Consider the following 144,179-nt stretch of genomic DNA (forward strand, 5'->3'; position numbering starts at 1 on the left):
AAGCCAAGAGGTGTACACATACCCCATAAAACATAAAAGGGGAAAGGGAAATGGACCAGATGCTCTCCGAGCCCTATCTATTACAAGCCAAGAGGTGTACACATACCCCATAAAGAATAACTTAAATAAAAATTAAAAGTAAATGAAATAAATGAAAGGAAATAAGGAGAGGCTAGGAAAGCAAGTAGACATGCAACTTTCAATTAGCACATTAGTCCACATAGGAGAGAAACAAAAGGGGTAAAAGAGATTATACCTCCCGTTGGTGCTAATAAAGGACAAATGGCTTCAAAACAATAAAGGGGTCAAGGCATCAATTTAAAAGTAAAGTATAAGCAAAACCACCAAAGCCCTCCTAATTGCAACTTGAATGAACTCAAAAGATGCTTAAAGACCAAGAAAACGGAATAACCCGTCCAATTTCCAAGTATAACATCCACTAAAGACCCAAAACAAGCATTACTCGAACATTCAAGTCCAATTGAAACATTTAAGCACTTTAAAAGTCCAAAAGCAAAAAAACGGGTCAAGTAATCACAAATAATCACATAAATATTAAAGCATTTAAACAACTTAAACATCCAATATTCACAAAACTGGGGCTTAATTGAAAGGAAAAAGAAAATTGGAGGGTCAATTTGATAGATTTCTCAATCATTTGGGCCATAGTAAAACAAAGGGGGATTTGAGGGATTGAAGTGCAAATTTCTGAATTTGTTTCATGCATGCATACGGAAACTTCAGCTTCTGCAATGTTTTTCTGTTTTTGCTAGCTTGTAACTTATCAAAACGCAGACATAAAATGTCTCAGACCTCTGCCAAACTTCAAAACCAATTCATAAGATAGGAATCTAAGATTTCAATCACCATCTTGCAATAAAAAACAAACAAAATCTTAGCATTCATTCATAGAAACATTTCTCCAAACTCTCGGACGAAGCAAACTGATCACTTTTATTCAAATGAAATGAACGGACAATGGCAACTAGATAGAAAATGGAACAACTAAATATTTCTAAGTTGCAGGCAATTCCTGTTGTTGCAACAAACAAATGCTTTTAAATCACGGCAAAACATAAACACAGCATCATCATCCCGTGGTAAACAGCCCAAATGAAAAAACTGAAACAAGCATGAACTTAGGCAAGCAAAAGAATGAAAGATGGTTTGGCAACATTTTCTGGCAAAGTATTCAACCATAGCTCAAATATTTCAGCCTTAAAACATACAAACTCAACATCAAAACTTCCATTCCTTGCCCTTAAACCAGGTTTAAACATGCAACTTGGAACAAGAGAGGGAAACAATGAAACCAGACTGCTGCATTTTTGGTTTCCCAGCTTGCGGCAATTTTCCAGCCGCACCTCTGTCCAATTCATCATGCAAAACAGGTTTATTCAACACCAAGATCCTACCTATCCATCATCCACTGAACATGCAATTTCATTACATGATTGAAACAAGAAAATGGAGCTGATCATCGAGGGTAGAAAGAACACTAAACAGCAAAAGAAGGAAGAAGATTGCTGCAATTTTCTGCTACCAACTCGCAGTTAACAAGACACAAGCCCAACAACTTAAACTTCTGCCTAAGCTTCAAACCGAAATCTATAAGATAAGAACCTAAAATCCAAACCATAATCTTACAATCAAGAATGAACAAAAGACTGAACACTCAAAACAAACATCTCTCTAAGCTCTCGGATGAACACAAGCTGACAAGTTTTACTCATAAGGTCTTAACAAGAAATTTCAAAGCGAGATTCTGATTACAAGCCACGGAACTTGCAAAAACAACACCACAAGTATTCACAACCAACTTCTGAGTTCTGAACGGAATCCACCCAACCCATCCGATGTATCAAACCCAGCACATATTACAAAGCAAAAGTTGCACTTTAGGATTCATGTATACCATTTATTCTCATTCAAACGTAGCTGATGACTGTTGCTTTTTCATTAACTCAGATTAGCTGCGGTTCAAATTCAAGTACATACTAAATCTAAACACTCAAGCATGGGAAATCAAGATTCACTGATGTAAAAGGGAAGCTAAACTGAAGAATTGCGGGACAGAGAAACAAACCAACAACGAAACACAACAGCAAAAACCTCGACGTTTTTAATCCGAATCTAACGGTGTCTGACCGGAAAAAGATAAGAATATTACCTTGATTACGAAATGATGCGTGGATCTGCCGGATCTTCGAAGGTGCACTAGTGAGCTTTGGGGGGGGGAAAGTGTGGTGGTAGAGTCCACGGCAGCGGAAGGAGAGCAGCAACAACAATGATAGCACCACCACTTCAGCCAATGTCGACGATAGGATCCTTTGATGTTGCGGCCGCTCTGTGTTTCCTCTCCCAGATTTCTTTTCCTAAACCTAGCCGTCAACTAGCCTCTCTGGTTTTTTCCACGCCGTCCACTTGGATTCCTCCCTCAACCTCTCAGTTCTTTCTAGCTTCCTTAGTTTTCTCAGTTGCTATATCATTCTCCTACCCTCAAAACCTCAGCCCTTTCAGCCGTCATTCTCTCTTCCCGTAGCTACCCTTTTGTTTTGGTCTGATTTGAAACCCTCAAACTCTTGCCAGAACCTCTCGTTTCCTCCTTCTTCTCTTTTCTTTTAGCTCAACTCCAGCCTTTCTCTGCTTAGTCGACAGCCTCTCCCTTCTGGTTTCTTTCTTCCTTAAACCCCAGCCGTCACCTGATGCTTTCTTTCCTGCTTTCTCCTTCTAGCCGCTACTCACAATCTCCCTGTCTGCTCTCCAGCCTTTTCCATCACCCTCCCTCTGCTGTTTTCTTTTCCTCTCCGCCCAAAACCCTCAACCCAGCCGTCAATCTCAATAGCCGTTCCCCCTCTCTGTTTTCTTTCTAGCCGTCCTCCCTTTTGCGGCTCTTTTCTCTTTCTATTTATACCAGAAACCTCACAACCCTAAACACTTCAGTCCTTCTTCTGCAATTTGCAGCCAAGGAGCCGCCTAGTCCTTTGTTTGCAAGCTGCGGCAATACGCAGCTTGCATGCCGCATGATCTTTTTTTTTTTTTTTTTTTAACTTAATAATTTAACAAAAATAATAATAAAACTAAATAATAATAAAACAACAATTTTAATCAAAATAAACAAACTAAAAATAACAAAATTACCATTTTCGATCTTTTCTTTCATTTTCCATCATTTTCTTCCTTTTTTTCCTTTTTTCCAAAATAAATGAACAAAAATAAACCAAAATGCCAAAAGATTGAATTTGAACGTATTTTTGTGAACAATTTTCCTTTTTTTTTTCTCTTTTTCATGATTTTTCTATGCTAAAACTTAAAAATAAAAATAAAAACTAGAAACTAAAAAAACTAAAAGCAACCACGACAAATGAGAATAAAAAGTAAAAGAAATTACACCAAAAATTTGGTGTCTACAATTAGAAGGAAGAACTAGCGTGCTAAGGCTATTTTGTAGCCACACTCGCTCGTTTCTCTTACCGAAAGGGGACTCTCAAGCAAATGTACCCTATAACTAGCATGAAGATGCAAAAAGCCTAAAATGAAAGGGAAAGGGTTGGAGGGGCATGCCAAATGCTAGAAAACTAAGAAAAATGCATGAAATGTAGTGAGACATGCAAGTATGTACTAGCGAGGGAGATCCCTAAGGGTCTAGCATTGGACTAGCCCATATCTATGAATTCCTACTAGCGTTGGACTAGTGGAAAACGGGACAATGAGCCACAACTAGCGTTGGACTAGTGTGGTGACGTGCATTCATCCATCTATTCATCTACGACTATAGAAAGCAAGTAGACATGCCAATCACCTATAAACACGTAGCACATAACACTTAGCATGCTCGACTAAATGCAAGAGCCTAATAAAGCAAATTAACACGTAGCAACAAAAGCAAGCAATCAAGCTTATGAACCTATTACATTTGCTAACTAAAACAAATGGGGAAGAGGAAAAATGAATAAAAATGCTCTCCAAGCCCTATCTATTACAAGCCAAGAGGTGTACACATACCCCATAAATAAATAAAAGAATGACTTAATAAAAGCAAAAGTAAATGAAATAAATGAAAAGAATTAAGGAAAGGCAAAGAAAATCAAGTAGACATGCAATTCTCACTTAGCATGTTGGATCACATAGGGGAGAGACAAAAAGGATAAAAAAGAAGTTATACCTCCCCGTTTGTGATGTTAGTAAAGTGAACAAGACTTAACTTGGGCTAGCGTCACCAAAGAAAGAGATAACTTGGGCTAAAACCATCAAAACAAGGGATTAATGCACCACTTTAAAGATAAGTAGAATAAAAGGCAAAAAGGAAACTCAGAACACCTTAGAAACTTCAAAAGGGGTACTAACAAACCACCAAATTCTTCCCTAATTGCGACTTAAATGTAGTCAAAAGATGCTTAATTTCAATGAAAGTAAATTATTGATCAAATTTCTAAAATAGAAAAATGACTAAGGACCCAATAGCAACCATTAACCAATCAATCAAGGCCAATTGAAACATTTTAGGAACTTTAAAGGTCCAAGAGCAAGAAAAGGTCAAGTAATGATTGAAATTTCAATCCCTCTAAGACCTAATTGCAAGAAATCGACACATAATTGGGCCCCAATGCAACAAAGGCAGACTTGGGGGGTCAAAGTGTAAAATTCAGAATTTATTTCATGCATGCATACGAATGGCTTCCTTCATTTCTGGTTGCTGGGTTTCTGCCAAGGCTTTCCTTCCATTTCAACATTCAAATATGTTCACCACATGCCAGGATTTTGACTATCAATCATCAACTAAACATGTAACTTCATTGCAGGATTGAAACAAGAAAATGGAGCTGATCATCAAGGGTAGAAAGAAAACTAAACAGCAAAAGAAGGAAGAAGATTGCTGCAACTGAAGGCTTTGGCAACTGATGATTGCAGCTTTTCAAAACACAACCCAAAATGCCTTAAACCTTCTGCTGAAACTTCATAACAAATTCATAAGATAAGAATCTAAGGCCCAAACCACAATTTTATAATCAAGAACGAGCAAAAGATTGAGCACACTTAGCAAACATCTCTCCAGGTTCATGGATGGAAGCAAACTGACATCTTTTATTCATAAGTCCTCAACAAGGAAACCCAAAGACAAGATTCTAATTACATGTCACTGAACTTACAAAAACAACGAAATTAGTGAGCTTCCTTGTCATCTCTTAATTCCAACAGAATCCAGGCAAAGAAATAAAACAAAACAGAATAAAATTCAACATGCAAATCTGACGAGAAAAAGTCCTGCCATCTACTGGGTTCGCTACAACTAAAAAAAAACATGGAAAATCTTCTACACAAAAAGAAACTTCATGACTCACCATAACATAGGACCCAAAGTATGAAGCCCAGATTTGAATGAACAACGTATGAACAGGAAAATACCGAAAAGAGAAAAAATAACGCGGAGACAAAAAACTCTTGGTTTCTGAAAACAGATGATGCGTAGGCGAAGGAGAATGAAAGAAAGGATTACCTTGTGGGATGATCAAACTCCACAGAAACCCAATGAATTCTGCTGCGATCTTGATGAGGAATCCTCAAGTGAGAGTTTGAAATCTCCTAAGTTTCTCGGTTTTCTCTTTTCGCCTAGCCACGGAACTCTCCTCTTCTCTTTGGTTGCCCTTTCTCTAGCCTTTCTTGTTTTCTCTCTACCCAGCAACCATCAGCCGTAGCTATCTCCTTTCCATCCCTCTCCCAGCTTTCTTTTGCTTTGCTTATTCTGCCGCTTCTTCTTTCTAGATCTTCCCAAAAACCCTAGTTTCTCTTGCTCCCTTTTTCCCCCGTCACTCTCTGCTTTTTTTCCGAAGCCCTCAGAAATCTCCTCTCAACTTTCTTAGCCGCCACCCTCAGAATTTTTCTCAGTTGTCAGCCGTTCTCCCCCCTCTAAAAGCTGCGTTTCTGTTCTATTTATACCAAACACATACTCTTAAACCCTCACCTGAAGGGTGAGGATGAGAGTGGAGGTTTGCTGGGCATCCTAGGGCCCTCCAATGGGCATGTGCAACTCTTCCTTGCAAGCTGCGTTTCCGCAGCTTGCATGTAAAAATTTTTTTTTAAAGTAATTTAACAAAATTGATAATAAAATTAAGTAAAAAAAAACAATTTAAGTAACATCGGACAAAAATAAACAAACTAGAAACAACAAAGTTGCGATTTTCATTTTTCTTTTTTTCTTCATTTTTCTTCAAGAAAACATTGAATTTAAATCACAAACACTAAATCATATTTTTTGAATGCTTTTTCTTTCTTTTTTCTTTTTTTTCTTTTTCTTTTTCAAGAAATTCTATTCTAAAAACTTAAAAATAAAAATAATAAAATAAAAAACTAAAAAGTGAATAAAACTAACACGATAAAATAAAACTAAAAAATAAATAGTAAACGAAATTACACAAAAATTTTGGTGGCTACAGCCACCGTTTTCTTCCTCTTCTTTTTAGGCTCCTCCCCAGGTGATGACTGAGTTGCAGTCTAGGGATTGGGCACCGGTGGCGGGGGTGGAACTGCGCTGCCAGGAGCAGTGGAGGGCGCTGGAGCAGGCGTGCTCATGCTGCCAGTTCCCCAAATGTTCAACAGTTGGGAAAATCTTTTCACTGCAGAACAAAGAAGAGGGATCAATTCGCACAACATAGTAGAACTTACAAAAAGAAGGGGGGATGAGATCAAGAATTTACAAGCTGTCAGCTCTTCGGGGGTGAGAGGTCGGAGATCGAGGGCAAGGTCGTTCACCTCTACTCGAATCAGCCCCGCCGACCAGAGTTGGGCATTATTAAATTCCTTCACCTTCAGTCGAGCTCCCGAGCTAACCAGGCGGTCCAATTCGGCCGCTGGCAGAGGCGAGGGAATTGGGTTGGACACCTGAGTCTCCTCCCTCCAGGTCAGGGGAGGAAAGCCTGTGTTCTTCATGAAAAAGAACTGAGCCTTCCAGCCCTTAATAGAAGAAGGGGCTTGCGAGAACAGTTCACGAGTCGGGAGTTCTCCTCCGCTCCTACGAGCGAAGTAGAACCAACCGTGGACTGGTCCGCTGACCTTCATCTGGAAGAACGACCTGAACAGGTCCAAGGAGTAAGGGATTTCGAGGATACGCACAAAATAAAGAAGCCAAGGATCGATCGCATGGCGTTAGGAACGAGCTGGATTATCTGAATTCCCCAGAAGGTCAGAATTTGGTAAAGGAAGCGGGGAATCGGAAGGCGGAGACCAGCCACGAGTTGATCTCTATAGATGGTCACGAACTCAGGAGGAGGTCGGCAAGCGTACTCTCCTGGCCGGGCAGCCCTAGTTTCGAACTGGGGAGGAATGTCATACCTCCCCACCAGTTCGTCTACATCCCCCTGGTCCAGGAGAGGGGGAATGATCTCGACTTCTCTGAAGTCAATATCAGGCCCCTTGGGGGGTCCTGCCCTGGTGCGAGCTGGAACTGCTTCCAGAGGAATCTCTGGGGCAGCAGCTCCAGCGTCAGGCTGGGCAGGGTTGTCGGGCTGGTTCATGTCTAGGGTTGGGGAATGTGCAGGAGAAGGAAGGTACTCAGACCCAGATGAACTAGAAGAGGAGGAGCTTGAGGAAGAAGAAATTATTTCTATCGGGACAGGTCGGGCTGCTCTACGTCTAGGTGCCGAGCTAGTGAGGTCTGAGTGTGTGGAAGAGGAAGACATAAAAGGGAAAGAAGACTTACTAGCGGATAAGGGAGAAGAGCTGGTAGGTGCTTAGAAGGAGACGCTACTCTCGGATGAACTCACTAAGCACGGAGTGAGCTGATGAAGATTTGGAAGGGGAAAAAGTGAGGAAGGAAGCTTGAAAGTGACGTCTGGTAGGGTCTATTTATAGACCACCTGGGCAGGAAGACGAAGAGTCCCGAATTGAAATTTCAAATTTATTGCTAAGAAACTGTTACCTTGGGAGATGGTTGAGCTGACAACCGTCGTTGTTAGAGGACGTGACCCTTGAAGTGACAGTTATGACAATAGACGTGGCAGTTACTCGAACCAGGGGCACGGCCATGGGATCATGGGTCCCACGCCAAGTCGACCCGATGCTTCGTAATTTGGTCCAGACTCACGCGACCTCTCGGTGACTCTAGACTCAAAGGGGGGCAAGTGTAGTAGGGAAAATCCACGTATGACACGTGTCAACTCGGCTTACGACACACGCGAGGTCGGCAACAGAGATCCCACAGCTCGAACACCTCAGTTTGAAATAGAGAGGGCTAGCTCGGCCGTGGCCGTCGCCTCTCCATAGAGTGGGCCTTGTGGGCCGCCGCCTCCGAACCTTTAGGGGTTGTCATACGAAACCCTAGGAGGACTCCGAACCCTAAGGGGACTCCTACTCCTATATGGAAACCAATACCCGGAAGCCTATAAATATTTCATCGTACGACAATACAGGGTACACCATCTACAGTACTCTCTACTGTTACTCTACTCATAAGCTCTACTGACATGACCGTCAGAGCTATTCCGGGGACCCTAGTCCCGCCGTAGTTCTTTCTTCGCAGGATAGCCTGCTTGGTCCTCCCCTCTTAGCTCGGCCATACCCTGCCAGCTCGGTTCGTAGCGGATCAGCTCGGATCGCGTCCTTGGTCGTCGCATCAGGAACCTATGGTACAAAAGTGGGTGAAAAAAGTACAAAAAGGAGAGATATCAGATTTTAAATTTGGGCCCGAAGGGATTCTAAACTTTCGAGATTGGTTAGTAATACCAAAAGATGCGGTGTTAAAAAGGAAAATTTTGAAAGAGGCTCATCGTTCTAAGTATACCATACATCCCGAAAGTAATAAAATGTATCACGAGTTAAAGATACTGTATTGGTGGGACAACATGAAAAGAGAAATCGCTTAGTTTGTCCAAACCTGTCTCACCTATCAACAGGTGAAGGCCGAACACCAGAAACCATCTGAATTACTACAACCCTTGGAAATACCAAAGTAGAAGTGGGAACATATCACCATAGATTTTGTATCAGGGTTACCACGGACACAGAAGAGGCATGATGCGATTTGGGTTATTGTGGATCGTTTGACTAAGTCGGCCCATTTATTGCCAGTTAATATGAAGTATTCCTTGGAGAAACTTGCTACACTATACTTGGATGAAATTGTGAGGTTGCATGGGATGCCAGTGAGTATAGTCTCGGATAGAGATTCTCGGTTCGTATCCTGATTCTGCCAAAAGTTGCAAAAAACTTTAGGGATCAAACTAAACTTTAGCATGACTTATCACCCTCAGAAGGACGAACAATCCAAGAGGACCATTCAAACCCTTGAAAATATGCTAAGGGCCTGTATTGTAGATTTTGGTGGAAGTTAGGGCTCTCTATGGCTATCATTCATCCATTCAAATAGTTCTGTATGAAGCTCTCTATGGAAGGAAATGCCGATCACCAATTTATTGGGATGAAGTAGGAGAAAGAAAAGTTTTAGAGTTTTCAGCGGTGCCATGGGTTGAGGAAACTTATGAGAAGGCGAAGTTAATCCGACAAAGAATTCAAACGACCCAAAGTAGACAGAAAAGTTATGCAGATAATCGGAAGAAAGATTTGAAATTTGAAGTTGGGGATAGAGTGTTCTTTAAGATCACACCGCTAAGAAGTGTGACAACCGGAAAGGGAAAGAAACTTAAACCGAGATATGTGGAAGCTTTTAAATTCTCCAACGAGTGGAGAAGGTTGGTTATCGGTTGGAGTTACCCATGAGTCTATCTAGAACTCATGACGTTTTCCATGTCTCATTGTTAAAGATGTACCATCCAGATCCAACCCATGTGCTGAAAGTTGTATCCCTTTGAATTAACATTCTAATTGTGATGACCTAGAAAAAAATTATTTTCTCACTTCCCAACTATTTACATTTCTATTTAAATTATATTTGTATAAAATTTGGATTCATTTAGTGATTTACTTGTTAAGTGATAATGAGTTTCTCTTGCTTGCTTATTTTAACCTTCAAGCGATTAATTTTTTGAAAATTTTTTATTTCGCGACTTATTAGTGAATTTGGCCAAAACCCTAGAAGAATAGAAGTTAAGATATTAGTGAAGTTAAGAAAGATTTTTGGGAGTTAAAAGAAGGTTAGAAAAGTTAAGAGTTAATAGCAAGAAATTTAAGTGGAAGACACTCTTTGGATACTAGTCAAAGTTGGCTTAAAAACTTTTCTTGTAGCTAGTATATTAGCTCAAAAACAACCAAAATGCCCTCATTTTGCTTCCCTTGATGGCCGAACCCTAGATAGAAGAAGAGAGAGAGAGAGAGATTCCAATTCTTCTTGAAATTCTTGAATACCCAAACTTTTTTTTCACCAAACTACTTGAACCTTTGGAAGATCTTGAAGGAAAAAGCTCCTAGGAGTGGATCTTGCCATCTTCTTGGGTTAATTTTGCTAAAGATTGGAGCTTTGAAGAGGTAAGTAGTTAATCTACTTCATTCTTTTGCTTTTCAAGCAATTTTGGACTAGATTTTGGTAGATCTATGGTATTTATGGAAAACTCATGGTGAGTTTGGAAGTTTTATGGGAATATGAAACTAGGTGCTTTAATGATCTTGGTATGCTTAGATCTTGATGTATTTGGCTAGAATTTGGTGGATTATTGTCTCTTAAGATCCTAGGGTTAATGATTGATAAAGCCCATGAGCATTTGAGTGTGATTTATGGTGGATTGTTGGTGAAAATTGGAGTATATATATGATGAAATTTCTGTTTAGATGGGCAATTATCATGGGCAAATTTTCATCTTTACCTTCCTTGAATTTATGGCTTGTTTGTACACTTGTACGGGAATTGTTTTTAGGAAATTTGATGCTACTTGACTCCATGTATGTTGGTTGGATTATGTTGAAAAATTTGTAAAAAAATAAAGTGGTGATGCGGGTTATCTAATTGGAAAAAGTAAAGTTGCAAAAGTTGAAAAAATGGCCTAAGTCGGCCAACTTTGTGAGCCAAAAACTCCAACTTTAATTTTCGATTTTAAAAACTGTTTTGGGTGGAATTTAGTTCAAAAGGTTCTATTGGACTTTGATTTTGGTATATATAATGATTTTGAATCAAAATTTTGAAGTTAAAAAGAGGGAAAAGTAAGATTTCCTCCAAAGTTTAGTGGTTAACAACTTTATGGATTGATTTGACTTTGGATCCTTGTTCTAATGAAGTTTTGATCGGTTTAGTTCAAGAAACCTTATTAAACTTTGATCCTTGTTTATAAGATGATTTTGGGACAAAAATTACAAATGTAAGTAATTGAAAAGTGCACTTTTGTTATGATTTGCTTGCTAGAAAACTTGTAGGAGTAAAAAGACTTGTTCAAACTTTTGAAATACTTTTACCCTAATGGGAAATTGTATTTTACCTGAATTGTCGATTTGAAAGCCTGAATGGGTTGAAGTATCTAGAACATTAAAGTTGGCTAATTTGAAAACAAAGTTTTCGTGTTTAAGTGAATTAATTTGATGAACACTAAGGATTCACTTATATGTTGTAATTGTTTGCTAGGGTTGCAAACTGAACGTGCAGGTGATCCTTCTATGGACGCTTAAGTTCTATTTGGTGAGTGCTCTAAATGTATGGTAGCACTATATATATGCCGTCAATGAGTTTGAGAAAAATGATATAACTATGAACTGTAATTTTGAACTTGTTTATGAATGGGCGAGTGTGTATTTTATCGTATTCGACCCTATTGAATTGTTATTACTATAAGTGAATGTGACATGATATTATTGATATATGGAGGCCCCAAAATTCAATGGCTAGTTATTCGAGGTTGAGCTGGCAAGGACTTGATCAACTTGATTAGCGAACTTTGGGTAGTGTACATGTGTTGGATCCATACTGTTCTTGGTATACTCGAGTAATATCAATCACTAAAATTTCATTGGTGTGCGAACCCGGTAGGGGGTGAAAGGTGGACGGAGTGGTGTAAAAGTGGTGATTTTACATGAACATGAAAGTTGATGGAGTGTCAACTACTTGAATTACTGGTTGATCAAGTGTTTGCCAATGCTCAGTATCCTTTAATTATTGACATAACAATTTTATTGATGTGCTTATATGATACCTCTTGTTTATGTTTCTTGTTGACTTAAAATGTGAAATTATTGCTTTCTTAAATTTTATGCCTTTTTTAGACCTCACTGAGTGCAAGCTCATACCTTTCCTTTTGTTTTCCTTAGCAGGGTTGGTTCGTGATTCGGGGAATTAGCACTTAACCTTTATTTTAGTTAAACTAAATGATTAGGGTACTACATTATTTTGAATGTGTATTGTAAGCTAAACTCTCTCTTGTATTTTAAGTTGTCTCGACAAACAACTGATGTATTAGTTGTATTTAGCGAATGTTGTGGTAAGGTTGGGTATTGAATTTGATTTTGTGGCTTGTTAACGAGTCCCGAGGAAAGTTAGACAGCCAGCCCGCTAATACCTTAAGGTACGCCCTTGGGAGAGGTGGGGTTGTCACACTAATATATCAAGAATCATCTAATTTGGAGTTTTGTAGATTACGAAATAACCAAAATACCATTAACTTGTCAAAATCCTGTTTCAGCTTTTAACAATAAATCTATCTGTCTGTATTTCGACTATTGACTAGGAAAAATCGTGAACTGGATTTCGATGTCTTCACAAGAAATGTAGAGCTATGTTTTAGCTTCAAAATGGCTCATGAATCACCCCAATTAGATGCTTGTCCAAGATATAACCAAAATACCAAAAGGTATCAAATCTATCAAACATTTCTTCTTTTATACTTGATTGCATTTCATCTTTTGAGTATTTTGCATTTTCTATTTTCTTTAAATCACTTCAAATTATCAATAATTATCCAAATATCTTCTCAATTCATTCCATTTGATGATTGAATCATTAAAACATTAAAAAAAAATAAAACGTTTTCACCACTTTAATCCATAGAAATGTAATATTTCACACTTAAACCACAAAATGTAAACTTCACTAGAAACCTAAATAATTATTGATAAAAATGAATAAAATACACCAAAATTAAATAAAAAACACACTTAAAACACATAAAATGCACACTTATCATACACACACATACTTGCCTCGTGGCTGCACAGGTCATGCCCTTCCCGCACTTTGCTACTTCTGGTGCACAGTTCACTTCATCTCCACACATTCTTATTTTTGGTGTACAGCTCATGCCATTGCTGCACATACCGATATTTGGGTGTGATGCCACTGTATCAGGAGACCTGCTGCCGGTGAAGACCTGCTCCACGATGATGGTTGCAGAGACCCCATCCTGGGCCTAGTCACGTGGCAGCTCAAGAGGGTCAGGGCTGGGCCTGGGCCCCCGGACCCCTGACAACCGTCCTGGGGCACACCACCGCTAAGGTTCCGAAGGGCTCCGAGAAACAATCCCGCAGAGGGCGGGGAGAATCCCCCTCAGCGCGGGATTGAACCTATATTGGGTAAGCCCCGAAACGTACGGAGGTCGGACTCTCGAGCAGGTATAAATGGTGACACACACCAATCGCACAAGGTACGCTCACTATTGGCAAAATTACTCCCGACTGTTTTACTTCCCGTGAATCTCACTCACAGGAAAACTAACTTGACCGTCGGAGTGCTCTCGGGGACGACCTCGGGACTCCCCTATTAGACCACTCTTTTGTCCGTTTTGCAGGCTTGGGTCACGCTCTTCTCATCAGCACGCCGAGCTCGTCAAGTCAGTTCGGTCCGGGGAAGCTCAGCGCTTTTTCAGTTAGCGCCGTCTGTGAGAACGAAAGGTAAAGTGTAGTTGTGTTGATGGCGAGAACGCGTTCCAAGCGAACCATGGAGACCACCGATCCCGGAGCCGGCGAGGGATCCCGGCGAAGGGAGACCGAGGCTGCACGCGACGCCGAGGGCTCAGCCCTTTCAGGGGAACGGAGACAGCAGATCCTTCAGTTCGTGTTGGAGAATCTCCCCATGTTGGAAGACATGATCCGACAAGCGAAGGAGGAAGGCGAAGCCGGAGGCGTGCAGATCTCCAAGGCGAAGGGGAAGGAGAAGGAATCACCTCCCGAACCCTCGGAGGATGAGTCCTGAGACCAGTCCACCAGAAGGAAACGACCACGGACTCCCCCGCGCCCTCGAGTCTCGGTGGTCGGGGATAGCGAGAGGTACTCCCGCCACCGGTCTGCGGGGAGTAGACCGAGAAACCCCTCCCCGCGAAGCCTGCGCCGAACCAGTCTGAACGCTCCCCCGACCTATGTGTCAAGAGCCAGCTGCGCAACCTTCCCCAGTGGAAGCCTGTTCGAGACGAACTCGAGCAGATCTTGCGTCCACAGTTGTCTACACCACCTCGCCCTTTACCCGGGAGATAGAGGACTACCCACTGCCCCGGAGGTTTAAGATCCCGAACATCGAGCTGTATAACGCTTCAACCGACCCAGAGGACCACCTCTCGGTCTTCTTGACGCACATGCGCCTGCAAACAGCCGCGGATGAAATTCGCTGCAAGACCTTTCCCATGTTCCTGAAGGGAAAGGCTCGGCTCTGGTTCCAGAGTCTGGCACCGGGATCCATCCGAAATTTTTCTAAACTGGCTAGGCAATTCGTCGCCCAGTTCGTCTCTTGGAAGACTTACTCGAAGAACGCGGCTCACCTGATGGCGATCAGGCAGAATCCGGATGAGTCGCTGAGAAATTTCATGACCCGCTTCAACATGGAGAACCTGCAGATCAGGGACAAGGATGAAAAGGTGGTCATGGCCGCCTTCATGAACGGGCTCAGGGCAGATGAGCTCTTCTACAAGCTCGCCGAGAAGCCACCCGGAGACTTGGAGGAGTTCTTGACCAGGGCGAATGCGGCCGCTAATGCAGAGGAGGCGGCCCGCTTGAAGAAAGAGTCAGATCGGGAGCTCGGAGATCGGAGAGGACGGGGAAACCCCCCAGAGAATAAGGATGTCCCGGCCAAGAATAACGTTTTTGACCGACTCTCAAAGGAGAAAGCCCCCGCTCAACCACCGCTTCAGGAGAAAAGCTACACCCCCTTGACTCAATCTAGGGCCCAGATCTTGGCCGTCATGGAGGCGGAGGGCCTAGGGGAACGGCCGTCCAAGATGGGGACCCCCCAGAACAAAAGGAACCAGGACCGGTACTGCGCCTTTCACCGTGACGCCGGACACGACACGGAGGGGTACTGGGCCCTGCGGAGGGAGATTGATGATCTGATCCAGTGCGGTTTCTTGGGACGATTCGTGCGGCAAGGTCGCCCAGGCCCGGAGTCTGGACGCACCTACCGTGGAGACAGGGGCGAGGGCTAGCGTCGCGACCGCCCTGAGTAGCGCGACGTTCCTCTGGGAAGCTCCCCGACCGGGACATCCAGAATCTAGTGGGGATGATAAACACCATCGCTGGGGGCCCCACAGGGGGGATAGCCATGCAGCTCGGAAGAACAGGCGACCTCCCCCTGAGGGGGATGATTCCCTGAAGCGCTTGCACATGGACGAGGATATCACCTTTGGGCCAAGGGATGCGGTTCCCCTAGCATCCAGGAATCACGAGACCATCGTGATAGACGTCGTCACCAATAACTATCGGATAAAGAAGGTGTACGTCGACCAGGGGAGTGCGGTGGACATCCTATTCTACCGGGTGTTCAAAGAGCTCGGCCTACAGGATGGACAATTGACTCCGGTTCGGACACCTCTGGTGGGCTTCACCGGACCACCCATCAACCCGGAGGGAATGATCACCCTAATGGTCACGGTAGGGCAGGCCCCCAAATGCCGGACCATCCCTGTCAATTTCGTGGTGGTCAAACAACAATCTCCATACAACGTGTTCTTGGATCGACCCGCTTTGAACGCCCTTCGAACTATTCCCTCTTCGTTCTACCTCAGCGTCAAATTCCCCACTCCCGGAGGAATAGCCGAGGTGCACGGCGATCCGGAAGTGGCCAGAGCTTGCTACTTGGCCATGCTCCGAGGACAGGAGAAGGTGGTCGCCCACACGACCAGCCTGGAGCCTTACACCCCGGGGGAAGAGGCCCGGCAGTTGGGCACCCTGGATGAGGTTGAGGAGTTCCTCTTGCAAGAGTACAGGCCTGACCGGGTGCTCCGCATCGGCGCGTCGTTACCTCCTGAGGAAAAGGAGGGTCTGAAGGCTCTGCTGAGGGAGTACTCTCGGGTTTTCGCATGGACGGTTAAGGACATGCCTGGGATTCCGACTGACCTGGCCGTCCACTACCTCAACGTAGATCCCCGTTTCAAGCCGGTGAAGCAGAAGAAGAGGAGCTTTGCTCCAGAAATGAATGAGGTGATCCAGACGGAAGTCGGCAAGCTGCTGGAATCCAAAATCATCCTAGAGGTATACTACCCGACCTGGTTAGCTAACCCCGTCCTGGTTAAGAAGGAGGACCAGACCTGGAGGATGTGCGTGAACTTTACAGATCTCAATAAGGCTTGCCCGAAGGACTGCTTCCCCTTGCCAAGAATCGACAGGTTAGTAGATTCTACTATGGATTTTGACGTTTTGTGTTTCTTGGATACCACCAGATAGAGATAGCTGAAGAAGATCGGAATAAAACCTCCTTCATCACGGAGGAAGGAACTTACTGCTACCGGACCATGCCGTTCGGGCTAAAGAATGCTGGAGCTACCTACCAGCGCCTAGTCAACAAATTGTTCCAGAATCAGATCGGCAGGAGCATAGAGGTCTACGTGGATGATATGATTGTCAAAAACCGAACTGACCAGCGGCTCATCCCCGACCTAAGGGAGATCTTGGACATCCTATGGGAGAGCCGGATGCGACTGAACCTGAAGAAGTGTACTTTCGGAGTTAGGTCGGGAAGATTCCTAAGATTCTTGGTGTCCCAAGAGGGGATTCGGGTCAACCCAGATAAGCTCCAGGCTATCATGTACATGGCCCCTTCGAGGAATGTCAAAGAGGTCCAGAGGCTCACGGGAAGGATGTCCGCCCTAAATAGATTCCTCTCACGTTCAGCGGTGAGGAGGCTACCCTTCTTTCGAATTCTGAAAGCACCTAAGAACTTTCAATGGATTGAGAAATGTCAGAAAGCTTTCGCTGACCTGAAAGCATATCTGGCCGAGCTACCCACCTTGACCGCCCCGGAGCAGGGGGAAACCCTGTTCCTATACTTGTCCGCCTGCAGCGAGGACATCAGCGCGGTTCTGGTGCGGGAAGAAATGGGGGCTCAGAAGCCCATATACTATGTCAGCCGAGCTTTACAGGGGCCAGAGATGCGGTACATACCGGCGAAAAAATTGGTTCTTGCCCTGGTACACGCTATCCGGAAGCTCCGACCCTAGTTCCAGGCCCATAGCATTGTAATCATGACCGATCAACCCTTGCGACAGATACTCACAAAAACTGAGGTCTCGGGCGTGATGACTAAGTGGGCCGTCGAAGTGGCCGAGCACGACATCGGCTACCAGCCCCGCACTGCTATCAAAACTCAAGCCTTGGCAGACTTCCTTGTTGAGGGATCAAGTTTGTCCATGGTTGGGCCAAACTCTTCGCCCAAGGAGGCATGGCCGGAGGAACTGTGGATACTATTCGTAGACGGGGCCTCGAGTAAGGAAAGGAGCGGAGCCGGCCTGCTGCTCATCTCGCCCACCGGGGAAGAGCTGACGTATGCGCTCAAATTTGACTTCTCGGCATCCAACAATGAGGCCGAATACGATGCCTTATTGACAGGGTTGCGGATAGCCCACCAGATGGGTGTAATCGCGATTAAGGTTCGGAGCGACTCTCAACTCGTCGTCAACCAAGTCCGCGGGGAGTACGAGGCCAAAGAGGACGTCATGAAGAAGTATTTGGCTAAGATACGGGAGGCGAGAGCCCTGTTTGACATTTTTGAGATCGAGCGGGTGCCGAGATCACAGAACAAGCGGGCGGACGTCTTGTCGAAATTGGCGTCCTCCTCGTTTGCCCACTTGAGCAAGGAAGTCCTGGTGGAGGTGGTCAAGCAAAAAAGTATTGACCAGGTCCAGGTCTTGGCTATAGACAGTCCGGCCTCTTGGATGACCCCCCTCGTGGATTTCCTCAGCTCAGGTGAACAAAATTGAAACTCGCCGACTCCAGCTCAGGGCTGCTAAGTACACCTATGTTGGGGGGACACTCTACAGGAGGTCGTATCTGTCTCCCTGGCTAAAGTACGTGACTCCTGAGGAGGGCGACTACGTCCTCTGTGAAGTCCACGAAGGCTTATGCGCGGCACATGTGGGAGGCCGAGTTTTGGCCAAAAAGTGCCTATTCCTGGGCTACTATTGGCCCTCCGTGTTCCGAGATGCCGCGGCGGTAGTCCAGTAATGCCGAACTTGCCAGGTGCACGCCTCGCTGCGTCACCAGCCAACACAAGAGATGATCCCCATCCACAGTCCTTGGCACTTCGCCCAGTGGGGAATAGACCTCTTGGGGTCTTTTCCCCGGTTTCCGGGAGATACAAGCACCTCGTGGTGGTCATCGATTATTTCACAAAGTGGATAGAAGCGGAACCTTTGGCCACTATCTCGGGAAGAGCAGTTCAGAAGTTCTTCTGGAAGAACATAGTCTGCTGTTTTGGGATTCCGCATGTCTTGATATCCGACAATGGACGACAGTTTGCTGAGAACCCCTTCAGGAGCTGGTGCGTCGAGCGGGATTAGTCAACATTTCACATCGGTCGGTCACCTCCAGGCCAACGCCCAGGTGGAGAATGTTAACGGACCATTCTGCAAGGACTAAAGACTAGGTTGGAACTGGCCCAATCTAACTGGTTAGATGAACTTCCTAGTGTCCTCTGGGCCTACCGCACTACGCCGAGGACGGCCACCCACGAGACCCCGTTCTCCCTGACGTATGGGGCAGAAGCGGTGGTACCAGCGGAGATCGGCCTCCCATCACCTCGGACACAGAACTTCGTTGCGGCAACCAATTGAGAGGAGCTGCGGTGTAACTTGGACATGCTAGAAGCCAAACGCGAGGAAGCGGCGATACGGATAGCTAAGTACAAGGGTCAACTCGCCCGCTACCATAACGCGAAGGTGTGAAAAATGCAGTACTAGTCGGGAGACCTCATCCTAAGGAAGAATTCAGTTAGTCAAGCCCATAGTTCAAACAAGCTTGATCCGAACTGGGAGGAGCCGTACAAAGTCCTCGAAGCAAGCCGAGCTAGTTACTGCAGGCTTGCGAAACTAGATGGAGCGGAAGTACTCCGCACTTGGCACTTCTCGAACTTGCGGTTGTTCGTAGGTTAGATTGGGCTAGGGTATTTTACTGTCTGTTCCTCGGAATCCGCATACAAGTTCATCATTAAATTAATGATCGATTTTTAAGTTATAAGTTCATTGCTGTCAATACTGTTTACCTTTTAAAGCCTGCTTGTTAATTCTACACTAGCACATTCAGACAATGCTAGGTGTCCTAGTGGGGGGCTCAGGTGATAAATGGTAATGAATGGAATGTTTTTAAAGTGGGTGCTCGACCCGGGAGGTCGGCATGGTTTAAAGCTTTAAAGTTTGGTGTTCGGCCCTAGAGGCCGGCAAGTCATAAACTACTTTGAAGCAGTTTGTTAAAGTCTGGGAGCCTGACGCTCGACCCAGGAGGTCGGTATGACTGCCTTGGAGGTTTGATGCTCGACCCAGGAGGCCGGCATGTCATAAACTATTTTGATGCAGTTGTTAAAACCGGGGAGCTCGACGCTCGACCCATGAGGTCGGCATGGCTGCCTTGGAAATATGGTGCTCGACCCAGATGACCGGCACGTCGCGAATTAATTTTGCATAATTTGTTGAAGCCCTAGTTTGTGGTTCTTGACAATTTAGTTGTTAGCTTAAAGTCTGACAGATGCTCGACCCGGGAGGTCGGCATACGACTTGGATTGCTAGAGTTCGGCGCAAACAAAAAAATTGCAAAAAACTTAGATCACTTCATATATACATTCAAAACCTATCCATTACAAAGTCTACCGAGATACAAAAAAAAAAGGAAAAAAGAGATGTACAGCTCAACCCCCGAGAGACCCTTCAGCCGTCTAGGCCACCGGCTCCTTCCCGGGAGCTCTGCCGGGAGTTTCGCCCTCCTCCAAGGGGACTTCCGCCAGGTCGGTCCCCACGTCGCTCCTGCCCACCAGGTCCTTCAGGAAATGACCCTTGCAATACCAATCAAAGAGCCAGTCCAGCTTCTCCTCAGCCGCGGGATTGTAGTCCTTGAAGTCAGCCAAGTTGAAGCCAGACAGGTTAAGACCCTTCACCTGGTCAAGGGCTCGCGTGAAACCGACCTGGAGGATGGGTTGGTTGCGGAGGGCAACGTCTTCGACAAACTGTTCGGAAGAGATGAACTCCCGAACAACCTTCTTGCGCTCCCGGCTGACGGTGCCGGAGAGTTCAATAGCGTGATCCTCCCTCAGCTTCGTCACGCCCTTCTTCTCCTGGTCCAGCTCGGACCGGGCGGAGGCGAGCTAGACTTGGGCCGCTTCTAGCTCCTTCTCGGCCTCGCCCATCTTTGCCTTAAGGGAATCTGCCTCCTTAAGGGCCTGGGCGAGCCTCTACTCTGTCTCCCGGTTCTTCTTCTACAACTTCACCAGGTCGGGAGACAGATCGGAGAAGCGGGTCATAAGGGCAGCACCAGCGGCATTGGCCTGAGATGAAGGAAAAAGAGGTTAGCGCAGCGTGAGTTAGCCGAAAAGTGGAGGTACAACTGGCTTAAGGGGTAAGGAGCCTACCTGAGCTTGGGCGGTGAAATGCATATCTTGGAGCTCGGACGGGCTGGCAAGCTCCATCCATCTCCTGTCACGCGGAAGGACCGAGTCCGTTACCAGCTCACCAGCCACCTCGGGGAACTGGGCTCGGTTGTTGATGGACAGCCCCCAGGAGGGACAGAAGCGGCGGGGGTCGTGCATGGAAGAGGTCTGGCCCGGCTTCAGGGGGGCGATGTGATGGAAGTGCCATAGACTGGGGGGCGGCATCTCCCGCGCGTGCTCCTCCGCGGAGCCGACCCCCAAGTGGACCGGACCTGCATGAGGGGCGCCTCCCGACGTCAGCAAGAGAGGGGGCTGTGTTGGGGTGGGCGCAAGCCTCATCTCGAGCTGAAGGGTTTCGTCCCCTCGGCTCCTCTTCTGCTCAACCGCCTTCTTCTTACTGGCGACCTGCTTGGAGGGGGAGGAGTGAGATGCCTCCTTCTGAGGGCCTGGGCTGCCCCCAGGAGTCGGAGAGGCCTTCTTGGCGGCCTCCTGCTGCGGAGTCGAGGCGATCGGCTCGGAAGGCGTGCCCAGCAGTTTTGAGAGCCTCCTCACTGCAGCAAACACCACCAGGTTAGTAAATGCAGGTCAGTAAAAGAAAGAAGCAAGCAATAGACTACAGGAGCCTAGAGGCGGCATTACAAGTATCGTAGTCGGTGGGGGAGGGCTCCACTTCTCCAGGGGACCCGGACAACATCCCCATCAGCTCGGCCGCAGAAATCTGCTCGGTGGAGAACTTGGCAGCATAGAGCTTCACCTTGGAGCTCATCAGTTGGCCGAGGGTTTCGGAGTCTAGATCCTCTGGATAGGGGTCGGAGTCGACCTCCCCGACCTTCCACACATTACGGGGAAAGCTAGTGGATCTAACAAAGAAGAAGTCCCCTTTCCAGTTCTTTATGGAAGAGGGGACCCCGAAGAGCAGGTCCTGGGTGCCCTTCCCACCCCGACCTTTGCTAGCAGTTCGGCGGGAGAAGTAGTACCACCCAAGAAGGGAGAGTTTGAGGGTGTAGGAAGCTCGGAAGAGAGAAAGGGAGTAAGGGATGGAGTAGATCTGACAGTAGATCAGGAATCCGATAATGATCCTGATCGAGTTGGGGTGGACTTGGGTGATCCTGAGCCCCCAATAGCTCAGGATCTCGGCCAGGGCTGAAGGAATGGGGAGACGGAGCCCAGCGACCAGCTGCTCCCTATAGATGGCTACGAAGCCGGAAGGAGGTTGGCAGGCTCTGTCGCTGGGCCCGGTAGCCCTCGGTTCGAAGGCCGGAGGGACAGAAAAAGACCCGGCCAGCTCGGCCACCTCCCTGGGTGAGAGGGTGACCTCTTGCTGGTCAGGTTGACCATAATCAAACTCAGGACTCAGGGTCATCCCCCTTCTCAGAAGCAGGGGTTCCCTCGGAGGAGTCCCTGTCCTCCCCAGCTCCTCCCTGGGCTCCGCCAGGAGAGTCATGTGGGGACTTGGGGGAAGGGATGGAGGTGGCCTGCTGCTCGATGAAGGCGTCGAGCTCGGCCGCCTCCTCCAGGACTCGGGCAGAGGGAGAGTGAGCAGATGGAGAGCTCATGATGACCATGGGCTCGAGTAGGTTGGGGTTAGAAGCGGAAGAAGAGGAAAGAGGATGGGGTGAGGGTGAAGATGAAGGCGAAAATGAAGGCGAAGATGAAGATGAAGAAAAAATGAGAATCCTAAGGGCTCTACGGTGAATTGGAATCCGAGATGCGGTGGAAGTAACGTCGAAACGATCCGACATAAAAAGCAGAAGATGGCCAAGGGAAAAGAGAGTGAAGGAGGAAGGAAAAAGACTTACTGGTAAGTGGGGAAAGGATGAAGGAGGTGTCGGAATTTGGGCACGGAGAGCCGGAAGTCTTGTTGCGGAAAATTGAAAATGCACGGAGAAAGGGAAATGACAAATAGAGTCGGATGGAATTTGGCAACTCCTATTTATAAGGGATGAAATTGGGGGAAACGGTTTGCTCGGATTTGAACCGTCCCTTGTGAACACATTTAAGAGCGGTACGTAAATCGAAGAGACGCGACAACTGAAAGGACGCGGGCGCAGCTTTTCAGTGACAGCACTGTATCGGAGGTGACCATGGCAGAGCGGTGTTGTGCTGGGTGCCCACGTGGCAGGAGTGTAGATTAGGTCTGCCATGAGGCCCTACGTAATCTTGGGGGCTAGTGCAGAGGCCCCGTCCTGGGGCTAGTGCAGAGGCCCCGTCCTGGGCCTAGTCACGTGGCAGCTCAGGAGGGTCAGGGCTGGGCCTGAGCCCCCGGGCCCCTGACAACCGTCCTGGGGCACACCGCCGCTAGGGCTCCGAAGGGCTTCGGGAAACAATCCCGCAGAGGGCGGGGAGAATCCCCTTCAGCGCGGGATTGAAGCTATATTGGGTAAGCCCCGAAACGTACGGAGGTCGGACTCTCGAGCAGGTATAAATGGTGACACACACCAATCGCACAAGGTACGCTCACTATTGGCAAAATTACTTCTGACTATTTTACTTCCAGCGAATCTCACTCACCGGAAAACTAACTTGACCGTCGGAGTGCCCTGGGGGACGACCTCGGGGCTCCCCTGTTAGACCACTCTCTTGTCCGTTTTGCAGGCTTGGGACACGCTCTTCTCATCAACACGCAGAACTCGTCAGGTCAGCTCGGTCCGGGGAAGCTCAGCGCTTCTTCAATGGTATTAATAATGATGAGCCATCTGTTGGTGTTTTGGACACGTCTAGGCTATTTATGGGTGAACGAGCTCTACATGATTGTCTACATGATTGTCAGTGGTAAGGACATGATAGATTTTGCTGCGCACCCACAACACAGGCCAAGGGCAAGGACAAAAAACCCACAAGGTGTTTAAATTGTCATATGTTATGCAATGTTTTAAACCTAATCCATTAAACATACTTTTTCATTACTTGCCATTTAATTTATTATTCTACTTTTTTATTTGATCTAATCACTTTTAAGTAGAATAACATTGAATATTTCAAAATACAAAAAAATATGTCAATTGATGAATTATTAAAATTGGATAAATTGGTCCATTAACTCAACTTAATGAAAAGAGGAATAAGTAAATATATGAATGTTTTAGTTTTTTTTAATCGTTTAACAAAACTATATTATACCAATAACTATTACCTAATGTGTGTGAATAGAAACAATTAATAAATTTTATTATGAAATTGTTTTTTTACATTACTTATTTTTATATAAATTCTTCATAAAATTTTGCAATTTATTAGTAATTTTTTGTCATTAATACAATTACGATTAATTTATTAGTTACAATGTTTAAGGGAGTTATGGAACATTAAGGACAAAATTAAGAACATTAAGGGAGTTATTAAGGACAAAATTAATTTTTTTTAAGGACAAAATTTACTCTTTATTAACGAACTTAATAAACACTTAAACCCTAAACCATACATTCTTTTGTTGGCTTAACATTAATAAAATCTGGTTTAACATTTATAGAACCCTAAAGAAAAGTAGAACCCTTTTGTACTGATAAAGGTAAAAATTTTGGGAAAAAAATTTGGATTGTCGTGCCCTTCCTGTTTTCGAAAAAAAATATTGCCGAGTCATCGCACCTAGACGGGACGATGGATCTTTGTTAATTTTTTAAAAAAAAATTGCTTGACCCATCGTGCCTACATGGTACAACCGGTATAGACCAAGAAACAAGGTCTGCAGATCAATATTCGACAGAAACTTTTTTGAAAGGACCACAATCTAAGGAATTCGCCTGGTTTTTTGGGATATTATAAAGTAATGATTAATTGTTCTATTAGCTTTAAATGTCGAAGTTTATTTATTGATTTAGGCGACTCCAAAGTTTTTGTTTGAGTCTGTACTAAATTGTAGTCATGCTCTTCAAAAGTTGGTTTGACATTCTGTGGTAGAAGTCAGCCGAGGTTAGCACATTTGGTGCGACACGTTCATTGAAGGGTTTGGATTCCAGTCTTGTCTAACTTCAGAATCGAGTAATTCTCTCTTCCTTTTAAACTTACAAGTACCCAAAAAATTCAAGTTATTCCCCTCCTCCATTCTTGAGTATATACATTTGTTCAGCACAAAATATGTTATTGAGAACCAAATGAACGTTTGTTGAGAACCAAACACGTACTTGCAATTGTTACACATGAGCCAGCCATAATAGTTAAAGTGAATCTTATATATATTATATATATATACACTATCATGGTTAAATGAATGACAAATGATTAAATTTTGAATTTTACATGTATTATATATCTAATGGTAATAGTGTATACATTAATTATGTATATAAGATTAATCGTAATAGTTATTGATGTTGCAGTATTCTGAGAAGGGGCGGCTTCGACTGAGAAGTGGTCCATGCAATCAAGCGAAGGGGCGGCTTCGACTGAGTTCAGGCTCCGAAAAGTAAAGACCTTCATACAATTGTTAACCAACCTTATATATTTCCATTGCAATTGATAAACTATTTAGTAGTAAATTTTTTAACACATTTTTGGTTTTGTAGTTCTTCCATTTTTTTATATCTTTTGCCCAAACCACAACCAACACCACCTGATGCGCTAAATTTGTTAACACATTTTTGGTTTTGTAGTTTCTTCCATTTTTTTTTATATCTTTTGCTCAAATCACAACCAACACCACCTCATGCGCAACATATGGCCTCTCTGTCTAAATCAGGAGGCTTAAAACAGCGCATTGTAAGGTAGAAAAAAAGTTGTGTTCATTGCGAACCAGGAACTCTATCCCCGGTTTTCCTTCCTTCAGGCGGGCTTCTTTCTGCCCTTTATTCGTCTCTATTCCATGCTCTGAACAACTTTAAATTTTCAAAGATCTAAGATAGCCTTTTCAAATACAACTAAAACTGGACCCTTCTGTCAAACCTTGCAAAACACAACAGACAAATTTTATCATTTCACTTTGTTTTCTGACCTTTCGCTTTTGAGATGAGAATGGACGGATCTTATGGTTCAACTCTTGCAAAACACAACAGACAAATTTTATCATTTCACTTTATTTTCTGACCTTTCGCTTTGGTGATGAGAATGGACGGATCTTATGGTTCAAATCTCACTTTGTTTTCTGTGATGGATTCATTTGAGTGTTGTTTATGCAGTTTGATTTCATGTGATGTGTGCCATGACTTCACTTGCTTATTACCAGGTCAAAATATAGTTTTTCATTGGACAATTGTGGACTGATAGAACTATAAAAACCGAAGTCTTGCAGTACAACAATAAAATACTCACATGGACTTGTATAAAAAGCCAAGAGACACTTGAAAGCATATATTCTTTATTTCCATCTTCAATCAACTCATTTACTGAAGTTAATAACAGAAAAGAGGAGAGGAATGAAGAAAACAGAGCTGGTTTTTATTCCTTCAGCAGGGATGAGTCACTTAGGATCAACTGTTGAACTAGCAAAGCTTCTTATTGATCGTAATGAACATTTATCGGTTACAGTTCTGATTATGAAGTTGGATGTTGCTGCGGTATGTTTACATGTCAAAACAGAGGTGTGGAAAGTTAACGGAAAAGACATTCAAGCATTTTTGGCCACAAACGGTAGGGGAAGTGTGTTGGGCGGGCACGTGGAAAGGGCTTTTGTGACGTGCAACCGGAAGATCTATTGGGGGTTGAAGAGGACTCCAGCCGGGCATGTCAAATGTGGAGGGGCCGAAATTAAGCAACCGGGAAAGTGAGGGTTTGTACGCGAAAGTACGGCATGGAAAAAAGGCGCGAAGCTTACTGGATAAGCTAAAGAGTGCAGGCGTATTAGAAAGGAAAAAGCGCCAAAACCTGAGCAGGAGGAATAGCAGAAGATAGGGATTTGTTATGGAGCTGGCGGCGGAAATAGATGCTTCGGAGATGCAGTGGGACAGTGAAGGAGAAAGCGAAAATGTAGTATCGCCGATGCATCAGAGTGGAACACCTTCGAATTTTAAAAGTTGCAGCAGTGAACGGAAGGCCATTCGTCGGACGGCGGAAACAATGGTAGTATCGCTGATGCATGAGAGTGGAACACCTTCGAATTATAAACGTTGCAGCAGTGAAAGGAAGGCCATTCGTCGGACGGCGGAAACAATGGTAAGCCACTCAACTCATTCCGTGAAGAATATGGTGGATTGGATCTCGGATGAGCAGCGGCAGGCTGTCAGAGAGTTTGGATTCGGGTCAATTTTGAATGTGAAGGGAGTAGAGGTTGACGAAGAGATGTTGAAGTGGCTGGTGGATAACTTTGATGTAGATCGGAGGACACTGAACGTTCATGGGTACTGTCTACAGGTGACAGCGGAGGATGTGGAATGTGTACTTGGTTTGAGCAGCCGTGGGAAAGATATTGAAAGCGAAAAGCGAAGGCAAGAGATGGATACAGAGTTGGAAAGAGAATTGAATATCAGAATAAATAGCGGTGAAATTGTAGTGGAGGAATTGAGGCACAGTATATGTAGTTTGCATAACGAAGGCTTAGAATTCAAAGTGAAGTTCGTATTGTTTGTTGTTGGTAGGTTGTTAGCACCAAGTTTGGATGACAAAGTGAGCCGGGCTCTGGTGGCTGTAGTGGCTACAGAGGAGAATATGGAAAATTTGAACTGGTCGAAATTCATACTTGACAATTTGGTGAAGAGCATCCGTGATAGAGACGGCAACGGAATAGCGGGATGTGCACTTTTCTTGATGGTATAAGAAAGACGCACCATTTTGTATTAGAGATAGGAATTACTGGAATAATGAAATTAAACTTTGATAGAAAAGACCCGTAAATGATGGTAGGCGTTTTTGTCCGTGCAGATTTACTATCTGGAACGATTCTATATCGAGGGTGAGGACGAGTTTCGCAAGTTCCAGCCGAGAGGGCCGAGGCTAAGATTTTGGGGAAGGTACGAGATTAATGAAAGCGTGCGAATATTGAGGAGGAATCACATATTTGAGGGGGAACAGGTAATGTAAAATCCTTTCGTGTGAATTGTTGTTGAAATTGCAATCTGCATTTTGTGACGTTACTAGTAGTACAAAACTGAAGGGTTGTAGTGACAGGGCAATGTGCAGTTTTACAATAACATAAGCTGTAGAGAAGACATTGATAGAAGACTGATTGAAATTGAATGTGGTAATAAAGATGTGAAGGATAGTATTGGTAGAATGGAAGCAATGATTGAATGTCGTTTTGAAAGGCTGAGGAGCATGTATGAAAGTGGAAGGGTGTGCAAAACAAACCGGGCACTTGGTGTGGAGGGTGGGCAGAAGGACGATTGGCGCGGTAATGTTAAAAGAGGGAGTGAGTTACATAAATTGAGTCCTACAACGCCAGATGTTAGGTCCAAAAGCAGGAGTGAAAATGATAGAGTCACTACGAATAGTACTGTAATGGGTGAAAAGAGTGCATCGAAAATTACAAAGTGGAGGAGTAGAAAGAGACTAAGGATGGACAATACGGAGAAGCCTGTGGGGGAAGACAAACAAAACAGAAGGCAAGGTAAAAGAATAAAGGTATGGATCGGTTTGTGCCAAGGTATTTGTAGCATTAGAAAAGTAAAGTATAAATTGTAGTTTTATGTACAGATGGATAGCAGTGTGATGAACAAGTGTCAAACGAAGATCGTTGCTTTATTGGCAAAGGTGAGTATTCCAACGTTCCAGAATTACTAAAGTATGGGAAATTATAGACAATGAAAGATGACATATTTTTGTGGTAGCAGGAAACGAGGCTAGCATCTATCGGGGGAAAATTGAGTGAGGGACGAGCAAAAATACTGAAGTTCTTGTTTGACACTCAGCTGTCGCAAGGGTATGTACTGGATCATGGATTTGTTAAATCAACAGTTCTATTTTGTTTTATCCTTTATTTGAAATTGCAATGGGAAAGGGGACAGAAAAGTATTTGCAATTATAAGGTTGACTAAATATGTAGTATGATTATCCCCATAGGGGAGAGGGCATAGGAACGAAAATCTTCGAAGCAGTTAAAATTGGTTTACAAGTGAGCACAAAACTTACAATTTGTGTGCTGTCAATCATGCCACCTTTATATAAAAAGCAAGGGTAGGTAACATGGTTGCATATAGAATAAAAGGTGAGTATTCCAGAAGTTTGAGAATGGAAGTACAATGAAAACTCAATGACCCTTATGGTGAGTACATAACCGCCTTAGGCTAACTCAATGACCCTAAGGACCGATTGAGTCATTGAAACCGTGATTGCTGGTTGTATTAGTGAGGAAGACCGAACCTAGTCTGGCCGTTTTAACTCGAGTCATTGAAAATGATGATATCAAGTTTGTAGATTATGAAACCGTAATACACATAGGGAAAAGATTAATGTACGCTGTTGTAATGACAGGGAAGTACTGGTGTCAATTAAGGGGCAGACAGCAAGTCGGGATGCAATGGGGTCGTTGCTTCCTGAAAAACCCATGGCATGTGATGTGAGTAAATCGAGGGATTGAAATTGGGTGGTGTTGTGTGGACTGTTTCACGGAGGACGAAGTGATGTGACTTGAGTTTGGTGCAGATAATCAATTGCTATTGTGCGATGAAAACAGCACGGCAGCAAAGGCGTCCTGACGATCAGTCAATGCGATGGTGGTTCATGCCAACTTGGTTTCAGGTACAAGTGTTCGGCCAAAGTTGGGGGCTTGTGAGTACGTACATTCATATTAAAATGTCATATTTTACTGTCGTGTTGTAGCAAGAGATTTTGGAGTTCAACAAATCAGCAGACGAGCTGTACTGTACATATCTACAGGAATGTAAAGTAGGAGGTAATATAAAAAAGTGTGAGAAGGTACGAGCAGCTGCCCTGTTATGTAGCATAATGGAATAGATACAGATTGCCATGATGATGACTAACTAACCGCTGCTATGCTTCAGATATTCGTGCCAATGTGGCACGATGAGCATTGGTATATGTGTGTGGTGGACATGGGAAGCGAAGAAGTATTAATTTATGATTCATTGAGAGGAGACGAGCAAACGGAAATGAATAGGCGCAGCTCCGTGGAGACAGTGGTAAACTAAGTTGGTTTGTCAAACATTTCATGAACACGACCATCACCTTTACAATTGGTGGCAGTAAACTTAAAATTGCATATGTTTTTCTTGTATGGCCGTCAGATTGAAAGGTTGGAAGCAGCGCTGACTTATGGTTTGGAGGGGCAGTATTCGTCATGCCTTTGGCTGTACAAAATAAAAGCTGCAGCCACATGTCCACAGCAACGGAATGCGTAAGTTGCATGTGCATAGGTTTGGAAGTTTTTTCCATAGTTCAGCAACGGTTGTCTAAAAATGTGGTTATGGTTTGTAATGCAGGTGGGATTGTGGGTTATTGATGCTGAAGTACATGGATATGTTATCAAGTGGAATTGGAAGCTGGAAATGGAATCAGGTAAGGAAAAAGGAATGGCGTCGTATGCTGTAACAGTAAGTGTGTATGCTTGCATTGGTTGCGAACGATGGAGATAGTAACAAATTTATCGGTGCAGTACAATTCGGAGCAGGAGCGGCGCAAAGTAGCACTGTCTTTGGTTCTGGATGATGCCAACGTTGTCCGTCATCAAATTATGCGGAAAGCGAACACGCACAGGAGGTTGGAGATGAATAAAGTTGAGGTTCGATGAAGGTGGCAAGATAGAGAGACAAAGTAGCGGCATTTTGTGGAAAGGGCCATGTTTTAGGCGGTGTCATAGTCGGATGGACGTCGTCGTAGCCTAAAATGTAGAAGACGGAGACAGAGAGTCCAAAAGCTGCCATAGCAAGGCAAGCGGTTGGTGTGTATCTATGAGTTTCATTAGAGGAAGGGAAAGCAAAGTTCAACCGAGCAAACTCGCCGGTGGTGGTGCGGGGAGACCTTGCCATGGGGATAACGAGTACCACAATCTTCATGTGGTCGAGAGTTAAGAGAAGATTTGTGGGTGGTTATGAGTAGCGTACAGTGATCCATGGTATGCAGTCATTAGAAATAAATGAAAAAAGATTGAAATATTTGATTTGTGGTAATTAAAGTTATGTATCGCGAGAGTTTATGAATTAGGTGTCTTGACGTATCCGAAACAATTTGTCTTAACACGGACTTTTAACCTGCAATAGGTTAGTTTCTTGCTTTGCATTCTATGCTAACGGGTAAATGACACTCAAGTATAATATCGATCCGATTTTATCGAACAAATAAAGTGGCCATACATAGCTGGTGTTTTATTGCAAACCGTGTTCAATTAAATTTTATCCGATAAGTGAATTAGTAAGTATGGCATATTGGTACTCTGTCTCATAGTGGAGGAAATCGATAAAGAGCCGGTGTTTTATTGGAAAAGGGGTTTTACTAGAGAACTGATTGATAAATAAATGTATTAATGGAAAAATGGGTGCATTGTTCTTATAATGGAGGAAGGTCATAAAAAGCTGGTCTTTTATGGGAAAGTGATACATTACGGAAGTGACCGCTATTTGGTTTATGAAATTATCCCAAAAATATTAGAATTAATTAATTTATTTATATAAAAAATTATAATATATATTTTAGTATAATTTACTGATTGATTTTAATTTTATTGGATAAAAAAATTGTTTTATGGAAAAGGGAACTCTGTTGTTATATTGGAGAAAAGCCATGAAAAGCTGGGGTTTTATTGCAAAACGAGTTATCATATATTTTATCCGATAAATGAATCTATTAATGGAAAAATGGGTGCATTGTTCTTATAATGGAGGAAGGTAATAAAGAGCTGGCCTTTTATGGGAAAGTGATACATTACGGAAGTGACCGCTATTTGGTTTATGAAATTATCCCAAAAAATTTAGAATTAGTTTATTTATTTATATAAAAAATTATAATATACATTTTAGTATAATTTACTGATTGATTTTAATTTTATTGGATAAAAAAATTGTTTTATGGAAAAGGGTACTCTGTTGTTATACTGGAGAAAAGCCATGAAAAGCTGGGGTTTTATTGCAAAACGAGTTATCATATATTTTATCCGATAAATGAATCTATTAATGGAAAAATGGGTGCATTGTTCTTATAATGGAGGAAGGTAATAAAGAGCTGGCCTTTTATGGGAAAGTGATACATTACGGAAGTGACCGCTATTTGGTTTATGAAATTATCCCAAAAAATTTAGAATTAGTTAATTTATTTATATAAAAAATTATAATATACATTTTAGTATAATTTACTGATTGATTTTAATTTTATTGGATAAAAAAATTGTTTTATGGAAAAGGGTACTCTGTTGTTATATTGGAGAAAAGCCATAAAAAGCTGGGGTTTTATTGCAAAACGAGCTATCATATATTTTATCCGATAAATGAATCTATTAATGGAAAAATGGGTGCATTGTTCTTATAATGGAGGAAGGTAATAAAGAGCTGGCCTTTTATGGGAAAGTGATACATTACGGAAGTGACCGCTATTTGGTTTATGAAATTATCCCAAAAAATTTAGAATTAGTTAATTTATTTATATAAAAAATTATAATATACATTTTAGTATAATTTACTGATTGATTTTAATTTTATTGGATAAAAAAATTGTTTTATGGAAAAGGGTACTCTGTTGTTATATTGGAGAAAAGCCATAAAAAGCTGGGGTTTTATTGCAAAACGAGCTATCATATATTTTATCCGATAAATGAATCTATTAATGGAAAAATGGGTGCATTGTTCTTATAATGGAGGAAGGTAATAAAGAGCTGGCCTTTTATGGGAAAGTGATACATTACGGAAGTGACCGCTATTTGGTTTATGAAATTATCCCAAAAAATTTAGAATTAGTTTATTTATTTATATAAAAAATTATAATATATTTTTATTTAATACACTGTGTAATTGTACTAATATTTTTTATAATTCTAGAGAATATTATATATTAATAAGTATAATTTTTAGTATATATTACTATATTTGTAATAACAAATATAATTATATAATATATTATTACTACATACACATATATATTATAAATATATGGACATATATATTTGCATGATGGGAAACATCTGTGCCTGCGTCATGTGCATCCCTTCAATAACGTATTCCAATTTGTACAACGAATGCATCAATACAGGCCCAGAAATGTATTGTAAGTTCTCCAAGCCTGTCAGCAGCATAGACATCCCCATTCAAAAGTGAGGCAATCTTAAGCTCCTAGTCCAGCAGCTAATTTTCCCTATCGAAGTACATATTCAACCAGGGGTTAGCTAAAGGAATACATTACTCATACAGACTTCGTGTTGGGTTTGAAGATTCCATTGGTGGACTTTATTTTGGTACAGACGCAAAGCAAGGAGCCTAGCTCAATTAATGTCAACCATTGCTCCCTGACCAACTGTTAGTATTGCACGTATCCGAGAGGTTAACCAGACGGGCAGATTTAGTGAGTGACATTTAGATCCTTAATGTTTAGACGATAAGTTGCCAACAAACAATTAGAATGAGAACAGGCTAAACTTACTACATGCCAATGTGGTCTGAAGTATATGGCTGACGCATCCTGCATTTGACAGCAATTACAAATTTTATCTGATAATTTTTCCTCATGTGCATTCGGGAACCTGCATACAACATACGTCATTCCCAACTTCGACATTTTTAGAATTTGCATAAAAAAACTCAGCGATGGCCCTTTGCAAACAAAAACAGAAGGGAAGAAAGTAGTACCAACATATATGAATTAGACAGACCCAGTGTCTGACTAAAGCACAAAAGTTTTTAACCTGTGTGTCCCATCAGAAGATAGGTTCTCTCCTTCCAATGGTTTGGAGAAGCTTCCGTACAGTGAACGGCCCATAAACTGATCTTCCTCATGCTTTCAAATTTTCCTTTTTTTCTTGGTCTGTGCATATGATCAGACGCAATTTTAGCTATCAAAAAAACGAAATGAACTATTGTCAACATAGTCCTGAACATGAATGCATCTAAATACCTCCGGAGGATATATGTTTGGGGCTTCCCGTTTGCGCGTCACTTGCTTTGCTGTGTTCTGCAGTCCAAGCTTGCTGACAACATTAACATAAAAGTTCCAATCCACACTGCCTTCTGTTACGGGTGATTGTCCAAAACGGTTTTGCTTAATGAAATCTTGTACATTATCAGCACGGGCCAATTTCTTCAGGTGTCCTACAAAATCTCCTTCAGGATCTGCAAATAAGTTTTGTGTCAGGCCAATCTTTGAACGGATGCTCTTCCGTAGCAAAAGCCACATTTCAAAGCCAAAAAGACCAGGTCTTACCCAAATAATTGTCTTCTACAGTGTAACATGTATAAGAGGTGGGGAAGATGGCATTGTACGGCTGAAGAACGAGTAATATGGAAACAGTTAGGCCTGATCATGTTGTTTGTGCATACTGGAACATATACAACATAACGATCAGTTCCCGTATGGTGCACTTACAGAATTAAGGACGGATTTATACGGAGAATCATCGACTAATATCGTGTTAGAGCTGTTGTACGACTTATATTCTCCCCACACACGTTTCAGGTCCTTAAACATCACCGTTTTGTCTGGATTTTCCCTAAGCCTGGTTTGTGTCATAGTGCACCGCGACTGATCCTGCACAATATTGATTGTTCCCGACTTTGATTTATCAGAAGTCTTACACACGGACTGACTACACACAATCGAAGTAATTTGTGAATGACATCTCACCCAAACAAATAACAGTCTCTGCTCCAAACGTTCATTCATTTTTTTGGATAGACTGTCCAACACTGGTTGAATGTTGTGGCTGCAGAAAACACAACTGTCTTGAATTAAGGGAACAACAGAAAAACTTGTGGACGTTCTAGTTAATCAAGTAATTGAAATATAGGTTGGCGGATACCTTAGCTTTGATGACCAAACAGCGACCTCAAAATATGACAGACAGACCTGCAAAAATTCACGGCAATGTGGTCTGAAGTTAAAGTCCCGATTTCTGGTCATCCTTGTAAATGCACTGCCCAGAAGCACTCCATTCAAATCAAGAATAAGAAGCTTCTTCTTTGAATCATTGCTGGACGCAAGTTCTGGCGGGTTTTTTTTCACCCTTGTACCTTCGGCTGGGGAAAAAATGAAGGCATACAGCATTTCAGCACATGGATTGTGCATGTGAGATCAAATTTGAATGTCATAATGAGAAATCAAACAAGAGGAAATGGAAAGTGTAAAGCAAAGTTCTGGGGCCGAGGATTTATTACAATGGTGTCACAAGGAGATGCATCGGAACAGAGGTACATACACTTTTTATGGTTTCCTTTATACAATGATTAATTTCGTACCAATAATTTGCTACAGCCCTAAAGAATTTAAAATTTAATATTGCCTTCATATGCAACGAACCAATTACAGTAAAGGCGAGACATAATGTACCGTTCCCTGTTTCCTGATGGCCCACATCCTTGGTAGCATGATCTTGCAAATCTCCTCTGGTTACAGCCTCATGTGCCTGTTTATTTTCTATCAGGAAAGCAGCATAAGCGAATGGGTCCGCAAGTTTACCCAAAGCGATCTCCCAGGCAATAAATTTTCTAGCAATGACAACATCAAGCTGTACATACATTCAGAAACAATGTCAGACGCAATAGAGTCAGCTTGCCACAAGGGGTTGTCAATGTGTGCACTTACAAATTCTGGCCGACACCCCTTTGCCCAACATTGCGCAAACTTCAAAGTGAAAACCCCGCAACTCGCCCCGTCTGTCTGTTTTAGTTTGTGTTTTACAAGAATAAATGTCCAGGGTTGATTTTCGTGGAAAATTTCCATCAAAATCCATTCCTAAAAAAGGAAATAAATACAGCAGGTTTCGAATGTTAGAAAAATGTTACCTTCTTCGGAAACGAAGCTAAGGTACGCTTTTGGAGTATACTCACCACAGATTGCATCAAACCTTGGTAGATGGTTTTGTAATTGTCCATAGAATCAACAATGTACACCTGTTTGTCCTTGACATGTGCAATCATGAGCAACCAATGATTTGAATAAATGATTGGGAAAAAAATCTGCAATCGCATACAACAAGCAATGTTGAATGTGTTAAAAGCTAAGGCATGTTAGGCTAAATCCAATTCCACTAACATGCAGCTGCTACTCATATTGTATAAGAATGTTAAGGCGAGAATGATAGCTAATGTTTACCTTTTCAGGATTTGACTGATAGTCGTCATTGCTTTGATCAACGAATGTCTTTTTGGTTGCGGGAGATATGCATGGATAGTCTAACACGCATTTAAGCTACAACCAAGTGATTGAGAAGCAAGTATTAGGTCCACATTTTGCAAGGCACAACAGCACATACAATAATTTTCGTTACGTACCCAAAACATAGGATTGAAGAAAACGAATTGCTTATATTCTTTCTGGAGTAAGTGAAGGTACTGGGTCACAACCTTCACAGAATGGAACAAATTCAAACATTCAACATCGAGTGGACAATTTTTAGCGAGATTAGTGAACAAGGTAGGCCTGTGCAATCGCATAAAAAACTTACTTTGTCACTGATTAGTGTGTCCTGAAGCATCACTTCCTCCAGTTCTTCTCTTGTAATATCAAAGAGATGCTGCCTATCTAGTGTACTCACACAGCTGTGAACAATGATTGACATGATTACAATAATCAGATGAAAGCGAGATCAGTGTTAGCCAAAGAAAATACCGACACTTTAACATACATCTGCGGGACGAGTTCTCTGACATGAAAGCGTACGGCTTCTTTCAATTCATCAGGTGCTACGCCGGAAGCTTGTGGTAGACACTGGACAATAAAGGTATTAGCATATAAAAAGGGGATTACATGAGAGTGCAAGAGCATGTCTTACATCTCGTAGAAATGGCAATTTCTCAATTCCGCAGTCCTTCACTTCGATGGCACCAACCCTTTGTAAAATTTGTGTCACTTTATCCGCAACCTAGTCATACAAATATTGGGTTATGCTCCTGTGTTGCCATCGAGAAGAAGAAACAAAAAGGAGTAAAATAACTTTGTCACATACACTTGCCCCTTTTCTGGTTTGTTCAGACAGTATGACAACATCTTGAAGGTGTGCCTTTTCCCCCACAACCGGCCCCACCTCGACCCCAGCACACTTCCCCCCCTTATCCATCTTATTTATTTCTTCAACTTTTCTATTCGCGTCCCCAGTCTCACCAATGACAGCATCAGAGGTATAGGATTTCTTCCACATCCAACCACCATCTTCAGCTTTGAATGCCAGTTTTTTGAAGTACGATACTCCCATATTTTGGGCGTAAAATCCTCTGTCAACATGGTCAGCCAAGAATGGCACATTAAAGCGCCTAAAGAGCCTGGTCAGCAACATACCAAATGGGAGATGTGTTCTCTTATTCTCCCTGCTCTTAATCTTCCTAATCCTGTTGAGCATTGTTGCAATGATCAAATTGGCTATGTTGACGGGTTGTTTGTGTAACATATGCCACAATATAACTCTTTCTAATGCACTAATGGAAGTGATACTTCCGGCTTTGGGTAAAATGTTATGAGTTATTATCAGATGTAACAGCCGTGGCAACACTTTCATATACGGCGCATAAAACTTAGTTTTTTTCCCCGTGTTCATAACTCTGTCACCATTTTGCCTAATCTCTCCAAGAAATTCTAGGTCATTGTACCCCTTCACAGCAACCTTATCTACATTCTTTGCGCTAATCCGTTTATAGTCAACAGTGTATCCACTGTCAACCAACCCAAACTCTGAACACAAAACCTCGGTAGACACTGACACTTCTACATTCCTAACGACTGAACGCAGAACTGACTTCTGCTTATTTGCCCTACAGTTAGCATAGAATTCCCTAACCATCGCATCATAGCACTTGTCATTATTTGCCATCAAATTTAACAAATTTTGGGCATTCAGATATTCCGTGATATCAATACACTCACCAGCGAGAGCTTCTACGTCGACCCACATGCCTGCATACACTGGAAGACTCATACAGGCCTCCATGTTACTGCCTATGCTTGCTCCGGGATGCGATTCAATTGTTGAGTACTTTGAGCAACAGAGGAAGCGAACGCGATAAATCTACTTCTTCTTCGACCTTGCCGCGAAAAACTTTTCGAAAAGCTCCAAATTTCAGAAAGGGGGGGGAAAGCTTTAACCGAAACTGTTAAGTGTGTTTACACAACAACGGAGCTTTTGATGGGCTAAACAGGAGAAACGATGAGAAGTTCACGAAAGACAAGCTTTTTGTGGGATAATTGATGAGGCGGGGACGGGCGTGGAGGGGAGGCAAACCCGATTTACATATTCGAAAATCAACCCGTTTCGGTATTGGAGCGTGTATTCGAATCGGGTTATGCGCAAGCCAAATAACTTTGGCAGCAGATTACAATCTATATAATAACAAATGTAATTATGCTTTTATATAATTAATTAATATTATATACACATATATTATAAGGGATACCCTCAGAAACCTCCCCCGAATGTCCTTATGGAAAAATCATGAAATGGATAATTTATGGACGATAGCCAAAAAGAGCTCCCGTTTTATTCAACAACTTGTTTATTTTCATTTCATCCGATAAATAAATTTGTTTACGGAAAAATGGGTACTCTTTTCTTATAATAAAGGAGAGCCATAAAGAGCATCACTTTTATTGTAAATCGAGTTTATTTTTTATATTATCCGATAAATATATTTATTTCTGGAAAAAAGGGTACTCTGTTATTATAATGCAGGAAGACCATAAAGAGCTGGTCTTTTACTACAAAGTGATACTTTACAGACTGGGACCACGATTTGGATTATCAAATTATGCAAAGAAAATTATGTCATTATTATATATTTTTTGTTATGCATTGTATAATTATACTAATATATTATATCACTATACAGTATATTATACATTAATTAAAATTTTTTATAAATGTATATTATAAATACTGTTATAGTATATATTTACATATTACTATTTAAATATATTTATAAATGTATTTTATATGTGCATATAATTATAATATATATGTGTATATAGTAATATAAAATTAAAGATTAGCATAATTATATAATGCATTATATGAATATGTATAATAATTAATTAATTAAGTTGACAAAATCATTCAGCAATTTTCTTTGGATAATTTCATAAATCAAATCGTGGTCTATTCATCGTAGTATCACATTGTCTTAAAAGACAAGCTCTTTATGGCTTGCCTCCATTATAAGAACAGAGTACCCTTTTTTCCATAAGTAAATTGTTTTGCAGTATCTAATCAACCACCATTTCGTTTGTACTTAGTAAACTTCTCACTTCACTACAGTATCCGTCACGTAGATCACTGCTGAGGAGTTCCCTCTTTACCTTCTAACTATCATCCTTTATTCTTACATTTCATACACGTTTGTCTACAACGGCGTTTTGTCGAGAAAATGTCAGAACATACAAGGGCCAAGATAAGCTGTTTATGTTTTCATACCAGTAATATTAAGAGAGTAAGAAGTAGCGGTCAATTCAGTTGGCAAACATAAAAAAAGCGTAACGATGTGTTGTCAACATTCAATCTTACACACTAACGATATGGCAGGGCAGCACAAATTGCTCGAATTTCTTCATCGCAAGCGCACCCTTCACATGTACTCTCCTCCACTTCATCGGGATGCATAGGCCATGAAGATGTTTTCCTCTCATGTGTCATGGCACAACAAATGGGCGTTGGGTTTAGAAACACAGGATTCTTGACCCATATCATCCTCAGCAGCGCTCGCAAATTCTGACGGCAAAGATTCACTCTGCCTTGAAGAAGTCTGGATTTCATGAGCAGTCTCATACCTTTGCGCTTTAACTCGTCCCCACCAACAAAGATGTAAATTATTCCCAACGCATATGCAGCATCGGCATGGCCTGAATTAGCAGCTTCTTCCAGGTTTTCCAATGCTGAGTCCTCGTGCTTATCCGAAAAAAAATCAACCTAAGCAGTTCCAAGGTTGATATTACAGTCTTGCGAAATGTATGAGTAACGAAAAAGTTTAAAAGTGCAGGCAGAACAGTGGCGGCGAGACAACAGTTATTTACTGGGGCCCAAAGCTGCAGTAACCTGTTGTACGCCAATCTTTTGGGTGAAGTGTGCTGACCAAAATCACATTGAAGCTCAAATGAAAGAGATGATGTGAGCTTGGTGTAGAAATTTTGTAACTCAAGTATGGTTATGGAATGTTAGTTCATTACTATTCCATTTAAAACATTACCGAATTTTCCCATGACTATTGCGTCTTACGTTCCAAAGCAACCCAACTTACCACTCCTTTTCGGTACAAGGCTTCTGGATTTTTGCTTTGTCTGCACTTCTTCAAGAACCTCGACACTTTGTGGTTTTTTGGCCACGGAACGATTTCAAACCTGTCGAGGGACACCCGCTGGTAAATGTTCTTTGCCTCGGAAACTTCGTTGAACAACTTACAGCTGCAAAATAATAGAAATGATCCATTAAACTAAAACGAAAAGCACAGAATGGAACAAGAATACGCCTCTTCCAGTTTGTATCATCCATAGCAGAACGAACCACAGTTTTGCCCGGAAAAGATCAGCGGATGAAGAAGACGCGACACGTGCAAGCACCTCGGATAGCACCTCGGTTGGAAGGGAGAGGATGGAGGTTCGTGAACTCCGTTTTTGTGCGTTGGCCATGACCGGTTAACTCCTTTTACTGGGCACAGTTTAGTGAATCCCTGAAAGCCCCAAGAATGGAGTAAACTTCAAACAAAAACTACTTCCTCATAAAATCCAAAAATGATAGATCAGGTGTAATATCCCACTGTTTCTGGACATCCGACTAACCTTAGCGTTCGTTCGAACAGAAATGGGAAAGTGGCGACTTCTCCTGCAAACGACGCAACATTCTGTCGTCAAAAAACTGTCATCCGTAACATTTTTTCAAACCAACCAACGTATGTGTCAATACGGTCAATTCATCAGAACCGTAACAATACACCGATAGCAAGGGAAGATGAACAGTCATGAACTACACGTACATCGTAAATTTACGGGCGTTAATCGCATAGCAAAGGAGGTTCCACAGTGATAAACAGGGAGGGTTAGTTCGTACCTGTGGTCGTCAACCAACTCGTAGAAGCCGGTAGCACAGATTTGGCAGACAGGTCGGGCGGGGTAAATGGCAACCAAAAGGTCGCGTCCGATGCATATCCACACTGACTCCTCGTATGCTGCCACGAACGGGGTAAATGGCAACCAAAAGGTCGCGTCCTTCAAACTTGTCCAGACTCACTCCTCGTATGCTGCCACGAACGTCGTAACCCGAACCCATTAATTGAGAAGACGCACAAAGAGCTGGTGTTGACAAATGTTTGGGTAAATGCCATAAAGAGCTGGTGTTTTTCCTCTGTAACGCTCGAAATTCCACACTTTGGGGGGGGAAAGTTTAAACCGACACTGTTCAGTGTGTTTACACAACGGCGGAGGCGTTGATGGGCTAAACAGGAAAAACGATGAGAAGTTCAAGTAAGACAAGCTTTTTGTGGGATAATTGATGTGGCGGGGACGGGCGTGGAGGGGAGGCAAACCCGATTTACATATTGGAAAATCAACCCGTTTCGGTACTGGAGCGTGTATTCCGAATCGGGTTATGCGGAAGCCAAATTACTTTGGCAGCAGATTACAATCTATTGATATTAACAATTGTAATTATGTTTTTATATAATTTATTAATATTATATACACATATATTATAAGGGATACCCTCAGAAACCTCCCCCGAATTAGCTTATGGAAAAATCATGAAATGGATATTTTATGGACGATAGCCAAAAAGAGCTCGCGTTTTATTCAAGAACTTGTTTATTTTCATTTAATCCGATAAATAAATTTGTAATCGAAAAAATGGGTACTCTTTTCTTATAATAAAGGAGAGCCATAAAGAGCATCAGTTTTATTGTAAATCGAGTTTATTTTTTATATTATCCGATAAATATATTTATTTATGGAAAAAAGGGTACTCTGTTATTATAATGCAGGAAGACCATAAAGAGCTGGTCTTATACTACAAAGTGATACTTTACAGACTGGGACCACGATTTGGTGAGGCTTTTCCAGCAGTAATACTTTTGTTATAAAACTAATAAAATTAAATACTATAATTGAATTGAAAACATACTAGGTTACAAGTTACGTCCGCTACTAAACCCTTGTTCCCTATAAAACTTTCGGTATGTTTCCAAAAAAAAATCTGAAACTTAACGTACTACAAAACATGCCACTTTATTTTTAAGAGCTGGTATAGTATGCGTTGTTTGTTCAAATTTTCCTAAACCGTCATATAATTATTGTTATGTGAAATAAAAACCATACTAGTTCTGTCTTGGCCGGTAGTTGCTGCTATAAAGAGCTAGTATGTTTGCCACAAAAATTTGGTTCAAAACATACTAGTTTTCCACCGTCCGCTATTTAACCAATATTTCCTATAAAGAGCTGGTATGTTTCCCATACAAAGAAGGTACAATGTTTGCCATATAGAGCTGGTATGTCATGCGCAATTTCGTTTTCTTATTTTAACTTTCACATATTCAATTTATGTTAAATACATAAATTTAACTTTCAAAAATTGGCGCCAAATTACTTCTTCTATTGCCGCCTAGCAGTAATAATTTTTTAATCACCTTCATTACATATTAAATTTCTGTTATTGTCGTTAAATGTAATTACCAACCAGCTTTTGGAATTGTCAATTAGTTTACGTGAGTACAATTTATAAGCTGATATACTAATATTCGTTTTGCATAGGTTTCCTCTATTACGAGTTTCTTCCATTTAATTAGTTCTCTCTCTCTTGCATTTAATTAGTTTAATTACTTACTTATTTTATGTTAAATAGATAACCTACTAGTTCACTTAAAATTTGTCAAACTCGGCATTTTTCCTGGCACATCCGGTGCTTACAAAAAAATTTTTTTGTACTTATAACCCCTCAACTTTAGTAATCATTCTAATAATTTATTCTTCTTTCAATCTTCTACCAATACAAGGACCAAAGGGGCATCCATGGAATAAAAATACCTTCTCACACATGAAAATAATATTGTAATCAGATTTGGACTGCGTTGTTACCAAAAAACGCAATAGAGTAAGGGAGGTCAGTGAAATTTCTGTTAAATGGGATGGGATGCCACTGAAATTTAAATCAACCTCAGGGGAGGATAGTGAGATTATTCATATTTATTGTATTCGTTCCGAAACATCAACTATACATGATGGGAGACTCCAAGTACTGAACCAAGCAATAACCTCATCCACACCCAAATAAGCAAACAAATGTGTTGACTACTGTTGGCGAAAACCTATTCCCTCCAACCCCCAAATTCTTGTTAAAGCTGCTGTCCGTCGACACCGTGGGAGCGCCGTGTCCTTGTGTTTCGCAGAGATAAAGTTAGGCGGTGTCGCGGAGGAGATTAACCTTTGCGAATGGCTTCTTCGTCTTCAGCCGGGTCGGTCAATAGCACGGTGTGGCCTACATTATATTGCAATTGTGGTCGAAGCTGTGCAGTTCGGGTTGTCTGGAAGTCTGAAGCAAACAGGGGGCGCCACTACTATCGCTGCGCTAACGCCCTGGTATGTTCTTCGGTAGAACTGTTTCTTCCATTAATTTCGGATTGCTAAGGTAGTTGTATTGCAGAGGCCCTGTCGAACGTTCATTGGCTGGTGTGATGAGTTTGCACGAGCAACGGGGTTTGAAGTTCCCGATCCCGCCCCCCCGTCAAGTACCGCCCCCGTTTTTCCTAATACACCCGCGGCGGAGGTGTCTGCCATCATAGCTGAACTGAGAAGCATGCAAAGGAACGTGACCATCCTTAACATTGCTGTGGTAGCTGTGGTGGCGGTAGTCCTTCTTCTGGTTCTGAAACCGTGAATTCATGTGTTCGCGTTGATTGCATTCCCTCCAAACCCCCCCTACAGTACTGGACTATGGTGTCCGTAAGGATAGAATGGCCATTAAGGCTCGTTTACAGCCTCTTGTATTTGTGGTTGCCACTGCTGTGCTCCTTATGCCTTTTGTCCCTCCGTTGTCAACCGGTGGTTGCCGCATGTGGTTTTTCGGCCAACCGGCGGAGTGTTACTGTTTAAATGGTGATTTTGCGTTATATAACATACTCGGTTTCCGTATTTGGTTTATTTTGACATTCTGCATTATGTGGTTTTTCGGCATGCCCTGTTCCCTTTGTCCCACGAAATGTGTGTGCGGATGAGGTACTACGGATCGTTGATTGATCGATGAACGTCATTAGTCAGTGGGATGGCAATCGCTGCGTTGTTAAATATGAACTTCAGCTTAGCCAGGCAACTGAACAAGCTGAAGGTTACGTACAACAAAGTGGGATGTGGCACAGCATTGTTAGGTTAAATTGGAAAATTTGTGGAGTTGAACGACGAAACAAGTTCTTACTTATATATTTGGGTGTAAGTACCATCGCTTACATATCCGACAAACGGTGCACTCCTAATTTTCAGGCCTTGCATATTATCATCCCCTAACCCCTACCCTTGATACGCTAACAATCAAAACCATGCATGGTACGCCCAACAACAGCAAGGGCCATGAACAAACAACCACCCACCATCCAAATATGATCTTCAACAAAAAAATTAAAAGCACACCGCCGTACCTGCGAACCTTCACTCGAAACGCTCCACAATAAGACCAAACATAGGGTTTAAGGAGGCAACCGTGGTAGCTACCCTCAGAAAGCTGCGGTATTTTCTGCGGCGCACAGTGAGGACAAGGCTGTCAATAGCATCTCTGTCTTCAAACGTGATCTCTACAGCTGATGGATTCCAGCAAATGGTTGCGGTGTGAAGGTTGTCCGCAATGGCAACGTTCCGTGTCATACTAGCGGGGTACCCCTGGTCAGCCAGAAACCTTGTTACAGACCAGTCTTCAAAGTTGGCGCCGAAGAGGATCCAGACGTCGGTATGGAGCAGTGGTTTTAGACCCAGGAAATGTGCAACAAATTCCTCCTTGCCCGCAAACCATGCATTGTAGGTCATGATATAAAACGCCTTCAGGTTCTGCATAAGGGGGAGTGGACGGCGGCGCCACTTGACCAGCGACCGGAATACTTCCTCGTTCGCAATGGGGTTGCGAACGGGGATGCAAGACACCAGCATCGACTGTGGAAACTCCGCTCCGGGAAACCTATCTAACCGAACCAGGGCTTCCTCAACTATCCACTTCACTCCAATGTGGTGAAGTGGTAACACCTCATCTTGAAAGTAGCCGACCATGCCTCCGTTGTTGAGGACATGTATTTGAGGAAATCGTCCAAGTGCCATGAGTCAGTATGGAAAAGGATTTTGGTACGACGAGCCTGGTCGGTTCAGGGGTTAGAAAATGCAGAACGAAGCTATTCTTTCGTCTACTTACGTCTTACAGGTGGTAAACAACTGAAGCGGCCCTTTTATAGCGAAGGCTGTTGTGCCAAACCAATGCGGAAGTCAATGGGCATGCAAGGAAGAAGTTTAGTTTCGGGAAGCTCTTATAGGAGGAGATAAGGATGACGGACCTGGGTTTAAATGGAGGAGCTTGCAGTGCATGGACTGAGTGGTTAAGAGCAGTTTGACCCCTCTCAGGCATCCTTTTGCGGACCACGGTTAACCAACCTAACTTGGGTTAGTGCGATAATAAGTCACAGCTGGCACTGCATCTAAATTTTTATTTGGGAAAATTAGAAGAACCAAATGGCATGCATATTTCTGAATTGCACTACTCCGCTGTAGAAGACCAGCTGTGGACGGGTTCGGCAGGAATATGAGAACAGAGTACCCATTTCCGTAGACAGACATTTTTTTCCTAATACAATAATAACAATGATTTTTTCCAATAAAATACCAGCCTTTTATGTGTTTCCCGCATTACAACAACAGGCTACCCATTTTCCCCCTTTTAGCTGTGGGTCGAATAACAATGCAACCATTTTCGAAGAAATGACCAGCTCTTTACGGCATTCCTCCATTACAACCAATTACATACCCATTGTTCCATACACAACTTAATTTAAGAGATAAAACACAGATAATAGGTTTTCTAAATAAAACACCACCTATTCGGGGGTTAATCCTCCGTTATAAGATGACGGTACTCATACACCGCCAAATTATGTATTCATACACCGACTGAATTAAAAACGGGGTGGATTGGGTTTTTTTCTAAATTTTTTTCCATTAATTAGTTTTTAATATAATTTTTGGATTTTCCCTTTACAAATAATAGTAATAGTTTAATGGTATGTGGACCTTGATTTTCCTTCATATTTTTGAACTATTCTACACCATATTATTTTTCTTTTAAAGTATTCATTTGAATTCTAGGCCTGGGATTATGTATTTGAGTTATAAAGTAACCCTTGTCCACTTCAACATACGGTTTTCTTGGGTTTGCTCCATTGTAATCGGAGTACCCATTTTTAGGTATCAAAGCGAATCTACTTCAATTCACGTAAACAAAGACTGGCGCCAAGATTTTTAGCTCGGTTGGCGGGGTTAGTCCCGAAGATGACAAGACTGGCGGCAGACTGGCGCCAGTCTTGCTTATAGCACAAGAATTACAGCCTCGTGGACGGATGGACAGATATGTGAGCGGTCATTTCATTGCTGGTGGCCCACATTTCATTTCGTTGCCGGTGGCCCACCTTCCACTGTGAATTCCAATGTGAATTCCAATGTGAGAAGTAAGATTTCGTCAAGCTTCTTGGGTTTCGTCAAGAAAATGTAAGAAAAAAAAAGTAAAGCTACTAGATTTCTTTCTTGTCCTTGGACAATAAGCATTGGTTGGAGGTATCAAAAAGAATTATAAGGAATGTGTAGATGACATTTTACAATTGGTGATGTCCTTACTTGTTTTCTTCTAATTTTTTATTTTGAATTTTACAAAAATTTATTTTGACCAATACAAACGAATCAAGTTCAACCTTTCGGACTAAAACAAACCAATGTATTTCAAATTTCAAAGGATAATTTTAGAAACCGTTAGCCAATTTTGGCGAATGATTTTTCTTGAATCCTTGGAAATTTATATGGCACTTTTTACTTTGACACCGACTGAATTAAAAACGGGGTGGATTGGGTTTTTTTCTAAATATTTTTCCATTTTTTATTTTTTATATAATTTATGGATTTTCCCTCCTCAAATAATAGTAATAGTTTAATGGTATGTGGACCTTGTTTTTCCTTCATATTTTTCAACTATTCTAGAGCATATTATTTTTCTTTTAAAGTATTCATTTCAATTCCAGGCCTGGGATTGTATTGAAAATGAAAATAAAGCATTGGTTGGAGTTTTAACGACCGTTATACAACTTTCAAAACAAATAAATTCATTCTAAATTTTTATTTGGGATTATTTCAAAAACCAAATCCTGGTCACTTTCCGTAAAGTATCACTTTCCCATAAAAGCCTAGCTGTTTATGGCTTTCCTCCATTATAAGAATAGAGTACCCATTTTCTCATAAATTAAAATATTTATCGTTCGCCATAAAATAAAAATAAATATATTTTTCAATAAAAGACCAACTTTTTATAGCTTTCCTCCATTATCAGAATAGAGTACCCATTTTTTCATAAATAAATTTATGTATCGGATAAAATAAAAATAAATCCGTTGTTTAATAAACGATCAGCTCTTTATGACTTTCCTCTATTTTAAGAACAGAGTACCCATTTTTTGTTAGACAAAGTTATTTATCAGATTAAATAAAAATAAACCTTGTATTTTCAATAAAACATCAGCTTTTTATGACTTTCCTCTATTATAAGAATAAGAATAGAGTACGCATTTTGAAGGCAAAAAGGAATGTGTTTATCGGATAAAATAAACATAAACTCATTAATGTCAATATTGACATATAGCAAAATGCTGGCCCACCTCTCAATGTGATTTTCAATGGGATAAGATTTGCACAGTACATATAGCAAATTGTCATAGCCCCTGTTCCTTCACATGTTACTATCAGACGGTAATTGTCATGGATTGCTTACAACTTATTCCGTCCAAACCTTTTCTTATAATGGAGTTTCTGAATTTAAATCATGAAATAAATTATTTCAGGGGAAAAAGGAAAAATATAAAATTTATGGACGAAAGTCACAAAGAGCTGGTGTTTTATTGAAAACCATCGACCCCTTACCAAAGACGATCAAATGCAGCTAAATGATTTTCTTGCAACAAAGTTGCCGAAAGCAGCTTTGTGACTGTAGTTGCTAAATTTTTGTTTCAACAATTTTTTTAGCAAGAGGTATCATCATTAATGTCAATATTGAGATATAGCAAAATTTGTATACCAAATAACAAACCAATTTGTCATTACAAATACAAAACGAGCAATAATATATTACAACCAATACTATCAACACTACAGATTATAAATCAAATGAAAAAGACATTTTACATTTCTGTTGGTCAGAAACTTTTAGTGAATATCAAATTTTGGTTCAAGACTATTAAAAGGATAACTGAGCATTATGATGGTGTTTCATGTCTTCTCGAGGTCTACTAACAATGTCTTGTTCATTCCTCGAAGATGATGATTCACCACCTGATGGTGATGCTGCATCCCCTCAAGTTGAAGAAAGTGGGACTCTCATGATTGTTCAAATCAAATGCTGCTTTGTTTTCTCAGCTTATGCAGTCTCATATTTAGTTTAAATTAATGTGGGGATGGAGAATTTCATAAATCCTTGCTATTATTTTAACCATCAATAAGTTATGACAAATGTAAAAAATTTTAGTTAGAAAAATTTTAGCTTATGCAGAGTTTATTTTTTAAAATGCCCATAAATGCAATGACCATCATAAGTGTTATTTCAATGTAGATATATTGGACCCAACTTCTTGAGCCCGCCATCACGAACCTCCCGTACAAGCTTATGCTTTGCAAAATAACACTTTGCTACCAAATCCCCTTCATATCTTGACTTATACTAGAAATTACAACAAAGACTTGCAATCAAAATTAACGAAATCATAAGCAATCCAATAAAACAAGTTTCTAAAATCTCCCAGGTCCCAATTCGCAGAATAGTTGCTGGAAAATTTGAAGCCTTGAGCTTCTCAGACGAACCAGAAGCAGCGGTCCCTTTACGCTCTTTTTTACTTGAACTTGCACCCTTAGGTGAATAAGCTTGAGAAAGCCTCATTTGGATCAATTCCAAAAGGGAAGGACTTTTCCTCAGCCTCAATCCCAATGGACTCGGCTCGTCTAATGGGTTATACTGAGCCGGCGGTACCACCGGAAAGCCACCCACTTCCCCACTTCCCTGCTGCTACAGCCAAACGCCCCTCAAAGTACATCAGAAATTGAACTTTGCAATCATACAGACAAGACCACATCGAATAAAATCAGGAAAAAAACTGGTGTTTTATTCTAACATATATTTAGTTTTTCATCCGCTGAATAAATTTATTTATGAAAAAATGGATACTCTGTTCTTATAATAGATGAAAACTATAAAGAGCTTGTGTTTTATTCAAAAACAGGTTCATTTTTATATTATTCGATAAATAATATTTTTTATCGAATAATGGGTATTGGGTACTATATTCTTATAATGGAGGAAAGTCATAAAGAACTGGTTTTTTATTGAAAAAACATTTTTATTTTTATTTTATGCGATAAACAAATTTGTTTATGGCAAAATGGATACTCTTTTCTTATAAGGGAGGGAAGCCATAAAGAGCTGATGTTTTATTGAGAAACGGGTTCATTTTTTTGTTGTCGATAAATAAATTTGTTTATGGTAAAATGGGTTCACGGTTCTTATAATACAGGAAAGGTATAAAGAGTTAGGATTTTATTGAAAAATGGGTTTATTTGTCTAACAATAGTTCAAAATATGACAAAAACTGTAAATCATTCAAGAATTGTGTTTTTGCAAAAGAAGGATCTTAAAATAATAATAATAATTTATATTAGAAAATGAATGATATATGGATACAAATAAATGTAATTGCATGTTTTTTTATTTTAAAATGAAATACTTACCAGTAGTATGCATTCCATTTGATAATCTTATATATATATGCATTATGAGAATATATATATGTATGTATATATGTGTGTGCGTGTGAATTAACTACCTTTGAATTAATTTTTATTTAAAAAAAGAATTATTTTTAATGCCTTTATAATTTGTGAATGATTGTGAGAGTAAAATATATTATGACAATAAGATACGTTGAATTGTGAAAATTGTAATTTAAACAGGCTCCTATATTTTGGATATTTGACTTTCGTAGTTGCGAATTTCTTAAATTAAAGGTTAGTTATTACTCTAAGTGATATGGTAAGTGTCAGTAATAAATGTGAGATGTGAATTGGAATTTGCAGATATCATTTTACAGGGGTGGTTATTATCCGTTAGTTAAAGTTTAGGAGTTTGAATTTTATGGGGTAGTGGAAAAAACATAAGGGAAATGTGGAAAAAATATAAGTATGATTATAGGATTTGTAGGGCCGGTTACATGATTAGTTAAGACATAAATATTTTTTAATTAAAAAATTGCAAAATTCTATTCAAATAGCATTCACACTTTTGATAATTTTTGAAGCTCCTTTTCCAAAACCCCCTCAGCAATACATTTAGATATAGATACTAAACGATAGTTATGATAGCGAAATAGTTTTTACCTGATATAACACGTTGTTGCACTTTTAGCGATCATTTGATTCATTGTTGAACATATTCGCCTAAATAAAATAACACCTAAAATTATGGAAGTAAGTTTCCTATCTAAAATAGTAAGTTAAGTGTAATAGATTAGTAACTTTTATACCTCAAAAGGTAAATTGGAATAAATATTAAACTTAATTTTTAAATAAATAGATTACTACTTGATATCCCAAACTTACATTTAAAAGAGTAAGTTTAATTCAAATAACAGTAAGTTTTTATACATAAATAGTAATTCTGGAATGCATGTACAATTTTTACATTAAAACCTTATCTCAAAGTAGTATTATGAAGTTTATTTCAAATAATGATAAGATGTTTTTATTAATGATTAAAACTTAGTACCTTAGTTAGTAAGCACTCATAATATACCTTAGTAACTTTAATTCAAGTAGTAGTAAGTTTTTATACATAAATAGTAATTATTACTGATAACAAGGCAAATTTGATTAATAATCAAGATTTTGTACCACAAAATCTACCTATTATATAACAACAGAGTGGAGTTACTATAGCAACTCCAATGATTGCCAAGTGGATCTCTTTTTCTTTGACACGTGGTCCATTCCTTTTGTTTTCTTCATTTTGCTTAGTTTTTTCTTTTGTTCGCTTTATTTCCTTTATCTTTTTTGATTGCAGATAAAGGTAATTAAACAAATCCTGACGTGAACTACATGTTTCTTATATACTTTCTACTTTGTACTCCGTTTTTTCCCCTATCATCCTAATCATTTGAACTTGTTTTTTCTCTATTGTATTAGTTCATGCACTTTCTTTCATTTTCCCCCATAAATAACTAAATGAATGAGTTCATTTAAGGAGATCAAGAATGGGTTTGAAATTTCCTTTCGTCCGTAGTCCAAAAATTATGATTCATAATCTTCTACGTTTAATGTCTCTTTTTGGTATATACTATTTCATATTTTTTTGTCATTTTTTCCGTCTTGATGACCAACCTTTGCTTATTGGTTTTGTCACCTATTTCTTCTTCATCTAACTTTCTTTTCTGCCCGGACGGACGTATGTGATGCTGTGAATATTTTCCCCAAATCTAAAGAAACTTTTTTTTAGTTTTTCATTTTTTATTTATGGCCACACTACATTTTCATATTTTTATTTTTGGAAAAAGTAAACTAAGGTTGACAACACGACGAGTGGTGATTACATGAAAAATTTTTACGCTAACAATGAAAGAATTGTTAGAGGTATCAAAAAGAGTGATTTGGGCAGATTCATTCTATTTCTAATTTTTTTATTATAATTGTTATTTGATAATAGGGTGATAGTACTACAATAGAGGAGAAAAAAATCTAATACATGAAAATCCAAGGTAAACGATCATCACGAAGAAAAAAAGTATGTTTATTCAATTATAAATTAACCCAATCTCTTAATTGATGGATAGATAATTATATTTTAATTTATATAAAGTTTATCAATTGTGAAAAATGCTTACAAACTGGGGTTACTGTGGATGACGTGTAAAATATTTGTTGGGGCTAGCAATTTAGAATGTGAAGATAATATTTTATATGTCTTCGTTCAACATTTTGAATTACTTGCTTGTATCCATGATAGGTAGTTTATTTTCATGGTTTTAATTTTAGCAAATGATAGCTTGGAAATAAAAAAATTGCAAAATTAGACTTCAGAATCTTTAACTTATGTATTTGGTTCTATATGACTTACTTTTATCCTTCTTTATTGCCCATAATGATAGATAATGTAATTAGAGTTTGAGATGACTGTTAGGCAACTTCAAATGGACATGTCATTACTATTTGGCTAAAGAAGTTAATAATATTTTGTTGATTTGACTAGCTAAAACAGTTGCAGTTTTCAAAGGAATGCATTTGGTGGTGGAAGTTAGTATTGAGGCTTTTAGCTTAGAGTGTCACTATACAAAATATTATTAGAAAATTCTATTTTCATTAAGAACACATAATTGCAATCAAACAAATTGTTGAATTTGCAATTTGCATATGTAGATTTACAAATATGGCAATTCATGTTTTCATTTAAACTTGCTATACATATTCTATAACTATTTGGTTAGATAATGTTTTCATCTATTTGTAATGCTATTAGACATGATTTAAATGGATAGATTAACTCGCTATTTCTCTCAAAAAAGAAAGAAAAATATGCAAGTTTGTATTTTTTTGATTGATGTTGAAGCTGGTCACAGGTTTTTGTGCCTTTCTATATTTTTTCTAATTATTAAAATTTCTGAAACATTATGACTACTGTTTATTTAATTACAATTAAAACTATGCTGCTCTTAAACCGATCATGCACTCATAATGGATTTGCTTTGTTTTCTTTTTTGGTATCATTACGTACACATAATGTTGGTTACAAATCCTTTTTCCAAATCACAATAAATTGGGGTTAACTTTATATATCAAAGTTCTTTTCACAGCAAATTTTAATTGTTTTTATACTTAATATTTTTCCTATATTTCTATTCATTGTGCACTAAAACTGCCGGTGGTATGTATTTAACTAATGTTCTAGAGGGCCGTGCCTGTGCGTTGCACAGCCCGTGTCAACATAGTGTCATTGCAGTTCTGGCAACCCGTATTCGTTTATCGTCCGGACCATCCGTAATATTACGGGTGCTTTTCAATTTTAGCTGTTAATGTCTTGGGGTTGCGGTTTCTGTTTATAAATTCAAATTATTTCATGGCAATCTGATCCAAATTTCCCACTCGCTATAATGAAACGTTCGGAGACATTTCATTGCTTACGACGCGCAGGTTGGCCACAATACTGTTTCCTTAGTCGTCCAAGTAAAACTGAGAAGGGTATGTATGTCAAGGCCAATGAAATCATGCATAGCACACGCGCCGACCGTCACTGTAACACATTTTTCCCAATTTGCAACCCTAATTACCAGGTACAAGCCCATTGCACGCCCAACCTGGCGACAGCCGTCCAAAATGTCTAACAATTCAAATTTCTCGCGAAGAAAGACGCCTACGCACCTACAAGGCCGCAACACTTAACGGCAAAGCTGTTCATAATCGCGGGTGGGGCGACAGGGATTTTGTGATAACTAGAGCTGCGCCATCACAATATTCGGAATAAAATCCAACTCCAAAAAAGCCGTGCGATGGGCAGGCTCCATCGGTACCGGCCACCGCCTGATGAAGAACACTCGCAAGAACTGCTGGTTGATCGGAAAACCCACATATCACACATTTTCCTTGCACAGGGGGTACATGTTGCAGAATCAATGTCGACAATTACTTGTGCTTATTTTGCCCTAAGCCCTCATTTGGTTTATACTTATATATAACTGCCTGAATTGGTTCTACATTAATGCACAGGAAGTCTATTCAATTTATCCTAGAGGGTCGTCAGTCGAAGTTATGGAGTGGTGGAAGAGGCTGCCTCGTAAGGTGGCCGCGAAAGTTGTTACTGCTGGGTTTGGGGATTTTCTGAGCCACTTGCCCGTGGCCGATAGAGATAGGAAGTTGCCTGTCGCACTTGCGGAGCGATGGTGGGACTCAACAAACTCGTTCCACTTGCCTTTCGGAGAGATGACACTGACACCCTTGGACTTCACCTGTATAACCGGTGTTGCAGTGGGCGGGTTGCCCATTCCGTGGGATTACAATGTTAGGGAAAATGCCAATTACATCAACGACCAATTGGGTTGGGTGCCAGCTTTTGCTTCTGCCGGTGCCATCAGAGTTACCGATATATTGTCATTCTACAAAGACAAAGCCATTGACGAGAACGACGACGTCCAGCTGGCACATCTAACTAGAGCTTTCTTTCTCTACATGCTTGGCCGCACTTTACTTAGCAACACGGCCGAAACAATTCACCTGTGCTGTCTGCCTGCGCTGGAGGACGTAGATCGTATAGGGGATTATAACTGGGGAGGGGCGGGGATGGCAACCTTGTACAGATTTATGTCCGCCGTCTCCCGACGCCGGACGAAAAGCCTTGGCGGCTACAGCTTCGTTTGGGAGGTAAGTCCACAATTGCCTTCACTCTGTGTCAATTCGACATTACCCTGTTCCGTTAAATAAACTTTTCAGGCAGTTAGTGTTCATCTCCAACGCTGGATATAATTTGTACAACCACGTGTAGGTGTGGGCTTATGAAATTCTTCAGTTAAGTCCGTATAAACTGAAACAGGACGAGAGGGACGTATTGCCCAGAATGTGGCGATGGCGCTCGTGTAATAGAGCCAGCCGACAATCACCGTCTACGGTCGAACATTTTCGCCGCGCAATTGACACCATTAACCCGGACAACGTTAGTTCCCGTACTTACGACATCTTACATTTTCTACCGCCTACGTGTTAACAGTTGTTATGAATTTGTTCCGCCTGTTCAACAAACCAATGTTACATCGCTTGTTAATTGTGTGTCCTAGGTCAACTGGCTACCCTTCCCTGCAATGGCATTGCCTAGTCGGTATCTCAAATCCAAGGAACTAACTGCAACGAGATTGCTTTTGGATGGCCCCATGGGACGATTTTACTACCTGGGCGAGAGGGTTATTAGGCAGGTGTATGCAGGTGTATGTGCAAAGCAACCTCCCCATCGGCCATCAGATATGTACAGCGCTGATACAATTTCGGGAAACACGCTACATGATGTGCTTGATGGACTGCCCATTGCAAGCCTATACCCAGATCCCCCTCCATATGCTACGTATGACGAGTTTGTGCGCAGCAGGCTAATGAAACCAATGACTTCCTCCACGTTGCCACCCAGTGGGAAGGAGTGCATAATTCATATATGTGACCAGTTGCCACTAAGTGAGGCTACAACACCGTCACTGAAACATCCAATTAATTACCCTCCCTGGTCTGTGTTGTGCATACAAACTGATGGATCACTGCAGCAGGAGGGCATTCACAGGGTTGGTGGCGATGTAATAGGGTTGCCTCTTCCATGTGCTGTTGGTGATGTGGTATGGCATTCTTCGCCCTGTACTTCACTCGGCATTTAATTTTAGCAATTTGTGTACAATTAATACAGCCATCTGTGTTGTTTCCGCTTAGGTGCCTAGACACTGGTACGAGGACCTGCTTGTTCAGTGCATGGGCCTCAGAAAGAAAGTCTTAGAAAAAAGTGCAGAAATATTTCGTTTGGCATCCAATGTGTCGGACAACTCACAAGTGGTGGACCAAAGGCTACATCAAATACAGGTAATTTTGGAAACTGCATTGAAGCTCCAAAAGGGGGCAGGGAAACGCTGCCTTCGCGGTGGAATTGGTGGCTGGGAATCCTGTCTTTCTAAGCGTCCGAACACAAGTGCCGGGACGGAGACATTTACGGAAGACCTTGGTAGAGGCAAAGCTCACGAATGTCAGGGAATTCATAATGCCTAAGACTGAGCACCCATGGCCCATAACCGCAAACAAGGTTGTGTAGCCGGAGGAATGAGCATGCAAAGTAGTTGGGAGTCCCCAGCAACAAAGCCGAGCTGTGAGCAATCGCCACGTCTGTTGTGTACTTCTAATACAATTTAAAATTTGAACACCCAGCACGGAAAATGTTAACAGTTCACAGATAATTGGTAACGTTGAACTTGTTTCTCTAAATTTGTACCGTTTCACTGCTTCCATAGAAAATTTGTCACCGTCATTTTCCCACAACTAATTTCTAGTCCTGTTCTTATTTTTCGTCTGTCCAAGATTGTTCTTCACCTGCAATTGAAGTTTGCAGTGAAATTAAATATTTACAACAAAATAATTTAAATGCAAGTTGTTGTTACTATAAATCTATCATACTTACTGCATTACATTTTCTGGACTTATTTATATCATGACAGAAAAGCCTTTTGTATGAATGCAACTCCAACATTATATCATGAGTTCAAGTTTCCACACAGTTGTACAGTAATTTGTGTGTTCCAGCTTCCACACAGTTGTACAGTAATTAGTGTGAGGGAGGCTGACGAAGCATTGCTACCTAAGTGGATTGTTCCAACAGGATATACCAATTTTTGTTTAACTATGTCACCAAAAAAGCATCAGAGGTATCAAAGTTGTTCGGATGGAGTGTCAGTAAACATGTGGAATTTTTTCTACATGTTAATAGCAATTTAGATTACGGACATGACGCGGACATTGCATAATTGTTATAATAAGAAATTCATTAATCGTGTGCCAACAAGTTACGTAAAATAGTAAACTCCAATGGAAATGTACAAATGATGTAAAAAATATTAATCGTAACTGATAGTTATTGGCTAATTAAATATATTAGTACAAATGTATTCTTAAACTTATTCGAACTAATTAATAATTTCTATTAGTAGATATGTATAATTATTAGTATAATTCATAATATTAATTATATTGCATAAATTAATATACATATATAATAATACCATTGTCATTGGTGCACTGAAGAGACGCATAAGCATTGTGAGCAATGAAAATAGATGGGGAGAAACAAAAGTTACTGTTCCTACACCAGAATGAAACGATGGGCAAAACAAAAGGCGTTGGGCCTTACGGTCATTGGTTAGGATAGCAAGGAGACGAACAAACGGCCCATATCGTAAAAGCAGTTTATAGCAGCAGCGTAAGGCACCAGTTTACAAAACCTGGCAACTGAAGATGATTCCCAAGTAGCCACTTCGGAAAACGTCTATCCCACGAAGACATTTTGCGCAACATACGCTTCCACTTAATTTCCTATTTACAAAAAAGGACCGTAATACACAATTTGTCAACTACTTACTCTCTCCTATTAACCAAGTGCAGCAGCACTATTTGCTACAACAGTGCTTACGACGCAACCATGACAGTGATGCATCTTGTGATCCTTCTGTGCATGACGCCTTCGGTGGAACTACAGTGACTTACCCATCTAGACCTAGCTAGCAACCTTCAATACTCTTGCACCTCTACTCACCAAAACCTGCCTTATTTATTGCGTAACTGCAAACCGAACCATCACAACAGTTGTGCCTCATCTTTCTCCTGGACTTCTTTGTTGGTCACCTGTGTCCCTTCCACCGCTACCGCATGCTTGTGGTGCAAATGCTTGTCCTCTCCATTCGCCTGAGTCGCTCCACCCCGTACCAATTTCAAATGATTTTTCCACCGATTCATCCAAACAATTTTCCATATGATCATCATGAACTGCTGTGTTGTGCGAATTCTTTTTGTATGGGCATGTTCGTTGGTTGTGGCCTGCCTGCAATCTTCAACCCATATATCACATGTCAAATCATTTGTGACTGCAAGTAACCACGTCAACTAAGCACATTGCTAACATTACACCACTTCAACTTTCTTGCACTGCCAATAACTTTGTATACTTTGTATGCACTTTCAATTATGTGTTTATTTGCTACTGTTGAAAAATACCCACATAATAATTATTACCTTCACTGTCCACTTCATGTATTTTATCAATTAACAAATTGCTTATAACTACGTATGCATTTTCGATAGTACCTGCAATGACCACACTTTCTTTTCTTCTTTGTTTCTGCATGCTTCTGATCACCTTTACACCGGGACACCCTGGGATCTAACAGCCCGAATGTTCTTCTACTTCTATCGTTCATCACTCTTGAATCCATTGCAAATCCGTCTCCCCCATATCCCCTTTCAATCCACTTCTCCTTTAGGTCCACAGAATGCTTGTCAAACATCTGCTGCAGGTCATTAAACGCATCATCCATGTAGGACGCATAGTAACACATACTATTACAGCTCGACTTTAAAGTGCCATATCTGGCCATTTGTGTCAGCTGTTCGTCTGCAACAAATGCTTTCATTCCATTATTAGTACTGTAAACTCCCTTTGTCCACCGCTTTGAAATGCATGCTTCTGGGATCCTGTTCATTCCTTCTACCACCATCACGCGAAACATGTGAGCACAAGGAATCCCCTTTGACTCGAATTTCATGCAAGAGCAGATTAGCTTCTCCATTGACCTATCATAAACCACCCTCCAACTAATTTCGTGTCCACCATATTTCGAGTAATAATATGTACGACTCCCTCCATCCTCGCTCCAGCCCTCAGAAATTAGAAGTCCCTGCCTGTTCAAATGCTTCCTCACCATGAAGAACACATTCCTTGTAAACACCTCCGCTGCGCTCGCCTCTAATTCGGGCAGGATTGTGGTTAAGACTGGTTTTGTGTTTTCGCTTGTGTGAACTGCTTTGCTCTCAGTATGTCGAAGCCATGCTATTGCCAAATCAAAACTTCTAACGAATTCATATAGTCGCATTTTTTCATTCAAGTACTCGTTCAAAAAAGCATTCATTTTCTCACACCTTTGAGTGCTTCTCATACCTGCAAAAAAATTACCGCGTAAATAGGCCTCTGCCCATAACCTTCTCCTACGGTACAACTTCTTCACCCACTCATTCTCTACCACCCCACATTCATTAACTAACCTAGCCCAGCGATCCTCAAACTCAAGAGTGCTAAACTTTCTCGCCATCAGGTCATACAACCTGTTATTAAACTCCTCGCAGCGAATATTACTCCGTGCATTCCTATGCAAGTGCCACGAACATAGCCTGTGACAAGCATCCGGGAGAAGATTCTTTATCGCTCTTCGCATTGCACTGTCACCATCTGTCATCACTGCTACTGGCTTTCTACCTTTCATAGCCTCTACAAATGTACTTAGCACCCATTCATATGTTTCAATCCTCTCATCTGATAACAGTGCACAGCCGAAAATAGTACTGTTCAAATGGTTGTTTACCCCTGCAAGTACAACTAGTGGCTTGCGGTATTTATTTGTTTTGTATGTTGTATCAAACACCAATACATCTCCAAATACACTGAAGTCCACACGAGATTTAGAATCTGCCCAAAACAACCTTGCCAATCTTCCTTCGTTATCTACATGATATTTATAAAAGAACATGTCATCGGCATCCTTCTTCGCTGCCAAGAACCCAAGTGCCCCTTCTGCATCGCCATTAAAAATATCTTTTCTACGTTCCTCGTCCATTCGGTTATACAGATCCTTAATGCAAAATCCCACGTTACTATACCCTCCGGCTTTGATAACAAAATGTTTCATTATCTGGCATATTCTGGCCCCAACCAACTTTAGACTTTTTGCCTGCGCATATTCTGCATCGCTCACTTTTCTATGCGACCTAAGGTGTTGCACACTTGCCTCTGATGCCAGCGGGTGATTGTGCTCCATAATGAAACGTGTCACCACATACTTTACCGATTCTGTGTCATATTTCACGCGAAAGCAAGCCCCACACCCGGTCCTTGTGATTGCTTTTGCTTCTCTTTTCCGGTCTTCATAATTAAACCACTTTTCATTCCTATAACCTTCACAGCAACATACCCATTTTCTAAATCTTGAAATGCCATCTTCATCTCGTTTGGCATTACTTTTACGAATCCCAAATCCGCTTAGTTTCGCATACAAATTATAAAATTCCCCAGCTTCTTCTTCCGTGTCAAATGTTAATTTCATTACGTCATCCACGCCTATTGCGCCCACCAATTCATCTGCCTCCTCATCTTCGTGTCCTCCTATTGAACCACCGCTTTCTTCACTGCATGTGTCTCGGTCACACTCAGGTTCTTGGTTAAGGTCAAATGACATTAACCTGCCGCAACCATCCATCCCCATTTTTCCCTTCTCTATTTCCTGCACCATGTCATGAGTTTTAAGCACCCCATCCTGCCCCATACTTACAACCCCTGTGTGGTTGTTCAATGCTTTTTCTAACCATGGTCGCTTAACATTTTTTTTCAGCCTCCCCATATGCTTTCGTTTGTAACATAAATACTGATCGTCTACTAATGGAACAAAACATATATACACGATCATTTCACTTAACAAACCATACTTTACCTCACAACTTTCACAAAATGCAGACGATAAACATTACTCTAACATTCATATACACAGTTTTTATAAGTGTGGCTGATGCAATTATATCAACCTTTAGCACAAAATACCACTATCGACATGCATTTTCATTAACACCAACAAACTCAACCTCTACTGTGTGTTTCTTTAATTCTTTTCACATAACCATGCGCAATGCTGTATGGGGGCCATTATCGATGTCCACACGGCCATCCAAATCACTCTATTTTAAGACTTTAGTCCTGTTACAACGTCTTCTTCACGTCTTCACTCATTTCTGCTTAATTTCCTTTACACTATTTAATACAAATTACAGGACCAAGATTTCCTACGTACGTACACAAAGCTCCGTGCACAAATAAACTGCGATAATTTCCCGGTTTCGTTACATCTTCGTTCGAAGACGCAGGGTCTTACACCCCGTACTTCGTATTCCTTATTCCTCTATCATTGCCTCTTACAAGAACTGTAGAAATCACCCTAGTAGACGTACAGGTGTTTTACTCGTTATTTTACTCCATTTTTCAAAGTTATGGAAAAACTCAAAAAAGTACTCACCTTTGATTTCTCTGCTTCTGTTCCACGCCGCTGCATTGTGTCACCACAGCTTCGCAAGGGCCTTCCTCAGATATATCTACCGTCACCGCCTGCGCCTAAATTTACGCCAGTAGACACCACCTCTGTCTATTCCGCCTTGACTTCTTCTTTACCAAATTTTTGCCTTCGATTCCGACGTCACCACCTGTCTTCAAACACACGCATCACTGCGGGCCCCAACATGGCTGTGTGTTTAGTACCTAATACGCTTCCTCTTCGGTGGCCCCAGCATGGCTTTGTTTAGTACTGCTTTCCCAATTTCTTCGATGTTTTATACAACAGAACCGACACCGGCTGTTAATTTTTATGCTTTCCGATCCAAAATTTTGTATTCTACGAAATTGGGTTCTCCTCAACGTCTGATGGACGAAAGCCGCAAACAGCCGGTCGTTTATAAGACAACCGTTTTAACTAAATTTTATCCCATTACCCAACATTTGTATTTAAGGCACGTTGGGTACTCTGTCACTGTAATGGTTGAAAGGCACAAAGAGCTGGTCTTTTACTCACCAACGGGTTTAATTTCTTTTTATCCGATAAATCAGTCTCTCTTTATGCCACCTTCGGTATTATGTTGTTGTGATGGAAGAAAGCCAAGGGGAGCTGAAACTTTTAAACTTGGACACCCGTTTGAATATAAGATTGACGAATCCAAAATGGATTTAATCTTTAGTTGTAGTGCAGGAAAGCCATAAAGAGTTGGCTATTTATTCTAAAATGCATTCCAATATGGGTACTGCGTTGTTATTATGGACGAAAGAGTTGAAAATTGGGGTTGTTTTAATAAAGTTAACGGGTTTTTTTTTACTCCTTACCCCATTATATTTATGTTAATTCCGTTTCACCCCAATACATTTCCAACATTTGCCGTACGCTACATTCACCGCGGTTATAGGTCACCACTTACTTTTTTAGAAACATTCCCTTCATCTCCGTACATGTCAGGTTGCTACGTGCCAGCTTCTTGGCCATATCATTTGCTTTCCACACCTGTCTTTCAAATATGTGAATACACTACAGAATTTACCGGTGAAAACACTAGTTACATTTATAGGAGTGCCAAAAAAACTACGCAACCAATCAGGGCCCTTATGTAACTGATGGTTGCAAAGAGTTTATGTTAGATCCGGCGGCTTCGACCGCCCTTAAGTGTGTCGTGTGCGGCTGCCATCGTAACTTTCATCGTAAAGTCATCTTACAAGCGAGCAACAGCGATCGTGGATCCGACCAGGAAGAATTGACTTTGAATGCAAACAGCCATGCTGGTGGTAGTAGGTGCATAGAACAGGCACCCCAGTTGGCCTAGAGGATGAACCCGCAAAAAAGGTTTACGACGAAATTTACAACAGAACGAAAAGAAAGCATGTTGGCATTTACGAAGAAGTTAGGATGGAAACTACAAAAGAACGATCCACAAAATAAGTTCGAAGGGTTCTGCAGAGAAATTGGTGTCACTAAGGAGGTCTTTAAAGTTTGGATGCATAGTAATAAAGATTGTTCCTTCGTTTTGGCATCCACAAGCAATGCCAAGAGAGAGGGAGAGAGAGATTCTAAGGTTTGTCACAAATGTATGTCAAATCCCTTGAAAGTGTAAAAGTTTTAAAATAATAAAATTGGTGTTAACAATTCGTAGCTCTTTTGTTTTGGTTAATTAGTAACATTTTCAATAGTAATCATTATTTGAGCGAAAGCTATAAGATGTATGGGCAAGGAATTTAATCTTTCATATATTAGAAACCTTCAAATTAATATTTTTCATCATCATGAAGTTAAAACTTGGGCTCCTTGTAATCTCATTGAAGTGTTATGTATGTCAGTGGACTTCATTTTAATTAATAATTAAGATATCAATTTTCCATGAAAAGTTTGGGTTAAAGTAAAACAAATATCTTTTGAGTATGAAACCGATTAGTTGATCTACATTTTTTTTCCTAAAGACCTTTCACCGTCTAACGGATGGTCAGCACATCTCTAGTGGCTATCAACTAACACATCCAAGTGCTTCCAATTACTTCTTCCCTAATAAAACTATTAATTTATGCTATTTTGCATTGAATTTTAAGCAAGTTTGATAAGAAAAGATTTAGCAGTAATAAAGTGTAGTCAAAGAATGATAATGGATACATTAAAAAAACAAAAGAACGATGATGGATACAAGTATCTTCCAACAACTAACAATGCCATAGTATTTCTTGAAAAATCCAGGCAATAGCAAAATATTCAATTTCAAAAGAGGTGAAAGTAGTAAAACAATAATCATGGCACGTTAATTTATTATAGCATAAACTAACTCATTATCTCCAAGATCTGCAAAAATGGTAAAAAAATATAGGTTAAGTGATATTCGCTCAATAGGCAGCAACTATTCCTCTGTTGGACCATATAATTATAGCATTAAATATAACAAAACATTTTCGCACATCGCATGCAAGAATATTCAAACAACATTAAACTGGCAACGTACATTATTAATGAGTGGCAATGACAAGTTGCAGTTCAATCCATCCATAATCATCACTACAACAAAAATGGCTTTTCTTGACACGTGTATAAGGAAACTTGTTGGTTTGTGTCATTATAGCACTTCTATCATGACATTTGTTATCAAATCAATAATATATACTTTAATTTTTTTTAATTTTATCTGATATAAAAATAATAATGTGTCTTTAGATTCCCTATCATGACACTTGAGAAAATGTGAGATACATCAAAAAAATTAAAACATAAAACGATGTCGTTTGATTTTGGCGGAAGATTCCTTTGCCAAAACACTTGGTGAAATCTCAAATTTTCATTTTGCCGGCTAGCAAAATTTTGGCTCTTCTCATCTCTCTCGGCAAACTATCTCTCAAAGCTCTCTGCCAAAATTTTCCTTTCCCCACAAAGTTTTTTCTGCTGAATCTCTCCGCAATCAAACTACCTTTGCTTCCCTATTGAAGGTATGTAATTGCATGGTTACTTTTTGCCCTAAATTGTACAATTTTCTGATTTCCTGCTCCTGCTCTGTAAACCAACTGATGTGAAAATAATTAACTCCTGTAAGCTGCAATAAGATTCTGTGGTATGCTAGTTCAAGTTCGATACTGATTTTTCTTCTAAAAGTTGCTTCATTCTCAATGTTGTTTTCATGATTTTCTGTTTCGGCTGACAGGTAAGAACTATATATTAGTTGGCATGGTTCACAAGCCCAATTAATTATAATAGATGCAGAGCTAATCAAAGAATTACTAACCAACAGAGAAGGCGCTTACCAGAAAATGGATATGGAAGGCATTGCAAAGAAATTATCAAATTAATAGGTGAGCCGCTTATAACAAATGAGGGGAAAAAATGGGCAAAAGTACACAAACTGGCTAACCACTCATTCCTTGCAGAGAGCCTAAAGGTAAGCCTTCTTCTATGTTAATCACATCACGAGTCAAGAATAAGAAAGTTCGTTGTCCCATATATGAAAATGGGAAGTGAATTTGGCATATAATATTGCTCGAGTAATTCCCTATACATGATTTGTTTCTCATAAGAATAACCTTTTGCACAGAGCAAGGTACCAGAAATGATTGCTAGTGTCGAGGCGTTGCTGGAAAGCAAAGGTATCAGCTCTCGTCTTATGCCAAAAAAGCTCCTCTTGCCCCCTGCCCTGTACCCCGGCTTCTCCCACATAAGTGGCCACTACCCTTTATACTGGATTTGTTGTCCATAACCTGTTCGATAAAATGTCAACCTTCTTTCCTTTGGTACTGATATTAATTTACTCAATAATATATAAACTAATAGAATTATTGTAATTAAGATGCTTTATCCTCTTTCATATCTGTGAGCGCATTTGATGTGTTTCTGTTGCTTTGACATATGCTTGTTTATTGCTGATCTCTTTCTTCAGTCTGTAATTAAGAAGAAGTATGGCCAAGATGCAACAAATGTTGGTGATGAGGGTGACATTGCTCTAATATCCAGGTTAGTTCATGGCATTTTGCTAATATGCTTCCTGTTCATTGTTCAATTCGGTTGTCATATATTTTACAACTTTGTGACTTTGACATTTCAGGAGAACAAGGAAGGTCTTGAATTGCTTAAAACAGCTATTGCTAAAGCTGGTTACACTGGTAAAGTAAGTATTGGAATGGATGTTTATACTGGTTACACTGTTCTTGAATGCTATGGGTATATGTTTTGCTGGTGAAAATGGAGCAGATGTCAAAGGCGGATGTTTGTATGGAAGCAGGCTGCATCCAAGCTTAGGGGTGTACAAGTTTTTACTTACACAGAGCTTGAGATTGCAACAAACAAATTTAGTGCAGCAAATGTGATAGGAAATGGAGGGTATGGGGTAGTGTATAGAGGGATTTTGAGTGATGGCACTGTGGCTGCAATTAAGATGTTGCACAGAGAAGGGAAACAATGAGGAACGTGCCTTTCGGTTAGAGGTTAGTGGACTTCATTTATTGCTAGTTTTCATATTATCCAATTTTTTAAGCTACATAAGCTTGTCAATTAAACTCATCTGTACACTCAATTGAAGATTTTTTTTTGTTTTTTGGTATTTTCCCCTCTTTGGCTAAATACATTGGGGAATAAAGGGAAGTGGTGAGTGAGAATGGAAGTGAGATATTTGCCTAAAAAATTAATGGTACTTCTGGCATTGGTCCACCATTGCTTTCTTGAACATCCTAATTGAACTTATTTGATGGGTGCTTGTCTGTGGTATGGTTTATTTCAACAAGTCTGTATTGAAATCAGTTTGAAGAGTTTGAAATTGCTGCATGTTGTGATTGGGATGGATGTGGCTGCTTCTGAGTTTTATGGTAAAGACAAGACTTATGATCTAAACTTCAAAGAAGAGGTATTGCTTTTTCACATTTTCTCCCCAGATTGTTATGTCAAACGTTCGAATTCATTGCTAAGCCAAAGGATAAAATTACATCTAGATTCATAAATTCTAGTCTTCTAAAGGGGGGTAATTTCAATCATGACATCTATCTTTTTGGTCATTCTTCTTCTTTATTTAGTATGTTTGCTGCTTTAGTAGTATGTTTGGTGATAGCAAGTAGAAATTTCAGTGCAATGATGGCAACTGGATCAGTGTGTTATTCCAAAACCTTTTGATATACAAGAAAATATAACCTGCGTTATCACCTTTGCTTTTGCCAGTTAAGTTTTGCAAACCTGCTTGGTACCAAAATTTGGCTATTCAGCAATCAACTTTATTTCGAATGAAATGAATCCTGTTTGGTATCGTTACTTTACATTAGAACATAATTGCTAGGTGCTGATATCTTTAATTTATTTTTTTATTTCTGGTCTTTCTTTGCAGAATAATGATGGCTCACAAAAGATATCAGGTTATGACTGAAGGCTCTCATTTCATTGGAAAGTTTGGAAGCTACTGCAAGTTCTTTCTACTTGCTAGGGATGAGAATATTTTAGTTTGTGCACAAGAGAATCTTTTAAGTTTGTGCACATGAGAATCTTTCAAGTTTGTATTTGTTAGGGATTTGTTATGTTAGTACTTGTTACTGACTTTTAGTTCAACAAATTATATTTGAGTATTGACTTTTGCTTTTAGATTACTATATGCATTCTATTCTTTGGGATAATTTTACAGGTCCTTTGGGTTTCTGATTGACGGAATGTATAGCAGGGAGCACTACCTGCAGGTTGCTTCTATATCAAAAAAAAAAAAAAGATAAAAAAACTCCTGGCAGTTAAAAGTGTCAGCATAGAATTCGATATTCTAATGTTGTACTATACCTATCCTGACACTTTCAATTATCAAGAAAAAGGATTTTTGTTGGCAGATGGGATGTTATAACAGCATAGTTTTCCTGACATGTTGAATAGTATGAGTCTATCACCACATTGGAAGGGACAACACTCGCCCTAGGTGTGAGGATAGATAAAGTGTCAGGTTAGATTATCTATACTGACACTTTTAAATGCCGTTAAAGGCCATTTTTGTTGTAGTGCATACATAAGAAGCAGTACATGTAATATCCAACTTTTGCGCACAGTTATTAAACCGGCCCGGCCCGGCGATCGGACCGGTCAAACCGGTGGCCCGGTCATGAAACCGGGCTGGTTTTCTACTTAGATCGGAATTGCAAAGAACCCGCCTGGACCCCCTCGACCCAGACGGTTTAAACATAGAACCGCTAGAACCGTCGGTTATTGATAAACCCGGTGGGTTTTGGTAATTTTTTTGAAGTTACCGTTTTATCCAATTTTTTTTATTTTGACCATTCATACTACATGGGCATTATCGTCTTTTTAGCCAAATAAAAGAGAAAATCAGAAAAATTGAAGAATGAAGAGGGAATCGGGCATTTGGCCGTCATTGGGGATTTAGGCATTTAGGGATTGTTTTCTTCTTTGTTTCTCTGAGAAGTGAGAGCAAATTGAGAACTTTTTGAGCATTTAGGCATTCGGCCGTTGTTTTGTCGGCACTGGCAGCTTTGATCAATTTTTCTTTCCTTTGCTTTGCTAGTTACTCTGAGAGTTTGAGGCAAGCAATGGAACTTGGAAGTTCAAAGTTCTTCAAGGAAGCCGTCGTTGCTACTGAAGCTGTCGCTGCCGTTGCTACTGAAGCTACCGCGGCCACCAAAGCTCCTGGTACTCGAAGCTACCACTGCCGCTGCTACTGAAGCTGCTGCTGCCACCGAAGCTCCAGGTACTCGAAGCTGCTGCTGCCGCTACCACCGAAGCTACCGCTGCTACCGAAGTTGCCGCTTCCAGGAAGCTTTGTTCCTCTCAATCCTCTTGTGGAGTTTGTTCCTCTCTCTCCCTATTCTCTTAAGGAGTTAAGTTTCTCCGAATTCTCTGACCGCAGGCAATATTTTGTTTCTTCTTTCTTTTTGGGTGATTATTTATTTCTTCTTCCTCTGCATCCAATTTCCCAACAAAACCAAACAAGATTAGGGCCATGCCAGCAAGTAAAGCTTAGCAAGAGAAGAGGAGTATAGCTTGCATGTTTAGAATCAAAAGTAGTATGGTTGCTGACCATACTTGTAAAAGATATAAGGGCAATCAAAACTTAAAAAACTTGTGAATTTTTCCACTTCCAAACAGACGTTAGCATTAGGTGAAAGAAACATAGCAAAATGCACAAGCAAAATAATAGTAAGAAGTTGCATATCATTGAACCAAAGCATAGAGATCATATTACGACCTTTTGTTCGCTTTGGTAGTGAATCACCCATGACATATATTTGCAAAGTTGTCTCTTTTCAACTCATATGGGCCTTTGGAAAACCTTCACCTAATGTGCCATGTAGCATACATCTGAGACTCGCTAGTTGAATGAATCAAGTTTTGAAGCTTGAATTTGCCAAAAATCTATCATCATAAGACCATTTTAGCAACCCCCCCCCCCAAAAAAAAACAAAAAAGCATGGAGACAAGAATTGTAGTGCAATTATAATAGGCTCACAATTAAATACTCCAATTCTCGGTAATGCACTTTTGTTTCTGCATAAAACACGGCCTTATTTTCACGTGAGCAAGTTTCTAGTAGTTTAATTGCATCATTGAACTTAACCTGTAGCTAATTTTTTAAAATAAAAGATATGTTTTATTACTTTTCAGATATTTCATACTTGTAATGGACTCTATTGGAGAAACACCGTCTCAAACACCAAGTACAGAACCAACACCTAGTACATCAAATTCTCAAAATCAACCTCTAACAAGGGGAAAGACGGACCCTGCATGGTCTCATTGTAGAGAAGATTCTGTGTCCAACAAAAAAGTTAAGTGCTTGGTATGTATTCATTGTGGAAAAAGAATTCGAGGAGGTGGTATCAATCGATTCAAGCAGCACCTTGCAGGCATAAAAGGAGAGACAGCACCTTGTCCGAAGGTTGATGAACAGATCAGATTTGAAATGCTAGAAAACTTGAAAGCTGTGGAAAGTAAGAAAAGAAGCTTGAAATAATGCTCAAGGGGAAGTGATTTATATGGTCAAGATCTAAGACAACATGAAGAGGAGGTATACATGCAAGATGCAGAAGATATTCAAGAGATTCAACCACCTCCCACTCCTGAAGTTTCAAAAGGAAAAAAAGTTCTTCAACAACACAAAAAAGGAAAAACAATAGGAACTTTTTTTATGCCAAGAGCTACTCCAGGAGGTCAACTATCCATCAAAAGTGTGATGCAAAGCAAAGAAGCTAAAGAGAAGGTTGACTTGGCAGTTGTGAAGTGGATGATTGATGCTTCCATCCCCTTTATTGCAGCAAACTCTGCATATTATCAAACAATGTTTGATGCTGCTTATTCTTTTGGAACTGGTTACAAAGCGCCTAATTTCTATGACTTGTGTGGCTATTTGTTGACAAAAAATGTTGAGCAAGTTAAGAATTTCATTAATAGCTTTCGTACAACTTGGAAAGAAACTGGATGTACTATTATGGCTGATGGATGGACTGACCAACAAAGGAGAACTCTCATCAACTTTCTAGCTTATTGCCCTAGAGGAACTATTTTTTTAAAATCAGTTGATGCCTCAGATGCTTCTAAGACTGCAGAGATGTTGTATAAGCTGTTTAGAGAAGTGGTTTTATTTGTTGGGGTGCAAAACGTGGTACACTTCATCACTGACAATGCTGCCAATTATGTTGTTGCTGGAAGATTATTAGAAAGGGAATTTCCAACACTTTATTGGTCTCCATGTGCTGCTCATTGTCTAAATTTGATGCTACATGATATGGGCAAGTTAGATGAGGTTAGTAAAGTGGTTGGACATGCTTCAAAAATTACAAAATACATTTATAATCATTGTTATCCATTGCATTTGATGAGAAAACACACTGGTGGAAAAGAAATTATTCGGCCTGCTCCTACACGTTTTGCTACTAATTTCATTGCATAGCAAAGTATTTTAGTACAAAAAGATGCTTTAAGAGCTATAGTGACTTCAAAAGAATGGACTCTTTCAGCATATGCTAAGGAGAGTAAAGCAAAAAAAATTGTGGATCTTGTGCTAGATTCTATATTTTGGAAAGAATGTGCTACAATAGTTCAATTAACTGAGCCTCTTGTTCGAGTTCTAAGAATTGTTGATAGTGATGAAAGGCCTGCTATGGGATACTTGTATACTGCCATGCATAGAGCCAGATAAGAGCTTTTGAGGAGATTCACAAGAAAAAAGAAAACAGTTGATCCTTACTTAAGAATAATTGATTCAAGATGGGATAGTCAGCTTCACAAAAATCTTCATGCTGCCGGTTATTGGCTCAATCCTGCTTATCAATATAATTCTCTTGATTTGGAAAAGCACAGGCATGCAACATCAGGACTTTTGGATGTGATTGAGAGATATTCTTATGCAAATCCTGATTTGATGAGTAATTTGACCGGAGAGATGAGATTATTTCATAAAGCTGAAGGTGATTTTGGTAGAGTCTCTGCTATACGAGATCGTGATGTCATGCTTCTAGGTACCCAAAAATTAACTTCATTTTTATTGATGATTTGATTTTAATTGTAAAATATTATAATCTGACTTTTTTCCTTTATTTATTGCAATAGATGAATGATGGACATGTTATGGTAGCACTGCATTTAATTTGCAAAAACTAGCTATACGTGCTCTAAGCCAAACTTGCAGTGCTTCTGGTTGTGAAAGGAATTGGAGTTTATTTGAGCATATCCACTCAAAGAAGAGAAATAGATTGGAGCATCAAAGACTAAATGATTTGGTTTATGTACACTACAATTTAAGACTACAACAAAGGTAAACTACATTTTGCAATCAGATTTTTGTTTTAATATGATGACATTTGTTAGTTAGCTAGTTTTAATGTTTTGTATTATTAGAAATGCAAGGGGTAGAAATTATGATCCTATTGATTTTGAGGACTTCAACGCCAATGAAACTTGGATTTTGGATGATGAACCTTCACAATTAACCCCAGTTGAATTAGAAAGCTTTAGGAATGAAATAGCTACATTTGCTATCAGCCGACAAAGTGGTGAGTTATTCTATTTGAGCCATATGCTTGCTTATTCTTTGTTTTTCGTTTTTGGGTAAATATTATCCAAATTTAGTGAATGATTCATTGATTTTTGTATTTATGTAGATGAAACTCTAAATTTGGATGATTTGGACACTGGAGATGAAGATGAGACCAATAATGAAGAGAATGTTGAAAGAAATGATCTTAATGTGGGTTGTGATGTAAATGAACTTGGTGGTACTGAATTGGCAGAAGTTGGGAACCATGGGCATGAATAATAGATGGAGTGAACTACTCAAGTGATAATTGTGGTGTTGTTTATGTTCATGACGTTATGTTTGGTTGTATTGAATTGGTCGTTTATGACTTATGTTTCATGGTTTGATACTTATATTTATCATTTATATTTGTGTGTAATTTACTGATTTTAGTTTGAATTCATGAATTGTTGATCACATATGGTTATGGATTATGTGTGTGAAATGAATTATGAACTATGAACTATGAACAGGTTATAACTTGTTGAGATTTAAGAATTTCTGTACTTGTATTATAATTTACATGTTTATTTAATTATATTATATATTTTTTTATTATATATTGTGACCCAACGGTTCAACCAGTGACCCACCGGTTGAACCATTAACCCATCAACCCCGTCCTCTTGCCGGGTTGATGTCCGGGTTGGTTTTAATAACTATGCTTTTGAGTACTCACTTTAGAGATTAAACCTCTTCTAGAAGGGTAACCGAGAGGTTTCATGGTTATTGCTTGATCACGTAATATAAGTCAATTGGCCGGACTCTATATTGACCTCATGACTAACATAACATAACATGGCAGGACTATAGTCCCTACCGTCTATTTCTTGACTGTTAAGAGTTTTTCTCATCATAAATTCTTATATCACATGCACTTTTCTTTCGTTTCATAAAACATGCCACTCAAATTGTAATTTATCGCTTGTCAAAACATTACATGATCCATCTTCATATAACAAAATAAAACTTGCCTTTAAGAAAAATTTCACTTCAATATTTGAAAACCTAGAGAGGTAAGCACCACTTACTTTTGACTGATTGCTAAAGTGGAATTACCATAGGACTTTTTAAACTTGTATTATACCTATCAAATACATGAATATCGTAATTAGTAATATTTCTTATATATATAACATTCTGAGTAACCCTAAAATTCATGTATGAACAACTATATAAAGTATAAGTACATTTCCTAAAATGGAAGTTTCTATTTTTGGAAAGTTTCCTATCGGAAAGTTCCTCTTCTTTTATAAAGTTTCCTAATTTAGAAATAATCATACTTATTTCAATTTTATTACTATTATCTTGATTATTTTTATTATTTTTATTATCTTGACTGTTATTATTTGATTATTATTATCCTTATTATTTTATTTTTATTATCTTGATTATCATTATGTTATTATTTTCATTTATATATCTTATTTTTTCTTATTTTATTTATATATATTTTATTTATTTACATTTTTTATTTCTATTTTTATATATGTATATTTATTTATTTATATTTTATTTTATTTATTTTATTTCCATTGATGCTCTTATTTCATTATTCATATATGTATATACATACATTTTTTTCTATTTTTTTTATTTTTACTACCATTATTGTTTTTAATTTATGTTAAAAGTTTGTTTAAATATCTAAGACTTATTTTACTCTTCATAAATTTTTCCTAATAATATTAGGTAATATGTTTTATACTTCTATTTTGGTACCTCAGATGTAACTAATTAAGCATAAGCATTAATAACTTAATTTATAGCCCAACGCTAAATTATGTTGGGCTTTGATGTTTAATAACCATGATAATCCACAAAAGATGGATTAATCTTATACGTGGGATTAATTAATTGAAAATTTACTAGGCTTATAATATATTTCCGGCCCAATTAGACTTTGTAAAATTATTATTATTTTTTTGCAATGGTTGGTGTTGGCCCAAGGTCATTTAGCCCAAACATTTCTTTATTGTCTTCTAGTCTTAGCCAATACTACTTTAATCTCGAATATCCAACTTAAACAAAACCCATAATTGTTTGATCCAATTCTATTTCCTCCATACCCGACCCGAAAAGGAATAAACCAACCTAAATCCATTTCTAACTACCCTACCCAGTTCACCTTATCCAACCCAGTTCTTGACCCAACTACACAAATGGGTCTTCCTCTTCCTCCAATTTCTCAACACAAATTTTTTTTTTCAAAACCCTAACTTCCAAATAACTTCACCATCATTAGTGTCATCGTTCTCGCTGTTTTTTCCCTCATTGCTTCAACTGCCAGCCTCCTTGTCATGTTGCGTCAGCAGCAGTAGCAACAAGCAGCAGCGGCTGCTTGCTGCCGCAGCAACTTAGCGCTGCTGCTTGTTCTCTTTGGCCGGCCTTTTCTTTTGGTTGACATTGTTGGTGTTTGCCGGTGGCCTAAAAGTAGGGGGAGGGTCAACTGACTCTTCTTCAACCACCATTTCTTTTTGTGTTGAAGCTTGAAGCTTCAGCAACGATGTAACATAAATTTTTCTTAAGCAAGGCAACTTTTACTAATTATGTAATCTAACCCTAAGATGAATTTGTTTTCCTAACGAAACATGAATCTTCCTAATTTTCATAACAAAATTGAATATATATATATATAGGTGTATCTTCATACATGTATGACAAAACATCAAAATAATACTTGAAAAAGACAAAACTTGAAAGATAAGTTTTAGTGTGCGACGCCCCCACTTCTCCCTAAGACGAACCAAAGGGTATCCGCGAGACGCCGGCCTATCTCTCACCAGGACTCAAGCAATTCCATTCAAGCTTATTATCGATCTACACAACACAAGTAAATAACTTAAATACAGTAAATGCGGAAGCGTTCAAACTTAACAATAGTCATCCATTATCCAACCCGCACGCCGGGTGTTCAAAGTATATCATGATTCCCAAATATACATCACGCCCCAAAAGTTACATTTTCAATTTCAAAAGTACAACCCAAAACCAAGGGCATAGCCAAAATATAATAGAAATCCTAAACAAAAGCACATTAGGAGGGTTTCTCCAGTACACCTCCGAGTTCAAATCTGTTAAGGAAAACAAATCTACAGGGTGAGCAAAACGCTCGTGAGGTCAAGGACACACATGCAAGCACGTAGTTCAAGTAACAATCCTAATTACAAGCCAAACAATAATATGTTTCAATAATTAACAATTTACCGGAAAGTAAACGGAAACAATTCAAGGATATAGGAGCTCTCAGGAGCTATATTCCACTTGTACGATCAATTACCTCCACGAATTGACACTCTGTCAATCAGGTAGGTTTTGTCCATAGAACTCCACTTAACCTGTCCCCTTTCACCTTACATACCCCTATATCGGGCCCGCCTGTCATTTGTTTGTGGTGATACTACTCGAGTATGCCAAGCAAGACCTCTCATTAGGTCAAGCTTATATATCTCATGGCTCGCCAAGGTTCCCGACCAAGCCTATGCCGACTCGAGTCCAAGGTCGGCCAATGAGATGTGGGCGTCCCCATGTGCAATTGTGTGTCGAGGAGATTCACTCCAACGACGTATGCAGCCATAGCATACCATATCATGTATCAAGCATTGATATGTACAAGCAATCGATGTATCCAAGTAATCGATATATTCAAACAATTTGAGCATGAGTTAAATCATTTTGAATGAGAACGAGTGCGATAAAGTACACACTCGACTCCTTTTCCCAAAATCTCAAGTATTAATAACAAGTAATCACGTATCGAATTCACAGGAGTTCAAGTAACACACATTTGACACTCACCAAGTAAAACGAGAAGAAAAGGGCACTCGAAGTTTAAGCGTCCACCGTGGGATCCTCTTGAGGGGCCTCATGTGCGCCTGAGCAAATAATAGTGAAGCATCACTCATATATCCCAATTATCAAGGAAGATTGTGCACTAGTACAATCTAAGGAAATTTCATGAAATCGAACCTCAATTACTCGTAAATCGAGGTTCAATTAGAGTTTCTTAAAATACAAGAGCGATCGAGTTTTCATTTTAAAAAATCAAGTATAACACGTTCAAGTAATATCGAAGGAATAAGGCGTGCTTGAAAACTCCCTTCCTTTGGAATTCGGAAAATTTTCAGTTTTGATACGATATTTTGAAAAATCGTATCTCACATTCTACATATCAAAAATTGGAAAACTTGGTACCGTTGGAAACCTCTTTGAAAGTACTAAATGTTCTTAGAAGATACTTTTCCATGAATCTAAGTGGAAGGTATTCAAAAATGGGTTTAAAGTTGCTATTCCAGAACACTCAGAATTGAGCCGGGGTTGGTTTTTCGCTAACTTTGGAAAGTCGGCAAAATTCATACGCTGCAAGCTAGCCTCTGAAATTCGTAATTCAATTAGAGTTACAAGTAAGGTTTATAACATAAAAAGCGGATCAAGGATCGTAGTTTCGAGCACCGAGATACAGTAGCCCGAAGTTTGGGAAAAATTCAAACTGGTGAATAAATTTCCAGATTTGAGCTTCCAACTTTGGGACTTTAGTTAGGTATCGAAATGGACTTGGATTGGTACAAAATTTGGCAGTATAATACTCCTATATAAAGAGTATCCCTCTATCAAATTTCATGGAAAATACCTTCGGAAAGGTAGTCAATCAAACAACCAAAGTTTCGAAAATGCTAAGACAAAACTGCCTTGAACCTTTTGTTTTCCATTTCAAACATTTGGTCAAGGAAAAATTCCTCAAACATGGCTCATTAGTGTAGGCAAAGCCTAAAGAGCATTCATGGCACATTTCATAAGTGTTTAGCACCAAAATATTCAGTTAGCAAGTCTACACCAAGCCTTGCATCAAATCTGTCCAAAAGTGAGGGTTTTCAAGAGTAGGGTAGGTTCCGTATTTTGACCACAAATTACTCAGCTTAACTTAGAATTAAGAATGGTTTATGGCGTTGGAAAACTCGTTCATAGAGCTATAATTTCACAAAAGAAATCATTTTGAAATTCGGTACACAACTAGCTCGAATTCGAGCCTCAAGTTGCAACCTCAGCATTTCGTTCCAGGAAAACAGAGAAACAGGACAGCTGACTTTAAATGGTTGGTTCGGCTCACATACATGGAACCAGAACGTAAATTTTATACTGTCGGAAAGGTGGGAATCTCTAGTTTCAAATGCTCTGACGGCACTTGATTTCGACTTCGGAGTACAGAGTTATGGCCAAAGCACAAAAGCTGGTCAGAGCATTACGGGAACAGTTTCCAGGTCTGCTACCTTCACGAAAATAATTCATTTGACCAACCAAACCTCAATATTTTTCAATGAAATTTTGTAAACCATCTATACAACATATAAACATCATATACAAGCCATTAAACCCTCAAAATTCTGCAGAAAAGGGTACGTTCAAAGCAGGGGCAGAATTAGAACTTTTTCCCTCATGCATTTCTTGAAGTTCATACTAATAATACACCATTAATCTACCATTTTGAGCACTAAACCAACATTAAATCTATCATCAATCATCACATCAGCCATCAAGACAAGGGTGGGAGTTCATAGAGCCCACCTTCAAAATTTTCCAACAATAACAACCACCCATATGAATATTCAAGCTCATAAGTGTAAATTAACTTCCATAGGACAAGAATTTGAGAGTGGATCATTACCTACTTTGTTTGATGAACTAGAGCAGAATTTCAGCCCTTTTCTCAGCTCAGAAAAACCGTGGAAAGCTCCTCTTTTTTGTAGCTAAATGGACTCTCCAAATGTTAAGCTAAGTAGAGTTAAAATTTGAGAGGATTTGGTAGTGATTTGAGCAAGATTTTGGAGTAGAATTTGATGAAGCAAGTTTGGTTCTTGCTCTTGGTGCTGGACGGCAGCTTTGAGGAAGAAGAATGTTGTTGGCTGATAATGAGGCTTAAGAATATGTGGCTAAGAATGCCTCAAAAGTCAACTCTACACGCGCGCATTTTGGGCTCGATTCCTTTCGAGTTTATTTCACTAGTGCACTAAACCTCTAATGCACTTATATTCATATAAATATTATTCACTCTTAATTGTTCCAAAATAATGGTCTAAAGTCCCTCAATTAATCGCGCGCGTGAAAACGCGTATTTCCAATTTAGGCGCGATAAAGTGAAACCTTCGAGAAATTCTTATAACGATCGTATCACTAACTATCACTTGAGCACTTAAATCTAAATTTACCTATTTTATGACCATTGTACATGTCTCCAATTTTCCGAGCTTATTGTACTCCCAATTGGCTAAAATTTTCAAACACGTTTTCACTATTTTAATTAATCGAGCTTCTAAAAATTAATTTTTGATACGAGTCACTTTAAAAATATAATGGAGTCATAGATCAATGTAATTAGGTCTTAAGAGGTTAGAAAATAATATTCAGAGTAAATGACCAAGTAAATAATTAAATGAGTTAGAATTTGGAGTTAAAATAGATAAATTTGTTAGTCTTTACATGAGTCGAGTATTAATTCCTCAATTAACCTTTCTTAATCTACCATTGATCATTCTTAACTCTCCAATATTAATACACTCCCGATTCAAGTATAGCCCCGAAAGACGTGCACTCATTGTTCCAAATTAAATGAATTTCGAAAAGTGAATTTTTCGAACAAAACGTTTTAGAAAATATAAAAGAGGCGTTGTTCCATATAAATGGATTTCAAATGGTCGAAATAAATAATTCGGAGAAAATGAGTAAATAAATATTTAAGTAAACTTGTAATATTCAATAAAAAAAAAATTCGAGTCCTCACATCCTTCTCTCCTTAAAAGGAATTTCGTCCTCGAAATTCACACTTAGAAAAATATCACACCTCTCAATAGTCAGGCTTAGCAGATTAATCAATAACTTACACTTTCCAATTCGTATCTCCTACTTTCTATCCACCCAATTAACAATCAAATTTTGATCTTCAATATGCGTTTTAATCTTCTAAGTCATATGGCAGCTTAATCGTTTTCATGTCTATCTTGTATAGGAAATGTCTCTACTTCTTTAATGCAAATTTTATAGCCACTAACTCAAAATCATGTGTTGGCTACTTTCTCTCGTGATATTTAACTCTCTAGAGGCATATATAATCACCTTCTCATGTATTATTAATATACATTCTAAATCATCCTTTGAAGCATATATATAAATCATAAAACTACTTCCTCCACTCGGTACGACTAACACAGGTGCATCAGCTAAATACTTTTCACTTTTCAAAATTCTTCCTCATATCTAGAATCCCAAATAACTTGCCAAGTCTTGCACTCTTAGAAAATTCCTTGATCAAACCAAAGGAAAGGTTCGACTACCTCCAAGGACTCCAAATTTCGGTAGGATTTTCTAGTCGTTTCCTCTTAAACAACTTCCACTGTAATTGAGTCAACAACAATTCCTTCCTTAGATATTGTATAACCTAGAAAGGCTATTTCCTTCGAATAGAACTCATATTTGTCGAACTTAATGAAAGTTGGTGCATTCTTGAGGTTTGTAAAACATCACCAAGTATCTTTCATGATCTCCTCAAACTTTAGAGTATACCGATATATCATCAATAAATGCCACCACAGATTAATCCAATTACGATTTAAAACCCCGATGCATTTAGGTCATAATTGCTACTAGTGCATTGGTCAACCCAACGGTGTAATTGAAAGTTCAAAGTGTCCCTATCTTGAATTAGAAGAGATTTTAAACACATCAGTTTCTAGGATTCTCAACTGATACTAGCTTTACTTTAATTTCAACTTGAATAATATCATGACTCCTTGCCATTGGTCACAATTCCCGCTTATGTGAGGCTATGAAGTATTTGTGCTCAGTAGTCACATCGTTCAAGTCTCGATAAGCTATATATATATATAGCCTCCAACTTCTATTCCAAGTATGATATCAAGTCCTTATTTGTTGGGCTTATTGAACCTATCAAATATTTCCCTTCACCAACTCAATCTCCCGATTTTAATATCTCGAATTGGTACTCAAACATTGGATCCCACTTCAAAATTAAGTTCTCAATTCGGTCCTGATCCCTTGTTATCTCCATGACCTCAAGTTTGCCTACGCTCTCAAGTATAATCTCGATCATGTCTATTATCGTTCATGTCTTATTATCAATCTAGAGGTGTAGGACAAAATGCAACCGTACATATAAGCCATGCAATCAATTAAAAGCAAGATAACTTTTCACATTTTATACAAGATCACAGTAATTACATCAAGTTGGAATAGGTTTAATCAAATCTTCCCAAGAGGAAAAAGGGAAACACAAGATTATAACAAAACGTGTCAAATTGTCAAGATACAAACAACAAAAGACTTTTCCCCTTTCTTTTTTTTTAAAAGATTAAATTTCCAAAAGTGCTAGTCTAGTCCAGGGTAAACTACAATCCCTATCCCTCGAGTGTAGTCAAAAACATCCGCACTCGCAAAACTTCCACTACTAGAACCCCCTTCATAACCATTAGTACTAATTACTTCCCTCTGACACTTGATTGCTTTGTAGCGGGCTGCTGAGTATTTCCTCTTTTTGTTAGGGTTACCAGGGCAATTCGAAATCTTATGCTTGATACTACCGCACCACAGACACTTTCCTTGCTTTATCTAGCACTTGTCCTCAGTGTGGTTCATCTTGCCACAGTATCCACATTTTGTGTCAGAAGTGACGGCTTGACCAGTTTGAGAATTTTCCTTGTATTCCTTCTCCAGTTCTATATTTTTATGTAGCAACTCAGTTTTCTCTGCGTATTCTTGTTTCCACTGTCCTTCCCAGTAGTCAGCCAATTTCTTTTGAAATTCTACCTCATTTCAAAGAATATCCATTTCCTTACGCATTTCTTCCAAAGTTGCCATCTCACCAGTTGACTTAAATCAGATGCTAGCCTATCAGGCAAATCAAATGATCAAAATGAGTAGCTATTCATAGTGGAAGTTCGAGCCATATTACTCTTTCATTCTTTCGTTTAGAGGTCGTCCCAAGATATAAATCTTAGCTATTCTCTGCTAAACATGGGTGAGATCTTCAGTCTCCAAAAATTTACTACCATTACTCACGAATACAACAAGATACGGGGACTCTATTCCTTGATATAGAGTTTTCAAGTCTTACCTCACTCTCCAATACTTGTCTATGAAGTTGTTCAAGAAGAGATCATAATCTCTTAGTCTCATTAGTGCCTTATTGTATCCTTTCAATTTAATCTTATTATTTCGAGGTTAGGTTCTCCGTAAAACCTAGATAGGCGAACTTCAAGAATCACTCCATTTCTCACATCTCTCTCTTGGTCCCCAGGTTGGTTTGGTTTAGAACTTTAGTCACTACAAGAATTTTGGTCTTCAATGACAACTACTTTTCGCCACAAAAAAGCAAAAAGTCATCACTGATGACTTTTATTGACACCATTTCGGTTGTCGCAGGGTCGTCACTGAATCTCCGTCGGTAAAAGTATACAGTGACGACTTTAAAGTTGTCAGTGAATAGAAACTTTTTTATGACAAGATATGTCGTCAATAAAAGCTACAAATTTAGTGACGACATGCTTTCTTGTCAATGATGCATGAAGCAACATAGTCAGTTTATATATTAATTAGTGACAACTTTGTTGTCAATAAACCCCTTATCAACTGTGACAACAACTTCTTATCAATGGATAGTTTTGATTGAGTGACAACAACAATTGTCAATAAAGACAGCCTGCTTGAGAAATGCTACTCATTTACAACACCTTGCAATGTGTAGTTTGATGATTTTGCTACTACAATAATATCTAAAAAATGAAAACATCAGCAATGTTTAATAAATAACAAACGTAGACACCCGTTACAATAGGAAATGCCATAATAACATATTAAATATTCAAATGTCATAAATAAGTGCAACATCACACTACAAATAGTTTGATAAGTTACAATAGAGCAAATTTTGCCATATAAGTCAAGGCTGCACTAAAAAACAATTCCAAGTCCCAAAACATTTTCCGTGCTACCGAAACATTTTCTAAACTTAAGATAGCACTATAACCATAGTTTTTGAGTCGACACGTAAGCCGTACTGCTAATCTTCCAAACCTCTAAAATGAGCAATATATCTGCAATAAAGTAGTAAAGTTATTAGTAGATGATAGAAAAATTAAAACAAGGAAAATTAGTTAAGGAGTCACCAAAAAATAAAGTGAATCATTTGTTTTAAGTCTCATCTAGATAGTGGCTATACAAAGAGTAGAAAAAGAGACATTATATGGGTAGTTCGGAAACAAAGTCTACTAGAGGATGGAAGTTTAATAACATTCATTAAGAGCCAAGGATTATATGGGCAGAATGGTTCCACTTCTTTATTTTAATATTAAGATGTCAAAGGACAGCAACAAACGATTCCACATTTATGAGAAACAACTTTGCAAACTTCACTGTGTTTTGGACCAAAAGTGGTCTTTGAAGCTTTGAATGTCATAGGATTTCATATATCTAAAAATATGTAACTATACATAAGGTCTAATAAACAAGAAAAAACAGCCTTATCACCTACCAAGCACTTTTGAGGTTTGATACTACAAGTTAATATTGTCACCTACCAAGCACTTTTGAAGGATACTAATTTGTCTATTACTTGAGACATGAATCCAACTACTACCTACAAGACTAGTGAAATCAGCATATACAGCAACAAGATAAAAAGCAAGTCCAAGCACCGTACACATGATTGCAAGTTGGCTAATTGAAGAGACAAATTGGATATCCTAATAGCTGGAAGCTATAAGAGCTACACCTAGAGCCAAAAAGTCAAACTTTATCCGAGTCCATGTTAATAGTAACCTGTGGACTTATTGCCAGAATAATTACTTTTAAGACTCCAACAGTGGCAGGGGGAGAGAAAGTGCTACTACAAGAAGCAGAAACATATTCAAAACTATCATCTTTTAACTAAAGTGAGTTAGCAACTAGTGTTCATTAAGCACATTTGTCAATATCATAATTATGCAGACACAGTACTTTGGTTAGGATACACAGGAATGTCAAAGCCATTATTTACAAGTGACAAATCACATACAACAAATTGTAGTGACCAAACTTGTAATTCATTGTTTGAAAACCACAAATTGATTACCAAAAAACATGAAACAGTAATCATTTTCAAGATTTTTGAGACTTTAGGCAGGCAAAAGCAAGCCCTGAGTCTTAAATGCGTTTGGAATTTTTTTAATCTAGTTTTTCATTTTCTTGCCTGTACTCTGCTACCAATGGAACGCATTGCAAATTCCAGTAGTTCAAAGAAGTAGTACAACATACATGACTAATTTGTGCTGTGACATCTGCCAAAGATTGTCTTCATGACATGATTTTGTGCATTGACAGAATGATTTAGACTCATGCAGGACATATTTGCTTCATTTCGAATGTCTTTCCCTTGTTTTTCTGTCTTTAGTTTAGATAGAATCAGGATATCAACTAGCTTCACACTCAATTTTGTATCGCAAGTGGAGATTCTTCACCAAGATTCTACTCATTCTAAAGCACTTACCAAAAGATACCTCATATGAATTAAATATACATCATCAAAGCAGCCATTCAATCGAATTACTTGCCGCATGGGAAGTTTCTACTTCAATTTTAGCAGAGTCAATAGCACTTCAGAATGGATATTGCTTCAGAAAAATTAACACAGTAGAAGCAGAAAATGCAATAAACTTTAGAGATTCTTATGCAACTCAGCAAGTATTAACCATAAAACAGATAGAAGGCATTCATTCAAATTACTTGCTGCATGGGAAGTTTCTCCTTCAATTTTAATAGAGTCAATAGCACTTCAGAACAGAAATTGGTTCAGAAAAATTTGCACAGTAGAAGCAGGAAATGCAATAAACCTCAGAGGTTTTTACGCAACTCAACAAGTATTAACTGCACAACAGATAGAAATGAGACGTAATGTCAAAGTACTTACCACTTTCAACTCCATCAATCCATCAAATGGCTGATAAGTTGCTATTCCACTAATACTCATGTCCTGTCCCAATATTGATTCCTTGGCATTCTCTGCTAGCCATTCTTGAACCAAATCTAGTGACAACTGGTACAATAAACAAAAAAAATCTTACAAGTAATTACATTCCATCCTTAAACTTAAAATCAGCATATAAACAAAAGCGAACATTTAAGTGCAACTATATATTGTTATTAATGAAAAATTCTGATTCAATGATAACTCTTTATCACCATGAAAATTGAAAATTTTCCTACAACAATTATATCTATAAATGGAAAAAAATGACAATGATTTATAATTAGCAAATGAATGCATCCATTGCATTACGAAATGTCAAAATATCATATAAGCATTCAAATATCATAATGAAGTTCAACAACACCCTATAGATAGTTTGATAAGTGGTATTTGGCCTAAATTTCACATATAACTCGAGGTAGCTTTACAAAACAAATCCAAGTCCCAAATTTCAACACAGAGCTGCTTCAGCAACACTCAGCTCCTCCCCTCAACACTCGGCTCCTCCCCTCAGGTAAAAGATTTGTAAGGCAGTTTCCAGCAATGGCTTCTAAAGCTGACACCACAAAAAAGCTTGATACAAAGGCTCAGGCAGCCAAGGTTGCCAAATTTGTCAAATCTAGGACAACTTTTAAGAAGAAAGCCAAGAAGATCCGGACCAAAGTTACCTTCGATCGTCCTAAGACATTGAAAAAGGACGGGAACCCGAAGTACCCACGCATCAATGCTCCTCCTAGGAATAAGTTGGACCATTATCAGATTCTCAAATATCCTTTGACTACTGAATCTGCCATGAAAAAGATTGAAGATAACAATACCATGGTATTCATAGTTGACATCCGTGCTGATAAGAAGAAAATCAAAGATGCAGTGAAGAAGATGTACGACATACAGATCAAGAAAGTGAACACTTTGATCAGGCCTGATGGAACAAAGAAAGCATATGTTCGGTTGACTCCAGACTACGATGCTTTGGATGTGGCAAACAAGATTGGAATAATATAAACGAATTTAGTCATTGTTTTGTTCCGATAAAAGATACTGTCTTTTAAGTGTGACAATTTGCTAGGCTGTTTTGTCGTGAAAAAAAAATACCAAATTTCAACACAAGGGGGAATTTTTAACATCAGACAAAATTTCACAAAACCTTGCCATTTCCCAATTTCACTATATCTCTTGTAGTTCGGTTGCTTAGCTAAAATTTGCAATCCAATATGAACCTCAATAATTAAAGCTGGACATTCAAAATCAGCCTTAAAGAAAATCAAAATCAGGCCCAAACTAATGCACCAAATTAGCTCAAGAAATAAGTATTGCTATTAAACTTCAGCCTCAAAGGAATAATATAACAAGTTGATAAGGCAACAAGCACTACTATAACAAGTACTGATATAAGTACTGCTATGAACAATATAACCAGTTGATAAGACGATAAGCACAACACTAAAGGAAAAGCAACTTCAGTTCACTTGCTTAGCTAAAACATTCAAATAAACTAAACTAAACTAAACCAAAACAATCCAAACTAATGCACCACAGAGGATACAAGGTGTCAAGTATGATAACCAAAGTAATGTCGATCATGATATAAGGTGTCAAGTAGGAGCAATGTGTACCAACATAACTAGAATGTTTCTTTGCCATTTAAAAGCAAAAAACAACTTTCTTGTTCTAGATCTCTGAAATTACTTTTGCTGTTTGTCATGGTGTATTAATTCCATAGAAAACCAGCACCCCTTAATATTGTATTCCAATCAAACTAGTAAGTTAGGCAAGTGGCGGGACATTGCAAAACATTCACAGTGAAATTTACTTCAAGAATGGCACCAAAAATGGGAACCATTCATGTGAAAAGAAAAGGTATTACCTCAAGGAATGCCTTCAAAACCCACATAAAAGTTAGTATTATTACTCCGTTAACAGAAAATCCAACCTACATCCAGCAAAAAGTTTGTGATTATATAGTATAAAATAATGCTATATGGAGAACAAACTACCATGTAAGACATGAAACTACCATGTAAGACATGAAACTTAAATTCCAGGAAAGCAAGCAAAACAGATTTTACAAAGTACTTATTCTTACTCGAACTAGAAAACTAGCATAAAGATCACCGTTGTGCAAGTTGATTGAGAATTACTTATATCACAAATAATATAGCAGTATCCTCTTGCACTAAGCTCTAGCACTCAAGCATCATCCTCTCTAGTCTAATTACTGAGTACGCAGTATAGCCTTTTAAAATGTTATGGAATTGTGAATCAAATTCTTCCAACTCCTGAAGAAACACCCACTACGAACTGCAAATAATAACTTATAGCTCTAGTTCATAATTTGGCATGTGATTTGCAATTTGGCCGCAGGTTTACCATTCAAAATTGCACCTTTCCTCATTTAGTCGGAAACTTATCTCAACGCCATATCTACATGTGAAAGAAGATCTAGAACAGATACCATAGAAAACGAGAAAACAAGTGATTGCTATGCTTATTACAAGCATTTCACCAAGACAACACCAAAAAGATACATAAATCACTGCCAATTACATGAATCAATTTTTTTAGCAACAGTTGCAAATACAGAATATGAGCACAAAAGCAAAATAAAAGGTACATTGTTAATTTACACCAAAAATAAAACGTCAATTTTCCTTATCTGAAACACTAACAAAAACTAACACGGTAGAACAAACTAAAATCAAGAAACCAGAAATGCGACAAGAATGCCAACAAAAATCATCTGAACAGTCTAGGAGGAAATAAACATCACCAACCTCTGAGCATTCCTATTCCTCACATAGACAAGAACATGAGTAACAAAAGCCAGCAACAATCCCACCACAGTGTACAAGAACCCAACCGCGAACCCTTTAGCTCCCAATTGCATCCCGGACCCCCTGATAAAAGAAAACCAACTTCCCAGGGTCATTCCTATCAACCAAAAACATGGGTATTTTCCTAATTATGTTATGCATTGAACCGGAGACACTGAAAAAGTAGACAAAAATCTCTCCGGTCATCCAAATACTCTTATTGTGCAAAAGGGTGTTCCCATAAATCACTTTTTTCACCAAGAATGGAGCCGAAATCAGAATAACAGCAATGAGAAACATCAATTGCTTCTTAGAAATCAAAGAGGGGCGATCAATTGGCCCAATGCTCAGCTTCGTTTTGGCCTTGACAAATTCAGCCATGGATTCGGCGAGTCTCGAGAAATCTGATGCATTTATCTGGACGAAGTCTTTCTTGACATCGGTATGGGGCAGAGAATTTACTCCGAAAAGAGCGAAAAAGGACTGGGATTCTTGAAATTCGATGTCGAAGAAGAAGAGTTTTGAGTGAGAAGTTGGAGAGTTGTTGGCTAAAAAGGATTTAGAGACGAGGGAGAACTCGGATTTGAGAGAAGGGAGGGAGAGTTCGGGTTTGGAGTGGAGTTGTTGGGCGTCGAAGAAGACGGGGAAAGTATAGGGACGATGAGTTGGAATGGATAGAATCCGTTTGAGGAGGGAATCAGTGAGATGGATAACGCCGCCTTTGGGGGACTGGGATTGGAGAGATTCGAGCTGCAAGAGCAAATCCGAACTGGGGTCTTGAGAATTGGTGGAGATCGGGAGGAGGGTGATGAGGAAGAGGATGATGAAGATTGGGGCTTTTGTGAAGGCCATTTTGCGACCTACTATAAGTTAATGTCCGTCTAAATTCTTTTTTGGTCAAAAAGGAAAAAAACTGGTGGGAAAAAATGGTGGGAAAACGAAAACTTTTCCTGATGAATTGACGCGGGCAAAAGTAGAAAAATATGTTTAAAGTAGCTGTGCCTTTTGAAGGATATTTGCCTGACGAATTGTCATAAAATGTATGATTTTTCTGACAAATAAGTTGGTTGTCATGAAAAATTTGTCACGAAAGAAATAATTTTTTGTAGTGAATAAGGAGGAATGCTCGAGCAGTAGTGAGAAAGAAATTGAGAGGGGTCGAAGTGAGAGAGAGACCGAGAGAGACAGTGAGAAGGCCAGCGAGCATAGTTATTAAACCCGACCCGGCCCGGCGGTTCGACCGGTTAACCCGGCGAACCGGCCACTAAACCGAGCCGGTTCTTTAATTGGATCGTTTCTGCATATGAACCGTTGACTTTTCAACGGACCGGCGGTTCAACTGGATTAAACCGGAAACCCGGCCGGTTTTGTGGGCAGACCGGGTTTGAGGAAAAAATGTTTGTCCAAGCCTTTGCTTGGATTCGAACTTCAGACCTTCGGTATTGTTTGTGCGTAGCTCACCACCAGGCCACTTTGTCACTTGTTCATTAATGGCCATTCTTATGCTATATGAATGTTTTGTTAATTTCATCTTTATTTTTTTAAACTCTCCAAAACAAATGTATTTGGAATCTTTTAATAAAACTTATGACCCTTATATTCTATAAATTATAAAATAGATTTCAAAAATAACATATTACATAATTTATTTTAAAGACAAATATTGTTTTTTAAATATTTTTTTGCATTTAAAATTTGTAAATAACCTAGATAATTACAATAAACATCTACACTTAAAGTTTGGTGGATTACTAATTAAATTTATGTTTTGCTGATTCTTATATGAATTAAATATTCTATAGCAAATTAAATTAAATGAATATTTGTTATGACATTATTTATTACAATTTATCTCATATATCCTATATCAAAATTTATAAAATATAATATTTAAATATATGTAGTGACACACTGGTTCAACCACTCACCCACCGGTTGAACCAGTGACCCGTTGACCCACCTCATTCGCCGGTCTCCTCTCCGGGCCGAGTTTAATAACTATGCCAGCGAGTGAAAATGTGAGAATTAGAAGTGTATCAGACTTAGCCCAAAAGTGGTAGATTTGTACTCTTTCATTTTGAAATTTGCTTTTTAAAGAATGCCTCCACCAATTTTCAATTCCTGCCGTTTTTAAAGAATTCTTGTAGTGATACCAAAAATCATGTTTTTTTCTGGATTTGTAATATGGTTTGAACCATAGATTTTAATGCTATAGTATTATTCTTTATTTTTTAGCAAAAAATAAAAATTTTCATCACCATAGGTGGCAAAATTTGTTAATTTCATATAATTGAAAATGTACTTTTATAATTTGCTAATATTTTATACTAATTTCTTATAATTGCAGCACTAAAGAACATCATGTAATTGAAAATAACGAAAGTCAAATTCTATGGTTATAACAGACTTTCATTAAAAATAATCAAATGCTATTAATAAGACATTATTGTTAAGTCAAAATCAAAGAAAATTTAGTGATGACATAATGTTATCACTAATTTATTCAAGATTATAATGACAAGAAAAGTCATCACTAATTAAATTGCTAGTTTTTAATATTGTCAATTGCTAGTTTTTAATACTTTTGTGAAAATATTGATAATGGTTGAGAAAATTTTGTTACATTACTGCAAGTGATAAATGTACTTTTGTTCTTTTTCAAACATTTATTTTAATGTTTAATTTTGTTTAAAACTATTGTACTAGTATAGATTTGCAAGACAAAACTTAAGTTTTCAATAGTTAAAAAATTCATTACAGAGAAAACACAAAGTAGTAGTTGCAAAATGTGTATAAATTATAGATATTTTAATGTGTATAAATTATAGTTTATTTTAATGTTTAATTTTGTTTGAAACTATTTTACTAGTTTAGATTTGCAAGACATAGATTTATAGGTAATTTCTTTTTTTTTTTTTGCTTTCACATATTTAATTTATGTTAAATACAAAACCTACTAGTTTCCCTTTCATAAAAATATTAGTGCAACACTTTTTGAATTTTACTTACAAACATTTATGTATTTAACATAAATTAAATGATTCAGAGTGAAATGCCCATAAAGAGCAGAATATTTGTTCATGTAATGGAGGAAACCCACAAAGAGTTGGTACTTTATGGGCCATTTCTTTTTTTAAAAAAATTTAATTTATGTTGAAAAGATAACCTGCCAGTTTTCGTTTTGTAAGAAATCAGTGTAACACTTTTTGAATTTTACTTACAAACATTTATAAATTTATCATAAATTATATGTTTGAGAGTAAAATACCATAAAAAGTTGGTACTTTGAATAGATAATGCTCATTTGCCCATAAACTATACTCCCTGAAGACTATTTTGTTAATTACTTTGTTATTCCTTTGCTAATACTACTTGGCATGTAGTACAAAGGATAAATCTGGCATAAATTTCTTATTCCATTGATAAAAAGACCTGCCTGCCTTATAACTATTGTAATGAAAGATATATCTTCAGAGTTTATAACAAATTATTACTTAAGTTTGAGAAAATTATAAAATATTTATGCATAGTTTATCAAGATACCATTCGAAATTTCCTAATAAAAAAATAGGGGCTAAATTATAAAAGCTAGGGTGCCATAATAGAAATAATAAAATTGGTGTATTACATATGGGGGTTAAATTGCAAAAGTTAGAGTGCCATAGTAGAATTAATGAAATTGGTGAATTACATATGGGGCTAAATTACAAAAGTTAGGGAGTAATAATAGAATTAAAGAAATCGGTGTACTACATATGGGGCTAAATTGTAAAAGTTAAGATATCATAATGGAATTAATGGAATTTTTTACAACATTTGAGGCTAAATCGCAAAAGTTAGGGTGGCACAGTAGAATTAATGAAAGTGACTTAAAAATAATTACTTTAAACAGTGACAATTAATTCTTGTCACTAAATCCGAATCGGTAGAGTGACAGTGACGATATTAGAAGTTGTCACTATATAGATCATTTTAGTGACAACTTTTTCAAGGTTGTCACTGAAGACTTAGTTGCTTTGAGCAATTATGACAACTTTCCTTGTCGTCACTAAACAACCATGTTTTGTGACGACTTTTGTCGTCACTAAAAAATGTTGTCACTAATGACCATATTTCTTGCAGTGTAGTTTGTGACGAAAATAACGGGTCGTCACTAAACATTTAGTTGCTTTGATGCAATTGTAACAACTTTAGGTGTCGCGACTAAAGAAGCTCCTTTTGTGACGACTTATTGTCATCACTACAAAATGTTGCCACTAATAACTTTTTTTTTAGTGATTAGTGACGACAACAAAAAGTCGTCCGTAAATAGGCCAAGCAATAGTGATAATGTTCTTAATGTCGTCACTATTGTGTGTTCTAAATACTCCCGCGCTCTTGCTACTAAGTCGTCACAAATGAGTTGGCTCCCATTAGAGGTTTGTGACGAGTTAGAAAGTCGTCAATAAAGGATCCACTTTTGTGACAACTTTTTTTCGTCACAGAGAAAAGTTGTCACTGATGACCAATTTTCTTGTAGTGAGTGCTCAACTAATCGTGTTAGGACATCAATCGTCTGGTTAATAACAATAACTACGCGATTATTCTCCTTCATTTCTAGGGTTTTGGTTCAGTCCAACAGTCGCCCTATAATCACTTCCTTGAGTTTGGAGTTACTTAACCCCTTGCCCTCGATCCCTTTTCACTCCTTTGACTACCCATAAATTTAACATGTTGGAAGGCTTGACATAAGGTGAGTGCACACAAATGGAGTTTGAAAAGTGATACTTTTATCACGCCAAACAAATACACGAATAAAAGGGAAGACTCCGAAATAATCACAAATGTGTACAACCCAATCATGAAGCAGTAAAGTCAATCATGCCATGAATAACATTTAATTGCCTCAAAAGATAGGAAACATAGTGAAACAAGATACAAAATGCAATGGCCTTTAAGCGAGCGCCACCCCATCTATCTTTGGCAAAAACTTTTAAAATAGTTTAAATCACTAGTTTAGTGATTGGCGGAGTCAAAAGTCTTAATTACCTCCGTAGGATCATTTTCATTTCCAGCACTAGGAGTTTTAATCTAATGTCCCTTATCGAATATCTTGTCATTCTCTACTTGTTCAATCAAGGCAACACACCCAACCATCGATTTATCCATCCTGTCTTTAATTTCGGACACTACCCCAACAAGTTGATTCTTAGCTGTTTAAAGCTTCTCACAGGGAGCCTTTGTCTTTCTTGCTCCTTAAGTATCTCAATCTCCACTTTAGAAATTTCTAATAGTCTAGACATCCGCAATTGCCCTCAAATCTCGATTATTCCCTCGAATCACCCTATTTTCCTCGAATAGCCACTTCCGATGATTGGCTACTATAAACACTCCATTATTTGGGCACGAGTAAGTCCTTTGGAGATCAAATAAAGTCCTAGTTCGGCAAGTTGGATTATACCTCCAACGAGCCCTCCCTAGGCCCTTCACGGCCATGGTCACCATAATGCGTTCCTAAGACAGTTCAATGCCATCGTTACCTTCCGTAACTTACAATTAAAATTTAAAACTTAAATGGGACCAAATGTACTAAATATACTGGATTTGATCATCTCATACTATCTCACATGTCCCTTACAAGATCGAGACCAATCGTCCATTAATTCAAACCTAGGTTCTAATTTTCATTCCCACTAGTGGTCACTTAACTTTTCAACCAGTTCTATGGTCCGGCATCCTAAATTTCAAGTCTAGGATACACTATAGAGATCTAAAACCTAAACTCTGATACCAACTGTGACGCCCCCACTTCTCCCTAAGGCGAACCAAAGGGTATCCGCGGGACGCCTGCCTAGCTTTCGACAGGACTCAAGCAATTCCATTCAAGTTTATTATCGATCTACACAACACAAGTAAATAACTTAAATACAGTAAATGCGGAAGCGTTCAAGCTTAACAATAGTCATCCATTATCCAACCCGCACGCCGGGTGTTCAAAGTATATCATGATTCCCAAATATACATCACGCCCCAAAAGTTACATTTTCAATTCCAAAAGTACAACCCAAAACCAAGGGCATAGCCAAAATATAATAGAAATCCTAAACAAAAGCACATCAGGAGGGTTTCTCCAGTACACCTCCGAGTTCAAACCTGTTAAAGAAAACAAATCTACAGGGTGAGCAAAACGCTCGTGAGGTCAAGGACACACATGCAAGCACGTAGTTCAAGTAACAATCCCAATTACAAGCCAAGCAATAATATGTTTCAATAATTAACAATTTACCGGAAAGTAAACGGAAACAATTCAAGGATATAGGAGCTCTCAGGAGTTATATTTCACTTGCACGATCAATAACCTCCACGAATTGACACTCCGTCAATCGGGTAGGTTTTGTCCGTAGAACTCCACTTAACCTGTCCCTTTTCACCTTACATACCCCTGTATCGGGCCCGCCAATCATTTGTTTGTGGCGATACTACTCGAGTATGCCAAGCAAGACCTCTCATTAGGTCAAGCTTATATATCTCATGGCTCGCCAAGGTTCCCGACCAAGCCCATGCCAGCTCGAGTCCAAGGTCGGCCAATGAGATGTGGGCGTCCCCATGTGCAATTGTGTGTCGAGGAGATTCACTCCAACAACATATGCAGCCATAGCATACCATATCATGTATCAAGCATTGATATATACAAGCAATCGATGTATCCAAGCAATCGATATATTCAAGCAATTTGAGCATGAGTTAAATCATTTCGAAAGAGAACGAGTGCGATAAAGTACACACTCGACTCCTTTTCCCAAAATCTCAAGTATCAATAACAAGTAATCACGTATCGAATTCACAGGAGTTCAAGTAACACACACTTGACACTCACCAAGTAAAACGAGAAGAAAAGGGCACTCGAAGTTTAAGCGTCCACCGTGGGATCCTCTTGAGGGTCCTCATGTGCGCTTGAGCAAATAATAGTGTAGCATCACTCATATATCCCAATTATCAAGGAAGATTGTACACTAGTACAATCTAAGGAAATTTCATGAAATCGAACCTCAATTACTCGTAAATCGAGATTCAATTAGAGTTTCTTAAAGTACAAGAGCGATCGAGTTTTCATTTTGAAAAATCAAGTATAACATGTTCAAGTAATATCGAAGGAATAAGGAGTGCTTGAAAACTCCCTTCCTTTGGAATTCGGAAAATTTTCAGTTTTGATACGATATTTTGAAAAATCGTATCTCACATTTTACATGTCAAAAATTGGAAAAATTGATACCGTTGGAAACCTCTTTGAAACTACTAAGAGTTCTTAGAAGACACTTTTCCATGAATCTAAGTGGAAGGTATTCAAAAATGGGCTTAAAAATTGCTGTTCCAGAACACTCAGAATTGAGCCGGGGTTGGTTTTTTGCTAACTTTGGAAATTCGGCAAAATTCATACGTTGCAAGCTAGCCTCTGAAATTCGTAATTCAATTAGAATTGCAAGTAAGGTTTATAACAGAAAAAGCAGATCAAGGATCGTAGTTTCGAGCACCGAGATACGGTAGCCCGAAGTTTGGGAAAAATTCACACTAGTGAATAAATTTCCAGATTTGAGCTTCCAACTTTGGGGCTTTAGTTAGGTATCGAAATGGACTTGAATTGGTACAAAATTTGGCAGTATAATACTCCTATATAAAGAGTATCCCTCTATCAAATTTCATGAAAAAATACCTTCGGAAAGGTAGTCAATCAAACAACCAAAGTTTCGAAAATGCTAAGACAAAACTGCCTTGAACCTTTTGTTTTCCATTTCAAACATTTGGTCAAGGAAAAATTCCTCAAACATGGCTCATTAGTGTAGGCAAAGCCTAAAGAGCATTCATGGCACATTTTATAAGTGTTTAGCACCAAAATATTCAGTTAGCAAGTCTACACCAAGCCTTGCATCAAATCTGTCCAAAAGTGAGGGTTTTCAAGAGCAGGGCAGGTTCCGTATTTTGACCACAAATTACTCATCTTAACTTAGAATTAGGAATGGTTTATGGCGTTGGAAAACTCGTTCATAGAGCTATAATTTCACAAAAGAAATAATTTTGAAATTCGGCACAAAACTAGCTCGAATTCGAGCCACAAGTTGCAGCCTCAGTATTTCGTTCCAGGAAAACAGAGAAACAGGACAGCTGAATTTAAATGGTTGGTTCGGCTCACATACATGGAACCAGAAAGTACATTTTATACTGTCGGAAAGGTGGGAATGTCTAGTTTCAAATGCCATTGACGGCACTTGATTTCGAAGTCGGAATACAGAGTTATGGCTAAAGCACGAAAGCTGGTCAGAGCATTATGGGAACAGTTTCCAGGTCTGCTACCTTCACGAAAATAATTCATTTGACCAACCAAACCTCAATATTTTTCAAAGAAATTTTGTACACCATCTATACAACATATAAACATCATATACAAGACATTAAACCCTCAAAATTCTGCAGAAAAGGGTACGTTCAAAGCAGGGGTAGAATTGGAACTTTTTCCCTCATGCATTTCTTGAAGTTCATACTAATAATACACCATTAATCTACCATTTTGAGCATTAAACCAACATTAAATCTATCATCAATCATCACATCAGCCATCAAGACAAGGGTGGGAGTTCATAGGGCCCACCTTCAAAATTTTCCAACAATAACAACCACCCATATGAATATTCAAGCTCATAAGTGTAAATTAACTTCCATAGGACAAGAATTTGAGAGTGGATCATTACCTACTTTGGTTGATGAACTAGAGCAGAATTTCAGCCCTTTTCTCAGCTCAGAAAAACCTTGGAAAGCACCTCTTTTTTGTAGCTAAATGGACTCTCCAAATGTTAAGCTAAGTAGAGTTAAAATTTGAGAAGATTTGGTAGTGATTTGAGCAAGATTTTGGAGTAGAATTTGATGAAGCAAGTTTGGTTCTTGCTCTTGGTGTTGGACGGCAGCTTTGAGGAAGAAGAATGTTGTTGGCTGATAATGAGGCTTACGTGAGAGGCTTAGAATATGTGGCTAAGAATGCCTCAAAAGTCAACTCTACAGGCGCGCATTTTGGGCTCGATTCCTTTCGAGTTTATTTCACTAGTGCACTAAACATCTAATGCACTTATATTCATATAAATATTATTCACTCTTAATTGTCCCAAAATAATGGTCTAAAGTCTCTCAATTAATCGCGCGCGTGAAAACGCTTATTTCCAATTTAGGCGCGATAAAGTGAAACCTTCGAGAAATTCTTATAACGATCGTACCACTAACTATCACTTGAGTACTTAAACCTAAATTTACCTATTTTATGACCATTGTACATGTCTCCAATTTTCCGAGCTTATTGTACTCCCAATTGGCTAAAATTTTCAAACACGTTTTCACTATTTTAATTAATCGAGCTTCTAAAAATTAATTTTTGATACGAGTCACTTTAAAAATATAATGAAGTCATAGATCAATGTAATTAGGTCTTAAGAGGTTAGAAAATAATATTCGGAGTAAATGACCAAGTAAATAATTAAATGAGTTAGAATTTGGAGTTAAAATAGATAAATTTGTGAGTCTTTACATGAGTCGAGTATTAATTCCTCAATTAACCTTTCTTAATCTACCATTGATCATTCTTAACTCTCCAATATTAATACACTCACGATTCAAGTATAGCCTCGAAAGACGTGCACTCATTGTTCCGAATTAAATGAATTTCAAAAAGTGAATTTTTCCAACAAAACGCTTTAGAAAATATAAAAGAAGTGTTGTTCCATATAAATGGATTTCAAATGATCGAAATAAATAATTCGGAGAAAATGAGTAAATAAATATTTAAGTAAACTTGTAATATTCAATAAATAAATAAAAATTTCGAGTCCTCACATAGTGTTTGTTGAAACTTACAAGTGTGAGTACTTGAAGTTGGTTTTTTCTAACTAATGTCTACTTGTTCAACACCAATGTTGTCTTCTTCTCTTCTCTTCTCTAACAACTTCAGAGAGTTTTTGTACTAATATGATAAAGGAAAAAAGAAGTAAGAATGATCTTTCTCCTTGCTTATCAGATAAATAACGATAGGTAGCAACTACCCTACCACTTCTTCGACTAACTTCACCACTACAGACATGTTGTATAGTTGGGCTACCACTATCTCATTCATCTATTTTATCTCTTTACCTCTTAGGAATTCTTCTTAAATTACTATGTTTCATTCACATTTTCGTTGTTGTAGGGCTTAATAGTAATTAATATTAATAATGTTTAGGGAAAAAAATAGTGGTTATTACATTCTACAAGCCCTTAAGATTTCATCCTCGAAACTCATGTACCTTGATCGAAAAGGTAGGGGTGTGCAACGAATTCGAAATCGGTAAATCAGAAGTTTGAAATCGGAATTTTTCAAAATTTTAACATAGAAACTGCCGACCGAATTCAAATTCGAATTGCCCAATTCCGATTTCGAATTCAATTTCGAATTCAATTTGGAATGCGGAAATTACCGAATTCTTCCGAATTCACCGAATATTAAAAACCTGTTTTCTCTTTTTTTTTTTAATAACTTCTCACAAGTCTGCATCACAACAAGCAACACCGGCGAGACCTGGGCAGAAGTTGTCGAAAAGAGGGTATTCGGAGCAGTTTTTTAAGAGGTCGACATTAAATTGGGGTGGGAGGCGGCGGATGTGGATCCACTTGTCGGTGCAGTCTGATTCAGGATCTGTGTCTTGGGATTGAGAGATGGTGGTGGAGCTTAGGAGGAAGAGGAGGAGAATGAGGGAAAAAGTGGGAAGAGGCGGTGGTGGCGGCGGCGGCATGATGGGCTGGGGTGGTTATGGGAAGAGACGGGTGGTGGAGAAAGAAAGTGGGCAGAGGGATAAGTAAGAAAGATTGGATCTTTGGCTCCATGGGATTTTGACCAGGGAGGACACAGTTGTGGTTACGTGTCCTTTTGTGAAGGCTGGCAAAGTTTTTGGTTTGTTCTCTTTTACAGGCTGACGCAGGAAACTAGAAATGAGATTTTGACTTTTTCTCTCTGTTCTTGATGGCCATCTTTAAGTCATGGATTCATCATTATAAAAAAAAAAAAAAGTCATGGATTTAGAGGAGGAGTGTTTGGGGGGAGGACGCGAAGCAGGAATGCTCTTCGGTTTCAAGATGTAATGAAACAACCGCCTGAGGAAGGAAGGTGACAGTTGTGAGACTGGTAGACTCAGCGGCGGAGGAAGAAAGGAAGACCGAAGATTGGAGCTTAACTGCTTAATAGATTTAGGTTTTGCTTTTTTGTCCTTTTGACCGAAGACTAACTACTATAATGTATTATTGTTATTATATTATATAATATAAATTTTATATTACATATATTGTAAAACGAATTCGAAATTACTTTTCCACTTTCGAATTCCGAATTCGAATTACCACGGTAATTCCGATTTCAAAAATTATATTTCCGAATTCGACCCGAATTCGACATATTCGAAATCGGAATTACCGAATTCACTACCGAATTACCGAAATTCCGAATTCGAACTTCCGAATTCAATTCGAAATCGATTTCGAAATCGAAATTTTTCGACTTTGCACACCCCTACGAAAAGGTATGGATACTTATTTCTCATGTCTTCCTCTAGGTCTTATGTTGTTTCGCTGGGTGTATGATTTCTCCATTGTACCGTGACATAAGGTATCGTCCTTCTTCTTAAAACTTGTTCCTTTGCGATCCACGATCCTTAGTGGAACCTCCTCTACTGACAAATTCTCTTTCACTTCAATGGGTTAGTCTTCTAAGATATGACTTGGATCCGATATGTACTTCCTCAATTACGAGACATGGAAGACGTTATGTACCCTTGACAATGCTGGTGGAAGGGCCAATCGATATGCTAAAGTCCCAACCCTTTCTAGAATTTCGTAAGGTCCCACATATCTTGGGCATAGTTTACCACTCCTTCCAAATCTCATTACTCCTTTAGTAAAGGATATTTTCAGGTACACTTTCTCTCTTGGTTGAAATTCTAATGGCCATCTTTTTAAATCCGCCCAGACCAATGATTAAGAATTCAACTGATGGAGAAGCAAATTGGGCAAATATTTTGTCAAGTATTAGAAATTCACAAAATTCTGATCAAATTTAAAATTATTTGTAAGATGCTTTTTGTTTGCATGTTGTAATTTAGAGGGTCCTCGCATCTTGCATATGCTATCTTTCAACAGAGATTGCTTGCATTATATAACTGTGAGGTGAGTAAATCTTAAATTTTGATCAAGTTCATCTGCTTTGGAAAAATACAATTCAACAAGAGATTGCATTAGCAAATGTGAGCTCACTTAACGAGTTTAGGGAATTCGACATCCTTTTGGCTTAAGAGCCCACCACAAAAAAGCATCCCTACTGTACAATTTTTCAAACATCATGACAATCTTGCAAATTGTTTGTCGAGTCTCTAGGTTTCAAAACCTCTAAATTGAACATTAGCTCTGAATCAGACAGCTATGTTCACTACTCATGTTTTGTTCATATTCACTCTATGGTTAGTCTTAGTCCATACGCACATACTCCATTCGAAACCATACGACAAAGGCGTCGCAAAGTCCATGCATTTAACAACTAAAGAAAATCAAAAAATTCATTTGTCTGCTGAACTCCATTTCCATATGAAATGCTGAAAGCTGCCATATTTGGTTCTACACTACAAGGTCCATCTCACATGTCACAACCACAAGAGGGAAAAAAAAGCAATAAATAAACAATGATCTATGTTATATGAAATTTTACATTAACACAAGATGCAGATTTCAGGATATCAACTGAAATAAAATGGCCTAAGATGAAGGCATCTTGATACCTAGAAGCCATATTACTGAACTAGATGGGAAGTAATGAAGTTATTCATTGGATAGGTACTCCTCCAATACAGAGTTCTGATGAACATCTCTATGGATACTTCATATAACTATCTCCTTATTCCCTGCCTTTATTTATTGTAGGAAAACAAAAGGGTTGTAATAAGACAACAAGTAAGTCAAAAACAAAAGAATTGATGATGAATTTCTAGGAAAAATTGCAGAGATACAAAATGAGGGGAATCTGATATTACTAAGTAAATTCAAGGTGTGTAATCACTTTCCTTGAAGTTTGATTGCCCCCACTATCTTGCTAATCAGGTATTGGACAAAAACTCTAGAATACAATAAATTCGAGAAGACAACCAAGTAGCAAGTTCTTGGATTGTCTTGACAAGAATTAGAATGCTAAAAAATTAGTTAGTTTTTTCTTGTGTTAAAGCGGTTATTTATTTTGCTATAACATGTGAGAACCCTCATTTAAAAATATAAATCCTCCTAAATCGTTTGCATTGTTCTAAGACTAAACCAATTGTAACATTTCCTTGCATTGCATTTCATTGCCTTTTATTTGAATTGTAACATTTTCTTGAAGTGGTATCATTTTATTTCACTATATACACTATGACCAAATATCCTTTTAATTGTGTTTGAAACTTTATATGATAGTTTAAGGGTGTTAATTTGGCATTTGAAACATTTGGAGGGAAGAAACCTTATTTGGCAAAGTTTAAAGGAAGAATGACCAAGATTGAGTCATGTGGCAAAACCCTAACCATTCAACTCATTTGACCAAGGAAATTAGAGGAATTTAAACCAACTTGGCTCCCTTTTTCTCCTTATGTTGGCCGGCCATCTTAAGCTTCCAAGGGAAGAATAAAAACTCCATTTTCTTGCTTATAAACCCTAATTTGATCTTTGAGCAAAAATCAAAAGAGAAAGAACTTTAGTTAGTGGAGTGAACTACCTTCAAGGCTAGTGTGTGATTCAAGTTTGGAGCTTTTGTTTTGGTGGCTTATTCGATGATTCAATCTTCACTTAAGAGAGGTAAATGATCCTAAAATCTTAGTTTTATTGTGTATTATCAAGTGTTCAAAGTATTGAAGACAGACTAGAGGTTGAGTTGAGGTTGTTTATAGTGAAATTTCTTAATCTAAGCAAGTGGAAGTAGGGTTGGATGTTTAGCATGCTATATGTTTGATTATTTGTTTAAGCTTTGTTTATGATTTTTCTTGATGTATTAACATGTTATGGATCTTTTTAAAGGTAGGGATAACTCTTGGAATGTTGTTTAAGTTAGCTATAATGAAAGCATGGAGGTTGGTGTTGAATGTGAACTTGTAGACTGTTTTGTTTCCTCTTTGCTGACCGGTCTTGGAGTGGAGGTTTCTCCTTGATTTTTGTGACTCATTGCACCTTAATTAAGCCTAAGAAACTTGGCTAAATATTGGTTTAAACTTAGGTGTGAGTTGAAATGGAAATGAAGCAAGTAAAGTGGTTGTTTTGGGCAAGTTAGTGGACTGTTTTGGTTCTTTCCTGTTGGCTAGACTGTTTTGGTTCATTTAATCATTTTGTGTGTTGCATTTTAAGCTTCAATGGTGCTAGATAACTTGATCCCCTGTATATGAATTTTAGGAGATTGAATTGGATGAATTTGAGTCAATACATGGGTATTAAAGAGCGTATATAATGAAATAACATATAACTGAAGGATGTTTCAAAAATCTCATCAAAGTTTCGAGTTAAGAATTGCGTTTGAATAAACATATATTCTAGAAAACGCTTTTAAGAGAGAAAGTGTTTTTTTTTTAAGTACAGCAGATAAGTAATGAGTTCAAGTCACTTCACAAATAATCAACGAAATACTTTGAAAGTTCAAACATTCATAAAAGGTTGAAACATGTCTACAAGACCAACCACAAGATACGATAGAACAATTTTTAAAATTGCACAGGGGAGAACCTCTCTAGGTACCCAACTAGATCAATCTTTTATATCACTGGTAAGTCTAATCTTCTCGTTCATTTTTGATTCATATCTATCACTAAGATCCCATTGGATTACATAAGACCGGCCATTATTCTTTCTCAAGAGTGCGGGTTGCCTAAACCCACACCACAACCTATTCATTGCCCTTACCGAGCCATACTTAATATAAGTCTATAGGCGTAAAAAAAAAGGAATAATTAGGCATAGAAGAACTTAAAACATATACAAGTTACAAATACATTTAAAATTAGAAGCATGATTCTTTACATATATCAAAAGTCATAATACAAATCAAGAGGTCACAAACAAGCCAAGTAAAGTACATTTCAAATCAAAATCAATAAATAAAATTGAACAAGTGATTATTAAAAGTGCATCCATCTCTAAGGCACAAACTCTTAAGTTCTACTCCTACCGTCCCACTACGAAAGATTACAAGTAGAGCTTCACTAGATTAATTGGAATTGGATGATTCCCGTTCCCTAACACGTTCAACTTCAATCCCAACATAAGAATCTTCTGAGTTACGATCTTTCCCATCTCCCGTTCTTAATTATCGTGCTATCATAGCCAAATAATTATCGATTTCCCCGTAACTATTCACATGAAATATCGATTCATTCTTATTCCCCACAAATGGAGATCTCAAGTCCTTAGGATTTTCCTCAACTCTCAAATACTTGGGTACAAAAATTCGAAACAAGATAATTCACAACTCGAGCCGGGCGGTCCCAAGAGTAAATCATCACATTCGAGATTCCTACCCAACATACATATCTAATTCCCTTCAAATATCAAGATAAAGGTTTTACATCTATCATATTCATGATCCACAATTTCACTCTAGAAAAGCACTTAACCCTTTAATCGTCCACATCATAAGGACCATATCATCACTTAGTCCAAGCTTACCCAAGTGAAACGGCGTTGATTTATCCCTACAAGCAGTTACTTAACTTTCAAATCAATCCCACAGTCCAGCATCCTAAACTTTTAAGCCTACGATACACTACAAAGATCTGAAGCCTAAACTCTGATACCAACTGTGACGCCCCTACTTCGCCCAAAGGCGAACCCAAGGGTATCGGCGGGACGCCTGCCCAACTCTCGCCAGAATTCGGTACAATCCATAATTCAAAAACTAGAAATACTTTAAATAACTTCAATACATAATTAAAGTACTCCAAAATATCTCACACTTACATTAAGTTAACTTTCAAGCTAAAACACAACCCAACGGAATATGTACTACAGCCATCCGCTATAGTACAACTTAAGATCTTCAAAAGAAAGCAATCTAGTACTATTCTAGGGCACTATTGGTCTCAAACCCTGTAAAAGAAATCCATAACGTGGAATGAGCTACACAATCCAGTGAAGTTCCAAGACACTCTAGCAGTTCTATTAAATCAAGTAAAGGGAGCATACCACATGTATGGTTCAGGGTTGCACGTTGACATAAGAACATGAGACAATTATCATTCTATGAGTAATTTGAGCACATCACAGGTATAGCACATTTGCATGAAACGGCTATCATTATGTAAAATAAACACATATTGAAGGATACGGTGTTCCATTGGAACTATTTTGGTCAACTGCACCTTATAACTTCTGGTCCTCACGGTACTGTCTAGCCATCGTCTTATCCCTCCAATGATAATATTCGAGTATACCGAAACAGTGGCCCAGGGTTCCAACCTACCCGACCAAACCCAGTCCTGGCTCGAGTACGTCAGTAACCAAGGGCAGGGCCCAAGTTCAATTTAGAGCTTATAACATGCACAAGTAATCAAATAACTTGGCGAACGGTAAAATTTATTCTTTTCGTAGGTCGAGTGAGATAAAGTACACACTCGCGTTAAAATGGTGGACAATTTCATATGAGCAATTACTAACAACAATTAACACATAAACACGTAAGTAATATTTGATAATTTCATGTGAACATATAATTTATGCTAATCAAGTAATCAAGTAAGCAGGTAGTCAAATAGATTAGAAAACGGCAAGTAAACACGGTTAACGGTAAACGTTAAACGGTAAACGGTAGTAATGACGGTTAATTGGTAGACATATGTCATTTTAATAGGCCGCCTTTGGCCATGTCCCACTATTACCATGTAAGAGTCGAGGAGATTCATTCCAATCGACTTATGATGCCATAGCATAATTAATCATTTAAACACATCACGTAAATATCTCTTTAAGCATTTTTTTATCGAGTAATTCAAGTAGTCATGTAAATATGCTCTTCAAGCATTTCATGTCGAGTAATTGAAATATATGCACTTCAAGTATTTCATGTTGAGTAATTCAAGTATACCTTACTTAAATATGCATGAGTGTGGTAAATACTTAACATGTAGCACTTAACACTTAATGATCATGGGATAAGCACGTCATGGACTTTTCAAATTACGTACTCCTATATGGAACACCCACCTACTCCAAACAAGTGAGTACGTGCTCGAACAAGTGTTTAGGCGTCTGCTTCGAGTTCCTCTTGAAGGTCCCCTTGAGTGCCTGAGAAAATAACCATTAACTATTATATACTATCACTTAGAATTCCCTACTTATCGAGAAGATTGTACTAGTGTTCACTCTAAGGAGAATTCATAAATTGAGCCTTAGTCATTCATATTCGAGGCTTGGAAGTGAGGTTCAAAAACACAAGAGAAATCTGATTTTCTCCTTTGAAATCAAGTGTAAAACGGTCTAGCAATATTAGAGGAAAATGGAGAGTTTGAAACCCTCAATTTCCTTTAAGTTCGGAAATTTCAGATTCGATAAGCAAACTTTGAAAAATCAGATCTCACTCTCTATGAGTCCAAAATTGGAAAACTTGGTACCGTTGGAAACTACATCCAAAGTGGTAAAAGTTTCTAGAAGACACTTTTCCATGATTCCAAATGGATGACATTCACAAGTTGGCTAAAAGTTACTGCTTTAGAATACCAAGACCGTTTCAAGGTTGGTTTTTGGGCAATTTTGGAAATTTGGTAAAATTCACACGTTGCAAACCAGCCTCCAAAATTTGTAACTCAATTAGAGTTATAATCAAAGTTTAAAACAAAACAAGTGGAGCAAGAATCGGAGTTTTGAGCACCAAGATATGGTAGCTCAAAGTTAGTGAAAATGTGAAACAGTTAAGTAAATTCCAGGTTTAATTCACAACTTTGAGACTTTGATTGAACATCGAAATGGACTTGGAATGGCACCAACTTTGGCAATATTATCCTACCATATAAGGGCTATTCTTCTACCAGATTTCATAGGAAAATTCATCCGGAAAGTTGGTTAATGAAATCACTAAAATTCCAAGAAGTTCCTCGGCAAATCTGCCTTGGACTTCCGTTTTTTCATTTTCAAAACGTTTGGCCAATAAAACACCTAAAACATGGTTCATTTCAGTAGATAATGTCTAAGATATGTCCGAGGTACATTTGATAGGTGATTAACACCAAAAATTTCGGATAACATACCCCAAACTAAGATTAGTTAAGGATCAGTCCAAAATGAAGAATTTCATAACTGAGTCAGTTTCAAACTTTGGCCACAACTCAGTCAATTCAATTTAGAATTGAGCGTGGTTGGTGGCGTTAGAAAACACATTCATAAAGATACAATTTCTCAGAGGAAACCATTTTCTAAATCTGTTCACAACTAGCCCCAATTTGAGCATCAAGTTCTACTTCCTGTTCTGCCTTCCAGTGAACCCGAGAAACAGAACAGCTGAGTTCAAATGAGTGGTACGGTTTGCTCGGGTGGAATCAGGATGCGTATTTTATATCGTTGGAAATCTGGGGATGTCTAGTTTCCAATGCCATAAACAACACTCGATTCTGACATCGGAACAAAAAGATATAGCCAAAACAAAATGACTGTCTGGGCAATACGGGAAAATTTTCCAGATTTGGTGAACTTTGGAATTCAACACATTTGACCAACCAAATCATGTTATTTTTCAATGAAACTTTTTACACACTCACTATAACGTATAAACAACATAAACAAGCCATTAGAACTGTTATTCTTGATTTTGATGATCACAAAGTACTTTGAAATGTTTATCTAATTCTCTTCAAATATAAGTGTTTTGCTTGTAAGAGAATCAGGTACAACGGTGTCAAGGAAAGAAAATCAACCAAAAGAAAAAGCAAAAACAGGGCACTCATGTCGGACGTCCTAAAGGAAGCTGTCGGACGTCCGAAAGATTGAAGAACATCAAGAAGGAAACTCTGTCGGACGCACGAAAGGAAGCATCGGACGTCCGGGAGGATCGGACGCACGCTTCGGACGCACATCGATCGTATCGGACGTCCGAGAAATTCTGCAAAGTTTTGATGACTCTCTGATGACGTTCGGACACAGATGCTGTCGGACGATAATATCCCATCAGACGTCCGAACGACAACTTGGCTGATTTTCGGACGGTGATTCATCTGTCGGACGTCCGACGGCCCTAACGGCTAGCTGACTCTTCATTTGCCTACTATCCGTTGGAAGCATTATTGAAACCCATTTTTGGTCCCCTTTAAATACAAACGATTCTGAACCAGTGAGGGACTTTTGCACACTTTGTTTACAAGATCTCAAGAGATATTTTAGTGAGAAAATAGTCTCCTAAGCAAGATTTGTTCTCCAAGTGGTGTGAATTTCCTGTAAGCTCTTCTCTTGTGTTTGAAATTTTCAATAGTGTAGCTTTGTTGAGGGTTATCTGAGTGATAGTAAAACTTCCTAACTTGACTAAGTGAGGCTTGGGGCAAGGAGGAAGTGATCCCTCCATTGTACATTGAGTTGATTTTGTTCTTCAAAGAGAAGGTACTCATCTTTGTGATTGGTCTTCAAGTTTGAGGAAAGCTTGGTAGACAATCGGTTTGATACTCTATCCTATTCTTTTTTATTTAATAAAATTCTCATTGCTTATATACTCTCTTATTTCTTATCAACATTGTTCTCTTCTTTAAATTTACTTGATTGATCACTACTAGAAAAGAAGGTAAATTTTTTATTAAGGAAAAAATGCATAAACCAATTAAGTTTTTAATCAACCTAATTCATCCCCCCTCTTAGGTTGTCTTTGGGTCTTACAATTGGTATCAGAGCTTGGTCTTCTAAAGATTAAGCTCAATCGGCTTGGGGTAAAGATGACAACCAATCATGCCATGTTTGTTGAGGGGCAATCTGTCACTAGGCCTCCCATTTTTACTGGTTTCAATTATGTTAATTGGAAAGAAAGAATGATTATCTTTTTGTAATCCATTGATATTGAGCTATGGTTTATTGTGAATGAAGGACCGCATGATGCTAACATTCTTGATGCAGATACAGGTTTGTTTCGGCCAAAAACAAGAACTGAGTTGAATGCTCAAGATAAAATCAATCTCACATTGAATGCCAAAGTCATGAATGTTCTCTATAGTGCCTTAGACTCAAATGAATCAATTAGAGTAAAAGGATGTAAATTTGTCAAAGAAATGTGGGATAAGTTAAGAGAAATTCATGAGGATAGTGACAACGTGAGAGAACAGAAAAAATCTATCTTGGTCACAAAATATGAATCATTTAGAATAGAACCTTTTGAGCATATTGACAAAATATATTGCAGGTTCAATGATTTGATCAAAGATCTCGATGTGTTGGGCAAAGAGTACACCTTGGGAGAGAAAAACAAGAAAATTCTCAATGATTTGGGCAAAGAATGGGAAAGTAAAGTGACTGCAATAGAGGAGGCTAAGGATTTGAATTCTTTACCTATTGAATCTCTCATAAACTCACTAACCTCCTATGAGTTGAAGTTGAAAACTAAAGTGCAGGAGAAAGAGGACGCGAGAGCAAAGAGAAACATAGCTCTAAAGGCAGCTCAAGATGATGATGATTCAGCTCTGTTGGATGATGAAGACTCGGATGGTGATGACAACGATCTTGTTCTCATCACAAAATGTTTCAAAAGAATCTTGAGTAAAAGGAAGTTTAGAAGGGGAGAACCTAGCAATCAATTCCAGAATCAGTCTTCAAACGCAAGGAACAAGGGAAAACAAGAATTCAACAAGAAACAATTGGACAAATGCTACGAGTGTGGACAGCCTGGACACTACGCAAACGAATGCTCTCTAAAGAAAAAGAATGATGGAAAAGCTGATCGAAAGCCAAGGTTCAACAACTTCTAGATTACATGGAATGAATGCAACTCCGAAGGTGAAGTTGAAGAAGAGGAAGAATCAGCTCAAATGGCCTTGATGGCTATTGGAGATAATGAGGTAACTTTCATACACCCTCAATCTGATAGTGATGATGAAGATGATGATGATCTTGAATCCTTTGTTGAAAAATTGCATAATGCCTTGAAGGAATCTTATGATAAAAACAAGCAGTTAAAACAGAAAATTATTTTTCTCATTCAAGAAAATGCAAGACTTTTTCACCAAAATAAACAACTAGAGACTGACAATGAGTGTCTTGTAAGAGCCGGATTTGATGTTCAAGATGAACTTGACAGAAAGACAAGTCTTTGTGAAATACTAAAGGAAAGACATGATGATTTGAAGAAAAGGATGGACAATTTGGATGAGACCTTAAAAGCTAGAAAACAAGATTATCTCAAAAAGAACATGTCAACCACCTTTCTTACTACTCATGAAAGAATATTTACACACAACAAAAATGCACATGGTTTCACAACATATAGAAGGAGTGGATTGAGATTTATCAAACTATTACATGTTAAAGACTCTTCCATTATGTGTAATTTTTGTTGTCAAAAAGGACATTTGAAAGGAGATTGTTATGTGAAAAGAAATCTGAACAAAGGAATGAGATGCATGTGGTTTGTTAGACACAATGCTAACTATTGTGGACCCAAAAGTTAAAGGGTACCAAAAACTCTCTTTTCAGGGAAAAGGCTCAAACAAGTCCAAATGGTTCATTGACAGTGGCTGTTCAAGGCATATGACCGGTGATCCTTCTTTATTCATAAAGCTAAAATCAAAATCAAGTGGAAAGGTGACATTTGGTGATGACGTGAAAGCTAAGACTATTGGAATAGGTAATATTTGGTAAGGATGGTGAAACTTTTGTTCATAATGTGCTCTTAGTTGATAACTTAGGTTATAACTTGCTTAGTGTTAGTCAATTATGTGATAAAGACTTGAATGTGTTGTTCAAAAAGCATAAATGATTTGTGCTTGACTCTAAATATAATGTTGTGTTCAAAGGTAAGAGGTTTAACGATATTTATATTGTTGTTCTTGATTGAAAATGGTTCCAAAAGAGGTATTGTGGACACCACACTTTTTACTAAGCAAGTGTTAAATGACCTTCTTATTGTGCAAGTATATGTAGATGATATTATTTTTGGTGCTACTAATGAGTATCTATGCAAGGATTTTTCCACCATTATGCAAAGTGAATTTGAAATGAGTATGATGAGAGAATTAAATTTCTTCCTTGGACTTCAAATACATCAAGCCCTAGAGGGAATTTTTGTAAATCAAGCAAAATACACCAAGGGATTACTGAAAAGATTTGGCATGGAGGACTCAAAGCAAGTTGGAACTCCAATGTGCACTTCTACAAAACTTGACAAAGATGAAGAAGGTAAACATGTGGATGAAAAGCACTATAGAGGTATGTTTGGAAGTCTACTCTATTTAACCGCAAGTAGACCCGATATTATGTTTACTGTTTGCTTGTGTGCTAGATTTCAATCATCTCCAAAAGAATCACATTTGAACGCCGTTAAAAGAATTTTTAGGTATTTGAAAGGTACATTAAACTATGGTCTTTGGTTTGCTAGATCTTGTGAATTGGCTCTATATGAATATTCGGATGCGGATTTTGGTGGTTGTCGTGTGGATAGAAAAAGTACTAGTAGAACTTGTCACTTTCTTGGTAATTGCTTAGTTTCCTGGTTTAGCAAAAAATAAAATGCAATCTCATTGTCCACAACTGAAGCGGAATATATTGCCGCTAGTGTATGTTGTGCTCAACTTTTGTGAATGAAGCATACCTTGAATGATTTTGGATTGTTATATGACTGCATGCCTGTATTCTGTGATAATACTAGTGCCATCAATTTGACCAAAAATCCAATTCAGCATTCTAGGACAAAACATATAGATATAAGGCACCACTTTATTCGTGATCTTGTTCAAAAAGGTGAAATTTGTGTGAATTATGTCTGTTCTAAAGATCAAATTGCTGATATTTTTACAAAAGTTTTGCCATTGGATCAATTCATTCATCTAAGATCAAAATTAGGGATAATCGAAAAATCATCTTAAAATTTTTCTGTTCAAAGCTTTCGGACGTCCTAAAGCAGATGAACGGACGTCCGATGATGTTCTTCAGTTATCTTCCCAGAAAACATCTGTTCGGATGAAACCGTAGGACGCACGACTACGTTCGGCCGTCCGACAGTGCAACGGTACCCTTTTTAAAGTGACTTCCCTCCTCATTTGTTTCAGAACTCTCCTCTTCTCTTCTCACTCGGACGGAAACCTCTATCCTTCTCACACTCAATTCGTGCTTTTCTGAAGCACTCATTCCAAAATTGACTCAACCAAAACTTCTCCTGATCATTGCGAGTTCAATTTTCGGATCTTTTTACCAAATCTCATCACATTTTGAAAGATCCCAAATTTCTCTCAAAACTCTACTTTCTCATAATTGCTCTGCTCAATCATCTTCAAAGCTTTTTTAACCCAAAATTCTTGTGTGAGTGACTCCCATACCACTATGTGCATCATTCGCATGATACTTCTCACACATTTCACACAATGGTGAATCTAAGAGGAGGAAAAGTCCCTACCGGACGCAACCACACACTCAGGGATGAAGATGTGGATTCTCCTAGGGTCATAAGATCATCCAAACGCTTCAAAAGGGGAGCAGTAAAGACTCAAACTTCCCGGCCTTCCGCTCAGCCTGAATCCGAACAAGGAACATCATCTCAACAGCCTTCCCAATCAACCACCGTCTCCCCATTCTTTGATGCTGCTGCCAAAGAAAAACATTCCTTGATAACCCAGAAAGGTTTCATTCCTCAACGAACCATAAATCTTTCTGAGTTCCGTAAGATTGGTTTAGAGTCAATTCTTAATCTCTTTGAATTCTAGAAATGGTCACATATCATTTCCATGCCTAACGTTTATTACCCTGAAATGTTGTATCAATTCTTTGCCAATCTTAGGAAAGGCACTGATCACACTGAAATCATGTTCAGGGTAAATGGGGTTGACTTAGTATTTGATCATGAAACTGTGAATGCCATTTTAAATACTGTTATTGAACCAGGATGCAAAAGTAAAATTGCCAATTTCTTTTCTTATGAAGAGCATCCTACTGCTGATAATCACTTTGATAATGCTAAAATGCTAACCTATTTTCGAAAGAAATTTTCTGCCCCTGCTAATGCAAAACTAAATGACCTTGCCCCTGTGAATCTTATTGCTTTCTCAATCATTTCAAATCTGCTTGTGCCTACTGACGGTCATAGAACAGGTGCAAATAAAATGGAGCTGTATCTGTTTTATTGTTTTCGTGAAAAAATTCGCATTGACTTTGGCTTTGTCATGTGCAAGTTTTTATTTCGCTATACCACTGATTCTTTTAGAAAACTGTCCTATGGAAAATTCCTTCAAAAGATTTTTGAATTTTACAAAGTACCTATCCTTGGTGTTTTTCCCAAAGAAACATTTTTCTCTGCCTTCACTAAGGCTTATTTTGAGCGCAAAAATCTTGTCTTTAGGGATAATTTGTGGGCGTATAAGGGGGACACTTCTAATGAACATAGATCTAAGGCTGCACATGATCCATTTCACACCTCTGTTGCACTGACCTCTATTCATCCTAGGAAGACTGCCACAAAGGCATCTTCTTCTTCAAATTCTGAGGTGGTTGAGCTCCTTCGAGACCTTAAGCAACATGTTCTGCTTCTTGAACATGGTCTCATGCTCACCATGTTATCCCAGCAACAAGCTGACTTCCTAGATAAAAAGAGTTTTCTTTTTCCCCCACCTGTGGTTGAGGAAGTCCCTTCTGGCAAGGAGCCACGCTCCAATGATCCAAGTTCATCAGCCCCTGTTCGCTCTATGAGTCCTGCTCCTATCGACCTCACCTCTACTCCCGTGGCACCACATGATCCTTCCACATCTGATAAAGGCAAGAAACCAATTGGTGAAGTTGCTGAAGATAATGAAGACACTGAGGAGGAGGATCTCTCTCAGTATCAGCTTACTCGAAGGACGCCTGGATCCTCTTAGCTTATCATTTAGGATCACTAGTCCTATTAGGATCATTTGCATTATGTTTGACTGTTTTTATTTACTGAATGTTAGATAGTTGCCTTGAACTCTTTTTATCTATTGAACTCTTTGACTATTTTGTAATGTCCAAAACTGGACATATGTTTGTAATGTTTGTGAATGGTTACATTTTGCTTGGTTGAATGGTTGGAAATATGGATGTAATGCTCGTAAGATCATTTTGCTCTGAATGGTTGGATATATGGTCGAATCTTTGTTACTAGTTCTCCAAATGTATCTTTACATTTTGAATTTTGTGATGACAAAAAGGGGGAGAGATGGTGTAGATATGAATACGGATAATATGGATAATAAGTAGCCAAGTGAGGGGGAGTTTTTAAGTTTTTGTTCTAAATCTGTGGAGTAGCCAAGTGAGGGAGAGTTTTTAAGCTTTTGTTCTACGATTGACTAAGAAAGGGGGAGCCTATTTGTAATCATCAAATTTCATTTCAAACCATTGTTTTGTCATCATCAAAAAGGGGGAGAATGTTATTCTTGATTTTGATGATCACAAAGCACTTTGAAATGTTTATCTAATTCTCTTCAAATATAAGTGTTTTGCTTTTAAGAGAATCAGGTACAAAGGTGTCAAGGAAAGAAAATCAACCAAAAGAAGAAGAAAAAACAGGGCACTCATGTCGGACGTCCTAAAGGAAGCAGTCGGACATCCGAAAGATTGAAGAACATCAAGAAGGAAACTCTGTCGGACGCACGTAAGGAAGCATCAGACGTCCGGGAGGATCGGACGCACGTTTCGGACGCACATCGATCGCATCGGACGTCCGAGAAATTCTGCAAAGTTTTGATGACTCTCTGACGACGTTCGGACGCAGATGCTGTCGGTCGATAATATCCCATCGGACGTCCGAACGACAACTTGGCTCATTTTCGGACGATGGGATCGGACGGTAATTCATCTGTCGGACGTCCGACGGCCCCAACGGCTAGCTGACTCTTCATTTGCCTACTATCCGTTGCAAGCATTATTGAAACCCATTTTTGGTCCCCTTTAAATACAAACGATTCTGAACCAGTGAGGGACTTTTGCACACTTTGTTTACAAGATCTCAAGAGATATTTTAGTGAGAAAATAGTCTCCTAAGCAAAATTTGTTCTCCAAGTGGTGTGAATTTCCTGTAAGCTCTTCTCTTGTGTTTGAAATTTTCAATAGTGTAGCTTTGTTGAGAGTTATCTGAGTGATAGTAAAATTTCCTAGCTTGACTAAGTGAGGCTTGGGGTAAGGAGGAAGTGATCCCTCTATTGTACATTGAGTTGATTTTGTTCTTCAAAGAGAAGGTGCTCATCTTTGTGATTGGTTTTCAAGTTTGAGGAAAGCTTGGTAGACAATCGGTTTGATACTCTATCCTATTCTTTTTTGTTTAATAAAATTCTCATTTCTTATATACTCTCTTATTTCTGATCAACATTGTTCTCTTCTTTAAATTTACTTGATTGATCACTACTAGAAAAGAAGGTAAATTTTTTATTAAGAAAAAAGTGCATAAACTCAATTAAGTTTTTAATCAACCTAATTCACCCCCCCTTTTAGGTTGTCTTTGGGCTTTACAAGAACCTCAAAAATTTGCACCAAAGTGCTCGAATATAGCAGGGGCAAAATGGTCACTTTTGATCATTGCACCATCCTTAAGTTTCTATCAACAACCCAACATTATTTCACTAATTTAAGCACCAAAATAACATTAATAACATCATCATTCACCAAATCAGTCCATCCATCAAATGTGGGAGTTCATAGAGCCCACACAACAAAATCCAACATAAATAAAACTGCCCACATGGATATATGAGTTCACAAGTGCAATATAACTTCCATAAACTAAGATTCAAATGGTTGATCGTCATTACCTCCTTAGATGATCAAGATAAGAAATTTTTGGTCACTTTGGGCCCCAAGAAACCATGGAAATGAAGCTTTCTTCCTAGCTTAAGTGAATCTCCAAGTGTTTAGCAAGTTGTACTTAAAATTTGAGGTGATTTGAGCAAGAATTGTGAGGTGAAATGAAGAGAATTGTTGGTCTTTTTCTTCCATGGAGTGCACGGCTGCTAAGAGGAAGAAAGGAAGAGTTGCAAGGCTGTTTGAGGTGATAAAGTGGAGAGTTTTGATCTGGTGTGATGCTCCCATGAGAAGCCTAAGAATGTGTGGCCCAAAATGCTTCAAAAGTCAACTAAGAAGAGTGCGCGTACGCGCGCATTTCGTGCTCGTTTCCTCTCGAGTTTGTTTCACTAGTGCACTAAACCTCTAATGCACTTTCATTCATACTATTATTATTCACTCTTAATAGTCTAAAAATAAAGGTCTTAAGTCCCTTATATGATCGCGCGCATAAAAACGCGAACTTCCGACTTTTGCGCGATAAAGTGCAATTTTTAAGAAATTCTTATAACGATAATACTACTAACTAATACTTGAGTATTTAAACATAAAATACCTATTTTTAAGACTAATGTATAAGTTTCCAATTTTTCAAACTCACTATATCCTCAAATCGATCACTGTCTCCAAACGCGTATTCACTATTTTCACTAAACGAGCTTCCAAAAATTAATTTCCATAACAAGTGTCGCGCCCCACTTTTTGATATGGTGTGGTGTGTGTAAAAGTAGTGTGGTAGTGTGAGATGTGTATGTGGACATGTGTGAAAGTGACAAAATAAAAGGCCGTGGGATTGTGAAATGCGACGATTTGGCCAAATAAAGTTCAAAAAGGGTTTTTGGGATAAAAATGGAGTCGCCACTTGGTATAGAGTTAGGGTGTACCAAGTCACCCAAAAATGATTTTTGTTTTTGAACGAAAAAGTAAACAAACCATTTTTAAAGAACTTTTGAGTCTACGTAACCAAAGAAAGGGATCGGGGGTCACATTTGATAAGGGAGAAGGCAAAGGCAAAGTCTAAGGCACTCCCTTACCCTAACCAAAGCTAGTTGCGTGACTTAGCCCCACTTTTCCTAATTATTCTACCCAAGGTATGTATCGCATGTTGGATATGACTATATGAATGCAAAACCTAGACCTAGGAGGACATGGGGGGTAAAATTTCTCTCCAAAGCTTGAGTGATGCCAATCACATTAATTGTGAAGCCCAATAATGATCCTTTGGAGAGGTCACACATAATCCTAAATGACGTAAAAATGAGTGAAATGAATGCATGCCATGTGAAAATGTGAATTTGTGTGAAGTGAAAAAGTGATAAAAACAAGAGTGTGTAAGTGGAAGTGTGCAAATGGATGTACAAGATAAGGTGAGTAAAGTAATAATGTGAAAATATATGTGAGACAATATAAAGTGCATGTGTGCGAGTGATATTATAAAGTGTAAGTAGTTGAGTGAAAACGTACAAAATTAAAGTAGTGTGAAGTGAGAATGTGGAAAAAAGGTTAGAATATAAAGTAGAAGTGTATGTGATAGCGAATGAGTAAAATGCATGAATCCTATAGGAATGCATCAAGACGGGAACGGGGAGTCCTAACTTTGTGACTTCAATTTTTCCTTGGATTAGAAGGAAGAACTAGCGTGCTAAGGCTATTTTGTAGCCACACTCGCTCGTTTCCCTTATCGAAAGGGGACTCTCAAGCAAATGTACCCTATAACTAGCATGAGATGCAAAAATCTAAAAATGAGGGGAAAAGGGGTTCGAGGAGCATGCCAAATGATAAAACTAGAAAAATGCATGACATGTAGTGAACATGCAAGTATGCACTAATGAAAGGGGGATAGCCTATTGGGTCTAGCATTGGACTAGCCCTTTCTATAAATGAGCCACAACTAGCGTTGGACTAGTGTGGTGACGTACATTCATCCATCACATTTATCCATGGCTATAAAAAGCAAGTAGACATGCCAAACACTCATAAACACATAGCATATAACACTTAGCATGCTCGACTAGATGCAAGAGCCTAATAAAGCCAATTAACACATAGCAACAAAAGCAAGCAATCAAGCTAATAAACCTATTACATTTGCTAACTAGGCACACGTCTTCAATAGGTCTTCATCAAGTGCTTTCCAAGCCCTATTCTATTACAAGTCAAGAGGTGTACACATACCCCATAAATAAAAGAATGACTTAATAAAAGCAAAAGTAAATAAAATGAATTAAGGAAAAACAAGGAAAGCAAGTAAAGTAGGCATGCAATTCTCACTTAGCACGTTGGATCACATAGGAGAGACAAAAAAGAATAAAAGAAATTATACCTCCCTTGAAATGGAGCTCTAATGGGGTGGAGTCACTTATTTATCCTCCAAAAGAAAAGAAAAGGTCAAGGTACCAATTTATTTGGGAAAATTAAAGAAAATAGGCCAACACAAGCTCACTCGGACACAAAGTTCATAAATTCAGGCACTAAGTGCAATCTAAACAAAACATGGTAATTAATTGAAGCAATCAAGCAATTGAATTGAAAATTTGAAACTGCCAAGGACCAAATTGAGGACATCAACCAAGCACTCAAGCCTAATTAAACATTTTTAGGAACTTCAAGGGTCCAAAAACAAAGAAAGAGCCAAGGAGTGGTTCAACTTGCATTTTTAGGACCCAAATTGCAAGCTACTAGAATATAGTTGGGCCACAATGCAACAAAGGAAGACTTGGGGGGTCAAAGTGCAGGATTCAGAATTTATTTCATGCATGCAACGAAGGCAAAGCCTTCTTTACTCCTGTACCAGTTCAGCCGCAATCCTTTTTCCGTTTCCTCATGCCAAGCGAGTTTAACAAATACCAAGGTTTCAACTATCAATTACCAACTAAATGAAACATGAATTTTTGTTGCAAGATTGAAACAAAGGTTGGAGCTGACCATCAAAGATAAAAACCAAATAGCAAAAGAAGGAAGAAGAGAAAAAAATGCAGCAAGGTTTTCTGCAACAATAACATTTGGCAACTAATGTAGCTTTTCTGAAATTTTCCAGCCACGCTGTTCTGCGATTGTGGTGTTCATTCACATGCAATTTTTCATCCAAACACAGCTAAAATCTTAAACAAACACCGCCGCCTTGACCTTAACAACAAAATCACCAAACTCAACATCCAAATAAGCCAAAAGACTTAGCATGAGGATATGCAGTGCAGGAAAATTCCTGCTATTGCTGCCGTGAACAACAAACACTAGACATTCAACGAAAGACCATCAGCAACAAATGGCCAACTACAACATCTGAACATGCGTTTGTCTCTACTTCACTCTATTAGATTTACAAGTGCAAATCCCAAATAAAATGCAGCAGAAGGGCAAAATAAAAAAAACTTGCGGTGATCCCAATTGAATAGCAGCAACTCTTGGCTATTGGAGTTGTTTTCATAACAACAAAGGAAGAGAAACAGATGACAACGTGCCCTTCTTGGCAAAACAAGATCCAACATTCGAGCTAGGATTACCAGGGATATCAATGAAGCTAATACAAACCTTAATGAAAAGAACTGGTCCTCATGACAAGAATCTATCCAGCCGAAAAGAAAAACAGCCACGAAGGAACAAACACAAAAAAACATGAAACAAACATGCATGGCCAAAACTCCGAAACAAAACCCATCTCTATATCTATACATGCTCAAGAAAAATCAGAACAAAAATGTATGTAAAGTCGGGAACTTTCTGTAATTTTTTCTCGACTGAAACTCATTGGTGCTGAATAAACTCTCACGAGATCCACTACCCACATTCCATATACCACAAGCTCATCGGCTAAGAACTATCATTAAGGACAGAAAACAACAGACGGCCAAAAGAGCAAGTAACCAATTAAAGTAGATAGCTTTTGACTGTAAAGTGTGCAGACTTGCGGGCAAAATAGCTGTATCAACTTCTGGCCACACTCATGTACTTCATACAGGAATCGAAATGAACAAAGGGAGGGGGTTTGAGGCTTACCTGTCTGGCTGCTGTAGGAATTGGGCCTTTGACAGGAGTCTAGAGATGGAAGACTCGACTTCACCATCATCCGAGGGAAACGAATTGCGGGTCCTCTTTTTCCTTGTTTCATCAGCCTCGATCCTCCAGCTCTCTCTACTGCTTCGATTATGGCTGAGAGAAGACCAAGCTCTTTCCCGAGCTCTCTCTGGTTTCCTTCACTGCCGTAGCTTCCTTCCCCAGCCGCCAATGTCCCCTTCCAACCTTGCTTTCTCTCGCCCTCTCTCGCTTCCCAGTTTTTCTCTTAGCCGTCAACTCTGCTTAGCTCCTTCTCCCCAAAGCCCGCAGCTTTTCTTTCATCAACCCCAGCCCCCGACTACCTCTCCAGACTCTCCCTTTTTGGCTATTTCCTCTCTGGTTTCTATCCAATGCTCCCTCACTCTCTCAAAACCAGCCGCTGCCCTCTTTCTTTCTCTCCTCTCTTTTTCGCTCCCCTTTTGTTTCGGTGAGGAGCTGCTGGTGGCGATGGAAGGCTGGCAGTAATGAAGGTTTTTTCAGCTCCAGTAGCAAAACCCTCCTTTTCTTCTCACCGTAGCCTTCTTCCCTCTCTCTCCCTCCTTGCGGCTCCCTCTCTTTCACTCTCTCTCAGCCTTTCTTTCATTCAGCAGCCAACTCCAGCTCTCTCTCTCTCGTTTCTCAGTTTTTCCTTAGCCCGTTCACTCCCTCTGTTTTCTCTTTCTTTTGCTCTTGATCCAAAACTCAGCCGTCCTCTCTTTCCAAAACTCTCTCCCCCTTTGCGGCTGCTAACCTCTCTATCTCTCCCCTCTTGCATCCCTTTCTTTTTATACCGGAATCACCCTCCTAAACCCTTAACCAACTCTTCTATATTTGCAGCTAAGGGCTGTCCAAGCCCTTCTTTGCAAGCTGCGATTTTCGCAGCTTGCTGTCGCGTATTGCTCTTTTTTTTTTGTTGAAAGTAATTTAACAAAAATGATAATAAAAACTAAGTAATAAAAAACAACAATTTTACATCAAAATAAACAAACTAAAACAACAAAATTGCCATTTTCAATCTTTTTCTTTCATTTTTCATTTTTCATCATTTTTCACTTTCAAGAAAGCATTGAATTTAAATTACAAACGACTAAATCATATTTTTTGAATGCTTTTTCTTTTTCTTTTTCCTTTTTTCAAGAAATTCTATGTTAAAACTTAAAAATAAAAAAAAAACTAGAAACTAAAAACTAAAAAACGAACACGACAAATAAAAAACTAAAAATGAAATTACACCAAAAATTTGGTGTCTACAACAAGTCATTTTAAAAATACATGTAAAGTCATAGTTCCATGTAATTGGGTCTAAAAAGATTAGAAAATAATATTCGGGGTAAACAGGTAATTAAATATTTAAATAAACTCATAATAGGAGTTTAAAAATAAATAAATTTTGCGAGTTCTCACGACTTTTCTTAATTTACTATTGATCATTCTTACTTTTTCAAAATTAATACACCCTTAATTCAAATATAGTCTAGAAAAACGTGTACTTGTTGTTCCGAACTAAACGAGTTTTAGAAATGTAACTTTTCTAACAAAACGCTTTAAAAACATAAGAGAGGCGTTTTTCCATATAAATGAATTTTAAATAGTCGAATTAAATAATTAATTAAGCCAGTAAAATAAAATAAAATAAGGAAATTTTCGGGTTCTCACACATTGAATAGTGTATCATAATCAGAAATCATAGTGTTTGACAATTTTGATTGTATTTCACTTGACAATCCTAGTGAACTTTAACATTTTTAACTGATCATTTGCCATAATAGAAGGAACAAACCTTCTCAAAGTGCAAACTTATTCGCAAATTCGACGATGGACATGCTTGGTGTTTGCTTTAGTGATTCAAATTCCTCCATTTTTTGAAGATGAACAGTAGGTTAAAAAAAAAAGTTAGGGAATGCTTCCTTAAATTTCTCCCAATTCATTGGCCATGCAATGGTAGGTTCAATAGTTGACTACCATTTCTACGCGTCTCTCACTAAAAATGGTGTTATTATCTCATGCTTCACTTCCTTTGGAACTTGGAATAACTTCAAGTTAGCCTCAACCTCTCCCAACCATTTCCAACCATTTCTCTGCTTTATCTAGATTCAGAGAACCATCAAAGGTTGGGACTTGCATTTTCTTCATCCTCTAATAGTGTACATGAATACCAGTCTATCTTTGTGCATTTGCCTATGTCGCTTGGGCTTGCAACTGCACATGGCCTTGCACAGCTCATGCCACAATAGTTAATGCTCTAATAAATTCTGGTGGCACCATCATTACCGGTCCATTGCCACCTTGACCATTCACAGTTTAATTGTTGTTTCCATTGCCACCTTGACTATTTGTATTTTGGTTGCTACTACCCTCACCTTGACCATCACTCCTAGCTTGTACCATTTTCTTAAAATAACAAAATCTATCAAAATCATCTATATTGTACCAAAGATCTATATACATTGAACAACCTAAATTCAAGTTGTAATGTGAGCCTTTTTAAAGTTGTTCTCGCTTTTTTTGCCTCAAAATGTAAATCAAGAGAAGAGTTATCTAGTGCAAGAAACTAATGAATGTAATAATCAACGATAAGCATGAATTTCATGAATTATTCAATCACAAGTTAAACAAGCAAATATCAAAGTTAGAATATTAATAAGAATGACAATAATAATGTTACTAATAATAAAATTGTCAAACATTAGGGAATAACCCCTCACTTATTACAACTTCTAATAGAGATTTTATATCAAGTAAGTGAAATCATATTGCTTGACTATGTGTCAAGACATTAAGGATTCACTATGTTCCCAATACCTAAATCTTTCTCATCCTCTCGAGCATCCCAAGGAGCATCGTCATTGTCAATTTCCTCCTCTACGAGTTCCTCTTACTATTCCTCCTCTATAGGATGCTCTTTCTCTTCTTCATTCATAGCATTTTCATTCTTATTCTTAACACAACAGATGCATTCTCACTCTCATTATTACCTTCATCATCTATATTCGGCCAAAAGTTTTCAAACTCAGGGACCGATACAAATGTGGCTATGATAGCGCAAAACTCATTTCTCTTTTGCTCATACTTGGCCCTTAGATCATGGTAGGCCATCTCTTGCTTATAAATATAATCATTCATTTCCTCCACCGCATTCTCCCAGTAATTGGCTTCAGTCCTCAATGTTTCAATATCCATTTTCAAATGGATATTTTCACACTTCAAGTTATGGACTTTCAAATCCAAAGAATTATTTCTATTCCTCAATCTAGCCACCATATCAACCACTAGATTCTAAACATCACACCTTAAAAATTCCTTCTCTTTTTCTACGTCAGCATTGGAAGCTAGAAGTTTGACAATTGCCCTGTGCAAGGCATCTTCCCTTAGTTCCTATCCTTGAATCTCATGAGCTTTCTCCTTAAGCTCCCTTTTCAAACTCTTGATAATCTCTCTGGTAGCCACCTCAACTTGTATTGCCTTCTTCATCCATTCCTCAATTAAATCAACAAACTCCTTTGACTTCTCAAGTTCCTGAACCCTAGTCTACAACATCTCATTTTCATCTCTTAGGTGCCTAACACTACATCCAATTGCCTCTACCAGACAATTGCACTCTTCTCCCTTAACATGATAAACAATGTGTCCAACCATAACCTACGCAACTAAAAAAATTCTCGTTAGTAGAAATTTTAACTTAGAGCAAAATTAAATCTCCCAAAATACATATTAGGAATCACATATCTTAATATCTAGAATCTATTCTTATAAGATCTAGACCTTACTCTAATACTACTAAAACTATCATGCCCTGAGCCCGCACCTTACCCGAAATGCAACAGTCACCGTATCCCGAAGAATATAACTCTCCAAGATACAAGGTATTAATCAATAATCATTACATCTTATTTGCCGAAGCAAGAGATAATCTAGTGTGGAACTTATTTCCAATAATACAGCAAATAAAAATAAAATGACTAAGCAGTTAATCCATTGAGCCATACATGCTCATTATTAAAATAACGGATCCAAACATAACATTTATTCAATAACGATTTGATTTTCTAGTAGCAATCCAACTCCAGCAATCCCAATTATTATCAGCCTCAACAAACTTGTATACATACTCATCCTTTGCGTGAAATGTTAAAATATTGGCATGGGTATCAACTTGCTCAATGAGTAAGACATACCACCATTTTGGATCGAATATGTTACATATATATACAATTATACATTTACAATAAATATACACATAAACACACAATTTTAGGAAGAGTAAACATTCTTTGCACATTGGTATCATATATAAACATTTATTAAACATTTATCAGCTCTTACTAATTACACCTCTTCATCGGCGCTGAGTACTTAGTCTAGTGATTGACCCCACTAGAACCGGCAATCAAAGGGACCTTTGGAGTACCCTATGACCAACATTGCACTTTACTTTATTTTACTTTACATTGACATTGGTAGGACTATAGCCCCTACTGATTATGTCGTGACCATTAGAGCCGTTACATTAACATTCACACTTAATCAAATAACTTTGTATAAGCATGAACATCTCATATAATTTAGATTTTAGAAAGTAACACCTTGTTAAACATTGCCAAAAATGATTTTAGAAAATACAAAGGAGTAAATCCCACTCACCTTGATCAACTTAAAAGCTAGTCCTATTAGGGTTCTTGATTCTTTGCCTTGTAACCCTAGAAAAATTGTCATATAACTTTATTATGTTATACATATATATAAATCGGGTGTTAATATAAAACAGCAATTTTTTATTTCTAAATGCATCTCTAAGAATCACATCTGACCTCAAAATATTTTGTGTTTCTTAAAATATTGAAGTTTTTATATTTAGGGCTTCCCTAAGCAACATTACTCATGTGTCATTACCTTGTTGGCCATTATTTCTTCTCTATTTCTTTTTATCACGTCGGGCACAAGGTTAGGATTTTTTAATTAGTCAAAGACTATTGCAAAACCAATAGGCCGACACTAATCACATCCTTGATTCAGAAAATTGTGATTCTATATGGTCCCATACTTAGCAAGTTTTCCTCATTATTGATTAAATATTCCTATGGTCCATATCAATCCCAAGTGCATTGTGAAGCTAACTCATCCATTTTATTTTTTGTAATGGATATGTGAATTGGTATTCCAAATCTAGCAATCACTTGAGGAATTTATATTACATCAATCCCATGGAAAAGTAACACTGTAATTTGTATATTCTAGAACCTATATAGGTTATGTAATCAATCAACTGGTGCTTCACTTTGTATCTGAGTGACTAGTTTATGAGTTTTCAAAGATCCAAAACAATGAATACTCATACCACTACCTTTTGATACCTCAATTGGCAAAGATAGCATGTCGGAGAAAAAAACAAATGTGCATTGTTAACCTATAATGCTTTTAACAAAATAAGAATATACAAGTTCATAGTCAATGACTACTAGATGAGATTTGTTCATGCAACCTACTAAAGATCCAAGTCAATTGTGAATGTATAAAACTTGTTTATAAAGAAATTAACACTCTGTTTGGATTAATTATTTTTGGAGGTATTTTTAAAATATTTTACTATAGCAATGTAGGTAAAAAACTTTTACTATAGATGAGGTTTTTTTAGGCTGTTTTTGGTGTTTTTGAGGTTCTTTTTGTTTGTGTATTACTGTAATATTTTATATGAAAAAAATGACTAATCCAAATGGAGTGTAAGATAGCAAGATCAACACCTTACTTGGTTGACAGATCTACATCACAGTAAGCCCTCCTCTTTCTTGTCCTTTTCAAATCCACTTTCCCAAGTGTTTCCTCACTCTCTCCCTAGAGCTTCACCTATATGGTTTGCCAATTTGTCAGAGAAAGAAACATGATTTAGTTTTGTGTTTAGAGGATATAAACCCTATGTTTAATTTTGGTGGTATCAGTTTTGGAGAAAAACAATACTTGGTTGAAAAGGTAATATCTTAATGGGCAATTGGAAATATCAAGTAAATGGGGGTCATTGGTGTTTGACTAGCAATCAAATATAAATGATATTAAATGTATTTTAAATCTTACCATATGAAATATCCTAATTGGTAATGGAAATGGCCTTGATTGATGAATTATTAATTATATCAATTGTATTTAAAATCCTACCATAGGACTTAACCTAAATGGAATGATTGTAATAACCTAATTATTAGGTTGTATTATCATTGCTCAGGAATACATGCAGTATCTGAAAAACAAAAGGCAAGGGAAAGAAGGGTATATGGCCATCAAGCTAGATATGGCGAAAGCGTATGATAGAGTTGAATGGCACTTTGTTAAAGACATGATGATAAGAATGGGATTCTGTGCTAAGTGGGTAAGCTGGGTAACAAGATGTCTGGAAACTGTATCCTACTCCTTTAATTGCAATGGAGAAGTTAAAGGATTTGTGAAGCCAGGAAGGGGAATAAGGCAGGGAGATCCCCTCTCACCTTACTTGTTTTTTATTTGCTCAGAAGGCTTCTCAAATCTACTCCAACGGTCACCAGACTGCAAGAATTTGGAAGGAATGAAGATCAGCAGGCAAGGTCCAAGCATTACTCATCTCTTTTTTGCTGATGATTCACTGGTATTTTGTAAAGCTGATGTGCAACAAGCAAAGGAAATCATGAGGATTCTTCAAGACTATGAACAGGCCTCCGGGCAGCTAATCAATCTTGAAAAATCATCTGTGTTCTTCAGCAGAAATATGACCAGCGGCCAGAAACAAGAGATATGTAGTACTCTAGGGGGAATGGCAGAGGCAAAGCAAGGGAAGTACCTTGGTCTTCCTATGGTTATCTCAAGAACCAAGGACCAGATCTTTGGCTACATAAGAGACAATATCAAGCGAAGATTGGAAAGTTGCAAGAATAAATTGCTAAGTTCTGCTGGAAAGGAAGTCATGCTCAAAGCTGTCACAATGGCCATGCCCACCTATGTTATGTCTTGTTTCAAATTGCCTAAGAAACTCCTCAAGGACATTAACTCAGCAATGGCTAATTATTGGTGGGGTGAAACAAATGGAAAAAACAAGCTACACTGGATATCTTGGGGGGGAATGGCTCAGAACCGACAGGATGGTGGGTTGGGTTTTAAGGATTTGGAAGCCTTCAACAAAGCCCTGATAGGAAAGCAAGTTTGGAGATTTATCACTAAGCCAAATCTCCTAGTCAGTAAAGTCTTGAAAGCCAAGTACTTCCCCAAGGAATCAATTTTCACCTGTAAAGCTCAGAGTAATGCATCCTGGTTTTGGAAAGGAATAATGGATGTCAGAGGGATAGTGGAAGAAGGAGTAAGAAGAAGAATTGGAAATGGGAGAAGCATAAACATATGGGAGCATAAATGGATTCCAAATTCTCCATCAAGTTATCCTACAACTTCAAGGCCCCCAAACTGTGAATTTGTATCTGTTCAGCAGCTGATCAACCAAAGCAGATGGAACACTAATATAATTTTCAGATTGTTCAACAAGACTGATGCGGAAAGGATTCTTAGTATTCCAATTAGCTTTGCAGGTAGACCAGACTCCAACTTTTGGACACACAGTGAAGGAGGTGAATATACAGTGAGATCTGGCTACAAGAGGTTTTTGGTGGAGAAGACAAGAAGCAACAAAGGGCAGGAACTTGCTGGAACTGGCTTTGAGACTGGCAGTAACCAAAACAGGCAGATTTGGAAGACACTGTAGAAGCTAAATATCAAACACAAAGTTAAGTTGTTTATCTGGAAGTGTGTTAGTGGAGCGTTACCAGTCAAAGAGGCAATCCACCGGAGAGCAGCAACAGTAGATCCAATATGCAAGGGATGTGGAGAAGAGCTAGAAACGATAGAACACACACTCTTGCAATGTCCCCTGGCAAAGAATGTCTGGAAAGTAGCTCTAGTTTAAGTGGGATGGTGCAAATGATCAGAGATACAACTTCACAAAGTGGTGGGGGAGAATCTCAGAAGCTAAATCTAGACAAGAGGGGAACAGCCACATTGGTCTTACTGCAAACATTTTATGGCAGATTTGGAAAGATAGGAACAAAAGGGAATTTGAGAATAGTTGTAACCATCAACCGTGCAAAGTAATCCAAAAAGCACATACAGAATGGTTGGAAATGGAGGATGTAAGAAGGCACGAAGCTGATTTGAGTACAGCAGAAACAATGCCAGACCTGGAGGTTGGAAATGAAGCACAAGAGGACCAGAACTTGAAAAGTATGACAGTGACAACAACTACCCTACTCAGGCCTGCTGTGGTAGGTATTGGGGTTGAGATCAAGACGAGGTCACATGACACAATAGAATCCTAGGCACTAAAGGACAGAAGTCATGGAAACAAAAACACGGACGCGGCTGCAGCAATTAGATTAGTATTGTGCAAAGCGCTGCACAGGGGATGGCGTAACATCAAAGTAAGGGTCCAAAACAAAGAAGTGCTGAGACAAATAATGCTTGGGAAAGCATTGGATGGCAGGTTAACAATGATCTTAGAGGACATATTTTGTTTAAAGCCATTGTTTCGAATGTGCTATTTTTGTTTAGATAAGAATGATAATAGTACCGCTAGTGCTAATGCTAGCTTATATGCCTTAGGCATTTTGTTGGACGAGGAAGCATCTCTTCCTCTGTGTTTTTTAACACAAGTTGTACAGCTTAACGAGCCGTTGCTCGACATGTAAATTCATTTTCTAGATCAATGCAAGTCTACTACCGTTTCAAAAAAAAAAAAAAAAAGGTAGGTTTGATTGATTTTTGATTGGTAATCAAATATTAATTATACTAAATATAATTAGAAAATTACCATGGGAATTAAAGAAAATAGACTGAGTACATTCATAGAATCTTATGACTAGTGTTTAGTAGTATGACTTGGTTCATTTGCCTAAGTAATGATTTTTGGGAAATGATTTGTCTAAGCAATATGGTAAGGGGATGATTTTAGGGATATTACAGGGGGATTGTTGGATATAGTTATTGATGTATTCAATATTGGGAAGTTAGAGGAAGATGAAAAGTGATATATTAAAATGCACCCATTGATTAAGGGGTACTTTTTATTCAAAAGTTGTCTATTTATTAAAAGATATCTATTGACAAAGGGCTACTTGATCATTATGAGATGTTTGTTGATGAAAATGTATATACATATGAAACTCTATATATCTAAAATGACACATTTCTTTTAGAGACGTCTAAACTATTTTTATAAACAAAAGTTGTAGACATCATTTGCTGCCCTTTTTTAACTTTTACCATTATTTCTATCATTTTTCTTCTTCTAATCAAAACCAAAAATTCTGTAAACGTTCTTGGGAGAATTTCTTTATAGCGCTGTAAGGAAGTTCTAGATTTGGCTTTGTGATTCCCAGAGGAAGTTGCCACAAACCCAGTAGCAAATGCTGGGGACAAATTGCCTTAACGAAAGTGAATCTGTTCCTGTCAAAACCATACTCTAATTTTTCTATAGTTGTAGTAGTATTTTCTAACAATAATCTCCCACCTAGTCCTTCTCCATGTTTACCCATAATTGGGCATCTTCATCTCATCAAGAATCCAATCCATCTAACATTAGCTCTGTGACAGCCCCACTTTCCCTAAAGGCGAACCAAAGGGGTCAGCGGACCTTCTGCCCCAACTCTCACCAGAACTCACTACATTCCATAGCAAGAATTACTTGAAATTTCTAAACTAACCAAAATAATGTTCATTACACCCCAAAATAATATTTACATACATCCAAAAGCTATTATGTAGGTTCGCGTACAAAAGATTCATCATTCGGCGTCTATCTTAACTACAACCCAAAAATATATACACTACAGTCATTTCTACTAAAATAAAAACTTAAAGTCTCTCAAAACATTTCAACAGTATTCTTGAGCACTCTTGGATCCGAATCCTGTTAAGGAAAACAAAACGTGGGATGAGCTTACACCCAGTGAGCATTCCAGGTAAACAGGCAAAATAAGATAATAACATAATTTAACATATGAGCACGTTTTTCCAAGAACATGAGTTCAAGTAAATCGATACTCAACTTTAGAAACTGGTAGTGGAGCAATTAATTGTAATAGGAATCTTTCAATGTAAAATACTTAATAAACAATAACATTCATACGTGCATTCAATCATTCGTTCAAGTAAATACAAGGATGAACAATGATTTGAACATTAAAAAGATACGGAGCCCATAGGGAGCAACATTCACCTTATAACTGCCAATAAACAATCCCCAACATTTTACCACCTTATAACCTCTGAACTCCCACCTTATATCCTCCGAAAGATCAACAATCCCCTCATTTCATATTCACCTTATGCCCTCCAAAAAATCAACATTCCCCTCATTTAACATTAAACATTAAACATTGTACTCAAGACATTTCGGCAAAGAGTTTTGAGTTTTGCACTTAACATTGGTAAGTTATAAACCCAAACTGTCTAGCTGATCCAACCTCGCAAATGGCGGGTCTCGGACAGGGTGCCAGCATAGGTTAAACTCAGTTCAGCCGATGCGATAAAGTACATATCGGCCTACATTCTTGCATATTTATCACGCATTCATGCAATGTGAACATGCACTCATAGCAAATTAACAAGACAAGAAAATCACAACAGTCATTCACTTATTCGCATGTCATTTTAAGGAGAGCACTTAAACAAATAATAGCATTTTCTTAAGTCATGCATAATCAAATAACATGCATTGGAATACTCACCAGTCAATTGCAACCCTTCATTTTAACGCCGGTTCGTCCTCTTGAACTCTTTCGAGTCCTGTGATCATATGCTATATTAAAAGACTAGCAATACAAAGCCAAAATACATGAAGAAATTGAAGTTTCAAAACTTCATTTAGAAAATGCATCAATTCACAAGTTTTATACCCATATAACCTATCAAAATATAATATTTTCTTGTTGCAATCGAGAAAAAAACCTCATGTGTTTAGTAAATCAACGTTGCAAAAGTCATTTGGAGTACAAGAGTATTGATTATAGTCAAACGTTTGAAAAAATTAGAACAAGACTTTCAAAATACAAAGTTGGAAATTGTCCGACCTAAAATGATTTGAAAAAACTCATTTCCACTCATAAAACCAAGCTCCAAATGGTTTAACAACTCTAACTTAAAGTTGGAAATGGAAGCAAGAACAAGTTTAGAAAACAGAATTTTCTCCAGTTTTGTGTGACACTGTTTGAAAAATCGTATCGCAAGCTTCTTAAATCCAAAATTTATAAACTTTATATCGTTGGAAAATAGACTCAAAGGAATACAATTTCCTAGGAGACACATTTGCAAGATTCTGCTCACAAGTCAGTCAAATTCCAACCTCAAGTTGCTACTTTATCCAGTAGAAAGACAGAATAGGTGTGGAAATTCAATCAAATTTGGAAAATCACAGATATTCATAGGAATTGAGAAAAATTCTGAAATTTTCATAGTATAAAGTATTCTGAGTCTAGTTTCAAACACAACAAGCAGAACTCAATTTGAATTTTTCTACACCAAGATACAATAGATTTTCCAAGGCTGCTCAAAGTCTCCTGCAGAACAAAATTTTCAGCAACCCTTGACTTAAGCTCATAATTTTGGTTCAAATCCAACTCACAATCAAAGTTTAATGTCCAACATAGTTTGTGGAGCAATATTTCTCCCAAAATTTCTTGAAAATAAGGGCTAATAGCACTCAAAAGTTTAGGCCATCAAGAAGCTTTCAAAACAGAATTTTTCCACCAAACAAAATCCAACTAAGATTCAAGCTTTCCAAGAAATATACACACAAGCTACAACATCAAGCTTTTAAAACACCAAAATCTACCATAAACATTCATCATAAAAGCACAAGAATGAACTTGAAGTCATCTACCTAGTTTGCCATGAAAATATAAGAAATTTTCCTCAAGTCATCGACCTAAATCAAGGTTTCAAGAAAACCCATCAACAACCCATCAAAGATTCAATTTTTCTAGCTACAAAGCTACTAGAAACTTGAAGGAAAAAGAGGGTTTCAATCTAATACCTCTCATAGCAATTTCAATCAAGTAATAAGTCCAAGTTTCCTCCAAGAGTTGCCCCCAAACAAGACTTTCTTCCAAACTCAAGCAAGATTCCAAGAATCATCCAAAGTTGGGGAAGATTTGAAGCAAAAATGGAGGAAAAAAGTTGAGCTTTTCTTCTCTTTTTTTTTCCTAGCTATCGGCCATCTACTCTCTCCTTTTCTCTTGATTTTGGTTGCTCTATTTATTTATTATTTTTTTAAGGTAAGAAAGGAAAAATTAAATGATAAGAAAACTTGGTCAAAGGTCTCCCTTAATTCCTATGGTGGCACTTGTCATCTTCTAGAGTTCTTTAGGTCTAAGTGTCCCAACACTTGTCACCTTCTAGAGCTCTATAGTTCCAAGTATTCCAATTCTCTCTCTTATTATACTAAAGTCCTCCTTTTTTTCCAAAAATTCCTTTTTACACCCCACTATAAAGGAAATTTTCATTTTACCCTACACATTAACTTTCACATGTAAAGTTTAATAAAAGCATTAAGGCAAAATCATCATCAAATCAATAAATAACTAAATAGATGACTTAATAAATAAAGTACCAAATTGTTAAACTAGATAAATTAGCAAATTTCTAGGTTCTCACAAGCTCAAATCTCCAGTAAATATGGTCCAGTTCTCTTGCTTTATTTTGGTTCTCACCCTGTCCTTCTCGAATCTTTCGCCTTTTGCTACACTGGAATGCCTCCCTAAGAGTGAAATAGTCTTTACAAATCGGCCCAAGTTCCTCGCCGGAAAATACCTCGGCTTTAACTATACAACTCTGGCATGGGCCTTGTACAGTTAACACTGGAGCAATCTAAGAAACATCACTACCCTTGAAATATTATCAGGTAGTCGAGTCCAGATGCTGACGCACATACATTCTAAGGAGGTTCAATTTGTTTCGGCACCTTCTAAGGGCCGCTCCGCTAGTGCTAATGACCATTATGGCATGTCAAAATGAAATCAGCCTTCGTCGAACTCAAACTGAACATTATGATGTGGATGATTGCTGTAAAGCAATATTCTGGTTAGAGGTGGCAAATCAACCCACTTAACTAGATTTACCCATACCCGCCCATGAATAGATGGGTATGGGTATCTTAAATTTTTGTATATGGGTATAAATGGGTTACCCAATAATACCCATTTAATAAATGGGTATTATTGGGTAACCCATCAAACCCAATTAACCCATTTAAAATTCTCTTCCCCTCAAGTCTCTTCTTTTCCCTTACCTTTTTTTTTTCAAATTTTTCATTTTGTCATGATGTTAACATTATTATTATTTGTTGGTTTTATTTTATTATTTTATTTTTTCTTAGTTTGTTAACTTGCTCATTTTTTAGCATTACCAATTTATGATAAATTTTAGCCTATTTTCTTATCTTTATAAAATGAAATTTTAAATTTATATATGAAAAAAATGTTAGGGGTTCAAAATTTTAGGATTAAGTTTTTATATTAATTTTTATAGTACTTAATTCAAATTTTTATATTTCGTATTATTCAATTATTAAATAATAGGTAATTTTGTGACATAGAGTATAAATGAAAAAAATTAGTAATTAAGTTTATTGAACATTATAAGTAAATATTTAAAACTAATGATGGGTACAAAGAGTGGTATAAATTGATAACTTAGTTTGCAAAAATGAATTTAAATGAGTTTGCAAAAAGTTAAAATAAATGAGTTATAAATGGGTAATTGGGTTACCCAATTTATTTTTTGACTTACCCATTTATACCCATCTAATTAAATGGGTATAAATGAGTTGACTCACTTATATCCATTACCCATTTTACCCAACTCAAATCCGCCCAAGTCACCCATTTTGACACCTCTAATTATATGCGATCTTATCAAGAAAATATTAAAAAAAAAAGAGAGAAAATTACAGTTTTGATCCTCAATAATTTGGCCAAAGCAATTTTTTTGGATGAACCCGTGAAATTCACTGTTATCCCAACATATGGGAAGGACCCACGAAATTTAAGCCTGAAACGTTTATAAACTCGGAAGTCCAAAGAGAGGGATTCGTGTTTATGCCATTTGGGTGTGGTCCAAGAGCATGTCCTGATGAAAATTTAGCTAGACGAGTTTGCAACGTTGTCATTGGACTCACATGAGTGAGTCAGTAGGATCTTCTAACATGATTACATAAATTCTCTACAACTATTCGTTATATAGGTATCGAGATCGGTTGCATGGTTTTGTGACGCTCTTGATTAGTATTTTCTCCTTCCGTTATCCTTTGTCTTACGGATGTTACCTTCTTCTCAATATATAATGAATTTATTGGAGAATTTGAGAATATATAGTTTGTTTCAAGTCAAACAAATTTGACAATACTGGTAATTGTCAGCAATATGCCAATTAATGCATTGGTGTAATTAAAAAGGAAAGTTTTTAGATATTAGAAAAAACAAAAAAAAAAAGCATCTTTGCCCATCCAACTTCCCGAGACCCAAAGATTAATCCTTGTTATAACCATAAACATTTGAAATCAAACGTCAAGTGGATGCAATAGGATTAGGAACCCTCCATTAATGTTTAAAATCTTATCTAGTACCAAAAAATTGCCCTTATCTCAACTTTAGGTTCCAAAATAGAAAAATTACCTTAAGAGAAAAGATTAAATTTTTATTCACTATCAGTGTAGTGAATTTTTTTACACTAAAAGATATAGATGTGTACCACCTACACAAAAAGTAAATTTCAAATATAAATTCGATTACATAACATGCATCTATATCTGCTCGTGCATACACTGATAATATATAAAAAAAAATTTATCCTAAAAGAAAGGATTAAGTTTTTATTCACTAATCAGTGCAGTGAATTTTCTACACTAACAAATGTAGATGTATACCACCCATGCAAAAAATGAATTTTAAATTTAAAATTGGATCACGTGGTATGCATCTACATCCGCTTATACATACATTCAGCATATATAAAAAATTATCCTAAGAGAAATATTACCAGATACATTTGTTATTTAGTCCGCTTTCATTGTCTATTACATGTTCTAATGGATGTCAGAAAGCGTGTTCACATCATGCTGGTCACTAAAATATAGCAGGCGCCAACTCAATTGACAATCTCCATCCTTTGGCCTCTTTCTCTTTCAAATTCTTTTTTGCCGCTCCAAACAAAGCAAGACTATTCCATCACTTGAAATCAGTATATACACCAAAATGGGATTAAAAAATATACACATAAAATTAAGAATTTAAAGGGCACAATAAAAACTTTGTGATGAACAATACAACACACGCAATGGCAGCATCCTTGAATTTAAAGATGTCAGATTCGTCATCAGACTAGCTACACTTCTGCAAATGATGATGTAGATGTACGGATAAACAAGAACCTGATATCACCTTCCAAAACATCTTAGCAGAGAAGAGGTAAGCGTTGAGAAAAGAAACTTTAGTCCAGCCGATCCACCAGGAAAGTAAGAAATCGCATAGTGCGATAGTGCAATCACCTACAGAATTAAACCAATCAAGTGTTTTAAGTCAGGCTCTTACTCCAAAAGCTAAATCTGATGTTACGTTGTTATAGCATATCATACGCATTATCTACCACTCTCACTTGTTTCCCTTTTGGTAACACAAAGAAGTAATGTGTCAGTATTTGCCTACTATATGTATAAACAACGATAATACAGCCGTTTACTTTTTTGCTTTGACTAATTGTTTTATTGAGGGGTGAAAACCAAACTCTATATGATGAGTGTGGGTGAATGAGAAAGGTCACAAGCCAACCATAATCATCTGTGGCACCTCTACGAAGGCACTTGACTAACCTGTAAAATAGAAAATCTCATCCCTCTTAACTACAGTCATCATTTCCATGTTCAAGATTTGGCAATAGGCAAAGAGGCCAAAGTAGATAAAATTAGAATGTAAAAGCTGCACACAACCAAAGAACAAGGGGGCAAAAAAGGAAAACGAAACAGCTTTACATCAACATGACAAAATAAGTATACTCTAAAATATATATGAATATAATCACACAGAAAATCCTCCAACCCAACCATCGTCTTACATAGAGCCGTGTTTTACAGTGATCTAGCTTGCTTGCAGCAAGCCTCTCACCAAACATATACAGCATAGTGTGTAGCTGCACAAACAATCCAGGTGCCTTTTGCTTTCACTGTTTTGTCATGTCCCCATTTAAGGATCTTAATTCTACATCAAATTCACATGGACCCTGAATACCCAAGGTAGCTAGTGCATTCATTGGTAATTACCAAATTTAATGAGAATAATTTATTTTTACAACGTAGGAACCATTTAAGCTTTATTGGTAAAGCAGTTAGAAGGGCAACCACAAACCTAAATATCTATCATCATGGGGAAGCAACCCCTTTTTGTGTTAAGGTGCTGCTCTTAAAATGTTAAAAGTATTTTGTACTACTGGATAAGCAAACGTAATAAGGACAAAGAGGAGATCTATCTAGGATTATTGCCCAGAAATATTCTCATTGATTTCTTCCCTAGATAGTTAAAAAAAAAAATCAATGAGAATATTTCTAGGTAATAATCCTAGATAAATCTCCAGTTTGTCATGCTTTATTACATTTATTTATCCAGTAGTCAAAAAATATTTAAAAAAAAAAATCAATGAGAATATTTCTAGGTAATAATCCTAGATAAATCTCCAGTTTGTCGTGCTTTATTACATTTATTTATCCAGTAGTCAAAAAATATTTTTAACATTCTTAAGAGTAACACCTTAACACAACCCCAAACAGCAGCTCTTTTTTAACTCCCTAAAACTGAAAGGTGGATTGGCCCCTAATTATGTTATTTTAAATGAATATCATAGAGGTGAATCCATCAAACCAAATTAGATCTGTTAATTAAAAAGAAAATATTTCCTGAAATGTGTTCTAAAACAGTCAAGTCATGCGAATAGCATAAGGATATAGCTTAATATAGTCTTCAACTGTATAACACGGAAGTTGGCTTAAACTCTTCGATCTGAAGTTACAAAGACCCCATTTGATATCTCTAATGCAGTTAAAGGCTATAAAGATGCAAATACCCCTCTGCTCCTATTCATCATCTCCTTTTTCACCTAAAGTCACAAAGACACCAGTTACCATGTTTTTAATGCACAAAAAGATTTTAAAAATGCACATAGACACTACTCATTATATTCATAGTCTCCTTTTATCTTCCGCTCCCGCAGCTCTCAGGCTTGTGATTGTACCTAATTGGTACTCTGGTTTCCTTGATCCATTCCCTTTCTCTAGATTTTCATCCAACAGTACCAAGACAAATTCTTATGTGCACAATGGCTGTAGTCTGCGTATGACGAGTTGTACCCCTAACATTCATCTTTTACATCAGGCATTATTCATAAACTACTACTAACGTTTTGAGTTGATGCATAGTTTGGAAAGAAGGTAAGGTAGAAGTTCTATGATAATTGTGAATGCACAAGGAAGAATGGTAGAACTTCTGCATCTCCATTTAAATAATTCCCATGGTCTTTATTGCTTAATGATGCAGTTACTGTACATAGAGAAAGGAGAGGATTCCATACCTGTAACAAAGAGAAGAAAACAGAGAGAATATAGCTGTGAAGCACCATAGAAACATATATCGTTCCCACGGTGCTGCCTATAAATCCCAAAGTAAAAGGTAGTCTCTGGAGAAGTACAGAAAGTAGTACAGGATCAGAGTACAGCACCAACTAAATACCATTAATCAAGCCAGCATTCATCGAGCCAGCATAACATAAATTTTTTAGACCAGATAGGTTTCCAGTTTCACAAAAATACCTCTTTTGATGACATGTGTCCAAGCTGATCTTTTGGACCTTTAAGGGCAAAGAACGAGCCAATGATAAAGGCACAGCCAATTGTGAAGCATAGAGCAAACTTTTGGGGTGCTATCACCATAACAGGAAGGAAAATGGAGAATGCTATTATAATGAAGAACACACCAGAAGCAAGCAAGATGCCGAAGTACAAGAGAGATTTTCCAGAAGGGACACTACTTGTGGCAGATTGGAAATTCCCTGGCAGATCCCTCACTCCCTTCGATACGCTGTAAGACAGAACAGAATTTGGATAAGATAATAATAAAAAATTAAAAAAGATATACTTCGAACAAGTAGCACGTAAAGTTTCTTATTCAAGCAAAAACAAGGACTGTAAGTAATCTAAGTATAAACAAACAAGCAATCAGAGAAATTACGGCCAAAACATTTGGTTATGCAAAAGAAATCTAAATTCTGTTTATTGAAGAGTTATAGTTATTGGAAAAAGAATCCCTTAGACTAAGAAGCTGGGGATATCTATGAAATGCATAGCATGATAATACCTGAAAGATAATTCCGAAAACATTATAATACTTTCCGATAGGCACATAAAAGATGACTAGAAATGTACAAATTACATACAGTGTTAACATGAGAAACATCCAGTGGTAATGGCATAAAAATTTGGACCAAACCAAACAATATGTTGTTCAAGCTAAGCCAGTTAACAAGCTTCAAAATAGAGTTCAAGTATTCCAATCGGTGGGGCAAGCATGTGAGGATAGTTCTCCCAAACCATTTTATGTGTAATAAGCTATGTTTAACAAGTGGCATGCTACAGAAGTGTCAAATCTACAATTTGAGAACTTGCTTCTGTCCTATGCACAAAAATTGAAAACCCTGAGTGTTAGAACAGTTAAGATATTATAAAGTAGATTTTCCATGAAATCTACTTCAATGAGACACAACAAAGAAAACACATACGCCAGAAGTCAAGCCGTAATTCTTCGCATTACCTTTCAAAAAGATTAAAATTAGGCAAGCTTCCTAAACTTGCAACAATACTTCGATTTTACAAGAACCTCTAATGGGTGTTTTATGAGTTCCATCTTCAGACACTTGACAACATCCTGTGAGTTTAACCTGGAACAAACAACTAAAATTTAAGAGATTAATTGTTGTTTTGGCTGCTTACCTCTTAATGAGGTATCCTAGTAGCTATAGAAAAAAAGCCAAACCGAAGAAGTAAATAGTGGAGAACTGCATGAAGGACCTTTCCTTTGTATTGTCATTTATGAATGCTATAGCTTTCAAAACCATAGGAATTTCTGGTTGTTCTTTCCATAATGCTTCTCCTCAGCTCTTCCAACTTGTCATGTTCCTTTCAGTTTAACAAGTTATGTAGTATCTTCAGAACCTGAACACTAATTTCTTGCTTGGATTACATCTTTGCTAAAGTGTCGCCAGTTTCCTTACAGTCAACTTTTTTTTCCGGTGTTATAGAACTTTACAAACCATACATTCCTGATCTGCTTTTATTTGTGTAAAGTACCATCCCTAAAAAATGTTACTCCTCATCTGACTCGGGACACTAGATTGCAGAGCTATACCTTCATGTCTCCTTAATGATACCATGCTTATTTCATCATGCCAAATAACATTCCAAGTGAGCACTGAATGGAGCTGATAATCCAAGTTAAGTTGGGGATCCCATATGTTATCAAATGTAGAAGTTAGTGAATTTAAGCCTGAAAATATTTTTAAAAATAAAATAAAAGATAAACCTGGCTTCAGAAAAATGACAATCCCATACAATAGGCTTGTTTAGGTATGGTAACTCTCAGGCAGTATTATACAAGCCAATCTCAAAATAAAGAAAGACTGAGCCATGAAAAATGATGGTAATTCATAGCACTAGTTTCTTATCATTCTCTGATCATGATATGATTCAGCCGAGATCATATAATTGATCATCAGCATAAAACTCAAAAAAATTTTAGAAAACCAAATCCCTTATTAATATGACTGCCTCTTTGCATGAAAAGGTGGACCTGAACCAAAAGAAGACATCTTCTGCAATGCACAAGATCTCATAAAACCACCACTAGAAAAATTTCAGGCAAAGTGCATGGAGATCATCAAACTCTTCAAGAGTCTCATCTTGCCATCCCAACTACTTTTAATTTCGTTTTGGTATCTGAATGTTAAAACATGGATGTCACATGGACATTTTAGACATTCCATCAAGATGCTCCTTCAAATAGCACTAACATAGGACCCACATTTGAGATTATCAACACTCTATTGGGTTTGTATGTCAGTTTTAATGTTTTCTTTATCTTATTCTGTTTCCATTTTTGCTTTCTCTTTTTGTTTTTTGTTTTTTTTTTTGTTTTTTCATACTTTTCTTTCTGTTGCTCCTCCTTCAACCTTCTCCATATTCTCCACACCAACACCATTAGGCCCTCAATACTGCCTCCTGCAGCCCACAAGACACTCATAACCACTTGCCTGCAACACACATGATTTCCAAACGATGTAACCATGAAGACCATTGCATAATCCCTTGCTATATCCCACCAGCATATTGTGAAATTTGGTTTCTGCAGAAAACATACAAGATCAAGAGAGATTCCCAATCAAGGAAGCCTACTGGTGTACATAGACCATATGATTTAGCATTGGAATATGAAGGTTTTATTCTAAGTTGGCAAAACTTCTAAGTTTTTGGCTTTCATTCTTTTGATGCCCTGTAGTAAAAGGATCAATTGTAGGTTGTTTTGTATTCTTAAGGTTAAAGAGAGATGTGAGAGTCGTGCTGATTTATTGGAACTTAGATAAAGGGCAGTGCAGTATCGGATATGCAGCTAACCATGATTATATGATGCAAAAAAGATCACTTTGTGGTAGTTCTAACCGCCCCCCCCCCCAGGAAATAAAATCTATGCCACAAAAGAGTTGGGAAATGTGTCCATCACCCAAAAAGTTTATGGCCAGCAGTTGTGGATGGCAAATGCGTGAAAGCCAGCTTTAGGTCATGACAACAGCATTCTGGTTGGAGAGGTCTATTGAGAGGGAAGGAAAGAAGAAAGCAAAGCAAAAGACCAGGAAAAGGAGAAAGAGAAAGAAGAAACAAAATAATGTATGGTGGTTTTAACAATGATGCCCACTAACATGACCTTAAACTATTGAAGTCCATCCAAGTTAACAGGGTTAGATGGTTGCATCACAAATATCATAACAAAATGAAACTAAGCATAGTTTAATTGGAAAAGTGGGACATTTTAATAAGTTTAAAGAACATGCAAGCAATTACCGAAACTTTTCAAAAGGTATATAAAATTTCCTGTCCTCCATAGTAAATTTCAAACAATAATCGGAGCTAAAGAACATAAGAGTTGTCCCTGAAAAGCACTTAATCAATATCTCTTTGATACCTTGCACCAAGGGGTCTCAACAGTTTGATAAAGTCCAACATAACAAAATATTAAATACTTTGCAAGATTGAAGGAAAACTTTTTCAGTATAAACACCACTCTCAAAAATAGAAAATACATACTGACACCAAGGGAGCCTAAATGCAGCCATAGGTGGCCACCCACTGAGAATGGAACTCTGAAGTAGGGTCGAAAAAATATTCAAAAAAAAAATAACAACAACGTCCAAGCAAGCTCATTAAAAGCATTTGCTACTTGGCTCAAGCCACATAAGCATCTGCAAAAATAGAGGTCCCCATAAGGGCACCAAGAGGAGTACTCCCCAGCTTCAGCTTATTTAGGTTGCAGTTAATATCTAATCCCGAAACCTCAATTCAATGTACCAGAAGGGTTTTGGACATAATGAAATATGTACTAACAGACTGAGTTTTCCCTATTCCTATTTGCCAATGCAAAGAGAGCACATTAATTTTTCATATGATAAAAGGCTTCAGCATGCTCTTTAAAAGGCTGCCTACAAGTCTCAATAACTAATTATTGCTTTTGAGCTCATCAACAGTCTCTAATTTAATTGAGATTTGAATGAGAAAACCACATGACTGGAGACCATGAAGTCACGATATCAAATAAGAATAATTCTCTATAACAAATTTTACAAGTAGAAAAAGTTACTTATGCAAAGCCAGGTTGAATGCACATAAAAGCGGATGGTCGTGCCTACCCCAAATTATGTTTTCAATTCATGTTTAAAGCCAAGTTATGTCTTCAATGCATATTTCCTTAACCAAAAGGAGACGCTTCCAAATATATCTGTTTGCCTTGGATCCTTGTTCAGCAAATCATATACACATGCCATGATTAGTTTTGTTTTCTGGGCATACATTATACATGATTGTAAAGAAGCTAGCTCTCATCTTTGAGTATCCAATAGATACACCATAAGAACAGTGAATTTTCTTAACATTTTCTATCCTCTGAAGTAAACTTTGGTGGTTCTCAACGTGTTTTATCTGTTCCTCTTCCCAATAAGGATTCTTCACCCAAATGGCGAGAAAAGAGATGCTAGTCCTAGCTTCCAATACTTGTGATATGCATCAGGCATTTTTCCGTTTTATTGGATCAAGTGTTGCAAACTTCAGGCAAAAAATCAACTTTCTGACAACAAAGGAAATGATACTGGAAACATGCATCATGAAAAAGCTGAGTACCATTCAGAAGTTTTTGCTACCACACTGGCTATCCCCTTTATGGTCTCATCTGTCCATCCAGTTTCCTCTGTACATTTTCAATTAAAATCCTATCCACCAAATAACAAAATAAATTGAGATGATTACAAATTATCATATTTGATCTAGCTAATCCGTCGCTGATATCCACCAACACGGACTTCAACATGTTAGGTTAATATTTGCATTCTCCAAATTGTATTCTAAAGCCCCTATTCCACCTGAGACTCATTCATAGAGGTCTCTCAAATTCTAAAAGAAAATCATACACTTATCGAGTCTACACAGGATCATGCATTAAAGACAGATCCATTGAATGTTTTAAAAACATTTATATTTGAAACTCAAAAGGCCAATGCTATTAGTCAACTTAATGCAGCTTTGTTGAATATAATGCTTGACACTTATCTTTTTGTGAAGCATATTTTGCAATAAGCTGGCACACGATGTTAAGCAACTTCACATTAAAGACGGTCATTAGGCTTCAGCAATTGTTAACTGCATAAGAGAAGCTAATCACTTCTAGACTATCAAACACATAAGTTCAAACTGACAAGGTTTTTAGCACTGTCTCAGAATAACATACCAATGGAACCCAGATTCAGTTGTTTTGGTAACAAGCAGATCTCAAGCAAGATTATAATGAGCCAATCTCCCATGGATTTTCAATAGCTAGTTAATTAAAATAGAGTACAATAATATCTAGCCTGTGGTCCCTCCCCAAAAGGGGTGGGGGGGTGGGGAGTGAATTCATTAACTGCAATTTGTCAAATTTTTTCTACTTTAACCAATTTTTGTGTCCTGCTATCAGTTTCAGACACCATAGTGACTCTGAATCATCATTCATAGCAAACTAACAAGACAATTTTGGATAACCAGAATGATTAAGGGAAACACTGCATCCTTGCATGAGAACGTGCATTTCAAGCGCAGCAAAACATTTATGCACTCTTAGAGGACCCCAGTATAAGTAAAACTCTCCAGCAGCAAATAAAATGTGCAGGTTTGCAAAAGACTGCCAAAGGAACATTAAGTTTGCTCCTGGTAAGCTCATTCTTCCTCAATGCAACTTCAGTGAAACACATAACCATCTAAAAGAAAATCCGAAAGGCGATACTTGCTTAATTTTAGCTTGATATAAAAACTCCAAATGACCTCTTTGCATGTTTGAGAAGGATACTGGATCGACACATACGTTTCTCACCCAGCCAACCAGCATTTTTCCTTGACCTCCACTGTCCGTCATATATCTGCCTAACTACAAGAAGACTAGAAAAACATCACGTGATCCAAATTAAGCCAAAGCCAAGGCTTACATCCACCATACTATCCAATATGTTGCATCAACATTTTGATCCCCAAATACAATGATATAGCAAAAATCCAGCTAAACCTAATCAAAATTGGTCTTTCAAGAGTCAAGACCAGAACATTCACAAAATAACCTGCTCTACACAAGCCGATGCGCTAAAATCTCAATCGAGCATTACACTTAATGTTTCTTACGTATTCGGAGACTTCATAAATCCTTATTTCATGATCCCTAGGACCAATTCTACTGGAATAGATGCAAATTCAGTTTCAAAGAAGCACATTCTACAAACAGATGTTCTTTCCTAAGTAACTTCACATTGGCCAGCATGGTTTTTACAGTTCAAAATCTTTGCTAAGCAATTTTATGACAGAAAACAATCGACTGATTGTTTAAACAGGAAATCCAATATTCATTCAATTCGTAACTGCCTGATTCTTACACATTAAAAGTGCCGGAAACTTTATCATTGGCCGTTCTGACAGCAGCTTCGAGATCAAACCCTAACCCGGAAGAAGACTCCGCGTCCTCGGATTCTCTTGAAGCCGCATAAGCGTTCCAATCCGCTAACAGAGATGAAGGCGCTTTCTGGAGATCGCTGCTTGGTCCCCCTGAAAACCACGCTTGTGCTGTTTTCTGCATCGTTTTCTGACCACCTTCTCCTTTGGTCCCAGGGAGTTCTGACCAGAGATCTCAACGGTTTAATATGTCAAATCTACTTCGCTTCCCGGGAAACAACTCTCGCCGGTTATGCTGTATTCTGTAGGACACAAAAGGGCACTTTTGGTATTTTACTTAACCAAAAAGGTTTTTTTTTTTTATTTGGAGATAATTTCACATGGATTAACAGCTAATGCATGTGAGATATTTTACACCTGTAACAAGTGTACGTGCATGGCCATGGGGCAGATACGATTGAAATTTGGATGCAATTGTCCTATTGTTATACTTTCTGTATATAATATGGTGTGCTTTTATATAAATTTGCTGAACTCATAAATTTTATTCATGTACATCAACTCAATCTTTAAATACAATCACATCTGCAAATGTATATCAAATTGTAGACAAAATAACCATACTCAATCGCACATAATTCAATCGTATCTTACCCCACTACCTATGTGCATGCGACATATGTAAAAATGATAGTCTTACAATCGAATTTAGAGTATGAGATATGCATTTACATCTACTAGCGTGTAAAAATATGTCCACACTGATGGTGCATTATACGATTAATCTAATCTTATATCCCTAAGGTTTGCTATAAAGTGGAGAGAGACCTCCCCTTATGCATGGAAAAATTACACTCACCTCAAGCGCCTGATTGTGCAAAGTCATTATACAAGTCGGTTCTCATTTGATTATTTCACTTGATTTAAGGTCACAATTGAATAATTGGTATTTTTGATATTGACATCAGCCTTTGTTTCTAAACTTTAAATATTTTGATATGAACAAAAATTTTTTAAAAATCTAAAATTTAGAATCTACCAAGTCTAGCTTCAGGTCACTTTGATTTTTTTTCCCCCTTTTCTAGTAGGGGGAAGGGTGAAATTTGATAAATAAAGAGGGTGACAGGGATTGTTGGGGATAATACAAGAGAAAATAGCTTAAAGTTAGAAAGCAAATGATGTAAAAAGACTTCAAATCGTGGCTCGATATCACTTCAAATCTATCAAGTCCAACTTCAAGTGATTTCTAATTTTTTTTTTCTAGTAGGGGAAGAGTGGGATTTAATAAATCAAGAGGGGGGGGACGGGGATTGGAATCCAGGACGAAAGAGCCAATTATAAATCAAAACTTTTAAATCTTATAATGTCAATCTCAGCCACTAGCTAAGACTTCTTCTCTAACATCCTTGGCCAATATTATCCTACAGTTAGCCGCCTCGTGGAGCCGTGGGTTTTGTTCCTGGCGGTACTGGACAACACAACAGACTAACACCTCACCAAAAGGCATCGGTCAGGTGGGAGACACCACAACAGGTTATTAAAGCAGTCCAAGACTTCCTCCCTAACTGATGTGGGATCATTACAATCCACCCCCCTTAAGGGACCCAACGTTTTCGCTAGCACACCGGGATCGGGAGTCGACTCTGATACCAACTCTAACAACCCTATCCGATATTATCCCACAGTTAGCCACCTTGTGGGGCCGTGGGTTTTGTTCCTAGCAGTGCTGGACAACACAACCGGCTAACGCCTCACCAAAAGGCCTCAGTCAGGTGGGGGACACCACAACAGATTATTAAAGTAGCCCAGGACTTCCTCCCTAACTGATGTGGGATCATTACAATCCCCTAATTATTGCCTTAATTTCCTTAATATTTTTATAAATGAGTCAAACTTTTAAATCATTTTTCTTTGTATAAGTTAGTATACGTTAAATTTGAAGTGCAGTATGGACGTGGGACCCGCTAGTGCGGTAAGTGCGATAAAATTTTGATTACTAGGTGAAGTTTTGTATAAAGGGTTATTATTTTACAAGGTGCTACGAGATAATTAGCTCTGTTTTTAAACTAGGACCGGATCGGCCGGTTTGACTGGTCGAACCGGAAACCGGCCAATTATCCGGTCCGAGTTAACACTAAATACCGAAAATTTAAAACTCGGTCAAACCAGGTCAAAAATCGGGTTTGACCCGATTTTGTGATAGCCTCACCTTCCCCTAAGGGGTACCAAAGGGATTAGCGAACTGCCTGCCCAACTCTCGCCAGGACTAATGAGGTAGTTAAATACAATCTAAATCGTTCCTGAAAATAAAAGAGCGCTCAAACGACGCAGAAATCACAAAATAAAAAAATGGAAACGGGAGATGAACATGAACAGTGACGGCCACGTCACAATCTGGCTGGAATCTGTCCGAAAATCCAACCAAACATCAACAAACCATATAAACCATGAAACCAAACATTTACAAGCCAAAATAACATACAAAAGTGACCAAACACGTTTATACAAGTACGGTTCCAAATTTACAATTCAAAAGAGAAGGTTGGATCAAAATACACTTAGGGATTCATCCATTAAGGAGCTATACAAAAGAGTATTTAAACTAGCTCAACTCGGCAACAAAATATCATAATCTTCCAAAAGGTGTCCAAATCCCTGTAAGGAATACAAAAGTAATAGGGTGAGTTTTCGCCCAATGGGGTACTGTCACCAAAACAACGAAGTTCACATAAGTATAGAGCCCATCAATTCAAATTCATTCAATAAAGAAGTTAACTAATACCACATATCAATAAAAATTGGGAAAAGGATACAGACGGCTCTTAGGAGCCCTTTTCCCCGCTTGCTATTCTTGATCACGTCTCATTGACTCTCCGCCAATGTACAAAGAGTAACCAACCGTAGACCCCACTTTCTCCAATTCCTTCCACCTCACCTACCCCTACTGGGCGCGAACTCCAAACAGTTCTGAAACGGTAATACTCGAGTATACTGAAATCAAGAGTCTCATACTCAATGATTCCATATAAACAGTCCCCATGGATTGTCAACTTCCTCGACCAAGCCCTTGCTGGCTCGATTCAGTTGACCACCAATGAGGTTGAACTTAGTGATAACAATAATGGTCGTTGGATACTCGTCCAAACGACACCAACTCGAGTATGTTCACGTAGAATTCAATTGATGCAGTAAACAGTCACATAAGCCATAGAGCGCGAGAGCGATAAAGTACACCCTCGTCTCAAACAATTTCAA

The 144,179-nt window shown here is 38.2% G+C and overlaps 6 protein-coding genes and 1 pseudogene across 10 annotated transcripts; 3 read left to right on the top strand and 4 right to left on the bottom strand.

The window, feature by feature from the left end:
• Nucleotides 1-39,206: 39,206 nt before the first annotated feature.
• LOC140007194 (putative F-box protein At1g67623) lies at nucleotides 39,207-40,321 on the bottom strand. The gene is made up of 3 exons (XM_072049887.1): nucleotides 40,197-40,321; nucleotides 39,934-40,096; nucleotides 39,207-39,605 (listed from the first exon to the last, which is right to left on the bottom strand). The coding sequence occupies exons 1-3, from the start codon at nucleotides 40,319-40,321 to the stop codon at nucleotides 39,207-39,209; spliced, it is 687 nt and encodes a 228-aa protein (XP_071905988.1).
• A 16,977-nt stretch (nucleotides 40,322-57,298) lies between these two features.
• Nucleotides 57,299-60,033, bottom strand: LOC140007195 (protein FAR1-RELATED SEQUENCE 5-like). The gene is made up of 2 exons (XM_072049888.1): nucleotides 57,806-60,033; nucleotides 57,299-57,542 (listed from the first exon to the last, which is right to left on the bottom strand). The coding sequence occupies exons 1-2, from the start codon at nucleotides 60,031-60,033 to the stop codon at nucleotides 57,299-57,301; spliced, it is 2,472 nt and encodes an 823-aa protein (XP_071905989.1).
• A 3,564-nt stretch (nucleotides 60,034-63,597) lies between these two features.
• Nucleotides 63,598-66,388, top strand: LOC140003948 (uncharacterized). 3 transcript variants are annotated; one of them, XR_011814973.1, is made up of 6 exons: nucleotides 63,598-63,755; nucleotides 63,968-64,201; nucleotides 64,355-64,406; nucleotides 64,697-64,770; nucleotides 64,862-65,240; nucleotides 66,128-66,388. XR_011814973.1 is itself a non-coding variant. In XM_072050551.1 (4 exons), exons 1-3 carry the CDS (start codon nucleotides 64,643-64,645, stop codon nucleotides 65,216-65,218), a joined length of 402 nt encoding a protein of 133 aa, XP_071906652.1. In that variant the 5' UTR covers nucleotides 64,435-64,642; the 3' UTR covers nucleotides 65,219-65,240; nucleotides 66,128-66,388. The 3 variants fall into 3 exon arrangements, 1 of the variants encoding a protein (XP_071906652.1); XR_011814974.1 differs by having other exon boundaries at nucleotides 63,968-64,115; XM_072050551.1 differs by lacking the exons at nucleotides 63,598-63,755; nucleotides 63,968-64,201; nucleotides 64,355-64,406 and having other exon boundaries at nucleotides 64,435-64,770; nucleotides 64,862-64,924; nucleotides 65,008-65,240.
• A 2,415-nt stretch (nucleotides 66,389-68,803) lies between these two features.
• Nucleotides 68,804-70,346, top strand: LOC140007196 (uncharacterized). The gene is made up of 4 exons (XM_072049889.1): nucleotides 68,804-69,532; nucleotides 69,680-69,900; nucleotides 69,997-70,247; nucleotides 70,339-70,346. Exons 1-4 carry the CDS (start codon nucleotides 68,804-68,806, stop codon nucleotides 70,344-70,346), a joined length of 1,209 nt encoding a protein of 402 aa, XP_071905990.1.
• Nucleotides 70,347-80,630: 10,284 nt separating this feature from the next.
• LOC113689158 (probable dolichyl-diphosphooligosaccharide--protein glycosyltransferase subunit 3B) lies at nucleotides 80,631-86,513 on the bottom strand (annotated as a pseudogene).
• LOC113691121 (large ribosomal subunit protein uL23-like) lies at nucleotides 83,189-83,821 on the top strand. The gene has a single exon (XM_027209332.2). It carries the CDS (start codon nucleotides 83,358-83,360, stop codon nucleotides 83,817-83,819), a length of 462 nt encoding a protein of 153 aa, XP_027065133.1. The 5' UTR covers nucleotides 83,189-83,357; the 3' UTR covers nucleotides 83,820-83,821.
• A 44,988-nt stretch (nucleotides 86,514-131,501) lies between the features above and the next one.
• LOC113689683 (protein transport protein sft2) lies at nucleotides 131,502-141,223 on the bottom strand. 3 transcript variants are annotated; one of them, XM_072050553.1, is made up of 5 exons: nucleotides 140,909-141,223; nucleotides 134,511-134,778; nucleotides 134,273-134,377; nucleotides 132,087-132,203; nucleotides 131,502-131,875 (listed from the first exon to the last, which is right to left on the bottom strand). In XM_072050553.1, the coding sequence occupies exons 1-4, from the start codon at nucleotides 141,106-141,108 to the stop codon at nucleotides 132,093-132,095; spliced, it is 684 nt and encodes a 227-aa protein (XP_071906654.1). In that variant the 5' UTR covers nucleotides 141,109-141,223; the 3' UTR covers nucleotides 131,502-131,875; nucleotides 132,087-132,092. The 3 variants fall into 3 exon arrangements, with proteins under 3 accessions (XP_071906654.1, XP_071906653.1, XP_027063219.1); XM_072050552.1 differs by having other exon boundaries at nucleotides 131,502-131,886; XM_027207418.2 differs by having other exon boundaries at nucleotides 131,681-132,203.
• Nucleotides 141,224-144,179: the final 2,956 nt, after the last annotated feature.

Source organism: Coffea arabica, chromosome 5c (assembly GCF_036785885.1).
Source record: "Coffea arabica cultivar ET-39 chromosome 5c, Coffea Arabica ET-39 HiFi, whole genome shotgun sequence".
In the NCBI taxonomy this organism is placed as follows: domain Eukaryota; kingdom Viridiplantae; phylum Streptophyta; class Magnoliopsida; order Gentianales; family Rubiaceae; genus Coffea; species Coffea arabica.

Excerpts from the sequence above, each read along its gene's own strand:
- LOC140007196 (XM_072049889.1), top strand. The coding sequence starts at position 68,804 with ATGCAAGATGCAGAAGATATTCAAGAGATTCAACCACCTCCCACTCCT. Across the intron at positions 69,533-69,679 it reads ATATGGGCAAGTTAGATGAG|CAAAGTATTTTAGTACAAAA; the intron begins GTTAGTAAAGTG and ends TTCATTGCATAG. Across the intron at positions 69,901-69,996 it reads AGGCCTGCTATGGGATACTT|ATGGGATAGTCAGCTTCACA; the intron begins GTATACTGCCAT and ends AATTGATTCAAG.
- LOC140003948 (XM_072050551.1), top strand. The coding sequence starts at position 64,643 with ATGTGTTTCTGTTGCTTTGACATATGCTTGTTTATTGCTGATCTCTTT. Across the intron at positions 64,771-64,861 it reads GACATTGCTCTAATATCCAG|GAGAACAAGGAAGGTCTTGA; the intron begins GTTAGTTCATGG and ends TTGACATTTCAG. Across the intron at positions 64,925-65,007 it reads AAGCTGGTTACACTGGTAAA|ATGTCAAAGGCGGATGTTTG; the intron begins GTAAGTATTGGA and ends AAAATGGAGCAG.
- LOC140007194 (XM_072049887.1), bottom strand. The coding sequence starts at position 40,321 with ATGGCCAACGCACAAAAACGGAGTTCACGAACCTCCATCCTCTCCCTT. Across the intron at positions 40,097-40,196 it reads CTTTTCCGGGCAAAACTGTG|CTGTAAGTTGTTCAACGAAG; the intron begins GTTCGTTCTGCT and ends ATTATTTTGCAG. Across the intron at positions 39,606-39,933 it reads CCTTGTACCGAAAAGGAGTG|GTTGATTTTTTTTCGGATAA; the intron begins GTAAGTTGGGTT and ends GGAACTGCTTAG.
- LOC113689683 (XM_072050553.1), bottom strand. The coding sequence starts at position 141,108 with ATGCAGAAAACAGCACAAGCGTGGTTTTCAGGGGGACCAAGCAGCGAT. Across the intron at positions 134,779-140,908 it reads GTTTCCGGCACTTTTAATGT|CGTATCGAAGGGAGTGAGGG; the intron begins GTAAGAATCAGG and ends TCTGTCTTACAG. Across the intron at positions 132,204-134,272 it reads TTTTCTTCTCTTTGTTACAG|GTGATTGCACTATCGCACTA; the intron begins GTATGGAATCCT and ends TTAATTCTGTAG.
- LOC140007195 (XM_072049888.1), bottom strand. The coding sequence starts at position 60,033 with ATGGGGCAGGATGGGGTGCTTAAAACTCATGACATGGTGCAGGAAATA. Across the intron at positions 57,543-57,805 it reads AGAAAGTGTGGTCATTGCAG|GCAGGCCACAACCAACGAAC; the intron begins GTACTATCGAAA and ends TGAAGATTGCAG.
- LOC113691121 (XM_027209332.2), top strand. The coding sequence starts at position 83,358 with ATGGCTTCTAAAGCTGACACCACAAAAAAGCTTGATACAAAGGCTCAG.